Below are 144,179 nucleotides of genomic sequence, written 5' to 3' on the forward strand. Positions count from 1 at the left end.
GAGTGTGTGACTGAGTGTCCACTCAAACTGCCAGAGTTCCAATTATCTCTGGTTCAGGGATTGTTCACCTTCCTGTGGGAGTTCATTTGCCCCTCTATGCATAGGTTACTGCAGGCACTTGTAGTAGAATATGTCAGGCGATGATTTTGTTGCCAATGTCTTAAGGGATGACACTCCTTTCATTCAACCCACAAGGCTTTATGAGAGTCTGCTGCTCTGGTGGAGCTTACACTGTAATAGGAAGAGACAAAATAAACAATCATGAAGTTAGTACGGCCACTATGGAGAACAATATGGAGGTTCTCAAAAAACAGAAATAGAACTACCATATGATCTGACAATCCCACTGCTAGGTATATCCCCAAAAGAAAGAAAATCAGTATATTGAAGAGATACCTGCACTCCCATGTTTCTTGCAGCACTATTTGCAATAGTCAAGATTTAAAGTTAACCTAAGCATCCATTAATAGATGAATGAATAAAGGAAATGTGATACATATACACAATGGAGTACTATACAGCCATAAAAAAGAATGAGATCCTGTCATTTGAAACAACATGGATAGAACTGGAGGATATTATGTTAAGTGAAATATGCTAGGTACAGAAAGACAAACTTCACATGTTCTCATTCATTTGTGGGAGCTAATGGAAACAACTGAACTCATGGAAATAGTAGAGTGATGGTTATCAGAGGCTGGGAAGGGGAGTGGGAGCAAGGGGTAGGAGAATGTTAATGGGTATGAAAATGTAGTTAGATTTTTTAAAAAAGAAAATGTATTAGCATGAATAAGATCTGGTATTTAACAACACAATAGGGTGACTATACTGAACAACAATTTATTGTATATTAAAAAATAAGGAATATAACTGAAATGTTTGTAACATAAATAAATGATAGATGCTTGGGGTAATGTATACTCTATTTATCCCAATGTGACTATTAACACATTACATGCCTGTATCGAAATAACATATATACTCCGTAAATATATACACCTACTGTGTACCCACAAAAATAAAAAATTTAAAATAAAAAGAAGAAAACAGGCCAGGTGCAGTGGCTCACGCCTGTAATCCCAGCACTTTGGGAGGCCGAGGCTGGTGGATCACGAGGTCAGCAGATCGAGACCATCCTGGCTAACACGGTGAAACTCCATCTCTACTAAAAATACAAAAAAATTAGCCGGGCGTGGTGGCAGGCGCCTGTAGTCCCAGATACTTGGGACGCTGAGGCAGGAGAATGGCGTGAACCCGGGAAGCGGAGCTTGCGGTGAGCCGAGATCGCGCCACTGCACGCCAGCCTGGGCAACAGAGTGAGACTCTGTCTCAAAAAAAAAAAAAAAAAAAAGAAAAAAAGAAAACACAAAATAAACAAGTATGTAAGAAAATTAACAAGGTATTTTTGGACGTGATAAATGCTAACCAAAGGCCCATGCGCCCAGAATGCAATAACCGAGGTGGGTAGCATGGTAGGGGATGAGGCAGAGAGAGAGGCTTTGTGGCTCACAGTAAAGAACATGGGTGTTACTCCCTTTTCAGTGGTTGACTTTGGCTGGGTTCAGAAAGGGAAGGGATATGGTCTGTCTTGCTACTCACAGACCCTATTGCATACCACTCTTTCTGGTTCCTCCTCCCAAGCCACACTGGCTTTCTGACTGCTCCTGGAATATGTCAAGTTTTTTTCTGCCTTTGAGTCTTTACATTTTTTATTTCATCTGCCTGAAAAAACAATGACCACCACAAAAACCAAAACTATTCCATCACATAATGGTATAATTCTTCCTTCATATCATTCAGGTCTCTACTTAAAGCTACATCCTATCTAAAAATGCTTCACCACCATGTCTCTTCTTCAATCCCTAGGAACTCTCTATATCTCCATCTGGCTTTGTATTTCTTTCTTTTTTTTTCTTCTTGAGAGTGAGTCTCACTCTGTTGTCCAGGCTGGAGTGCAGTGGCGTGACCTTGGCTCACTGCAGCGTCCACCTCCCAGGTTCAAGTGTTTCTCCTGCCTCAGCCTCCCGAGTAGCTGGGATTATAGGTGTGCACGACCACTGCTGGCTAATTTTTGTATTTTAGTAGAGAGAGGGTTTCACCACATTGGCCAGGCTGGTGTCAACCTTCTGACCTCAAGTGATCTGCCTGTCTTGGCCTCCCAAAGCACTGGGATTGCAGGTGTGAGCCACTGTGCCTGGGCTGGCTTTGTATTTCTTAGAGTATGTATTGCTACCTCGCTTTATTTCTTCCTTTACTTGTTTATATTCTGTCATCCCTATTAGAATGTAAGTGCCACATGAGCGCATGGATTGTGTCTGTACTGTTCATCATTACATCCTCAGTGCCTGGAACATTGTCTAGTACATACAGGGTGATTTTATTAGTTATCACTTACTGTGGAACACATTACCCCCAAAACTGAGTAACTTAAAACAGCAACCATCTGTCTCATAGTTTCTGTGGATGAGGACGTCAGGAGAGGCTAAGCTGGGTTTGTGTGGCTCGGGGTCTTTAAGGAGGTTGCACTCAATGTTGGCCAGGGTTGCATTCATCTGAAGGCTTGACTGAGGCTGCAGGATCTGCTTCCAAGCTCTTTCATGTGGCTACTGACCAAAGGCTTCAGTTCCTTGCCAAATGAGTTTCTCCACAGGCTTGCAACATAGCAATTGCAGAAGTATCAAGGTGAAAGCCATAATAACTTTTTGTGACCTAGTGCCTGAAGTTGCACACCATCATTTCCATTTTATTTTGTTTGTTAAGAACAAGTAACTAAGTCCAGCCCACAAAACGAAGAAAATTAGGGTCCACTTCTTTTTTTTTTTTTTTGAGACAGAGTCTCACTCTGTCACACAGGCTGGAGTGCAGTGGCGCAATCTCGGCTCACTGTAACCTCTGCCTCCTGGGTTCAAGCGATTCTCCTGTCTCAGGCTCCCGAGTAGCTGTAAATACAGGTGTCTGCCACCATGCCCAGCTAATTTTTGTATTTTTAGTAGAGATGGGGTTCCTCCATGTGGGCCAGGCTGGCCTCAAACTCCTGACCTCCAGTGATCTACCCACCTCAGACTCCCAAAGTGCTGGGATTACAGGCATGAGCCACTGCTCCCAGCTGACCATCTCATTTAATTCTCAGCTTCATGCAAGGTAGACATAATTACATCAAATTCAAAGATGAGGAAAAAGACTTTGGAGGCTATGAAATATGCCCCAAGTTGCACAGTTAACTGAGGATTCTCCTCTTGTCAAAAGACAAGACAGGAAGACTGTATCAGCACAGCTGCTACATGAGGACAGGCATGCTTTACACTGCAGATATCACAGATGTGTGTGTTTATTATGATGTTTTTCTAACAGATGGCAACAACGTGTTGCCTTAACAAAATTGGTATATTAAAAAATTTTCTGGGTCAGGTGCAGTGGCTCATACTTATAATCCCAGTATTTTGGGAGGCAGAGGCTGGAGGATCACTTGACAACAGGAATTCAAGATCAGCCTGGGCCACATAGACAGACTCTGCCTCTACAAAAAATTAAAAAATTGGCTGGATGTGGTAGCACATGCCTACAGTCCCAGCCATTCAGGAGGCTGAGGTGGGAGAATCACTTGACCCTGGGAGTTCGAGGCTTCAGTGAGCTGTGATCACACCATTGCACTCTAGTCTCGGCCATAGGAAAAAACTGGTATATATTAAAAAAAAAAAAAAAAAAAAAGATAATTTTCTGACAGATGGAAGTAGAGTCAATGCCTTTTTCTTATTCCAACAAAGGCTTTGTTTGGGCTATGGTTTACTCTGGATATTATAAAACATAGTATGTTTTAAATAGCATACTTTTCCTGGCTGGCTGTGGTGGCTCACGCCTGTAATCTCAGCACTTTGGGAGGCTGAGGAGGGCAAATCATGATGTCAGGAGTTTGAGACCAGCCTGGACAACATGGTGAAACCCTGTGTCTACTAAAAATACAAAAAACTAGCTGTGCATAGTGGCAAGTGCCTGTAATCCCAGCTACTCGAGAGCCTGAGATGGGAGAATCACTTGATTCTGGGAGGCGGAGGTTGCAGTGAGCCGAGATAGTGTCACTGCACTCCAGCCCAGGTGTGTCTCAAAAAAAAGCATGCTTTTCCTAAGATTAAACTTGAATTTACTTGGGGAATGAGTATTTTGATCAAAGAAGGAAGTAATTTCAATGTGAAGGATCTCTGCATACGTGGTGGGAAGAGGTGTGTTCCAATGGGGTGCTTTTGATAATGAGAGCATAATCTGAAGTAGTTTGAAGAGACAGTCTTTGAACAAATAACGGAGAAAACCAAGTATGTAGACAAAATGTAATATAAGGGGTATCCTGAGGAAAAACAAGGAAGAAAGAGGGCCAGTCCAAGCCTCACAAATTTTCTTAGACCCACTTCTATTGTCTGTTATGAAAGTTTTATTTTATGTATGTATGTATTTATTTATTTTTGAAACAGAGTCTTGCTCTGTTGCCCAGGTTGGAGTGCGGTGTCCCAATCTCGGTTCATTGCAGCCTCTCCCTCCCAGGTTCAAGCGATTCTCCTGCCTCCTCCTCTTGAGTAGCTGGGATTACAGGTGCCCGCCACCACACCTGGCTGATTTTTGTATTTCTAGGAGAGACAGTGTTTCACCATGTTGGCCAGGCTGGTCTTGAACTCCTGACCTCAAGTGATTCTCCCACTCTGACCTCCCAAAGTGCTGGGATTACAGGCCTGAGCCATGGTGCCCAGCCTGTTCTGAAAGTTTTAAAGGCACAGCTATCCTCAACGTTCATCCACTCTGGCGCCCTTCTGTCCCAGTAGAAGGAACAGTTCCTTACACTGTGTCCTCTAGAAGAGCGGACTAACACATATGCAGGATAGATTATGATGTGGTATGAGAATTGAACTTCAACCCAGGAGGCGGAGGTTGCAGTGAGCTGAGATAGCGCCACAGCACTCAAATAATTTCTTTCTAAGTGCCTGACATTTCACTATCCCAGAGGAATCTGTGTTAGCAGGCAGGGTTTTTGCTGTAGTTGGTTATGGTTATGTGCATGACTGAACACACTCCACTTTTGTAAGGTCCTTGCATACTTCCTGATACATTTCACCATGGCACATGAGCTCAGAAACAAGGAATGGGTGATTTACTACCTAAAAATAGGCAATCAACATTTAATATGGAAGGACTGAAGGGAAGAAGGAATATAAAGAGAGGGAAGAAGGAATTTGGAAATAAATAAATAATAAATCAGGGAGTTCCTATTTTGGGACTATAGACAGTCATTCTCACTTATAAACGGAATGACTGAGGCAAGAGGACTGGACCTGTATGGTCTTGGGCAAGTAATGAAATCTGAGTTTTTGTTCTTACTTAACCGAACCTCTGTTCTTTCATCCGTAAAACAAGATGAAACCAGATGAGCTTGAACCACTGTTCTCCATGTACTGTTTTAGAGGATCATAAAATTCTACTTTCCTTTCATAGTTTAATATTTGTCATAGCCATGATTTGATGCTGAGACCTGTCAGGAACACAAATCTCAATTTTAAGTCCTCGCAAGAGAAATTAAAATCTCCTTTAGGATTACCTGTTTTCCAGAAACATTTTAAAGACTTCATTTAGTGGAAATCTGTATTTTGAAATAGAGGTTTAAGGCCAGACAGCTTGGGTACGAATCCAGCTCCATCATTTACTATGTAACCTTGGACAAGCTGGTTCTCCTTCTTCTTTTTTTTTTTAATTAGACAGGGTCTCTGTAATCCCTCACTGGTAAAACGAGAATAGTAATAGTTACCATTTTTTTATTTATTTGAGACAAATCCTCACTTGATCACCCAGGCTGGAGTGCAACGGTGCAAATTTGGCTCATTGCAACATCCGTCTCCTGGGCTCAAGCCGTCCTCCTGCCTCAGCCTCCCCAGTAGCTGGGACTACAGGCATGTGCCACCTTGCCCAGCTTTTTTATATATATATTTACTTACTTATTATTATTATTATTATTATTTTCCTGAGACAGGTTCTCGCTCTGTTGTCCAAACTGGAGTACAGTGGCGCGATCTCTACTTACTGCTAACTCCACCTCCCGGGTTCAAGCGATTCTCATGCCTTAGCCTCCCAAGTAGCTAGGATTACAGGTGTACCACACCACGCCCAGATAATTTTTGTATTTTTAGTAGAGTTGGAGTTTCACCATGTTGGCCAGGCTGGTTTGGAACTCCTGACCTCAAGTGATCTTCCCAGCCTCCCAAAGTGCTGGGATGACAGGCATCAGCCACCAAGCCCAGCCTAATTTTTGTATTTTTTGCATAGACTGGGTTTTGCCATGTTCCCTAGGCTGGTCAAAAACTCCTGGAATCAAGAGATCCTCCCGCCTCAGCCTCCTAAGGTGATGGAATTACAGGTGTGATCCACCATGTCCAGCCTGGAGAAGGTTCTTAAGCTCTCTGTATTAATGTTAATCTCTCTGTATCATTTATTTATTTATTTAGAGACAGAGTCTCACTCTGTCACCCAGGCTGGAGTGCAGTGGCACCAATTTAGCCCACTGCAACCTCTGCCTCCTGGGTTCAAGCGATTCTCCTGCCTCAGCCTCCCAAGTAGCTGGCATTACCACACTTGGCTAATTTTTGTATTTTTAGCAGAGACAGGGTATCGCCATGTTGGCCAGGCTGGTCTCAAACTCCTGGCCTCAAGGGATCCTCCTGTCTCAGCCTCCCAAAGTGCTGGGATTATAGGTGAGCCACAGTGGCTCAATTACTGTTGAGCCACAATAGTTATCTTTGTGTTATTTAATAAAATAATTTAGAACAGTGCCTGGTATACAGCAGGAACTAAACAATATTTGTGAGGTGAATGAATATCACTTAAGAATTGGATGTTCAGGCAGGATGTCGTGGCTCACTCCTGTAATTCCAGCACTTTGGAAGGCCGAGGTGGGTAGATCACCTGAGGTCAGGAGTTCAAGACCAGCCTGGCTAACATGGTGAAACCTCATCTCTACTAAAAAATAAAAAAATTAGTTGGGTGTGGTGGCTCGTGCCTGTAATCCCAGCTACTCGGGAGGCAGAGGCAGGAGAATCACTTGAACCCGGGAGCTGGAGGTTGCAGTGAGCAGAGATGGTACCACTGCACTCCAGCCTGGGCGACAAGAGTGATGTGCTGACACACACATACACACACACACACACACACACACACACAAAAGAATTGGATGTTCAATCAAAGCTTTTTGGAAGGGTAAACATTTAACTTTGAAGAATGGCTACCGGGCATGGAGAAATAAGGGTTAGAGTTGGGGAAAGGGAAAAGAACACTTTGGTGGGATCATATGGAGTATAGGAAAAATGGTTAAAACATTAAATTTATGGGATCCCACTGTAATATGCCTCAACAGCCAAACTAAAACACAGGGACATTTTCAGTAGGTAAAACAATAGTCCTAAGGTTTGTGAGCAGGGAAATGTTGAGATGAAAACAAGACTGAAGGCTTACTTGCTTTGTTTTGCATTACCTTAGTTTAAACATTTTTAAAAATATAAAACCAACACTAGTTCGTTATATTGCATCATAAGTGCATTTGACTTCTGAGAACTAAATGTAGCAGCTCTGGAGAGAAAGAACAGTGTAAATGGTGTGAGCACTGGCAGGACTTTCCACTCAAGTTGTTGAAGTACGTGGCCAATGATTCAATCAAACCTGAAAGGTGCATTTTGGCAAAACCTATGGAAATAATGTGCCAAGGACTTTAATGATTCCCCAATCACAGAGAGATTGTTTGGGTGTCAGATGGGGTGGCATGCTACTGTATTCATTTTCCTGGAGGAAGAAATTGAATGATTTATTGAGGGCTCTAGCAAAACTTGGACAAAGAGGGTGATTACTATACTGTATATAAAGAAGATGATCAGCCTGGGCAACATGGAGAAACCCCGTCTCTACAAAATATACAAAAATTTGTCAGGTGTGGTGGCACATGCCTGTAGTCCCAGCTGTTTGGGAGGCTGAGGCAGAAGAATCACTTGAACCTGGAAAGTCGAGGCTGCAGTGAGCTGTGATTGTGCCACTGCACTCTTGCCTGGGCGATGGAGCAAGATCCTGCCAAAAAAAAAAAAAAAAAGAAACTGAAAAAGCTAACCAGTTATTACAATCTTCATAAAATTTCTGAAGGGCTCCAAGAGATGAAAAGTGAAAATTTAATTTATGACTAACTATAAGTAACATATCATTAATATAGACATATTGTGTCCAGGTTGTATATACAAAACAACGTATATTATGCTTTATGGGTAATTTAGGTAATTTTCAAGGATGAATTTTACTATGTGAGATTTTTGCCTTGCGCTGACTGTAGTACCTAACTCTCAGAGGAAGATGAGATTGCGGAGTTCCAAAAATATGTGTTATCGTACAATTTAGTAGAAACAGTTTCTTCTTTTTTTTTTTTTTTTAAGAAGGAGAAGCAAATCTTTGGGCTGCAAAGAGTTACGTGAGTGGGCTTTTTGGTTATGCAAAGTGGTAGGAGTGGCACACTCCTGAATGGATTCTTTTTTTTTTTTTTTTTTTCCATTCCAGTTGCCCCTTCCTGAGGCTCAGGTATACAAAGCTGATCTCCGGGAAGAAGACGGATTATTTGTATAACAAAGCTAGGATAGCCGGGTGTGGTGGCTCACGCCTGTAATCCCAGCACTTTGGGAGGCTGGGGGTGGGTGGATCACCTGAGGTCAGGAGTTCCTGACCAACATGGTGAAACCTATCTCTACTAAAAATGCACAAATTAACCAGGTGCGTTAGCACACACCTGTAATCCCAGCTACTCGGGAGGCTGAGGCAGGAGAACTGCTTGAACCTGGCGGGTGGAGGTTTTGGTGAGCCAAGATTGAGCTATTGCATTCCAGCCTGAGCAACAAAAAAAAAAAAAAAAAAAAAAAAAAAAGAGAGAGAGCAGAAGAGAGAGAAAGCAAGCAAGCCAGGATCTCCTGGGAGGGAGGAGACAGAAGTCCTCTTGGTGAACATCTCCTCCTTGATACTAGTAACTAGGGGGCTCTTTTTGGTTGACAGGGTACCTCCTATTCTCCCAAGGTCTAATGGTAAGAAAGGATACCCAAGGACTGGAGAAGAAAAACAAAAACAAAACAACAACCAACTTCCCTGAGGAAGGGGAGTGTGGGTTGGCGACTCAGGCTCTGAAAAAGTTCCCAGCTTTTTCTTGAAACTGCATGGCTTTGGACAGAAGCATCGGCATCATTTGCGGAGCCTGCGGAGGGCCATTTCTTCATAGGAACACCTATATGTGGTTTAACGAGGAGCAATGGCAGTGAAGAACACAAGGTGAGTGTGAGGAGGACTGGCCTCCTTTGGGAAGACTAATTTATTTTTATTTTTAATTTTTTTTAGGCAGAGTTTCATTCTGTCACCCAGGCTGGAGTGCAGTGGTGTGATCTCAGCTCACTGCAACCTCTACCGGCCAGGTTCATGCTATTCTCATGCCTCAGCCTCCCAAGTAGCTGGGATTACAGGTGTGTGCCACCACAACCAGCTAATTTTTGTATTTTTAGTAGAGACGGGTGGGCTGGTCTCGAACTCCTGATCTCAGGTGGTCCACTCGCCTTGGCCTTCCAAAGTGCTGTGATTACAGGCATGAGCCACCACGCCTGGGCTGGGCAGAGTCATTTTTGGAGGCAGAGGTGGGAGGAATAGCTGAGGGAAAGGGCTTGGATTTCATGGCTGGGTCATCTCAAACAATTGTGACTTCTCGCAGTGTGAGTTTATGGAGGGCTTCTTACTGATTCCACAGAAAATTTATTTTTTCACTTTACAAATATTTGAGTTCCCTTTACATGCCAGGCCCTGTTCTAGGCTCTGGGGATCAAAGCATCAAGAAAACAGACAAAAATTCTTGCCCTCTGAAAGCTTACCTTGAGGGACAAGGCAACAGAAAATATATACCATAGTATCTAAGATGATGGCAAGCCCTAAGGAGAAAGATAAAGACAGGGAGTGTAAATCACTGAAGAGGAGGCTTCGCCATGAAGGCAATATTTGAGTAAGGACAGGAAAGAAAGCTGGATGGCTATACTTTAGGAATGTTTCAGGCAGAAGGTGATCCTGGCACCTATGAAGCTCTAGAGAGTGATTGGAGTAAGGAGACAAAAAGTTGATTGAGTTCCTTGTGAGCGAGTTCTGTGAAGGATTTTATTTATTTATTTATTTATTTATTTATTTATTTATAGACAGGGTCTTACTCTGTCACCCAGGCTGGAGTGCAGTGGTGTGATCACAGCTCACTGCAGCCTCAGGGCCCACCTCAGCCTCCCGAGTAGCTGAGACTATAGGCGTGCACCACCAGGCCAGGCTAGTTTTTGTATTTTTTTGGAGAGTGAGAGGATTTTTTTAAGAGGCTAGGTCTTGCTCAGTGATATAATTACAGGTGTGAGCCACCAGGCCTGGCCCTTAAGTAATTTTTTTGAATGAAAAGATTAAGGTTTTTTTTAGTATCTTCTTGTTTAGTTTTTAGAGGCAAGATCTTGCTGTCACCCAGGCTGGAGTGCGGTCGCAAAATCACAGCTCACTGCAGCCTGGAACTCCTGGGCTCAAGCGATCCCCCGACCTCAGCTTCCCAAAGTTCTGGAATTACAGGTGTGAGCTACCATGCCCTCCCCCTAGCCGGCATTTTTGAGAGATCTTAGCACTATGACAAATTTTCCCTAAAAAAACCAAAAAACAAAAAACCCTCAAACTTTATAAAATAGCTACATCAGGGGCTTTGAGAAATTATCTAGATGTTTGTATTCAGAATAGACTTGAGGGCCCGGCGCGGTGGCTCACACCTGTAATCTCAGCACTTTTGGGAGGCTGAGGTGGGCGGATCACTTGAGGCCAGGAGTTCCAGACCAGCCTGGCCAACATAATGAAACCACATCTCTACACTAAAAAAAAAAAAAAAAAATTAGCTGGTTGTGGTGGTATGTGCCTGTAGTCCCAGCTAGGTGGGATGCTGAGGTGGATGGATTCCTTGAGCCCAGGGAGTTGAAGCTGCTGTGAGTAGAGATCACACCACTGTACTCCAGCCTGGGCAACAAAGTTAGATTCTGTTGGGTCAGGAGATCGAGACCATCCTGGCTAACATGGTGAAACCCCACCTCTACCAAAAATACAAAAAAATTGGCTGGGCGTGGTGGCACAGGCTACTTGGGAGGCTGAGGCAGGAGAATCGCCTGATCCTGGGAGGCAGAGGTTGCACTGAGCTGATATCGTGCCACTGCACTCCAGCCTGGGTGACAGAGCGAGACTCTGTCTCAAAAAGAGAAAGATGTGAGGGGGAAGAAATTAGAGGTAAAGAAATTAGGTTAGGAGACAATAGGTATAAAGTGAAGAGGGGCTGGAATTAATCATTTACTTATTTTGCAACATTTACTAATGTCTTACTACAAGTCAGGCACTGTATTGGGCACTTGCGATGTAATGGTTAAAAAAAAAGATGAGACCGGGCACAGTGGCTCACGCCTGTAATCCCAGCACTTTGGGAGGCCGAGGCGGATCGATCACGAGGTCAAGGGATCGAGACCATCCTGGTCAACATGGTGAAACCCTGTCTCTGCTAAAAGTACAAAAATTAGCTGGGTGTGGTGGCATGTGCCTGCTGTCCCAGCTATTCGGGAGGCTGAGGCAGGGGAATCGCTTGAACCCAGAAAGGTTGCAGTGAGCCGAGATTGTGCCACTGCGATCCAGCCTGGCAACAGAGTGAGACTCCATCTCAAAAAAAAAAAGAGTGAATCCCCTCCTGGAATGTATAGTGTAGTGAGTAGCAACGTACAGGTGATAGAAAGGAAAATAAATCCTTGTTTCTCATTTCCACCTCTTCATAGATGTAGCAAATACAGTGAATGAAAGCCCTCCATTAGAGATGGCTTCCTTAAATGTCTGCAAAAATTCTGAAATTTGAAATTCTAGTGGAATAGTTTCCCTGTTCCTCCTGAAAGATTTATCTACTATTGTAACTTTCTCCTTTGAGTAATGATTTTTATCCTATTTGGTTCTTTTGACTATTGTTCTTAAGAAAAATAAAAAGTAACGAAATACTAAGTGAAAAGGAATGGTTCATCGGCTGCTCTCTGAAAGGCAGCCATTGTTTTGTTCTTCTATATTGGAAGACTTTTCAGCTGGTTATCCTCCGTAACTTGAAAACAACTGTCATTCAAAGTGTTATTTCCAGTGGTCTCAGGGCATACTATCCTTTCTCTTTTATTTTATTTTTTGAGACAGAGTCTCTGTCGCCCAGGTTGGAGTGCAGTGGCTCAAGCGATTCAAGGGATTCTCTTACCTCAGCCTCCCGAGTAGCTGGGATTACAGGCGCCCGCCACCAAGCCCAGCTAATTTTTGCATTTTTAGTAGAGACCAGGTTTCACTATGTTGGCCAGGCTGGTCTTGAACTCCTGACCGACCACAGGTGATCCACCCGCCTCAGCCTCCCAAAGTGCTGGGATTACAAGTGTGAGCCACCGCGCCCGGCCTCCTTTGTCTCTTAAAGGCATTCTCCAAAATACTCATCTTCCGGTTTGAAGAGCAGCAGGGATTAAATGTGTATTATTATATATGCAGCAATTTGCCACTCCCTTTGCCCTGCCCCAGTTACTGCAATAGAAAATGTCTGGGAATAAATACATCTGTGGTAAATTCAATCTTCCTAGTTAAGATTATGAAGGAAACAAAAAAAGGACACTTCCATTCCAGAGAGAAAGGTGTTTGTTTCCCAAAAGGTTAGACATTGATTCAGAACAAAGGGAACCTGAGGAAACCGGTATTAAAGAAAATCAACTCTGAATGTGAGGTATTAGAAAGCCATTTGTTTCCTGGGGGAAAGTAAGGAGGAAAGAGCGGGTGGGAGACACGGGCTTTACTGTATAACCTTGGTCATGTCACCTAAACTTCTTGGAACTCCTGAGTGTAAGAGTTGGGACCAAGGATCCCAAAGGTTCTTTCATTCCTAAAATTCTATGGTTCCACGATTATGTGAGTTGAAACAGGCCATTCTGTTGATTTCCTAATCTCCAGGAGGAAGGAAACTGATCTTTGGGGGTTAAACCGACTAATTTAATGGAGAATCACCAATGTGGAGGTGGGCGAACTTCACAATTACGGGGTTTTGGACAGTAGAGGTGCTCTTGAAAAATTTCCAAGAGAACCTTTCCCCCGTCCTTTAACCTGGCGTTACAATTCTCTTCACTCTTTGGGATAGGGGAGCGGGCAGAATCTATTTTAGATTGAGGTAGTTCATTTGACTGAGCATTTCCCCTTTCCGTATTTTTGGACCCTTAACGACCAAATGCCGAGAAACAGATCCTTAATTACGGTTCCTGGATCTCCAAAGGCCTGTAAAATCCTGCTTCCGCATCTTAATCCTTTCTTCGGGTATTGGGATCTTTTTTAAAACGTGTATTTCTGGCGGAGGGGGCATGGAGTGAGGTTCAGAATAGCAGCGCGGGACTGATGGATGCTTCTTTCGCGGGAGGCTTGGCTTGTGGGACTCCGGGTCGGGGCCGCACGGGCTGCCAGGCGGACTCCGGGAGACAAGGGCGCGGCTGCGGACTGGCGGGCGGACCCCGGGGAGGGGCTTCACGGAGGAGCAGCGGCCAGAGCGGAGCGGAGCCGCCCGGGCTGGGCGTGCAGCGCTGCCGGGCGGGCGGTGGCGCTGCGGAGGCGGTGGCCGAGGCCGGCGGGCGCGGAGGAGGGGCCCGAGGCTGGGGCGGCTGGTAGCAGCTGCCTCAGTGACGACTGCCGGCATCTCGGCGACCTGAGGAGATCAAGCCGCGGGCCCCGTCGTCGCCGCCACTCCCGCCTGTCTTCCTTCTCCGCTCCCGGCCGGGGCGTCAGGAATGGGCCCCAACCGCCGTGGGCCCCGCACCCTGCGTCGCCCGTAGGCCCCAGCAGCCGGAGGCCAACCGGCCTCCCACTACCCCTCGCCCTAGCTAAGCCGTCCCCACCCCAAATCCCCGGGAAGGAAGATGAGGGAGACAGGCCCGGCGCTTAGCAGCCAGAGCAGCAGCAGCAGTAGCAGCAGCAGCGGCAGCGGTCGCGGGAGGGTGTTTCGCCGTTTCCTCTTAGCCGCCAGGACAAGATGGCAGCGGCCGCGGAGAGGGGCTGAGCCCGGGCTGGGTGGTGCCGCCTGCTGAAGCGCCTGGCTCCCAGTCCCCGGCACGGCTCTGCGCCCCACCCCGGACATGCTCAGGGCTGCGGCCGCCCGAAGAGGAGAGAGCGCAGGCCTCTAGGAAGGTAAGGGAGTCGAGCGAGGGGCGCCGCCACCCCGGGGTATGGGGATCGGCTCCGTCCGCGGGCTCCACGGCCAGCGAACCCCAAGCCTGACCCGGGTCTGGCCCGACCCCTCCGGAGCGGCCTGCACTCGTTGCGCGTCCCGTGCCCCATCCGCATCCCCAGTGCTCTCGTGCTCCCAGTTTCCGCCCTAGCCCCCGCGGTGTGGCCTGGTATGGGCCGCTCCCTCGAAGCCGGCGCCACGCCAGGCCCTGGGCCGCCGGACGCGGGGGCCGCAGCCTCCGGGAAGCCGCGCCTGGCCGGGGCTCGGGGGCCTGGGCCTCCCCCTCCCCCTGCCAAGGTTGCGCAACGGCTCTTCCCAGCAACCGAAGTTTTGTTTAGTCCCACGGGGAGCCTCTTCCCCCTCGGCAGCCCAAGGCCGTAACGACGGAGATCTCTTTCCTTTCATTAAGGGGAACAAACGCAAACACGCGCACGCACGCAGCTTGAGCACCCCAGCCGATGGCCCTGTCCCCGGCTTTGTGGCCCCGTCCCCAGCGTCGCGGAGCGGCGGGTTTGCAGGGTGTCAACTCTGGGGACGTGCGTGCGTGTGATTGTTGGGGTGGAGAAATGTGATCCGCGGCTCCGCGTCCCCAGCGGCGGCGGGAGGAAGGCGTGGCGGCCGCGCGGCGGGGCTGTTGCCGGCTTCTCTCGTTACGGTGGCGGCCGCTCGCTTCCCTTCGCCGCACTAGGAGAACTGGCGGAAAGACTTTGGAGGAGAATGTCTGTTTCTCTGTCGGGAGGGAGACGGCTGTTGTAAAATGGTATGTGGCTCTCGGGGAATCCTGTTGTTCCCCAGTCTCATCTCTGCTTGAGGAATTGCGCTGAAGAGTGTATGCGTAAATTACCCTGGACTTGTTACAGAGTAGTCGTAACACGTTCAGGCCTTTGAACCGTGTTTTCACAATCTCTTACTGCCGTGTTAGGGAATTTGTTTTTCCACCTGTCAGTTGGCTGCTTCTAATTATAATAAGGGGCTTCTATTAGCAACAGCAAAAAATTTCAGTTTATCGTCCAGTTTAGAGGGAAAGCTCATAGTTGGTTCTATTGTCAACTTTGTTTTGATGTCTGTCTGGTACAGGGCCGGAAAAGTTAGCTGGCAAACCAGTCTGCGCGTGTGCTTTTGCGTACTTTCTAGTAGTTTGGATATCTGCTGACGCTTTTTCCCTTTTTGCTGTTTTAGGTATTTGCTTTTAGCTGTAGCTTCTGAAGTGGGAGTACTTATATTCAAACCATTTCAGTTAATTTCAAAGTTTTGGTTGCTGGGCTCTTTAAAATTTTTAAAGAGGTTTCCTTTCTGATCAGATTTTTTGATGAAAAGTCTTGAGCCGTAACGGTGGTTACTGTTTACCCAACTAAGACGTTTTAATCCTATATTCTTGTTTAATTTTTCAGAAGCTGGTGAAGTCTCACCATATGTTTGATAAGTCTAGATTCTGCTTATGTTTGCAAGTGCAGTGCTAATTTTATACAATGAGCAATGATAAGGTTTAGATAGGTCATGATTAAGCTTAGTATTTTAAGTAAACAAAATATGACTGACCTTTTTTTAAAAAAGTTTTCATAGTTTTATTGATTATCTTATGCTTTCGTGACACTTATCAGTAATTGCAATTTTACCAGCCAGATACAGTTATTTAGTTTTAAGTCAATGAAATATTTCTTGGTGTATTTATGGCTGCATTCATAAAGTGCAGAGGACTCTTATTTATGAAATATAATGCTTAACCTGTTTGAGGTTTATTTTTCTTTTTTGAAATTTACGTATTTAAAATTTGTGTTAAGGCAGAGATGTGTTGAAATATTTGTGATGTTTGGGCTTGTCGTTTTTTTGGAAAAATTTGTTCCTTAAGTCTCCCCCCCACCCAAGGGGATCTCTTTTCTAAGGAAAAAGTATTTGTGGAGAACCTTAGATTAAAACTGTTGTAAAAAAGTAAGATGAGTTTGAAATCTAGAACAGAACTGGCCATTAAATGTTTCAACTTTATATTTGGGCCTTGCTGACTACACTAGCTAAATATACATATTAGGCAAGCAGATCATGACATGGTAAGCCAGCCTTACTTAGTTTATTGTCAAAATATATTTTCCATTGAACTAGTCATTACCTTGCTTATAAACCAATGTCATTGGCTTTTGGGCATGGGGTTTTAGAGTCACATTAAAATGGATGGTTTATATGAGATACTTCTTCTTGTAAATATGCTTGAAAAGAAGCTGTAGATCATACTCTTAACTTTTTGGATACCATAAAATAGGGTGTAAATTACAGAGGTAGGTTGCTGTTGCAAGTGTGGCGTGGGCACATAGGTTTTTATGTTTAATGCAAGATATGGAGAGCCTCCCTGCACCCCCTGCAACTTAAAAAAGCAGCAGCTATCAAATTAATTTTTTGATTGAGCTTTTGTTTTTAATATTTGATGCATGAACCCGAAAGCATATGGAAAGGAGGAAAGGGAAAATGTAAATTTCAGAATGCTGCAATATTATTTTTCAGACCTGATTCACATCTATTTCATGGAATGCTTGTTTGCATGTTATTTTTTATTTGAAGGTTAGTATGACTTATCTTGGTAACTTTTGAAGTTAACTTTATTTTACCAGGTAAGAGAGTTAACTTATTAAGTGTTATTTTCGTAGCAACAGTTTACCAAGTATGATGTTGAGGTAAATTAGAATTGCACTATTGGTGGTTAATTCAAAGGCATAACAATGTAGTTCCCATTGCAACCTCACATTTAAGTTTGGAGATGAAAAGATGTCATGGTAATATTTAGATTCAAAGATATTCTATGGAAATTCTCCATATTTAAAAATGCTTCAAGAAGTTGTTACTCCTGCCTCTTAACTCTTAGAGGACACAGAATAACTTGATTTATCGCTGCCAAAATAAATATTCGTGTTGTAGCTGTCCTGGTTTTCTAATGTCCAAAGTTGAGACTTCCAATGTGGTGTGTTTAACTTGGAAGTTACTTCTGAAGACAAACTACTAAAACTTTGTTAAAATGGAGGACTCTATCAGTGTGTTTATTTTTTAAAAGGTATTCCGCCCCCACCCCCCACCCCCCGACCCCCAGCCTTTCACTGGGATGTAGTATTTCTCTTTTTTAACTTGTCGAGAGCTTTGTCATGGGGAATCTTTTGTGTATGATACCAGTGTAAGTCTAAAGGGATTTTATATATATATATACATATATATATGTTTTTTTTTTCTTTTTAAACTTTCAGGTTCAGGGGTACATGTGCAGGTTTGTTATATAGATAAACTTGTGTCATGTGTTTGATGTACAGATTATTTTGTCACTCAGGGACTAAGCCTAGTACTCAGTACTTTTTCTGCTCTTCTCCCTCCTCCCATCCTCCACCGTCTGGTAGGTCCCAGTGTCTGTTGTTCCCCTCTTTGTGTCCATGTGTTCTCATCATTTAGCTTCCACTTGTAAGTGAGAACGTCTGGTATTTGGTTTTCTGTTCCTGCATTATTTATTAAGGATAATGGCCTCCAGCCCCATCCATGTTCCTGCAAAGGACATGACATTCTTTTTTTATGGCTGCGTAGTATTCCATGGTACATATGCAGCATATTTTTAAAAAATCCAATCTTCCATTGATGAAGATTTAGGTTGATTCCATGTCTTTGCTGTTGTGAATAGTGCTACAATGAACATATGCATGCATGTGTCTCTATGATAAAACAATACATATTTCTTTGGATATATACCCAGTAATGGGATTGCTGGGTCCAGTGGTAGTTTTGTTTTTAGCTCTTTGAGGAGTCACCGCACTACTTTCCACAGTGGCTGAACTAATTTACATTCCCACCAACAGTGTATAAGCCTTCCCTTCTGCAACCTCATCAGCATCTGTTATTTTTTGACTTTTTAGTAGTAGCCATTCTGACTGGTGTGAGATGGTATCTCATGGTTTTGATTTGCATTTCTCTAATGATCAGTGATAAACTTTTTTTCATATGCTTGTTTGGCCACACATATGTCTTTTGAAGAGTGTCTGTTCGTGTTTAAAGGAATTATTTTAAATGTCCTAACTGGTTCCGGATCCAACTGCTTAAAAATATGTATCTTGCCTAATACTTAGGCAACTTATATTAAGAATATATATTTAGAGAAGTACTGAGTCAGTGGAGGCTTTTAGGATAGTCAGTACTTATGTGGCCTACTTAAGGAAGAATAGTTCACTTCTTTTGGTTGGCTTGGTATGCAGTTAAGAGTGGTTTGGAGGAAGAACAACTTAGTGTGCTGCTTCTGTAGCTTTAAGCTTTTGTTTTGAATATTAGTCACTTGTAGGACCAAGATAGAATAGATATTTGCAGGATGTATGTAACACATTTATAAGTTTGTCAAATGAAACCTTGAGCTTTTTAGCAGATCAGGCTGTTCTCCTCAGTTGATACTTGGAACATATGTTACTAAACAAAGGCAGCATATTGTCTGGATTCTGAGACACCACTGTTATACCAGGGACCTAGAGCCTCTGTTCTTACTGTGTGGAAATTAAAACAACTAGATGAGTATTGTCAATATGTATTGTATTTTTAGGACAGCATTTGTGGTTTGGAGACAGTTAAGTTATTAAGCAGATTTACTTTGTCTTTTATATTTGGCAGTTAATGCCAAGTTAGTACTTGCGAAGGCTTTTTTCAACAGAAAGTCCTTGAAAGGGAACAAACTGAGGACCATATTTTTGACTTTACATGTATTTTGTTACTTTAAACTAATTTCTTTAATTTTTATATTTAATCTTTTCTCTTTTTATATTTATTTTTTCTATTTTTGTATTTATTTTTTCTTTTACAGACAGGGTTTTGCTCCATGGCCCAGGCTGGAGTATAGTGGTATGATCGTAGCTCACTGCAGCCTCAACCTCCTGCGCTCAGGAGATCCTTCTGCCTCAGTCTCCAAATAGCTGAGACTACAGGAGGTACCGCCACCATGTGCGCTAATTTTTTCATTTCTTTTTCTTTCTTTCTAACATGGTCTTACTGACACCTGGAATTTTTCATTTTTCGTAGAGATGGGGTTATGCTTTGTTGCTCAGACTGGTCTTGAATTCCTGGGCCCAAGCGATCCTCCTGACTTGGCCTCCCAAAGTGCTGGGATCACAGACGTGAGCCACCGTGCCAGGCCCAGTTTCTCTAATTTTCTAAAATAATGAGACCTTTTCCATTCTGTAGGAGACTGAGTGGGATAGTGGGTGGTGAGGCAGGTAAGATAGGGGAGACTGGACAGTAGAAGGGGGAAGAGCTTGGTTTAATTGAATTTGGGAGACTGAAATCGGCTTTAATTAATTAATTAATTAATTTCTGAGATAGGGCCTCGCTCTGTCACCCAGGCTGGAGTGCAGTGGTAGCTCACTGCAACCTCCGCCTCCAGGTTCAAGTGATTCTCCTTTCTCAGCCTCCTGAGTAGCTGGGATTACAGGTGCCTGCCACCACACCCGGCTAATTTTTGTATTTTTAGTAGAGACGAGAATTTGCCATGTTGTCCAGGCTGGTCTCAAAGTCCTGGCCTCAAGTGATCTGCCCACCTTGGCCTCCCAAAGTGCTGGGATTACAGTAAGCCACCGAGCCTGGCTGCTATGATTTTAAATGTCCAAGTTGCTGGAGACCAGAGTTCACTTAGTGAAAAATTGTAATAGCTTGAAGGAAAGATTAAGTCAGTGACCTGCTAAGTGATCAGTCTTGTGAAATAATAGCATCTCTGTCTATCATCCTTGACCTCAGTTTTTAAAATCCCTCCCCCAACCCCTTCCTCTTTCTGCCTTGTGTTTCTTCAATCTGAGAGACTTTTCCTTAAGGTGGAGTTTGGGGAAGATAAGCTTTTTCTACAATTAAAAAAAAAAAAAAGTCTTATGTTCCAGGACTAATCTGAAGCTGCAAGTGCGAAGACTATAGAACATTGCTGTTAAAATGAGTTTGAATTATAGGATATATCCTTTTAGTTTCTGGAGATAATAAAAAAAAAAACTCAGATACATCATGTATGAATTAAAACTCAGACTTCTGATACCTATGTCTGTAACACAGTCCTTTTCACCTTTTCTCAGATAAATATCTCTTTTAAAGACCAGATTTCCAGGTACACTTTCACCTTGCGTTTTCTTTTCTGCGAATCTTGTCTTTTTTTGTTTTTAAACAAAAAGGTCACACTTAAAGAAAAGTGGCTATTTAGAGAAGCATAATAAAGGAAAATGTGGTATTTGCTCATTTGAGCTGTACTTCTTTCTTTAGCTAAAGATCTAAGTTGTGAAAGACTGATTCCTTCATATAATTCTTGATCATGATGAAAGTAAAGGATTGCCAAGGCTGGTCAGATATAATTTTTTTTTATTTTGCGTAACTGTTTATGCTGGGACACCTTTTCCCATCCAAGTACTGATGAGGTCTGACCCTGCTTAGCCTCCAAGATCAAGCACGTTCCAAGATCAGAAATTTTTCCATTTCTAATCTAGTTTGAAAAAAACAGTTTAGATTTGGTAGGCATTGAAATCAATAGAGTTTGAGGCGATCTCCCCACCCTAAAAATTTTGTAGCTTTTATAAATGATATTTGATTTAATGCAGATTACCAAGAAAATTGTTTTAAGGTTGCTAGAAAATAAAAACTTGGCTGTATTTGGCTAGACAGTTATTTTACTGTGGAAATTTTAGAAAGTATTTGATTTGCTAAAAAAAAAAAAGTTTATTTCAAATTCTTTAACTTCCCCCTACTTGGTTGTATATTATTTATAAGTATACAAAATATTTTAGAGTTTTTAAAAACAAAATAGTGAACTTGAAAACATTTGCAGGAAATAACTTTTTGCTTATTAAATATTTCCTACCCTATAAAGTGGCATATAAAGGCCTAAAAGTGCCAACTTTTAAAGTCTGTTTCAACTTTTAAAAGTATATTTCAACTATGTGTTATCTCTTTAATAATACAGAGAGTCTGGTAGGTTTGGTAAACTATACGACTTTAGATATATAATGCTACAGTTTTAAATAGTTAATAAGATAGATTAGAGTGATAACACTGACAACTGAACCTGACTTTCTAGACATTTCTTCCAACGTATGACTTAAATGAATACTTCTGAAGGCTCTATGTATGTAATTTATTACAATTTTTATTGAGTTTAAATAGGGTATAGTGACATAAAATCGCAATGAAAATTACAGGTTATGCTGTTATATGACCTATAGCTATGATGCTGTGCTATATTCTCAAAACCAAATAAGAATGTTTTGGGCCAACTTCTAATAAGACAGTTTCAGTGGAGACAGTAAAATGTCTCTGCAGTATATTGGTTGTAGTTTTGTATTTTAAAGTTAGGTAAGAATAATATTGGGTTCAAAAATAGTGGATTTGTAATCACTGTTTAGTGTGCTTTAAATATTTTTTGTAGCTGATCACAGACTGTCGCCACAAAAAAGCTAGAAATTTTATTATGACAGATAATGATAAAATATTTGTATGAAAACTATCTTATCAGCCAGGCACGGTGGCTCATGCCTGTAATCCCAGCACTTTGGGAGGCTGTGGTAGGTGGATCGCTTGAGCATAGGAGTTCAAGACCAGACTGGGTAACGTGGTGAAATCCTGTGTCTACAAAAAATAAAAAACTAGCTGGGCATGGTGGTGTGCACCTGTAGTCCCAGCTACTGGGGAGGCTGAAGTGGGAGATAACTTGAGCCCAGGAGGTTGAGGCTGCAGTGAGCTGAGATCGTACCACTGCAATTCAGCTTGAGTGATGGAGTGAGACATTCTCTCAAAAAAAAAAAAAAAAAAAAAACAATGGGCTAGGCACCGTGGCTCACACCTGTAATCCCAGCACTTTGGGAGGCTGAGGCGGGCAGATCACAAGGTCAGGAGATTGAGACCATCCTGGCTAACGTGGTGAAACCCCGTCTCTACTAAAAATACAAAAAAAATTAGCCGGGCGTGGTGGTGGGCACCTGTAGTCCCAGCTACTCAGGAGGCTGAGGCAGGAGAATGGTGTGAACCCAGGAGGCGGAGCTTGCAGTGAGCCGAGATCACGCCACTGCACTCCAGCCTGGGCGACAGAGCGAGACTCCATCTCAAAAAATAAAACATAAAAAACAAGAAAAAGAAACAAAACAAACCTATTTTATCTAGTACATATTTGAATGTCCACTAAGTGCAAAGTACTGTGCAGTGAACGAAGAGACTAACACGTGGTCCCAGCTTTGAACAGGTGTATGATAAGTGAAATTAGCTGAATACTATAAGTTTTCTTTTATATTTGTATATGTGCACCTAAGTTAGAAAAACACTGCTTAAGAAAAGTGATTTAACGATAGCACATTCAAACTTCTTAGGCTGTTTATTTTATTAAATATGAAATATTTAAATGATATTAAAATGGTAGCATTCATGTTAAAGTTGTGTGTTATTCACTGCTGCTCTTGCAGTGAGTACAACCAAAATAAGTCATTGAAAATTATGAACACTCCTGTAATCCCAGCACTCTGGGAGGCTGAAGCGGGTGGATCCCTTGAGGCTAGGAGTCTGAGACCAGCTTGTGCAACATGCAGAAACCTTTTCCTACCGAAAAACGAAGAAAGTACAAAAAGTATGCAGGCATGGTAGTGCATGCTTGTGGTCCTAGCTATTGGAGAGGCTGAGGTGGGAGGATTGCTTGAGCCCAGGGAGGTCGATGCTGCAGTAAGTAAACCACAGTTGCGCCACTGCACTCTAGCCCCTGGAGACAGAGTGAGACCTTATCTCAAAACAAACAAACAAACAAAAAAACCCCCCCAAAACCCAAATTTTTAACTTTATTCATTTTTTTTAAAACTTTGCCAAGTCCTGATTGAAAAAAAAATTACCAGTTTTATCTTGTGACAAGTGTTTTCATTAGGCTAACCAGATTTATAGTCAAAGTATCTTATAGAGATAAACTGTATGTTAATTTAAATAAAGAGAAGGTCATATTTCTCAGATGTGGCTAATAATACAGTTCTCTTGTTTTCTCATGATTTTTTCTTCTGGACCTGTACAGTTTTCACATTGCCCGAGGGAATTCTATTAGGCTTGCCTTTTCTGGCAATATTTCCTTTCTCCTAAATTTAGAATGCAGAGCCCTTTAAACCTCATTCCTATGCCAACCTGTGGAAAGTAAACAAAAGGTGAAAACATTTCAAGTTTTTTTTTTCTTTTCTTTTCTTGAGACAGAGTCTTGATCTGTCCCCAGGCTGGAGTGCAGTGGCGCAACCTCGGCTCACTGCAACCTCTGCCTCCTGGGTACAAGCGATTCTCCTGCCTCAGCCTCCTGAATAGCTAAGATGACAGGCAACTGCCAGCACGCCTGGCTAATTTTTGTATTTTTAGTAGAGACGGGGTTTCACCATGTTGGTCAGTCTGGTCTCAAACTCCTGACCTCAGGTGATCCGCCCGCCTCGGCCCACCAAAGTGCTGGGATTACAGGCATGAGCCACCGAGCCTGGCCCACATTACAAGATATTTTTAAGAATGTTGAACCTGCTAGCTGTAACTTATTTGAAACCACTACACAAAAGGAATATTATTTTTGTATTTCATTTATGTAAGTTAAAAGTGTATTTAACTTGGAGTCCTTAAAAGCAGAGTTGTGAAAATGGCAAGTATTTTATTGTTTTGCTCCTAGTATAATTGTATATAATACAGTATTCTTGGCCAAGCATGGTGGCTCACGCCTTTAATCCCCGCAGTTTGGGAGGCCGAGCCGGGCAGATCACCTGAGGTCAGGAGTTCGAGACCAGCGGGACCAACATGGTGAAACCCAATCTCTACTAAAAATACAAAAATTAGCCGAGTGTGGTGGTGGGCGCCTGTAATATCAGCTGCTCGGGAGCCTGAGGCAGGAGAATCGCTTGAACCCAGGAGGTGGAGGTTGCAGTGAGCCAAGATGGTGCCACTGCACTCCAGCTTGGGCGATGAGTGAAACTCCATCTCAAAAACAAACAAAAAACAGTATTCTTAATGAAATTTAACAATTTGGCAACATTTTGATATTTTATACACGTGTATTTAAAATCGAATTCTGGGCCGGGTGTAGTGGCGCAAGCCTGTAATCCTAGCACTTTAGGAGGCTGAAGTTGGAGGATTGCTTGAAACCAGGAGTTTAAGACCAGCCTAGGGTATATAGTGAGGCTCCATCTCTATAAAAAATGCAGTTACCTGAGTGAGGTGGTGCATACCTGTAGTCCTAGCCACTCAGGAGGCTGAGATGGAAAGATCATTTGAACCTAGGAGTTAGATGCTGCAGTGAGCTAGAATTGCACCACTGCATGACACCTTAGACAACAGAGTAAGAGTCTGTTGCCAAAAAAAAAAAAAAAAAAATTAAAAAAAGAATCTTGTATGCAAAAGTGCTTGGTATGATAACATAATTAATTGCCAATAGCCGCGAATGGAAAATTTTTAGGAGTATTTGCCTTATGAGTTGCCTTCTCTAAGCCTAGTGTGGCATTTCTTTTTTTTTTTTTTTTTTTTTGAGACAGAGTCTCGCTCTGCCGCCCAGGCTGGAGTGCAGTGGCGTGATCTTGGCTCACTGCAAGCTCCGCCTCCCGGGTTCATGCCATTCTCCTGCCTCAGCCTCCCGAGTAGCTGGGACTACAGGCGCCCGCCACCTCGCCCGGCTAGTTTTTTTGTATTTTTTAGTAGAGACGGGGTTTCACCATGTCAGCCAGGATGGTCTCGATCTCCTGACCTCGTGATCCGCCCGTCTCGGCCTCCCAAAGTGCTGGGATTACAGGCTTGAGCCACCGCGCCCGGCCTCCTAGTGTGGCATTTCTGAAACTATTTGTAGTGATCACTCTGTAATTTCTCCTTAAGTATCTCAAAATCTGAAATCTCCTTAAAGTATCTCACATCTGAAGGTCTATCTAGCTTGAAATGGTTTTGCATTAATTCTATTGCAAGGAAATGAAAAACCTCATTTCTTAACCTATTAGAAGTTAATATATAACATTTTTGGAAATGTTATACTTTCATTTAAAAATATGAAATAGTATCTGAACTGTTCCTCAAGTTTAGGGACCATGTTCTATCCGTTTTTATGTTCCCTAAAGTGTATAATAGACATTGGAAAACAAACGTTATTATTATAAAAGGAGTCAGATACAGACGTATGATACTCAACTTACATACTTTAATCAAAGTGTAGCCTCTTTATTGCGTAGCTTGGCAGGTACCTGACCAAGCAGTTGTGAATGTGTCATCGACAAACTTAGCTTCTCAAAACTCTCCTTTACTCCTGCCTCTTTTTTTACTTCTAACAGATGAGTCTCTTTCCTGTGTAAAGGTCAGTAGGTATGACCTTCTCCCAGATTTCCAACCCTTTACCTCTGGACTTAACTCCAATAGTACACACTTTGGGATTTCACTCCTCTCTCAAGGAAAGATACATCTCTTAATGCCTCCGAGATTACTCCCTATTTTCTATGTGGGGTTCATCCAGAATTGTGTTTTTCAACATCTGGAGCTTGTCCAAAAACTTAAAGTTCTCTTTTTTTCCTGCTTTTTTTTTTTGACAGGTAACATTATATATATTTATTGTGTACAACATTGGCTCTTTTTCCTTCAGCCTTTTAATATGCCCAAGTATCTGAGATCTTAAGCAGCCATCTTTTAATTGTACTTCTTCAAGTCTAGGGTCCTCTGTTTCTTTTTCTGTTTCTTCTGACCTTCTTTAATGTGTTCTCTGACGTCTACTTGGATTTCTGTTCACTTCATAGCCTTTGGCAGTATAGTTTTGTCCATGCCACTTTAATGAAATTGCTCCTACTAAGCTCCCCTGTTGTTTTCTTTTATTTATAGTTTATGTATTCCTTCAGATTGTGTTTATAGTGTCCCCTACTCAGTTCTTAGCTTTCAGCCCATATTTTGAACCTCCTTTTCATCTCCATGTTTTCCCCTACAAATACCTCAGGATTATCTTGTTTCTAAATCCTTTGCCTGGACTCCCTATCTAGCATCCTCATTTCTATTGCCTTTTGTGTGTGTGTGTGTATACATATATATGTGTGTGTATATATATATGTGTATTTTTTTTTTCTTTTGAGACGGAATTTTGCTTTTGTTGCCCAAGCTGGAGTGCAGTGCCATGATCTTGGCTCATTGTGACCTCTGCCTTTCAGGTTCAAGCGATTCATCTGCCTCAGCTTCCCGAGTAGTTGGGATTACAGGTGCGTGCCACGAGGCCTGCTAGTTTTTTGTATTTTAGTAGAAACGGGGTTTCACCATGTTAGCCAGGCTGGTCTCAAACTCCTGACCTCAGGTGATCCTCCTGCCTCATCCTCCTGAAGTGCTGGGATTACAGGCGTGAGCCACCATGCCTGGCCTGCCTTTTGTTTATGTTTAAAACATTTATTTATTTATTTATTTTTTGAGATGGAGTCTCTCTCTGTCACCCAGGCTGGAGTGCAATGGAGCGATCTCGGCTCACTGCAACCTCTGCCTCCTGGGTTCAAGCAATTCTCCTGCCTCAGCCTCCCAAGTAGCTGGGATTACAGGTGCCTGCCACCACGCCTGGCTAAGAAAATTGAGAATGTATGAAAACTTACAGTAAAAATAAGGTATTAAAAAGAAAGAATGTATAACAACTGTATGAAAATGCTAATTACAATTTTATATGAACAGTGAAAAAATTGGAAAAAAAGTGCAGCAAATTACGATATGCACATAGGATAGAACATTATGCTGCTATTTAAAATAATAATAGTTGATAAGAGTCTGGGTGTTTAGGCTCATGCCTAAAATCCCAGCACTTTAGGAGGCCGAGGTAGGTGGATCACTTGAGCGCAGGAGTGCTAGACCAGCCTGGGCAACATGGTGAAACCCTGTCTCTAATTAAAAAAAGAATACAAAATGTGATAAAAAGAATAAGAGAAAACATTGTTATATCAAGTTATCATGTATTTTAATTTTAAGCATATGATAGAACATATAAATGACTTGAAGGAATTAGGTTCTTTTCCCTGAATACTTTGTAATTTTATAGTAATGGAATAATTTCAAAATGATTGCTATGCTGAAATTTAGCCTCTTGTTAATGTGAATGATGTATCTTTTCATGATTTTATGGCAAAATACTTTAAGTTTTATATTCGTCTAGTATACCAGTTCTAGCAGTGTGATTCCAGGTAAATGATACTGCCTTAGTGGTAATTTTTACTCAATTCGCAAGGTTCTATGAGTAAATAGCATTCTAAGTGTTAATATGATAAATAATGATATAAAAGAACTGTTTTGGCATATTTCGCCATGTATAGTGAATATGCAATCATTATTTTCATATCTGAGATTCTATCTAGTTTCTTGTGCAAATGCCTAAGAATTGGTGGCTGGGTGTGGTGACTCACAACTGTAATCTCAGCACTTTGGGAGGCCAAGGTGGGCAGATTGCTTGATGCTTGAGCCCAAGAGTTTGAGACCAGCCATGGTGAGACCCCATCTCTACAAAAAAGTACAAAAAATTAACCGGGTGTGGTGGCATGTGCTTGTCATCACAGCTACCAGGGAGGTTGAAGTGAAAGGATCACTTGAGCCCTGGCGGTCTAGGATGCAGTGAGGAATGATTGTGCCACTGCATTCCAGCCTGGGCAACAGAGCAAGACCCTGTCTCACAATAAAGAAATAAATTTAAAAAAGTCAATTTTAGTTACTATTCGAGAATAGATTTCTAATCAGTAAACTGTAACTACTTTGCAGCCATTTTCAGTCTAATGAGGAAGCACATTTTTATTTATGGGATCATTGGCTACTTAATTTTAAACTTAAGGTGTGTTAGCTGTTAGTTACATATGCAACTTAAATTTGAACTTTCTTAATATCTTTCTTTTTTATACATTGATGGTGTATTTAAAAAAATCTCTTCGGCCAGATAAATATGAAGAAAAAAGCTATTTTTATCATTATAGTTCTGATATGTATGGTTTTTAGTATCATGCATTGATAGTATGACTTTTTACACTAATATAAAACAAAGAAAAATCTGTTTTTTTATGACACTTTCAGTAGAAGAAAGAAAGAAATATGTAGCCTTGCTAAGTCTATCTAAATTTGTGGTTTTAATGCACAGCTTATAAGCAACCCAACAATGTGTCACTTAAAGTTAATGATTAGATGTATTCAGGGCCAGATAGAAGCAGTTCTAATAGATTTTTAAGAATTCAATGTCGTGGTTGGGTGCAGTGACTTACGCCTGTAATCCCAGCACTTTGGGAGGCCGAGGCAGGTGGATCACTTGAGATCAGGAGTTCGACACCTGCCTGGCCAACATGGTGAAACCCCGTCTCTACTAAAAATTCAGATTAGCCAGGTGTGGTGGCAGGTGCCTGTAATCCCAGCTACTCAGGAGGCTGAGGCAGGAGAATCGCTTGAACATGGGTGGTGGAGGTTGCAATGAGCCGAGATCACACCACTACACTCTAGCCTGGGTGACAGCGAGACTCCATCTCCGAAAAAAAAGAAATTCAATGTCGTTTCTTTGTGGGTACTGTCTTGAGAAGCTGCTTGTTTTCTTTCCTTTTTAGATTTTTGTAAATTACATTGTTGTTCTTTAGTTTTTCTGGCTTTCCTAAGGAGACCTGTTGCAAATTTCTGCTGTATCCCCTTCCTCAAATTTGTCATAAGAATGAGAGAGATCTTTCTCCTTTCCTTTTTCCTTTACCTTTTCTTTTTCCTTTCCTTTCCTTTCCTTTCCCTTTTCCTTTTCCTTTTTCTTTTTTGTTTTTGATGGAGTCTCATTCTGTTGCTGAGGCTGGAGTGCAGTGGTGCGATCTTGGTCTTCCCTCCCTCCTTCCCTCCTTCCACCCACCCTTCCTCCTTCCTCCATCTCTCCCTCCCTCCCACCTTCCTTCCCTCCTTCTCTCCTTCCTTCCCTTCCTTCCCTCCCTCCTTCCCACTTTCTCTGTTTCTCCCCTCCTGTCCCCTCCTGTCCCCTGTCGAGATGAGTCTTGCTTTGTCACCCAGGCTGGAGTGCAGTGGCAGGCATTATCATAGCTCAAGCAACCTCAAACTCCTGGGCTCAAGGCATCCTCTCAAGTAGCTGGGACTATAGGTGTGTGTCACCGTGCCTGGCTAATTTTTTTTTTTTTTTTTTAATAGAGATGGGGTCTTGCCATCTTGCCCAGGATGATCTTAAACTCTTGGGTTCAAATGATCCTCCCTCCTAGGCCTCCCTATTGTTTCCGACTTGATACCAGAGAGTTTCCTGAAGCCATTGTAAAGGGCCATCCTCAGTTGACAAGATATAAGTGACAGTTAAACTTTGAAAATTAAAAAGATTATTTCTACATTAGAAAGGTTTTGGGCTGGGCGCGGTGGCTCACGCCTGTAATCTCAGCATTTTGGGAGGCCCAGGAGGGCAGATCACGGGGTTAGGAGATAGAGACCATCCTGGCTAACATGATGAAACCCTCATCTGTACTAAAATACAAAAAAAAAATTAGTCAAAGGGTGGCGGGCGCCTGTAGTCCCAGCTACTCGGGAGGCAGAGGTAGCAGAATATGAACCCTGAGAGGGCGGAGCTGGCATTGAGCCGCCATTGCACCCACTGCACTCCAGCCCATGGAAGCTGTAGGCGAGACCTCCATCTCAAAAAAAAAGAAAGGTTTTTTTTTTTTTTTTTTTTTGAGACTTGAGTCTCTGTCAGCTTCAGGCTGGAGGGTGGCCGACCGTGCCCACTGCAAGCCTACCATGGGTTTACACCATTCTCCTGCCTCAGCCTCCTAGTAGCTGGGACTACAGGCTCTCGCCACCTCACCGCTAGTTTTTGTATTTTTAGAGATGGGTTTCACCGTTAGCCAGGTTTTGTCTCGATCTCCTGGATCTGATCCTGCCTGCCTCAGCCTCCCAAAGTGCAAGGATTACAGCTTGGCTCTCACCGCTACCGCCAAAAGAAAGGTTTTGGATGATACTTCGCAAAATTTCTTAAAAAGGGCATTTATATAAAGTGGAATGTCTGGCAACTGCAGCCTGAGTAGAGAGAAAACATAATTGTAGAAATTTAAAAAATGCTTTGAATTTAGCAGTGTAAGGCATATTAGGACCCTATAGGATCTTAATAGAATTTGGAAAATAGAAACAGTTGACTTTTCTGTTCAACTTAATTTTTCCAGGCCCCACAATGCCGGCAAAGATTTTAAAACTGAGTACTAGGGCTGGCTCAAGCCTGTGGGCCCCAGCACTTGGAGGTCGGGCGGATCACGAGGTCAGAGACCTGAGACCACCCTGGCTAACATGGTGAAACCTCACCCTCTACTAAAAAATACAAAAAACTAGCCGGGCGAAGTGGCGGGCGCCTGTAGTCCCAGCTACTCGGGAGGCTGAGGCAGGAGAATGGCGTGAACCCGCGAGGCGGAGCTTGCAGTGAGCTGAGATCCGGCCACTGCACTCCAGCCTGGGTGACAGAGCGAGACTCCGTCTCAAAAAAAAAAAGCAAAAAAACAAAAAACTGAAAGTACTATACTCAAGCTTATGCAGCTGTAAATAACTGAAAGTACTATACTCAAGCTTATGCAGTTGTAAATGTTTAACTTTTCAGCTTTTACAATAGAAAAACTGTTATGTGTCTGGCAGAGGAGATGGTAGCCACTGTTCTCACTACATTGGTTTTTAGAACTTTAATTCTTGTGTGATTTACATTACTGTAGAGTGATAGTTCTCTTTCAGGTGTGAATGTAGTGATTAGAATCTTAAGGTTGTTTAAGGTAGACCATACTTTCGAAAAGTTTTATGGAACCTGACCTTTGGTTCTCTAAATGTTCATTTAGAGCTTTGAATCATTATCTCATACAAAAATCTTATTTGTTGGCAGAATTTTTTCCTTTTTATTGGTGTCAGCAGTGGGCATTCGGTCAAATTATTAATGTAGGATTCCAGTTCACCTGTTGAGTTGTTTCAAAGGTAGATGATGTCGGGTGATCTTCTTGTAGGAATCATTTGACCTTTGCCTTCTTAATCTTTAATATTTTGTATTTATCTTTGTCTGAAAGTTACATAGATTTTTATAAGAAATAAAAGTTCTGTGGTGGTTCTTTTGGGACGGATTTTCCTATAAAGTAGAAAGTAATACATTTGCTTTCCATTAAGGGAGCTGTTCATAACCCAAACTTAAAAAACTGTTTACTCTTTCTGATAGCCCATTGGTATATTGGGCATTGTAAGAAAAATTTAAGTAAAAATTTTTCTTTAGTACTTAAGTTTTATAAGCTGAATTTGAATTATTAATCTTAAGTTTACATCAAGAAAGAAGGAGCTTCAGGTAAACTTTTTATCTTTAGTCCAGCTTTCTATCAGGGTGTCCATTTCTGATTTTTTATTTTATATAGCTTGTTAAAATCTAGAGAATTACCTGCTTTAGTAAGACTAATCCTTATGTAATTTTTTTAAAATTAATTAACTCTTTTCTAGCCTTGTTAAAGATTTGTACTGGCAGGGTGATTTCTAGCAGCTTTGAAATGTCCAACAGGTCATTTTCTGTTCCAAATGTTGGAACATTTTGCTAAGTCAGATGAAGCTTGTTATTTAACATGCTGATTTGTGTTATAGTCAACACATTCTCTAGATGCTTTGTTCACAATACTGCTGGAAAATACCCAAGACTTTAGTATTTTCAAAATAAGTGTTCTGTAGGCACCTCAAACAGCAGGTTTAGTTTATTAAGTTTTACAGTGCATAGTGGTTCATTTATGTGAAAATGTTTCTTTCTTATATGAAATGGTAGACACATTTTTTTTTTTTTTTTGAGATGGAGTCTCGCTCTGTCGCCCAGGCTGGAGTGCAGTGGTATGATCTCGAGTCACTGCAGCCTCCGCCTCCTGAGCTGAAGTGAGGCGGAAGGCTGCAGGAGGCTACTCTCCTGCCTCAGCCTCCTGAGTAGCTGGGATTACAGGTGCATGCCACCATGCCCATTTTTGTATTTTTAGTGGAGACAGGGTTTCAACATATTGGTCAGGTGGGTCTTGAACTCCTGACCTCGTGATCCGCCCGCCTCAGCCTCCCAGAGTGCTGGGATTACAGGCATAAGCCACTGCGCCCAGCCAATGAAATGGTTTAGTATTATTTCCTGGATTGAATGCTGGTAAAAATAATCTGTTAAAATAATAGAGGTATTTAAAATACTGACAACTAGTTAACCAATGAAGAATTAAACTCATTTACTGTTCATACTAGCAACTTACTGTCTAGTGTTTCCTGCCTTTTTTTTTTTAAATGGCATGTTATTTTGTCTTTTATAAATATGCACTTTAAGCAAGGTAATTGAGAAATGAAATAAACTGACTAGAAACTCCTTTTTACTGGCTAAATATTGTTTGTTATATAGTTCGATTTTGTAATTTCTATTTATAGAACCTCACATAGACTGGCACTATGGTTCTGTCCTTTGAAGAATGAAAAGCCCTTTTAATTGTCAGAATTTATTGGATCACATAATGAAATTCTACTTTTAGTCTTTATTGATTGAAGAAGTTATATAATGGCCAACAACTTTAAAAACTGTTATGAATTAAGTAATACTTTTAAGTGAAGAAATTTGCCCTCACTGCTTATGATTACTTTTAAAATTAATGCCGGCAGATGATCGCAGGGACTCTTCATATGCCTGGCAATTCTAGACTTTAGGTGCTCTGGGCCACGCCTACCACATTTGGCTGTTCATCCACAAGTTAGTGACCCTTGAAGAAGAGTCTTGTTCAATAAAGACATTGTTTTATACCTGTCCCTCATTCTTGTTTTCTGTTTAACTTATCTTTTGACAAATATTCAGACCTCCAGAAAAGTTGCAAGAATAATACAAAGAATTCCTGTGTATTTTTCACCTAGATTATTCAAATGTTAACATTTTACTGCATTTGCTTTTACCTTTTTTCCTCTACATCTATGTTATGTTTTTATCTGAACTTTTGCAGGTAAGTTGCAAGCATGATGTCCCTTTACCTCTAACTAATTGCGTAAAGACTGTTCAGTTGTTGTATCTCTTTAGTTTAATCTGTGATCTGAAAACTTCCTCAGTCTTTATGTTGATTTGACACTGACATTTTGAAGAATACTGCCATTATTTTGTAGACTGTTCCTCAATTTGAATTTTTCTTATTTTTGAGATAGAGTCTATGAATAATACTTTAAATGTTAATATGGTAAATAATGTTATGAAATAACTTCTGGATATTCATTATGTATAGTTTATATACAATCAATTTCATATCTGAGATAGATTCTAGCTAGTTTCTTGGCAAATATTTTAGGCCTGTATGGACTTAACAGGTGACTGCTTCACTTTGGTGTGGTTACCAAATTGGTATGGTTACCAACTGAATGAAATAAGGTATGGCTGATTGGTTATATTAATAAAATATATCTAAAATGGTCATATTTTTGTAATTTTATTTTATTTTATTATTCTTACTTTTTTTGGAGTTAGAGTCTCACCTGTTGCCCAGGCTGGAGTGTGGTGGCGTGATCTCGGCTCACTGCATCCCCTGCCTCCCGGGTTCAAGTGATTCTCATGCCTGAGCTTCTCAAGTAGCTGAATTACAGGCGTGCACCACCACACTCAGGTAATTTTTGTATTTTTAGTAGAGGCGGGGTTTCATCATGTTGGCCAGGCCGGTCTCAAACTCCTGACCTCAAATGATTCATCCGCCTCGGTCTCCCAAAGTGCTGGGATTACAGGTGTGAATCACCGTGCCAGGGCTGTATTTTTGTAATTTAAAAATAAACAATTATTAAAATAGGTTATTCCTATTCTCTGATAGATTTTTTTACCTTTATTTAAAAATTCATGTAAACTCAGGCTATGAAAGTATAGGGAGTAATAGAATCACTTCCTATGCAGCTGTCATCCGGTGTGCAAAATAAATTTGAGGTCCCTTCCTTCTCTTTTCTTCCTTGACATGTCTGTCATTTTCATGCATGTTTTTATACCTTTACCACATATAAAACATGGTATAGTTTTGTCTTCTATTAACTTTATAATAAATGATGCATGCTCTTCTGCAACTTTTTTTGTTCTATATTGTTTTCAGATTTATGTACATTGATGTATGTAATTTCAGTTAATTCATTTTGCTGCACTTCAGTTCTAGCACATTTCCTTCCAACATTTTAACATCTTTGAAACTGGGATGCATCTTAAAATCAATGATGTCTTGCCCTAACAATTGGTATGTTTTCTTTTTTTGTGGTACATAAATATATAATAATTGTGATATGAGCCACACTTGTATTACATGCTTTGTATTTTATGACTAAGCCACAATATCCAGTCCTTTTCTGACGATTAGATTATTCTGAAATTTTGATACTACATATATGTATATGTAGTGCTGCAGTGAACACTAATTTACCGTTTCTTTATGCATATTTGTGAGAGTTTCTCTAGATGGGATATACACCTGGGAGAAGAATTGCTGGATTATAGAGTATGTCCATTTTCAGCTTTGCCCTCAAAAGTAATTGTACTTCTTACCCTAGTATATATACTCTGTTACCCTATTCTTCAACAGTGTGTGTTGTCCTACTTCTTTTTGCCAGTTTGATAGCTATAAAATGGCATCTTACTGTGGTTTTAATTTGCGTTTTCCTTCTTACTAGTGTGGTTGATAATTTTTTAAAATAAGACTTGGCTTGTATTTCTTTTATGTGAATTGTCTGTTTATATATTCTGTGTGGTTTTAATTTGCATTTTCCTTGCTAGTGAGGTTGATAAGTTTTTAAAATAAGACTTGGCGTGTATTTCCTGTCTGTGAATTGTCTGTTTATATCTTCTGTCCATTTGTCTCCTCAGTTTTACCAAACGTAATATGACTTCTTTAGATCTTTTCTCAGTTACGTGTATTGCAAATAACTTCTCTATATCAGTGGCTTATCTTTATTTCAGGTATCATTTGATGAATGAAAGTTTTAAATTTTAATAAAATCAAATTTGTCATGTTTTCCCTCTTAGAATGTGTGCTTTTTACATCTTTAAAGAAAACCTTTCTGTCAGAGGTTGGTGATTAATTTGTTAAAAATGTAACTAATTTTAAACTAAGAGAAAAAAATTATAAATCTTTATGAATACCTTTTGTGCTACGTAAGAAAAGTGTTAATTTTCAATCTATAATTTTATTAGAAAGAGGAACTAGAATTTAGCCAAAAATATTGTGAGTCTGTGGTGGGACATAATCAGGAAGAGATGATAGGTCAAAGGAAAAGAAGGACAGTATTTTGAGGACAGAATGTGAAGGACTGTATTTATAGGAGCATAAACTCATATCTCAGGGTTTGATTGAGATAAGGGAGGAAAGAGAAGACTGCGAGAGATAACTGGGTCCATGTAAAGACCAAAGTAAGAATAGGAGAGGGACTTGGTAGTTGGTCAAGAAGCACCTACTTGTGTTTCTTGGTGTTGCTGGTTTCTTTGTTTTTTAGCATGCTCCTTGTACTTAATGTCACTGAACAATACACTTAAAATGATTTAAGACAGTAAATTTTATTTATTTTTTACCACAATTTTTAAAAAGGAAAAGATTTTTAAAATGGAGATTTGAACAGATAGAAGTAGTAAATTGAGTAAGGAGAGTGCAAGGCATTATTGCCTTTTATTAAATTTATTTGTGATATCAAAGTACATTTAAAAGAAGAACCCAGTCAGGTGTGGTGGCTCATGCTTGTAATCCCAACACTTGAGAGGTTGAGGTGGTTGGATGACTTGAGGCCAGGAATTTGAGACCAACCTGGCTAACATGGTGAAACCTCATCTCTACTAAAAATACAGAAATTAGCCGGACATGGTGGTGTATGCCTGTAATCCCAGCAACTTGGGAGGCTGAGGCACGAGAATCACTTGAACCCGGGGAGGCGGAGGTTGCAGTGAGTTGTGATAACGTTACTGCCCTCCAGCACTCCAGCATAGGCGACAGAGGGAGATTCTTTGTTCAAAAAAAAAAAAGAAGAACCCTATTACATTTGGGGTGTGTATAAGTTTGGTCAAAAATAATTCAGAAATTTCATATTGGCAAATAAATTGAATATAACTTGGTAAAATATTTCTGTTTCTGTTTTCTCCCTCCCTTTTCAGAAGGGCTAATATTATGTGTAGTAAAAAAAGATGGAAACAGCCCACTATGGTTAGCAATGATCAGACTCATGACTATGGGTGTCAATATTGATTACATTGCTGGTGTGGTGAACAATTTGGATCGAGTAGTTCAGATGAGACTTAAAGTTTGTTAGAGGATTGGAAAAATAAGATCTGTATGGTAGTCCGTTTGGGCTGCAATAATAAAATCCCTAAGACTGGGTAATTTATAAAGAGCATAACCTTATTGCTCACAGCTCTGGAGTTCAAGATCAAGGTGCCAGCAGATTTGGTGTCTGGTGAGGGCTCACTTTCTCCTCCTTCAAAGATGGTGCCCTTTTGCTGTGTACTTATATGGTAGAAGGGGTGAACAAGCTGCCTTAGGCCTCTTTTATGTAAAAGAGCACTAATCCCATTCATGAGGATAGAGCCCTCATGATCTACAGTTCCCAAAGGTCCCACCTCTTAATACCATCTCTTTTGGGGGTTAAGTTTCAACATACAAATTCTGGGGGAGCTGAGGGGCAGGGGTGGGGACACAAGCATTCAGACCATAGTAGAATAAAGAACCTGAAATTATTAATTCTAAGGAATGAAAGTGTAATGGTTGCTCTAATAGGAGTCATCACTATCCTCTGAGTAATATTTTATGGGGAGCTCCAGCTCACAAAGGGGTAGTATTTCAAAACATCGTTTCTTAGTTGATAAGAACAATTGGCAAGCTCATGAATAATATAGCTGTGGAGGACAACACAGTATATATTGTAATGAAAAATAGGAAATAGTATTGTACTAAAAAATATTTTGGACTATGGGCTTCAGTAGCTCCTGGGAATGTAGTACTTTGTAAAATCCATAAACAGCAGATATAACAAGTCATGAGTCTATCTGATGGAGGGTAGGAGAAGGAAAAGAGTTAATTACCTGGATATATCAGGAAGTCACAGTGGTCAAGTTAATAAGCAATTTGTAGGTCGTATGGTCTTTTATACTTGTCTCCAGCACCACCACCTATGCCTTCTGATGAACTATAAATTGCTTGATATTTCTATCTGTGTTTCTTTTTTTTTCTTTTTTTTTTTTTTTTTGAGACAGAGTCTCGCTCTGTCGCCCAGGCTGGAGTGCAGTGGCTGGATCTCAGCTCACTGCAAGCTCCGCCTCCCGGGTTTTCGCCATTCTCCTGCCTCAGCCTCCCGATCTGTGTTTATTTTCTAAAGTCCCTTTTGAGATGGGTTCACAGAGCACAGTGGTTGAGAATTGGCTGGTGAGGGATAATGATACTTTGTCTAAGTTTCATTTAGTCCGCCCTGGTTGGAGCCTTGGGTTGATTGATTGCCTTCCAGCTTGGCATGTTGGGAAAGAAAAGCTAGGAATGGCAGGATCCAGAAATTGCAGCAGTTTTAAAAATTTCTCTGTCATTTATCAGCTGTTCCCACAATTTAACACGGCGTGAATTAGCCTAGAGTGGTGTGCATTGATCTGATTCCCTGGCACTTCATCCTGTTTTTTCAGACTTAGGGGCCCTGATTTGGTAGGACTTGAGTTTGCCTGTGGTTTTTGTATGGATGAGGTCATTGGTTCTCAGATTTTAGCGTGACTCTACATGACTCTGGGAGCTTGTACACTTTCAGATGCCTGGACCTTATCACAGACCTACTGAATCAAAATCTTTCTGATTAGAGTTTTATGTGTATATTTACTTATTTAGCCTTTTTTTTTTTTTTTTTTTTTTTAAGGCAGAGTCTTGCTCTGTTGCCCAGGCTGGAGTGCAGTGACACGATCTCGGCTCACTGTAACCTCCACCTCCTGGGTTCAAGCGATTCTCCTGCCTCAGCCTCACGAGTAGCTGGGATTACAGGTGTGTGCCACCACACCTGGCTAATTTTTGTATTTTTAGTAGAGTCAGGGTTTCACCATGTTGGTCAGGCTCGTCTTGAACTCTGACCTCAAATGATCCACCTGCCTTGGTGTCCCAAAGTGCTGGGATTATAGGTGTGAGCCACTATGCTTGGCCCTTACTTAACTTTTTATTAAGGAAAAATATAAACGTATTCAAAAGTAGACAGGATAGCATAATGAACCCCAATATACCCATCATCAAGCTTCTATAAATAACAGTTTATGACTCATTTCATTTTATCCATATCCCCGTCCACTTTTTCCTCTTCTATATTATTTCAAAGCAAATCCCAGATTATTTTATTTTTAAATATATATGTTTTAATAGGTTCCACAGATGATTAAAAAACTTTCTTTGAACAGGTGATACATGTATGTAGTAAAGGATGTACAGTGAAAAGTAATTATTTTCATTGCTCCCAGTATTGTTACTCTTCACCAAGGCAAAGAAACCCTCAGTTTCTTTATGTATCTATAGATATTCAGTGCATATGCAAATATATGCATATAATTCCTCAACACACATGGTAATATCTGTTGTAAAGTACACATTTTTTGAAATCTTGCTTTTTTTCAGGTAGCAGTATTATCTTCAGAATCAGGTCAATAATAAGGCAAATAAATTGTTTTCATTCTTTTTAAATTGGTCCATGTGTCAAGGTCTGTTTAGTACCTTTTGATGGATATGTAGGTTATTTACAGTATTAGGTTGCTTTACACAGTGCTGCAGTGAATATTCTTGTACAGTGTCTGAGTTGCCTACATTTCTAGGTCAGAGGGTATGTTCATTTGCAATTTTGTTAAATACTGCCAGATTGCCTTCCCACTATCTGTGTATGTATGGTGTACAGTGTTCTTCTATATTTTTCATGTCTCTCCTATTTATGTTCATGCTTTCCTTTAAATCCACAAGTATATAATAGCTGTTTTAAAATTTATCTGTTGGCCGAGCTCAGTGGCTTATGTCTGTAATTCCAGCACTTTGGGAGGCCAAGTCAGGAGGAGAATTGCTTGAACCCAGGAGTTCGAGACCAGCCTGGGCAATATGGCAAGACCCCATCTCTACAAAATTTAAAAATTAGTTGGGCATGGTAGCACATATTTGTGGTCTCAGCTACTTGGGTGGCTGAGGTGGGAGGCTCATTTGAGCTCAGGAGGTCGAAGCTGCAGCGAGCCATGTTTGTGCCATTGCACTTTAGTCTGGGCAACAAAGACTCCGTCTCAAAAAAAAAAAAAAAAAAAAAATTGGGCTGGGTGCAGTGGCTCATGCCTGTAATCTCAGCACTTTGGGAGGCCAAGGTGGGTGGATTACTTGAGACCAGGAGTTTGAGACCAGCCTGGCCAACATGACGAAACCCTGTCTCTACTAAAAATAGAAAAATTAGCCAGGCGTGGTGGCGGGTGCCTGTAATCCCAGCTACTCGGGAGGCTGAGGCAGGAGAATTGCTTGAACTTGGAAGGTGGAATTGCAGTGAGCCGTGATCACGCCACTGTACTCCAGCCTGGGCAACAGAGCGAGACTGTCTCAAAAAAAAAAAAAATTATCTGTGAATTTAATCATCTCTTTTTCTGAGTCTGTGGGTATGGGTTACAGAAGTGGTTTGTAAATTAGGAGAATCATGGCAATGTTAAATTGTCGAGCAGGGTGCAGTGGCTTGAACCTATAATCTATTTGAGATTACTTGGGAGGCTGAGGTATGAGGATCATTTGAGAACAGGAGTTCAAGACCAGAGTGGGCAATACAGTAAGACCTAGTCTCTTAGAAAAACTATTGCAGATAGGATTTGAAACCTCACAAAAGTGCCTTAATGGATGAGTTTGATACATTTAGCAGTTTTCAGTGTGGTTTTTCTTCATTAAAAGAACGATCAGTTGATGGAGTTTCAAGATCTCTTCTGAGTAAAGGTATGGAATAGATGTCAGTAGATGCCAATGAGATGGTTTGGAACTCCAGAATTGCTTTTTTTTTCTTTTCTTTTCTTTCTTTTTTTTTTTTTTTTGAGACAGAGTCTTGCTCTGTCGCCCAGGCTGGAGTGCAGTGGTGTGATCTCAGCTCATTGCAGCCTCTGCCTCTCGGGTTCATGCCGTTCTCCTGCCTCAGCCTCCTGAGTAGCCGGGACTACAGGTGCCTGCCACTACGCCCAGCTGATTTTTTGTTTTTTTGGTGGAGACGGGGTTTCACTGTGTTAGCTAGGATGGTCTCGATCTCCTGACCTTGTGATCCGCCCGCCTTGGACTCCCAAAGTGCTCAGATTACAGGCATGAGCCACTGCGCCTGGTGGAACTCCAGAATTTCAATTTATGATTTTCTCTTACAGAGCGAACATCAAGTCTTAATTTGTATAGTAAGGTTTTGTAGCAGATTTATTAAGGTCAAGTCAAATTAGGAATGTGGTAGATTGTGTACAAGAAAGCTGAAGGAGGTATAAATTTACACCTTTTATCTGAAAGGCCGTGCATTTACTTGTTCCCTTTACCATGCCTTAGCTATTGACTATGGGCCAGTTACCTAGTCTTCGTAAACTTCAATTTTCTTTTTTTTTTTTCTTTTTTCTTTTGGAGACAGAGCTTCGCTCTGTTGCCCAGGCTGGAGTGCAGTGGCATGATCTTGGCTCACTGCAACCTCTGCCTCCTGGGTTCAAGCGATTCTTGTGCCTCAGCCTCTCCAGTGGCTAGGATTATATGTGTGCACCACCACGCCTGGCTGATTTTTGTATTTTTAGTAGAGATGGGGTTTCACCACGTTGGCCAGGCTGGTCTCGAACTCCTGACCTCGTGATCCGCCCACCTTGGCCTCCCAAAGTGCTGGGATTACAGGCATGAGCCACTGTGCCTGGCCAACTTTAGTTTTCTTAAAAGCAAATTGGAAAGATATTGCTATGATTAGATAAAATATTGTAAATAAAGTGTTAAACCGTTGCCTAGTAAGTGCTCAGTAGGTAGTTGCTCTTATTTTTAATACAGATATTACAGATTGTGATGGTAATCTGTGGATTCTGAGTTAAAGAACTGATGTTTGTGATTTGTTACAAGAGTAGGAGACCACATAGTTAATATAATACAGATTTTTAAATTGTAGAAAATGAAGATATTTCAACCAACCAACGAACCAACATTTATTGAACACCAACTCTATATCCTTGGCACTTTGCTTTAGATCTAGTGTGAAAGACAGATATATACACTGACAATTACAATATAATGAAATGTAATCGCAAAATGAGAAGAATTTAGGAACTACTGTGAGAGCACTGATTGCTCACCCCTGCCTGGAGGGTGAGTTTATATGTTTCAGGAAAGGCTTCAGCAAGGATATATCATTTTACTTTGATTGAAATCTAAAAGAGTTTTTAAAGTGTTCAATAGTAGATGTGAATCTGGGTGCAGTGGCTCATGCCTGTAATCCCAGCATTTTGGGAGCCTGAGATGAGAGGATCACTTGAGGCCAGGAGTTGGAGGCTGCAGTGAGCTATGATTGTGCCACTGCGCTGCAGCCTAGGTGAGACCTTGTTAAAAGAAGAAAGGGGGCCGGGCGCGGTGGCTCAAGCCTGTAATCCCAGCACTTTGGGAGGCCGAGGCGGGTGGATCACGAGGTCAGGAGATCGAGACCATCCTGGCTAACATGGTGAAACCCCGTCTCTACTAAAAATACAAAAAACTAGCCGGGCGTGGTGGCGGGCGCCTGTAGTCCCAGCTACTCGGAGGCTGAGGCAGGAGAATGGCGTGAACCTGGGAGGCGGAGCTTGCAGTGAGCCGAGATCGCGCCACTGCACTCCAGCCTGGGTGACACAGCGCGAGACTCCGTCTAAAAAAAAAAAAAAAAAAAAGAAGAAAGGGTAGATGTGCAGAAAAGCACTAAGAGAACATAATGCAAAGTTCCTGTATCTGGCTTCTCAGCTTATTTTTACACTTGATCATTTGTATTAGGATTTTACCATTAGGAAAATTACCAAGGTAATTTTGTACAAGTAGAAAACATGGAGTATTACTTAAAGTGATGATTCTATCAAATGGTGGTTTTGATGTACATATTTATTATATATTGTTGTGGCAGACCAGGTAGATGGAAGGCAGATCTAACACCTGTGTAATTATCAGTTTTTCTAGCTATGATACTGAGGATTCATTCTTATGTGTATATATGTTTTGAGTTCCTATAGATAGGTCAGCAGTTGCTAGGTGGATTTCATATTTTATAAATTCTAAGTTGGTAAAATAAGGTCATAGGGGAGAACATTAAGTATGCCAGAATAAAACTGAATTCTCTTTCGTATCTATGTTATATCTGAATCAAATAATGTTTATGAAATCATTAAACACTTAATGGTTGTGTGGTAAGAATGTTGGCTATTTCACCCTCAATAAATCACATCCTTTTTGGATGCAGGCATAAAATAAATAGAATGTCATTTAGTCCTTGAGAACTTTAGAATGATTTTAAATCTGTTTTTCAAATATGATTTGAAATTTGATTTGAAAATATGCTTTGAAAATTTCAAATATTTTCCAATATTATTTGGAGGAAGTTCAAAGGAATATCCATATAATAACGTACAAATTGAGAAGAATGGGAACATGAATATAACTGGGTAGAAAGTCATTAACTTGTCTTTGTAATCTAATGCTTTTTAAGATCAAAGGATAATATATTTAGTAAATAGAATGTAGGATCAGCTATTCATGAAATGGGGCACCCTAATTTTATTTAAAATCCCTGCCATAGGCGGGGCGTGGTGGCTCACGCCTATAATTCCAGCACTTTGGGAGGCCGACGCAGGTGGGTCACCTGAGATAAGGAGTTCAAGACCAGCCTGGCCAACATGGTGAAACTCCATCTCTACTAAAAATAAAAAAATTAGGCGTAGTGGCACATGCCTATAATCACATTTACTCGGGAGGCTAAGGCAGGAGAATCGCTTGAACCAGGAGGCCAAGATTACAGTGAGCTGAGATTGTACCATTGCACTCTAGCCTGGGCGACAAGAGCGAAACTCTGTCTCAAAAAAAATGTATTTTTTGAGACATATAATATATAATATATACATATGTTATAATATATACACATACATATGCACACATTTACATATATATCATAAACATATATATTGTATATACATGTTTATACTATATGTATATATTATATATCATATATACACATACACATATATACATATGTATTATATACACACGTATATAATATATATAATATATATGTAGTTAAAGCAGACATAGATTTTTTTTTTCCTCCTGAGGCAATTCTTGGGCTTTAAGTTTAAGAAATATGGCTATAAACTATGTTTATGTAATGCATATTTTCTTTTCTTGTCATTGGTACATACATTTTAATTTGGTAATATAGTGTTTTACTTTTGTCAAATGTGTACAGTTAAAGGATCTGTACTTTTTTTTTGAGGCAGAGTTTTGCCCTGTTTCACAGGCTGAAGTGCAGTGGTGCAATCTCGGCTCACTGCAACCTCTGCCTCCCGGGTTCAAGCGATTCTCCTGCCTCAGCCTCCCAAGTAGCTGGGACCCCAGGCATGCACCACCACGCCCAGCTAATTTTTGTATTATTAGTAGAGTTGGGGTTTCTTCACTATGTTGGCCAGGCTGGTCTTGAACTCCTGACCTCAAGTGATCCAACTGCCTCAGCCTCTCAAAGTGCTGGGATTACAGGGATCTATACTTTTCTTTTGAGGGAAAATGTTGGCACCGTTTCTAGGGCATATTGGCCATTTCAGCTTCTCAGTAAATATTTAAGTAATAAAATGCACTTGATTCTTTATTCTTAGACTGTTTATGCAATACTCAGAATATCTGAAGCACCAATTAACTGAAATGGAGATATTAAAAAGACGGTTATCTTCTCCAAGGGAAAAAAACGTCTTAGTGGGAATTAATTACTGTTTTACAAATTGTGAATTTGACCCTTAAGAGTTTTCTTCCTGAGATTTAAAATTGAAAAAAAAATTGTTGACATTAATATTTCTTCTTTCCTTTTTTTTTTCTTTTCTTTTTTTTTTTTTTTTTTTTTTTTGCAGGTATGGCCTCACAAGTCTTGGTCTACCCACCATATGTTTATCAAACTCAGTCAAGTGCCTTTTGTAGTGTGAAGAAACTCAAAGTAGAGCCAAGCAGTTGTATATTCCAGGAAAGAAACTATCCACGGACCTATGTGAATGGTAGAAACTTTGGAAATTCTCATCCTCCCACTAAGGGTAGTGCTTTTCAGACAAAGATACCATTTAATAGACCTCGAGGACACAACTTTTCATTGCAGACAAGTGCTGTTGTTTTGAAAAACACTGCAGGTGCTACAAAGGTCATAGCAGCTCAGGCGCAGCAAGCTCAAGCGCAGGCACCTCAGATTGGGGCGTGGCGAAACAGATTGCATTTCCTAGAAGGCCCCCAGCGATGTGGATTGAAGCGCAAGAGTGAGGAGTTGGATAATCATAGCAGCGCAATGCAGATTGTCGATGAATTGTCCATACTTCCTGCAATGTTGCAAACCAACATGGGAAATCCAGTGACAGTTGTGACAACTACCACAGGATCAAAACAGAATTGTACCACTGGAGAAGGTGACTATCAGTTAGTGCAGCATGAAGTCTTATGCTCCATGAAAAATACTTATGAAGTCCTTGATTTTCTTGGTCGAGGCACCTTTGGCCAGGTAGTTAAATGCTGGAAAAGAGGGACAAATGAGATTGTAGCAATCAAAATTTTGAAAAATCATCCTTCTTATGCTCGTCAAGGTCAAATAGAAGTGAGCATATTAGCAAGGCTCAGTACTGAAAATGCTGATGAATATAACTTTGTACGAGCTTATGAATGCTTTCAGCACCGTAACCATACTTGTTTAGTTTTTGAGATGCTGGAACAAAACTTGTATGACTTTCTGAAACAAAATAAATTTAGTCCCCTGCCACTAAAAGTGATTCGGCCCATTCTTCAGCAAGTGACCACTGCACTGAAAAAATTGAAAAGTCTTGGTTTAATTCATGCTGATCTCAAGCCAGAGAATATTATGTTGGTGGATCCTGTTCGGCAGCCTTACAGGGTTAAAGTAATAGACTTTGGGTCGGCCAGTCATGTATCAAAGACTGTTTGTTCAACGTATCTACAGTCTCGGTACTACAGGTAGGTAACAACTCCATACTTTTTGGTTGCTTATTAATAAATGTTAAATTTCTGCCAAATGAAATAATTTTGTGTGTGTTTGTGGTAAAAGAGATTGCTTCAGTTTAAAAAGGAAATCAAGAGAAGATCAATTTAGGTTTGTTTTAAAGAGATTTAAAAAATCAAGACATAAAATCTACCCAAGCAGGATAGAAATACCACTGCAAAGTTCCATGCCAAAGACATCTGGTTATTTTTATTTTTAATGGAAGATTTGAAGGAATGATAGGTGATCAATAATGATCAAACAGAGGTCTTTAAATGTTGGAAAGTATTTACAGTAATTTTTGTGTATATCATGGGCATTTCAGTACTTGAGAGGAATAGTTTATTAAAGACATAATCGTATGTAACTGAATATTTAGAAAAATTATATACAGGTTTGAGTAGCCCTTATCTGAAACTCTTGGGGCCAGAAGTGTTTTGGATTTCAGATTTTTCTGGCTTTTGGAATATTTGCACTGTCAACTAGTTAAGCACCCGTAAATCTGAAAATTTGTTTCCTTTGAGTGTCATGTCAATGCCCAAAAAGTTTCAGATTTTTGGATTTGGGATGCTCAACCTGTGTAAGAATTCAGAAAGTTATTCTGATTAATGATTTTAAGATTCAGATATAAAGCCAGGTGCGTTGGCTCATGCCTGTAATCCCAGCACTTGGGGAGGCTGAGGCAGGTGGATCACCTGAGGTCAGGAGTTCAAGACCAGCCTGGCCAACATGGCGAAACCCCCATCTCTACTAAAAATAACACAAATTAGTTGGGCGTGGTGGCGGGCATCTGTAATCCCAGCAACTTGGGAGGCTGAGGCAGGAGAATCGTGGGAACCCAGGAGGTGGAGGTTGCAGTGAGCTGAGATTGCGCCATTGCACTCCAGCTTGGGCCACAAGAGTGAAACTCCATCTCAAAAAACAAAACAAAACACAAATATATTTCTTTTCCTTCCCGTGACTCTTTAGGTCACCTGATCATAACCAGTTTTATTATGTTCTATCCACATATATGCTATGGATAATGCTATTTTGGTCTTGGTTCTGGGGGGAAGTTAAAGAAGAAAACAATGCCCATGTAAAGTATTGATAACGTGCTACAATGTAACACTAGCCTGACGTACAGTAGATAGTATGAGGGGCTAACTAGTGATTACCAAGATTCAGAATACTGAAAACTCATTCTGGAGTGTAAAATGGCTTTGAATTCATAGTTTGATAACTTTGAGCATAAATTATTTTCATATAAGCCTGAATGAATTTGTTATTGGTATATGCTACAGCCCTATGAGCTCCAACATGATGGACCTGCCATAAAATATAGACAAATACAGTATCTGCCAGTATTGGTCATTCATGCAGTTTATTGTTAGAAATGCTTAGAACATGGGGGATATAAATTTAGACCCAACAAGGGGTATTTTCTGATACTGCATTTACCTTTGCACTGTACCTGATTACCCTTCTTGCAAGTATATGCTATAGTGCCCAGTACAAAATAAAGGAGAAATTAATTAGCTCCTACACAAATAAACTCTAAATATATGCCCTACTAGTAGGTTATCAGAAGGAATTGCCCATTTATGTCACTTAGTGTTAGTAAAGCTTATTAAAACATGTATTAGAGCTGGGTTTAGTGGCTCACACCTGTAGTCCTAGCACTTTGGGAAGTGGGAGGATCACTTTAGGTCAAGAGATGAAGATCAGCCTGGGCAACAGAGCAAAACCCTGCCTCTCCAAAAAAAGAAAAAAATAATGAGCCAGGAATGGTGGGAAATACCTGTAGTCTTAGCTATTCAAGAGGCTGACGTAGGAGGATCCCTTGAACCCAGGTGTTAGAGGCTGCAGTGAGCTATGATAATGCCACTGCACTCCAGCCTGAGTGACAGAGTGAGACCCTCTTAAAAAAAATAAAGTATGTATTAGGAATTAGAAATAATAGCCTGATATACCTTTAGTATATTCTTTTTTAAAACATTATTTTTATTTTTATGGGTCCATAGTAGATATATATATATTTATGGGGTATATGAGATATTTTGATATAGGCATGCAGTGCATAATAATCACATCAGGGTAAATGGACTATCCATTCCTTCAAGCATTTGTCATTTCTTTGTGTTACAAACATTCCAATTAGACTCCTTTACTTATTTTTAAATGTACAATAAATTATTGTTGACTGTGGTCACTCTGGTGTGCTATCAAATACTACATATTGTTCATTCTAACTATATATTTGTACCCGTTAACCATCCCTACTCCCGGCCCCCATCTACTACCCTTCCTAGACTCTGGTAACCGTCATTCTACTCTCTATCTCCATGAGTTCAATTGTTTTAATTTTTAGCTCCCACATATGAGCGAGAACATTGTCAAGTTTTGTCTTTCTGTGCCTGGCTTATTTCAGGTAACATAATGCCCTTTAGTTCCATCCAAGTTGTTGCAATTGACAGGATCTCATTCTTTCTGTCCATTGTGTATATATGTACCACATTTTCTTCATCCATTCATTTGTTGATGGACACTTAGGTTCATTCCACATCTTGCCTATTGTGAATAGTGCTGCACTAAACACTGGATTGTAGATCTCTCTTTGATAGACTTTCATTCTTTTGGCTGTATATCTTAGTATATTCTTGATTGTATGGTTTTGGTAGTAGAGTGCTAGATACCATTAAAACTTCTTAGATCATTTAAAATTTTAAATTTGCTGTAGTTGCAGGTAGTAGCTCTTGCTACATAATTAGATTTACTAGATATCTCTGCTCCCCAAAAGATTTTTTTTTCAATATACGAGATTAGCTTTCTTCTGGAAAAAAACTGTAAAATCTTATTTAACAGTATTAGAAGAATAGTAGTTTTTGTTTTTTTCTTTCCCTTGGTACTCTATGGATTCTGTCTTGAGAGCTTTTAGTAGTGAGCTAGCATATTATATAAACTCCCAGGCTTCAGCTGCTTGGGCTCTATATTTAGTTCACTTGCTAGTAAATGACTTCACTTCATTTGGGTCCTGCATTATTCTGCATATCAGAATTACCTCATTTTCTTTATTTGAAATCTTTTCCACTAGAGTAAAAAAAAGTCTTTTTTTTTTTTTTTTTTTTAAATACTTGAGAATGTCTATTGGTTTACCAAATCTTTCAAGGGAATAAAGGAAATCCCTTAAAAAGGAATCTAAAATGCTAAATATTTTATGATACTGGTTTCTAGCATTAGGCCTTTGCACAAATACTAGCCTTTGTATTAGGAATGAAGAAAATCTATGAGTAATTACTAAACAGTTTAGTAGTTTCTAATTTGTGTTTATATATAAATTTCAGGTAAATAATTTACCCGATGTTCTGAAGCTATACAGTTGCGATGCTAAATTACAGGCTCTGGGTTTAGAGTGAAAAACAAGAGGCTCTTATTTGTAAACAAAGACTAGTGCAGGCATTTTGGTTGATGTTGCCTGGATAAAAAACTAAAAATAGATTTTATGTCATTTAGATCCAAGCATTAGAAGAGTTAGTAAATATTAAGGTATATTGGTGAAAATATATTGTAGTCCTTAATGACATACTGTTTTAATATCTAGTGTAATTTTGCAAGAAAATGGCAGATACCATTACTCTCTTTAAGTATTTGTTTGTACTTTATTTGGGACCCTGACAATTCTGGCCTAGTTTATGACTAGGTTACTTATAAATCTGATTAGGCAGTAAGCTAAAGTGTCTTATACTTGATTTTTCAATTTTTGTTAAAATATTTTTTATTTCATAAATGAAAGCAGGAAGTGGAAACTAACCAAATTAAATATTTTTGAGCAAAGCACAGTAGGAATGCACATATCCTGATTTCTGAGGTAAACTATTTATATTTAAACACAGGTTTATGTGTTATTCTATTTCTTTGTACAACACAGAAGTGTAGTAGGGATATCTTAAAATAGACAGGGGACAGTGGCCAGAAATAGTTGACTACTATAGATGGTGAGGCTGTCTAACTCTTGCAGTGATACAAGCCAGAAGTACATGCTAAGGGCATTGATTTGCTTAAGGTCAGCACGTTCTAAATTCAGCTGCTTGAGTATGGTTTCTGTCAAGAACACGTAGGGCTCTTAAATGCATAAAAGGCTTTAGCCGCAGAAGGTGCTGTATTTATGAGGTGTGGTGGCAACATTCAGGTCATGAATTTGTTTTTCTTTTTTTTTTTTTAATATAGAATTTTAGCCTGTGATTCTGAGTCATTTCAGAACACAGAGACAGGAAAGTGGGCTGTAAAAATAACCTCTGTAGCAGTTATATTCTTTGCTACTCTACTGAGTAATTTACCTTTAATTGCTATTGAGTTTTAAAAAATGCTGTTTTGCATGTAATAGTTAACAAAAAGGTATGTAATGATAAACAGTTAATTTAGACATATTTATTCTTTCGTGGCATCCTTACCTCTCATGCCTTCTTAGATCCAGAAGTATCAAAGTTTCTGTAACAAAATTAAGCTACATAGGAAGACCCATAAAATAATAACTAATATTTTACATAGGGGTCTTTATAATGAAACACTGTGTATGTATAATGCATCATTTTTTCAAAGTGCCTTTCGTTATATTTTCTAGTTTGTTTCTCATTTCTCTATGAGTTAGTTACTGGGTGGCATTACTCTTTGATAAGGAGAAAACTGGGACTTACATAAGTCAGACAGGTTCAAATTCACACTGTAAGTTTAACTTTACAACTTTTGTTAGGCCTTTTTGGGTGCTGGTACTGTGCTAGGTGCTAAGAATACAAAGGTGATTTATATATGTTGATTAATTTATTTGATTAATGATTTCATCATTCAATGGAGGGGAAAAATAGTTTGCTTCAAGAAATGCCAGGGTGGAGAGATGTGTGCAGGGTGATACATGAACCCAAAGGAGCGCACTTAGCCTGATCTGAGGAGCAGGGAAGACCTCTAGGGGAGAGATGACCCCAGAATGACCCTTGAGAGCAGAGCAGAGAAGGTGCCAGGGTTGATGGTTCTTGAGCATTTTCTCTCACTAAGCCACTCTTAACCTAAAAAAAGCTCAGCATTGGGATGAAATTGTTGGTAATTTCTTTTGTATATCATAAAGTAGTTGTTTGGGAATCTTTATTAGACAAATACAAGGTTGTCAGTTGAGTTTAGTTTTAATAGAAGATTAGGAAATTCTAAAATGAAATGGTTTTCTTTTTTTCGAGACGGAGTCTCGCTCTGTTACCCAGGCTGGAGTGCAGTGGCACAATCTCGGCTCACTGCAAGCTCCGCCTCCCGGGTTCACACCATTCTCTTGCCTCAGCCTCCCGAGTAGCTGGGACTACAGGTGCCTGCCACCACGCCCAGCTAATTTTTTTGTATTTTTAGTAGAGACGGGGTTTCACCCTGTTAACCAGGATAGTCTCTATCTCCTGACCTCATGATCCATCCAGCTCGGCTTCCCAAAGTGCTGGGATTACAGGCATGAGCCACCGCGCCCAGCCAAATGAAGTGGTTTTCAATGTCATACCTGTGGCTGCAAATGTATAGTACTTTACTACGTAAAAGACTACATAGACACAGATGACTACATATATCAGGCCTACTATTAAAAATTCTAGCAGAGCTCTTAAGTTTTTTTGTTTTGTTTTTGTTTTTAAAAACAGCTTTATTGAGATATAATTTACATACATTGAAATTCATTCATTTAAAGTGTATAATTTAATGGCTTTTAGTATATTTATAGTTGTGCCATCAGCACAATTAAAATTTTAAGTTAAAAATTCTTTTGGCCAAATTATTTCTCACCTCACACAATTTTAGAATATTTACATTACCCTCAAAAAAAGCCCCTGTGCCTCTTAGCCATTGTTCCCCACTCTGCCCATCACCCCCAGCCCTAAGCAAACACTAATCTACTTGCTGCCTGTGTAGATCATCTATTCTGGACGTGTCATATACCTGTAACCATACAATAGATGGTCCTTTTTGACTGGCTTCTTTTTTTCACTTAACATAATGTTTTCAAGGTTCATCCATGTTGTAGGATGTATCAATACTTCTTTTTATTGTCAACAATAAACCATTGTATAGATATATATCACATTTTATGTATCCATTCATCAGTAGAATGTATTAAAATTGTGTCAGTGAAAAGATACGTGAATAGAAACTGTAATATGGTCCAAGGTTAAATATCAAAATATTTAGTGCCTCTAAAATGTAAAGTGTGGTGCTTGGTGCTGCTTGTACAGGAGGAGAACAAAATTGAGTCTCTGCTTTTATGGTATTTGCCATCTAATGGGTAGACAAAGAACAAAAAAAGTAGTTGGAGAGGCTGAGTGCCATGGCTCACACCTGTAATCTCAGCACTTTGGGAGGCCGAGGCGGGCGGATCACCTGAGATTGGGAGTTTGAGTCCAGTCTGGCCAGCATGGTAAAACCCCATCTCTACTAAAAATGCAAAAATTGGCCGGGCGTGGTGGTGAGGGAAGCTGAGGCAGGAGAATCGCTTGAACCTGGGAGGCGGAGGTTGCAGTGAGCCAAGATTGCACCATTGCACTCCAGCCTGGGCAACAGAGCAAGATTCCCTCTCAAAAAAAAAAAAAAAAGGTAGTTAGAGCAAGGAGAGAGGACAAGAGGAGCTTAAACTTTTTTGGTTCCTTTTTTCTTTAATTTTTATGTTGAAATTACCTACAACATACACAATAAGTAAATTTAGGCATACAAAAAAGTTGTAAAAATAGTACGAAGGATTCCTGTTATGCTTCATCCAGATTCCCCAATGTTTCAAATGTTAGTATTTGACCACCCTAGTTTTATCAATCATTCTCTCTTTACACGTAACCCACACACCCACACTCACCTACCCACCCACCTACCTTTTCCTACAGAGTTTGATATGAAGCTACTTTACCTCTAAATGCTTCAGTGTACATTTCCCAAACATAAGGACATTCTCTTGCATAACTTCAGTACAGTTATCAAAATCTCATCCGTTAACATCAGTTCAGTATTATTGATTTGATGAACTGTTTAAACTATTTTTTTTTTTTTTTTAAAGACAGGGTCTTGCTTTGTGGCCCAGGCTGGAGCGCTGTGGTGCGGTCACAGCTCACTGCAGCGTCAAACTCCTGGGCGCAAGCAATCCTTCTGCCTCATACTCCTGAGTAGCTGGGACTGCAGTCATGAGCCACTGTGCTGGGCCTATATTTAAACTATTCAATAGCAATTTGGTTTTAACGAAATTAAAAGCAATTCAATACTGTTAGGTAATTTACTGACTTTATTTAGATTTTGCCAACTGTCCCACTAATGGACCTTTTTTTCTTGCTCAGAATTCGGTCCTTCATCACATGTTACATTATTTGTCCTGTCTCATTAGTGTCCTCTAATCTGGTGATACATCATAATGATGTGATTCTGATGTCTCAAAATGGGGTCACTCATGTCAAGTAGCATTGAGCTCACAGCAAAGTCACCCCTACTCCCCCCAGCGATAAACATATATAATGGACTGCTGCGACAACACCTGCCCTGACTGAGTGGCACCTGAGACCTGACACGAACCCATAGAAAGCGAAAGGTGGCTGAGACAATGAGAATAGACCCATTTGGGAGAATGGACTGCTGCGACAACACCTGCCCTGACTGAGTGGCACCTAGAGACTCTGCACACGAGAGCCCATAGAAAGCTTTCTCCTGATTTTGGCATCTGCTGCCACCCGGAGAGAAGCAGCCGCCACCCCCACAACTCCACCCCATCCCCACCCAGGGCGTCCGAAGGACTTCAGGACTGTTCGGCTCATCTGTTTGCATGTTGGTCTCCCTAGCCAAGGGTTGTGCTTGGTTCCTCACAGCCCCCTTTTCTTCTGCCTCTGTGTTGAATATTGTTTGCATGATTGGTTGGCTGTGAAAGCCTCTCAATGAAACGTGAATTCGAGCTTATGCTGCATCGTTATGAAACCTTAGGGCATAGGCTTCTCCTTTGGTCGGAGTCAGCACACCTGTGCAGAACCTTGTTCACATAGCACTCTGCTTAAGGCCGGACAGCTGCAGCAGCTCCTTATGTCTTTCTTTGCCTTCATGCCTCTGATGCTTTTGAAGCGTACTGGCCAGTTATTTTGTAGACTGTTCCTCAGTTTGCTTATGGCTGATGTTTTCTCATGATTAGATTCAGGTTTTGCGCTTTTGGCAGGAACTTCACAGAACTGCTGTTGTGTCCACACATATTGAGAGGCGCATGATGTCAATTTGTCCCATTATTGGTAAGGCAAACTTTGATCACTTGGTTGAGGTGGTGTAACTGCCAGGTTTTTCTCACTATAAAGTTACCATTTTTTTCTTTGTAACTAACAAGTACAATATCTTGTGGAGAGATACTTTGAGACTATTCATGTATACTATTTCTCATCTTATATTCACTGACCAATTTGAGCATTCTTGATGAGTTCGGCCTTAAACAACTGAGGTTTGCCAAATGGTTTTCTAATTTTGTAGTTCCTCTATTAGGGATTCTTCCACAAGTAAGAGCTTTTTTCCCCTCCCTTCCTTTCTTTAAGTGTGGACTCATAGATTTTTGTTTAATTCAATGGGTTGTAAATATCACTCGTCATTCTTTGTTTTGTTCAGCAAATTATCTCAGATGTTTCAGAGAGAGCATCTTTCTTTAGGCTTACTCCAGTGTCCCTGTGGTATGTCCCTATCCTTCCTTCAGGGTTTACTTTCTGGCACCACAGATATTCTGACTTACCTTGTGCTTTTTCTGTCCAGCCCTTGGATTGGAGCTCTAAGGAGCGCTTGTTCCTTTTACTGGAGAATGGCTTTTGGAAAACAGGACCTGGACACAGGCCAGGTATGCTCATTGGTACTAGGATATTACTTCCTTTAGACCTTTTGAGTGGCAAAGTTAGAAAATATAGAGGCATACCTTGCTTTCGTGTTTTGCTTTATTGCATTTCACATATACATGCTTTTTACAAATTGAAGGTTTGTGGCAACCTTGTGTCAGGTCTGTTGGTGCCATTTTCTCAACAGCATGTGCTCGTTTTATATCACTTTTTGGTAATTAATGATATTTCAAACTTTATTATTGTATTTGTTACAATGATCTTTGATCAGTGGTCTTTGATGTTACTATTATAATTGTTTTGGGACACCACAAACTGCGCCCGTATGAAATGGTGAATGTAATAAATGTGTGAGCTCCGACTGCTCTAACAACCAGCTGATCCTTGGTCTCTCTTCCTCTGTCCTCCCTATTACCTGAGACACAACAATAGTGAAGTGGCCTCTCAGTGTTCGTAGAGAAAGGAAGATCTCATGTCTCTCGCTTTAAATCAAAAGCTAGAAATAATTAAGCTTAGTGAGGAAGGCATGTGGAAAGCCAAGGCAGGCTGAAAGCTAGGTCTATTGTGCCAAACAGTCAAGTGGTGAATACAAAGGAAAAGTTCCTGAAGGAAAATAAGTGTTACTCCAGTAAGTAGTAAATGGTGAAAAAGCAAAACAGTGTTATTGCTGATATGGAAGAGAATTTTTTTTTTTTTTTTTTTTTTGGGGGATGGAGTCTCTCACTCTGTTGCCCAGGCTGGAGTGCAGTGGCCCAATCTTGGCTCACTGCAACTTCCGCCTCCTGGGTTGGAGCAATTCTCCTGCCTCAGCCTCCTGAGTGTCTGGGATTACAGGTACGCACCACTACGTCTGGCTAATTTTTGTATTTTTAGTAGAGACGGGACTTCGCCATGTTGGCCAGGCTCGTCTTGAACTCCTGACCTCAGGTAATCTGCCCGCCTTGGCTTCCCAGAGTGCTGGGATTACAGATGTGAGCCACCGTGCTGGCTGGAAGAGATTTTTGTGGTCTGGATAAGTGATCAAATTAGTCACAACATTCCCTTAAGCCAAACTCTAAGCCAGAGCCATGCCCTCTCTTCAATTCTGTGGAAGTGGAGAAAGGTGAGGAAAAGATGGAAAGTAGCAGAGGTTGATTCATGAGGTTTAAGGAAAGAAGCCACTCCATAACATAGAAGTGCAAGTGCCGACGCAGAAGATGTAGCTGAGATCATTGATGAAGGTGGCTACACTACACAACAGATTTTTAAAGTGGATGAAACAGCTTTGTATTGTAAGAATATACCATCTAGGACTTTCATAGCTAGAGAGAAGTCAATGCCTGGCTTCAGAACTTCAAAGAACAGGCTACCTTTTTTTTTTTTTTTTTTTATATCTTGAGATGGAGTCTTGCTCTGTCGCCCAGGCTGGAGTGCAGTGGTGTGATCTTGGCTCATTGCAACCTCTACCTGCCAGGTTCAAGCGATTCTCCTGCCTCAGCCTCCCAAGTAGCTGGGATTACAGGGGCGCACCACCATGCCCAGCTAATTTTTATATTTTAGTAGAGACAGGGTTTCACCATGTTGGCTGGGCTGGTCTTGAACTCCTGACCTCAAGTGATCCTCCCTCCTTGGCCTCCCAAAGTGCTGGTATTACAGGTGTGAGCTACCGCACCCAGCCAGAACAGGCTAACTTTTTTGTTGGGATAATGCAGCTAGTGACTTTACGGCCAATGCTCATTTACCATTCTGAAAATCCCAGAGCCCTTTAGAATTATGCTAAATTGACTCTGCCTTCACTCTGCCTGGAGTGAAGAATTAGAAATGGAATACTAAAGCCTGGATTAGAGCATATCTGTTTACAGCACGGTTTACTGAATATTTTAAGCTTACTATTGAGACCTACTGCTCAGACAGACAGATTTCAAAATATTTATTACTGCTTATTAACAAGGCACCTGGTCACCCAAGAGCTCTGATGGAGATATATAGGGAGAATAATGTTTTCATGCTTGCTAACACAGCATCCATTCTGCAGCCCATGCATGCATCAGGGAGTCATTTTGACTTTCAAGTCTCATTCTTTAAGAAATATATTTGATAAGGCCATAGCTGCTATAGACAGTAATTCCTCCGATGCATCTGGGCAAAGTAAGTAAGTTGAAAACCTTCTGGAAAGGATTTATTATTGTAGATGCCATTAAGAGCATTCATGATTCATGGCAGCATTAACAGGAATTTGGAAGAAGTTGATTCCAACCCTCATGGATGACTTTGAGGGGTTCAAGACTTCAGTGGAGGAAGTAACTGCAGATGTGGTGGAAACAGCAAGAGAACTATTAGTAGAATTAGAAGTGGAGCCTGAAGATGGAACTCACTTGCTGCAATCTCACGATTAAACTTGAAAAATTGACGAGTTACTTCTTTTTTGTTTGTTTGTTTTGAGACGGAGGCTGTGTTGCCCAGGCTGGAGTGCAATGGTGTGATCTTGGCTCACTTCAACCTCTGCCTCCTGGGTTCAAGCAGTTCTGCTGCCTCAGTCTCCCAAGTAGCTGGAATTACAGGCACCCGCCACCATGCCTGGCTAATTTTTGTGTTTTTAGTAGAGACTGGATTTCACCATGTTGGCCAGGCTGGTCTTGAACTCCTGACCTCAAGTGATCCACCTGCCTCGGCCACCCAAAGTGCTAGGATTACAGGTGTGAGCCACTGTGCCTGGCCTAGATGAGTTGCTTCTTTTGGATGAGCAAAGAACATGGTTTCTTGAGATGGAATCTAATCCTGGTGAAGATGCTGTGAACATTATTGAAATAATAGCAAATGATTTAGACTATTATATCAACTTAGTTGATAAAGCCAGCAGCGAGGTTTGAGAGATTTGGCTCCAATTTTGCAAGAAGTTCTCTTGTGGGTAAAACATCATTAAATAGCATCGCATGCTATAGAGAAGTCTTTCGTGAAAGAGCAAATCAATGTGGCAAACTTTACCGTAGTCTTTAAGACATTGTTGGCTGGGTGCAGTGGCTCACGCCTGTAATCCTAGCACTTTGGGAGGCTGAGGCGGGAGGATCACTTGAGCCCAGAAGTTCGACACCAGCCTGGGCAACGTGTGGCGAGACCTCATCTCTACAAAAACACAAAAATTAGTTGAGCTTGGTGTGTGTCTGTAGTCCTAGCTTCTTGGAGGCTGAGGTGGGAGGATTGCTTGTGCCTGGGAGGCAGAGGTTGCAGTGAGCAGAGATTGTGCCACTGCACTCAGCCAAATCTGGGTGACAGAGTGAGACCCTGTCTCAAAAAAAAAAAAAAAAAAAAGAAAGCAAAGAGGCCAGTCGAGGCGGCTCATGCCTATAATCCCAGCACTTTGGGAGGCCGAGGTGGGCAGATCACAAGGTAAGGAGTTCAAGACCAGCCTGGCCAACGTGGCAAAACCCCATCTCTACTAAAAATACAAAAATTAGCTGGACGTGTTGGTGGGTTCCTGTAATCCCAGCTACTCGGAAGGCTGAGGCAGGAGAATCGCTTGAACCCGGGAGGCGGAGTTTGCAGTGAGCTGAGAGATCTTGCCAATGCACTCCAGCCTGGGCGACAAGAGCAAGACTCTGTCTCAAAAGAAAAGAACTTCTTGCAGCCACTTTAACCTTCAGCAGCCACCATCCTGATTAGTCAGCAGCCATCAACATGAAGATGAGACCCTCCACCAGCAAAAGCATTACAACTTGCTGAAGGCTCAGATACCTATTAGCATTTTTTAGCTATCAAGTATTTTAAAATTAAGGTCTGTACATTTTTTTAGACATAATGCTGTTGTACACTTAATAGACTACAGTATAATGTAAACATAACTTTTATATGTACTGGGAAACCAAAAAATTTGTGTGACTCACCTTATTGGGGTATTTGCTTTATTGTGGTGGTCTGGAACAAAACCTACAATATTTCTGAGGTATGCCTGTATGTTGATGTATTTGTGGGTGTGTATGTGTGTAGTATTTTTTTGTTTTGTGTTTTTGAGAGTCTCAGTCACCCAGATTGGAGTACAGTAACATGATCTTGGCTCACTGCTGCCTCCATCCCCCGGGCTTATATGATCCTCTCACCTGAAGTAGCTGGGACTTCAGGTGCGTGCTACCATGACTGTCTAATTTTTGTATTGTTTTGTAGAGACAGGGTTTTGCCATGTTGTCAAGGGTGAGCTGAAATGATCTGCCAGTGTTGGTCTCCCCAAGTGCTACAATTACCACACCTGGTTTTATGTGTATATTTCTATGTCTGTCTGTGTATTAAAATCATAAATTCATGCTGATATGTTAAATTTTGATACCTGATTGTTTGTTTGTTCTTATGTGTAATCCCTCATTTGACACCAAGAAATAGGCTCTCATTAGGCACAATATGTTACTTATTTGCTCAATTTTAGAATACATTTAAAGTAGTTTTAGAATTGTTCACCCCTGCCACTCCTAATTTAGTAACCAGAGTACAACATTTATTTGCAGCTCTTTTATTCTTTAGCCTGAGACTTGGAGTATGTAGTCAAAATACTGTGTTCCAAAGTTACCTAGGTTAGTTTCTCCCCAAACTCTTTCTCTCCCATCTTCAGTGTGATTATGTTATTATTTTTGAAATATAGTTAAGTTCATTTGTTTCTGTTTGTATTCCATTTTGGGTCTCCCATGGCCTTGTTGATTGATTGATTCCACCAAGTGCAAAATTAACATGTTTCTAAAAATCAGAACTAAGGGCGAGGTATAGTGTCTCATGCCTGTAATCTCAGCACTTTGGTAGGCCAAAGAGGGAGGATTGCCTGAGCCCAGGAGTTCAAGAGCAGCCTGTGCAACATATTGGGACCCCATCTCTATAAAAAAAAAAAAAATAAGCTGGGCATGGTGGAGCGCACCTGTAATCTCAGGTACTTGGGAGGCTGAGGTGTGAGGATCCACCTATCAGCTACCTGGTATGCTGAGGTGGGAAGATCGCTTGAGCCCAGGAAATCAAGGTTGCAGTGAATTGTGATTGTGTCACTGTACTTCAGCCTGGGCAACATAGTGAGACCCTGTCTCTCTCTCTCTCTCTCACACTCACACACACACACACACACACACACACACACAGTACAGTACAGTACAGTACCTTGCTTAGAACATTGCCCTTGGGCTCTGTGCCATGGGAATATATTTTAGATAGGTCTCTTAAGTACTTTTATATGTACTGGGAAACCAAAAATTTATGTGACTCAGGAGACCTGTACAGTACCTAAGGAATTAAACTCTTTAGAAAGAGGGAGAGGGAGAAGCAATACTACTACTTTACCATGTACTAAATTCTATTCATTTGGAAACAGCATTGTAATCAATCTAGATTTCTAAAGTGTTAGATCCTGTGAAGGTTATCTAGAATCCCTTTCAGTTCCAGAATTCCATGATTCCTGTGTGCCTGGACACTAGTACTTCTAGGTTCCTTCCTTCCCATTTTTTCCCTAACTGCCCTCCCTTCCTGAAGTGAAAAATGGTATCATGTTTCACATCTAATCATTTTCTACATTTTAATGAATCCATACTTGATTCTGTCCAGTGAACTTCTCTATGATATTTCCTTACTTTTTTTTTTTTTTTTGAGGGGGAGTCTCACTGTTTCCCAGGCTGGGGTGCAGTAGCACAATCCCTACTCACTGCAACCTTCGCCTCCCTGGTTCAAATGATTCTCCTGCCTCAGCCTCCCAAATAGCTGGGATTAGAGGCGCCTGCCATCACACCTGGCTAATTTTTGTATTTTTAGTACAGAAGAGGTTTCACCATGTGGCCAGGGTGATCTCGAACTCCTGACCTCAAGTGGTCCACCCACCTCGGCCTCCCAAGTCCTGGGATTACAGGCATGAGTCGCTGCGCCCGGCCACTTCTTTCTTTCTTTCTTTCTTTTTTTTCTTTGAGACGGAGTCTTACTCTGTCAGCCAGGCTGGAGTGCAGTGAGTGGCACGATCTTGGCTCACTGCAAGCTCCGCTTCCTGGCCACTTACTTCTTTTTATATAATGGTAAACTAGTGCATTTGATTCAGTAAGTGATTTCAGTAATATGAAGAAGATAAGAGTAATAATATAATCAAATCTGCATAGAATGAGTAGACTAGGAGGTCTGAATTTTAATCTTAATGTTATTACTGATTTTTATATGTGACTTTTGAGGAGGCTACTTAATTTTATATGTTTGTACATTAATGAGTTAAAGTATGTATTTCTATCCTCTTTCCTTATGTGTGACATTAGATTGTAAGGCAGTAATACATAGATGTTAAAGAATACTGGTCAGGCATAGGGCAAAAACATTTTTTAAGGCTTGGTCACAAAGTGAGTTTATTTAATTCTGTACACTGTAGCTGTAAAATATGTGGTAGATGTTAATACCATGCAAACCAGGCTGATCTGTCATTTTATATCAGGTTTTAATGACTATATTTAAGAATTGTTTATACATCCATTCGATGTGGTCGTCCCTTGATATCTGGGGGATTGGTTCCAGGACTCCCCAAGGATATCAAAATCCACAGACACTCAAGTCCCTTGTATAAAACGGCATAGTATTTCCACGTAAACTATGCACTGCCTCCTGTATACTTTAAATAATCTCTAGATTACTTATTATAATGCCTAGTACAGTGTAAGTGCTTTGTAAACAGTTATACTGTATTGTTTAGGGAATATTTACAAGGAAAAAAAGTCTGTATGTGTTCTGTACAGATATGATCATCCATTTTTTAATCTGTGGTTGGTTAAGACCATGAGTGTAGAACCCACAGGTACAGAAGGCTGACTGTAGTTACTCGTAGGTTAAAAGAAGACCTTAGTGGTGGTTTAAAAATTTTTGGAATAAAAGCCTTTAATGTCAAAGGTTATTAGTTTTTTCCTTGTGCTATATATGTAGCTTTGTTTTAAAGGCACATATAGCTTCATGAATGTACGATGTCAATAGAATGTAATGGTATCATGGATTAGATGTCCTTCCTGACCTCACACACTTCAAAATGTGTGTACCTATTTGTTCTGAGTCTTCAGCATTTTCCTGTGAATGGAATTCAGCACCCTGAATGTTATTAACAGCATGTGCGCTACCATGGAAGAGTGCCAGTTCAGTGGCCAGTGAATAATTTAGGCATCAGCTGGTGTGGCAAGATTGTATTACTTAGGACAGAGAATCTAATATGTGCTAAACTTTGACATTAAAAGGAACAGACATTTCTTTTGTGAGAAAACATTGCATTACAAAGAATGTTGTGTATATCTAAAAACCAGTATACTAAATTAAAAATTATTTTATATATATATATTTATGTTTTTGAGATGGAGTCTCTCTCTGTCACCAGGCTGGAGTGCAGTGGCACCATCTTGGCTCACTGCAATCTCCGCCTCCCAGGTTCAAGCGATTCCTCTGCCTCAGCCTTCCAAGTAGCTGGGACTACAGACGCGCATCACCATGTCCAGCTAATTTTTTGTATTTTAGTAGGGATGGGGTGTCACCGTGTTGGCTGGGATGGTCTTCATCTCCTGACCTCGTAATCTGCCCGCCTTGGCCTTCCAAAGTGCTGGGATTACAGGTGTGAGCCACTGCGCCTGGCCAATTAAATATTTTTTAAGTTAAAAAAGTAATGGAAGCGACGGGGCTTAGTGGCTCACGCCTGTAATCCCAGCACTTTGGGAAGCCGAGGCGGGTGGATCACTGAGGTCAGGACTTCGAGACCAGCCTGACCAACATGGAGAAACCCCGTCTCTACTAAAAATGCAAAATTAGCTGTGCTTGGTGGCGCATGCCTATAATCCCAACTACTCGGGAGGCTGAGGCAGGAGAATTGCCTAAACCCAGGAGGTGGAGGTTGCGGAGAGCCGAGATCATGCCATCACACTCCAGCCTGGGCAACAGGAGCAAAACTCCGTCTCAAAAAAAAAAAAAAAAAAAAAAGGCAATGGAAGCTCTGTCAGACAAAATTCAATAGTAGAGAAAGGATATGAAGTAGGGACAATTTCTCCTTTTATATTGTGGCTGTATTTTATAATTTGACAAAATACACATTATACTTCATTTAACCAGTCCTCAATGATGTACATTCAGTTTTTTTATTATGTCAGAGAGAACCTTTTTCTGTGTCCATGGATACTTTTAGGCACATTTTCATAACATATTTCTAGAGGGAGAATTGTTAGGTCAAAGCATATGTACCTTTTGACCTTTTGCTCATGGACACTGCCAAATTTCCTTCAGAAATAAGCTAGTCTGGTTTATCATCTCATCAGTAGTGTGAAAATGCCCTTTTCTTCACGTTCTTGTCATGACAAGGATATTTCTGGTCTTTCACATTATTGGCTTTGAATAGGCAAAAACCAAAACTTTTTATTTTTGTTTTTTGAGATGGAGTCTTGCTCTGTCGCCCAGGCTGGAGTGCAGGGGCACGATCTTGGCTCGTTGCAGCCTCTACCTCCCAAGTTCAGATGATTCTCCTGCCTCAGCCTCCCAAGTAGCTGGGATTACTGGCTCGCGCCACTATACCTGACCAACTTTTGTATTTTTTGGTAGAGGCAGGGTTTCACCACATTGGCCAGGTTGGTCTTGAACTTCTGACCTTAAGTGATCTGCCTGCCTCGGCCTCCCAAAGTTCTGGGATTACTGGCTTGAACCACCGTGCCTGGCCTATTTTTAATTTTAATTTTTCACTACTCTGTATTACCTTGAAATAAGTTTTAGGTCTGTTTTCTCTTTCTTTTTTTTTTTTTTGAGACGGAGTCTCCCTCAGTCGCCCAGGCTGGAGTGCAGTGGCGCGATCTTGGCTCACTGCAAGCTCCGCCTCCCAGGTTCACACCACTCTCCTGCCTCAGCCTCTCAAGTAGCTGGGACTACAGGCGCCCGCCACCACGCCCAGCTAATTTTTTGCATTTTTAGTGGAGATGGGTTTTCACCGTGTTAGCCAGGATGGTCTGGATTTCCTGACCTCGTGATCCACCCGCCTCACCCTCCCAAAGTGCTGGGATTACAGGCGTGAGCCACCTCGCCCGGCCTGTTTTCTCTTTCATATGTTATTAAGGTAGATACTCTTATATGAGGAATAAGAATCTAAAAGTAAACAGTTCATAAAATAATGATATTTACTGACTGCTTAGGTTCGGCCACTGTGCTAGAAACTTTACATAATTACCCTTTACTCTGACATCAACAATAATAGATGATAGTACTATCTTCATTTTACAAATAGGGACATTGAGATTCAGATATGTTAAGCAGCTTGTCCAGTGGTGTACAGCTAATAAACTGCAGAGCTATGATTTGAGTTCAGTTGTGGATCTCTATTCCCCACAATCCTTCTCCAGGGATTTTCTCTTATCTTCCTGAAAATCTCTCAAAGACACGGATGAGTTTTTTGTTAATCACCAAATCTGGTGGATTTTTTTGTTTGTTTGTTTTTTAAGTTCTCATCTGGTTGAACCTTTATCATTCAGCACAATTAGTGCTATATTTTATTGAAACTTTCTTTCCTGGCTTCCTAAACAATTTTTTGTATTTTTTTTTTTTTTGAGACAGTCTTCACTCTGTCATCCAGGCTGGAGTGTAGTGGTGTGATCGTGGCTCACTGCAGCTCTATGTCACCCAGGCTGGTCTTGGACTCCTGGGCTCAAGCGTTCCTCTTGTCTCAGCCTCCTGAGTACTTGGGACTACAGGTGGGCATGCTACTGTACCCGGCAGGAAGCACATAACTTTAAAGCTGAAGATATTTTAAAAAACGTTTACATAGACATTTTGTCTAACTTAATTTATAGAAGAGGGCAGCTGAAATCCAATATACTTAAATGAGAATTGGTATATCAACATTTATAGATAACTCTTTTACTTAATTTTTATGTGTATGTTATAGGAATGTATTTGATTTTGAGTAATAGTAAAGTGAAAATACAATTATACTTTTAAGGAAGGCATTCATTGTAAATGATTAAGTATAATTGGAGAAATTGTCAATTTATGATTGTAAAAACAGGATACCATTTTCAAACAAAATACTTAGAAAATAAATTCATTGAGGGAATTTTTGCTTGTAATATGGTTTTGAAGCTGTCTAACATGACGGAAATGTGTTTAAATTTATTAAAGAGTTTACTTGCTCTGAATTGCTTTTTTTAAAAAAAAATTTAAGTCATAAAACTATGAAACAATATACTTACGTCTGATAGCGCTAAATAATAAGTAATTATATTTCCATATTTATTCACAGGCTTATAATTTTAGTTCTGCCATTTATCGTGTCACCCTGAGCAAGTTGTTTGACCTTTCTTGACCTCAATTTAGTCATCTGTAATGTAATGATGATAGTAACTACCTCACAGGTTGTTGCGAAGGTTAAACTCCATAATGTATATAAAGTATTTAATACAGTCTTAGGACATTGTGTACATCTTATAGGTAGAAGCTATTAAAGTGGCATGGTTTAAAAGAAAATTATACAGTAGTAATGATACGATGATAGGGAGTCTCCCACAGTTGTTTCCTGGTAGCCAGCTTTTGGTATTAATGTGCTGCTGTTGCTTTTCAGAAAAGAATCTTTGAAAGCTTACAAGAAGTGGCTTTGTATGAATAATGATAGATGCATCCACTGTGTTTTTTTTTGTGATAGAATCAGTCGCCCAGGCTGGAGTCCAGTGGCGCGATCTTGGCTCACTGCAACCTCCGCCTCCCAGGTTCACGCCATTCTCCTGCCTCAGCCTCCAGAGTAGCTGAGACTACAGGCACCCGCCACCGCGCCTGGCTAATTTTTTGTATTTTTAGCAGAGATGGGGTTTCACCGTGTTAGCCAGGATGGTCTTGATCTCCTGACCTCGTGATCTGCCCACCTCGGCCTCCCAGAGTGCTAGGATTATGGGTGTGAGCCATCACGCCTGGCCAGATGCATCCATTTAAAAATAAACTATCTTATTGAATTGTAAGATAGTTTAATGTGTACAAGTAGTATGAAAACAGCATGGTAAACATTTATAGTATGAACACACTTATATAACCACTAGCCCAGGCTGGAGTGCAGTGGCACGATCTCTGCTCACTGCAAGCTCCGCCTCCTGGGTTCACGCCATTCTCCAGCCTCAGCCTCCGGAGTAGCTGGAACTACAGGCACCTGCCACCATGCCCGGCTAATTTGTTTTTTTTTTTTTTTTTTGTATTTTTAGTAGAGATGGGGTTTCACCGTGTTAGCCAGAATGGTCTCGATCTCCTGACCTCATGATCTGTCCACCTTGGCCTCCCAAAGTGCTGGGATTATAGGCGTGAGCCACCGTGCCTGGCCTGCAGTGTTTTGACTTTATATACATACTTGGTTGTTTTTTTCTTGTTGGGGTGTGTGTGTATGTGTGGGTGAGTGAGACAGTGAGTGATTTTAAAAGATACTCTCTTTATGAAACCTTTGGGAAAATGTCTTCAATTTTGTGGCTTGCTTTTGATTGCCATTTGTGTCCTATTTAAGAAGGGTTTACCTTCTCTGAAGTACTGTGATATTTTCCTGTTTCCTTTTTAAAACTTTATTCTTTCACCTTTTACATTTATATTTGCCACCCATCTGGAATTGATTTTTGTGTATGATATGAGGTAGAGATTAAGATGCGTTGTTTTTCCCATGTGGCTATCCCTAAACTGAGCATCATTTATTATTTTACTGCATAGCAGTGACAGCTGCCATATTCTTGAATCAGGTGACCTTATATGTGTGGGTCTGTTTTTGGACTCTTTATTCATCATTTTGGCTGTTCTTCTGCCTGTGTCAGTGTCATTACCATAACTGATAGTGTAAATCCTCTTGATTGTTCTTCAAGAGCCTATTTTTTTGTCCTTTGCATTTCTAGATGAATTTTATGAACTGTAAATTTCCGCAAAACTATTTTATTTTCAACGTATATTTTCTCCTAAGTATGTTTTGAGAGTTACTTTCTGTCAGCACTTTATCATTCCATTTAATTCTGCTTTCTATTATTTCTATAGAAAATTGGCTACTTTGATGGCAATATGTCCTCTTTACCCCTCTGGCTGCATTTAGGGTTTTTCTTTGTCTTTTGTTTAAGCACTTGATCTACGGGTGTGTGCCCAGGGGGGGGTGTGTGTGTGTGAGTGTGTGAGTGAGAGATTCTACTTGGGGTTTATAGAGCTTCTTGAATCTCTTAATAGCTTTCCCCAGTTTTGGAAAATTCTCAGGCAGTATCTCTACAAGTATTTCTTTTAACTTTTTTTTTGTTGTTAACATTCATTTTCTCTTTCTCCTTTGCTTCTGGCATTTTAGTTCTATATATATAAGACTTTAAAAATGATCTGTGTATTTCTGATGCTTTCCCTTCCCTCAATACTTTTTTTACATTTACTGCTTTTCTGTTTCAATCTGTGTATTTTCAGTCTGGCCTATTGTTTAAAAATTCCTCTTCTCACCAATATTTTACTGTGAAACTTTTAAAAAATAATAGTAATAATAAAATTAAAAAGATAGATTTGTGAACAAAAGTTCTCTGAAAAGGAATTTAGAGGAAAGAGGGTTTATTCAAGTGAGCAGTTTGCAAACTAGGGAAGACCTAGCCTTCTGTGTAAAATGAAGATGCTTTCCAGAGATCAAAGAAAGGGATTATCTTTATTTATTTTTTATTTATTTGCCCAGAGATCACCCTCAACCTGAGGGAGGGATTGTCTTTTATAGAGGTCCCACCCAGGTTCCCACTCAGGTCCATTTATGCAAATAGAGGATAAGAACTTGCTCCCTTTTTCCTTCCTTCCCTCCCCTTTGTTAAGAGACGGGGTCTTACCATGTTGCCCAGCCTGGCCTCCAACTTGTGGCCTCAAGTGATCCTCCCATATTGGTCTCCTAAAGTGTTGGGATTACAGGAGTGTCACCACACCCAGTCCAAACTTGCTTAGTTCTGATTGGTTGACTGGTTGGTTCAGGCAGAATATATAGGAACAGGAAGCTATGAAAGTCCCAAAGTTAAACAGACATGTAAGTTTCCCTGGAACTCATAGTAAGTGTGTGACCTCTAGTCAGCAAAAATGGCTGCTTGACTCTATTTTTAATTTAGACCCAGTTAGCCACTCAGGATCCACCTTGAAGGATTGGCTCTTTCGGGGTTCACAGATTATACATCAAACACACATACACCCATCACCTGGATTCTACAGTTAACATTTTGCAACATTTATCCCATCTTCCCCTCTATCCATTTATCAATCCATCTTTATGAGGCAATTCAGAGTAAGTTACAGATACCAGTACACTGTACTGCTAAACACTTCAGCATGTGTATCATAAAGTAAAGCTTAATTTTTGTTTATGGTTCTTTTTTTGGAGGTAAATTTTATATATGGAGAGATGTACAGGTGGTATTTATAAGTCAAGTTATGGGTAGCCATTTGTTGAATTTGTTTTTTAAAAAGTAGATTCCAACTTTCTGCTGAAGTTCTCTGCCATTCCATCCATTTTCTTGAACATTTCTATTGTTATTTTAAAGTCTCTGTTTTAAAATTTCAGTAGCTGGATAACTGTGGGGATGCTTCTACCAATATCTTTTCCCCTGTTGGTTTTTGGCATTTGATTATATTTCTTGTTAGACTGACAACTTTGTTTTTTAGCATTGGTCGTTGGGTATGAAAAATTCTTGACATATGCTGTTCAATATGGTAGCCACTAATCACTGTGGCTATCTATCTATCTGTCTGTCTGTCTGTCTGTCTGTCTGTCTATCTGTCCGTCTATTGAGAAAGAGGGTCTTGCTGTGTCACGGAGTACAGTGGTACCATCTTGGCTCACTGTTACTTGTGTGTCCCAGGTTCAAGGGATTATCCTGCCTCAGCCTCCTGAGTAGCTGGGATTACAGGTGTGCACCACCATGACCCAGCTAATTATTGTATTTTTAGTAGAGATGGGGTTTTGCTATGTTGGCCAGGCTGGTCTCAAACTCCTGGCCTCAAGTGATTTGCCCAACTTGGCCTCCCGGAGTGCTTGGATTACAGGTGCGAGCCACCGTGCCCAGCCTATTTTAAGTTTAAATTAATTAAAAGTAAATAAATTTTACAATTCAGTTCCTCAGTTACATTAGCCACATTTCAGGTGCTCAATAGCTACATGTGCAGATAGAGCTAGTACAAATAGTACAGATAAGGAACATTTCCATTCTTGCAGGAAGTTCTATAGGACAGCGGTATGCTAATGAGTCTACATGAAATCTTCCTCCAGAGAAAATGCAGTTTTATGCTGGAAGGCAGATCAAGTAGGTAGATCATGTTATTCTAAGGGAGACCGGTCTATTTCAGTTTGTCTTTGTTCTAGTAGTGCAGCCCTTTGTGGTTTTGCTTAAAAAGCCTGAGGCATCTGCCAAGGCCACGCTTCCTTGGTAAGTTCTGAATTCCAGGTTTTGTTTTGCCAGCCCAGTGGGATGGCTGCAGGCTCTTGACTGCTACTTACTGTTCAGCCTCTATGCCTTACTTTGAATTGGTGACTACCTTAAGGATATATAAGGCTCACTTTAGTTTTCTCTTTACTCTGGGATTTTATTCTCTCAGGTCCTGGCTGTGTTGTCTGTTCTCTGATGACTTTGCACATTCTTTTTAAAATTGTTTTTTGTTTTTCTGAGATGAAGTCTTGCTCTATGGCCCAGGCTAGAGTACGGTGGTAAGATCACAGCTCACCACAGCTGGTGACCCCCTGGGCTCCAGTGATCCTCCCACCTCAGCCTCCTGAGTGGCTAGGACCACAGGCATGTGCCACAACACCTGACTCATTTTTTCATTTTGTGTAGAGACGAAGTCTTGCAGCCCAGACTGGTCTCAACTGCTGGGCTCAAGTGATCCTCTAACCTTGGCCTCCCAAAGTGCCAGGATTACAGGTGTCAGTCCACCATGCCTGGCCTTTTTTCTTTGTTTGTTTTTTTAATAGACTATTTTGTCGAGTACTTTTAGGTTCTCAGAAAAATTGAGCAGAAAGTGCTGAGTTCCTGTATACCCCCTGCCTCTGTATGTACACATACAGCCTGCCACTATTGACATCCTGTACCACAGTGTACATTTGTTAGAATTGATAAACCTCCATTGATGCATTGCTATCACTCAAAGTCAGAAAACACCCTTTTTTGTTTTTGTTTTTAAAGTGCTGGAGTCTTGGCCATGTGCAGTGGCATATACCTTTAATCCCCACACTTTGGGAGGCTGAGGCAGGAAGATCGCTTGAGGCCAGGAGTTCATGACCAGCTTGGGCAGCATAGCAAGACCCTGTCTCTACACACACACACACACAATGAAAAAATACACCTTTTAATTTTTTTGTATGTGTGTGTTTTGTAGAGACAGGGTCTTGCTATGTTGCCCAGGATGGTCTTGAACTCCTGGCCTGAAGCTATCCTTTTGCCTCAGCATCTGGAGAAGCTTCAACTACAGACATGCACCACTGTCTGGCTACACATAGCTATTTTTATGTGTATATTTTTTCTAGCTTTTATAGTTGTTCAGTATCCTTCCATTTTCTTTATTAGACAGAATGTAATTCAGTATATTTGAAGGTACCTTGATGGCTCCTGGCAGTTCTCTAGACTGTTTTGGATTACTGGTTTTGATAGGAAATTATGCAGGGTGTGTTATATGGAGGAGTGTTATATTTTCACGTTCACTTTAATCCCCCTCTTCTATAAAGTTGGCTAATGTTGTTGGCTATTCCATATGATATCAAAAACCTGAGAATTTCATTTAAAATACAGATTAAAATGGAATGTATTTGGGGACAATTGTGTCTGTATATTTTGCATTCATTGACTACATCTTTAAGGAGTGATTTAAGTTTGTAAAAGACTCTGCCAGGGATTGTGTGAAATATACAAATGAGAGACAGTTTCTGATCTTTCCAGTCTTCTTAACAGAGTTGATAAGATACGTATATAAATATTATGAGGACTCTTTGTAGAGGGCACATTTTATTTCTAATATGGTTTACAATTTAAGTTTTTGTCTTGCCACTATGATTTATTGACCCTGGGGAAATCACTCAAGCACTCTTAACTTGTGATGCTTTTGGGTTTAAGGGAGATTAGTTATGTGCCAAGTGCTTTACTTGGTTTTATTGTCACAATAATCCAGAAAGGCAAGTATATCTCTCATTTACAAATGAATGAATTGAGGCTGCAGTGACGTTTACAATTCGCATAAGGCATTGAGTTTGTAAGTAATTGCCAGAGTTGGGATTTGAATTTAGTTCTCTGTAACTCCAAAGTCTGTATTTATTTGATTATCCCAGCACATAACAATTGTTCTAAGAATCATTAATAGGTGTTACTTGAAAAATTGATGGTAATAATATGTTTTCTAATAAGCGCCTTGAAAAAATCAAGTATAAGATAGCATCACTCTTGTAGTAATCCTGCTAAAAATTAACTGAATTTTCTTATAAGAAAATATTAAATAAACACCAATTGAGGGATATTATACAAAATAACTGGTATGTATTCTTAGAAAATGGCAGTGTCGTGAAAACCACAGAAATACCAGGGAGCTATTCCAGATAAGCAAAACTAAAGAAACATGAATCTGGGATTTGTTTTTTTTAAAGTATTGTTTGCTATAAAGGAAGACATTATTGGGACAGTTGGCAACATTGAATTGTAATATTGTATTAATTTCCTGATTTTGACAAATATACTGTAGCTATGCAAGAGCTTGCTTTGGGGAAGTACACACTGAATGAAGCATTTAGAAGTAAAGGGGTACAGTGTCTGCCACTTAACTCTCAAACAGTTCAGAAAAATTGTATTTGTGTGTATACATAAAAGAGAGTTAAGGCAAATGGAGTAAAGTGTTAACATTTGGGGAATCTAGTTGAGGGGTATTATCAGAATTGTGCTATTTTTTGCAACTTTTCTGTAAGTCTGAAATTATGTCAACATGATCAGTTAAAAGGAAAAAAAAAGTATAGGAAAAATACTAATTGATTTTTCTAGCTGTTAAGTGATACTTTAAGAAATGGTGTGCTCCAGAGCACCATGAGATTATGTGAGATCACCTGATGAACCAGTGTGTAATTTTCTATGTGCTCATTTATGCACAAGTACCTGGTCTTACGGTTAAATAATGCATTTATTTTATTATTTATTTATTTATTTAAAAAATTTTTTTTGAGAGGGTCCAGGCTGGAGTGCAGTGTTATAAAGACAGCTCACTGCAACCTTGACTTCCTGGGCTCATGCGATCCTCCTGCCTTGGCTTCCCAAGTAGCTGGGACTGCAGGTGTGCTTGATGATGCCTGTATAGATGGGGCCTTGCTCTGTGCCCAGGCTGGTCTCGTACTCCTGGGCTCAAGCAATCCTCCTTCCATGGACTCCCAAGATGCTGGGATTACAGGCATGAGCCACTGCACCTGGCTGAATAATGTATTTAATAGTTCATACAATAAAAATGATTTATCTACATGGTGGTGAGGAACTTGAACTGTCACTCAGACTACATAGGTTTGTATAAGCCCCACCATTCACTAACTGAGAGATCGTGAAAAGTTACTTTTGCACTTAGTTTTCTCATGTCTCAAATGGGATAATGTATCTACCTCAAAGGGTTTTGTTAGGATTAAGTGAGATGATGAATGTAAAACATTTAGCACAGAATCTTACTCTAGGCTGGGCGGGGTGGCTCATACCTGTAATTCCAGTACTTTGGGAGGCCCAGGTGGGTGGATCACTTGAGGTCAGGAGTTCAGGACCAGCCTGGCCAATGTGGTGAAAACTCGTCTCTACTAAAAATACAAAAAAATTTAGCCAGGCATGGTGGCAGGTGCCTATAATCCCAGCTACTTGGGAGGTTGAGGCAGGAGAATCACTTGAACCTGGGATGCAGAGGTTGCAGTGAGCCGAGGTGGTGCCACTGCACTCCAGCCTGGGTGACAGAGAGAGACTCCGTCTCAAAAAAAAAAAACCAAAACGAAAAAAGAATCTGACTCTAATAAGTACTCAATCAACATTTTAAATTATTGTTAATAATTATTACAAAGTTAGAAAGTTAAATCATTTATTGCAGTTAAATAATTTTTGTTGTCTGATTTAGCCTAAACTTACCTAATAGATTATGAATGAGCCTGTGTTGGTGTTTTAGTGACAATACATTATAATTTTAAATATACTTCATAGTCAGATAAATTTAAGACATAATTGGATTGTTCCATACTTACCTCCTAATCACCTGTAAAATAAGGATACTTACATTTATTTTGTTATGTCATACAATAAGATATTCGAAAAGATTGTAAAATCCAAATGCAATACAAATACGTAGTACTAATAATATAGTGCATATATATGAGCTGTGATAATCATACATTAATTTGTCGACATTAACATGTAAAGAACAGATACATGCTACCTCAGTTACTGACATGTTTTGTCTTTATTTTCCACAGATACTTTTTGTGTTACCCTACCAATCTGGTCCCTTAGTTTCTCTCTCTTGATGTATGTTAGTAATGTTCTCACAGTCTTCTCTTACATATCATGAGATTTTTGATAGAATCTTGCTCTGTTGCCCAGACTGGAGTGCAGTGGCGTGATCTCGACTCACTGCAACCTTCGCCTCCCGGGCTCAAGCAATTCTCATGCCTCAGCCTCGCGAGTAGCGGGGATTACAGGCACGCGTCACCACACCTGGCTAATTTTTGTATTTTTAGTAGAACAGGGCTTCACCATGTTGGCCAGGATGATCTCAATCCCCTGACCTCGTGATCCACCTGCCTGGGCCTCCCAAAGTGCTAGGATTATAGGCGTGAGCCACTGCCCCGGCGCTAGCTAAGTTGTTTGTTTGTAGAGACGAGGTCTCGCTGTGTTGCCCAGCCTTGTCTCAAACTTCTGGACTCAAGCTGTCTGCCTGCCTTGGCCTCCCAAAGTGATGGGATTACAGATGTGAGCCACTGTGCCTGGCCCTGACTCCTACTTTTATAAAATATTAGATATTGATCAGTCATAGAAATGCAAATTATTGCTGTGTTCATCTTTTTCGGTAGTGGGCTGTAAACTGTATTTGTGGCATATTGGTAACAAATATTAAATCTTCGCTGTCTTCTATCCTTCATTTCTTGAGTATAAAATTTAATAGGCTTTGAAAATATTTGTTATTGCTGTTATTCTTTGTACTTGGTGCTTTGATCTGGATCATTGTCCTGCATACTTAAAAGATTAAGTGGCCTTTCAATAAGGATATTTTGAATTGTGATATTTTTAGTCTGAGACACAAACTACATTTGAATGAGTATCTATTTTAAGAGCCTCTACATTTCAACATGTAATTGTAACACAGATAGTTGTGGTTATAGAGTCATAAAAACAATCTGCATAAACGTCCAATATTCTGTAGTGATGTTATTTCTTCTTATATCAAAGACATTCATAACAAAAAGTACTTGTAGAAGCAGTTGATCATCTGTTTTGAAATCTATCTACCTTTCTAAGAATGTTGAGGGTTTGTTGCTTGTTTTAAAAAAGCACCATTCTATGGGATATTGAAAAAGCTGCTTTAACCTGAAATAAACTCACTAGTAGTATTTTGACAGTCATCCTTCTGTTAAAGTTCCACTTGTGGAATTGCTGTTCTCTATTTTTATAAATTTTAGTTGCATTATGATTTGTAAGGAGTCTTGCAGGTACTGTAGTGTAAATTCCCCTGTTATGCTAAGAGTCTCCTTTATGATATCCTCTACACAGTGACAGAACCTGGAAGGGACATCTCCAATATTCCTTTCCTCCTGAGGCAACACATTCCCACTTCAAATACATGTATTAGAAAATTGTTCCTGGCTGGGCATGGTGGCTCACATCTGTGTTCCCAGAACTTTGGGAGGCTGAGGTAAGGGGATCACTTGAGGCCAGGAGTTTGAGACCAGCCTGGGCAATGTAGCAAGACCTTGTCTCTACAAAAAATAAAAAACATTTGGTGGGCATGGTGGTGCATGCCTGTAGTCCCAGCTACTTGGGATGCTGGAAGGAGAAGGATTGCCAGACCCTGGAGGTTGAGACTGCAGTAAGTTATGATTGTATCACTGCACTCCAGCCTGGGCTGTAGAGCAAGACCTAATCACAAAACAACAACAACAAAAAACCCAGAAAATTGTTCCTTATAATAAATAAAAATAGATGATTCACTTAAGATCTAATTTGATACTTATAATAAGAAAAATAGTAAATTCCTATAAAGTCTCAATGACTGACATTTTTAAACATTAATCTTTTTTTATTATATGTTTAATTAGTTAAATTTTTTTGAGACAGAGCCTTACTCTGTTGCCCAGGCTGGAGTGCAGTGGTGTCATCTTGCTTGCTGCAACCTCCGCCTCCTAGGTTCAAGGAATTCTCGTGCCTCAGACTCCCTAATAGCTGGGATTACAGTTGTATACCACCATGCCTGGCTAATTTTTGCATTTTTAGTAGAGATAGGGTTTTGCCATAGTGGCCAAGGCTGGTCTTGAACTCCTGACCTCAAGTGATCCTCCTGCCTCAGCCTCCCAAAGTGCTGGGATTACAGGTGTGAGCCACTGTGCCTGGCCCTAATTTTTTTTTTTTTTTGAGTCTCGCTCTGTTGCCCAGGCTGCAGTTCAGTGGCACAATCTAAGCTCCCTGCAGTCTCGCTCAGGCTGTCCTCCCACCTCAGCTCCCCAAGTAGCTGGGACCACAGACACATACCACCACGCTCAGCTAATATGTTTTTTTAAATTGTTTTGTAGAGACAGAGTCTCCATATGTTACCTGGGGTGGTCTTGACTCCTGGCTCAAGTGATCCCTCCCGATTGGCCTCCCGAAGTGTTGGGATTACAGACGTGAGCTACTGCACCTGGCCAATCTTATTTTATAGTATGAGTTGCTTGTTTAAGAAACAATAAAATAGTATGGAAATATATAGCATTTCCTACTCCTTGCCAGGTTGATTCCTCATTGATTATTGCTGATACAACTTAGGTGTGTATCCTTCTATTTGCTGTGCTTGTACTTGTTTATCTGTGCCTGCATTTTATAACTACTTTAGGTCTTTGCTATCTTTTGTTACAATTATAGGGCTTTAACTTGTAAGAATTTGTTGAGTGCATGATGAACTGGTATCTGTGACTAATCACACCTACTGACTAGTAGATGGTCACATCCACTGTTGAGCTCATTTCCTAACTGCCTCTGTAAAAAGATGTTACAGTCATCTTTAGGAACTCTGCATCTCCCAAAATAAGAACTTTGTTTTAACTAAGAGGTATTTAGAGGATGTCTGTGTATTTAATGTGAAAGATTTTATGGTTAAGGTGAGTAAATGCTTAAAGAACAGGAAGAGTTCAGTAAAATGTCTGCTAGAATTCTCTTAAGTTTATGTTTATATTTTACATTTCCTGATTAGTTTTAAAATCAAAGGTGATAGGTTTAAAGAGAAAGAGCGGATTATTGAGAAATACAGCAGCTGAGTGTGAGCACTTCCATTAAGATAAAAGTCCAATAGTTTTTATTTTTTTATTTTATTTTTTTAATTTTTTGTAGAGATGGGGGGGTCTCACTATGTTGCCCAGGCTGGTTTCGAACTCCTGACCTCAAGCAATCCTCTCATGTTGGCCACCCAAAATGCTGGGATTATAGGCATGAGCCACAGTGCCTGGCCCAAAAGTCCAGTAGTTTTAGGGATCATAGGAATTATTTAAGGTGTAGTGCTTAAAAGCATGGATTTTGAAGCCATAAAACCTGCATTTGAGTTCCAACTGCACCTCTCACTAGCTGTGTGACCTTAGGCAGGTTACTCACCCTTCGTCTGTTTCTTCATCTATTAAAAGGGTTTATATGAATATCAAATGGGTTAATACTTATAAAATGCTTAGAACATTGCTTGGTTCGTAGTATTATGTTGGTACTTTATTACTGTTACTGTGTAATTTAAAAAGGATTTATATAGGATGAAAAGTTTGGTTTAAAAAATGCCAGCAAAATCTGTCTCTTCCCTTTTTCTTTTGATTGTCGTAGAAATCTAAAGACCAGTTAATCATAAAAGGAACATAACAGATGTTTTCTCATATTATAGAACTATTAGAAAATATAGGCCAGAATTTTCCTGCTCTGTAGAAAATAAAATCAGAGGATATCTTTATTGAATTGCCAAAAATAACTTCTGGGCCAATTTCTAGGTTTTCTGTTCATTTGGTTTCCTGTGTTTCTTTGAATCAAAAGATTTTATGATTTAAGATGAAATGGAATAGAGAAAGAGGCTTTAGAATCAGGGGTTTACATTTAAATCCCAGTCCCACCACTTTCTGAGTAACTTTGGGCAGTGTATTTGTTATCTGTTGCTGTGTGACAAACAATTCCAAAACTTAGTTGCTTCAGAAACAATGATTTATTATTTCTCATTCTGTGGATTGGCTGTACTCAACCCAGGGGTTCTTCTGTTTCATGTAGAACATTTTGTTTACCCAAATTTTTGGTCTTGGGTAGAAAATGCAGTAACATTTTCTTTAAATGAAATAATGTTCATGCCTGTAATCCCAGCACTTTGGGAGGCCGAGGCGGGCGGATCACGAGGTCAAGAGATTGAGACCGTCCTGGCCAATATTGTGAAACCCCATCTCTACTGAAAATACAAAGAATTAGTTGGGTGTGGTGGCAGGCACCTGTAATCCCAGCTACTTGGGAGGCTGAGGCAGGAGAATTGCTTGAACCCGGGAGGCAGAGGTTGCAGTGAGCCGAGATCACGCTATTGCACTCTAGCCTGGGCAAAACGAGCAAAACTCCATCTCAAAAAAAAAAAAAAAAAAAAGTCATGATACCTGGCACAATGTTAAAGCTCAGTAAATATATATATATTTTTAATTATGTAATCATTAAACAGTTGTCCCCAGTGCAAAATGACTTTGTAAGGGTCCATTGGTTCATACCTGTTCAGCTCATATATCGGTGATGTTCAACAACATTTTCTTTGCTTTCCTGAATGAATGATGTATGCTTTTAGCTTTTGTTGGTTGATCATTACATTGAACAAATAATGAAGTGTTTTATATGTTGGGAATATAGCATTAAAAGAATTAAAGTTCTTGCCCCCATGTTATATTCTAGTGGGGGCAGAGAGGAGATAGATAATAAGCCATTGTATTTATCAGTTAATGACAAGTGCTATAGAGAACAGTCAAGCAGGATAAAGGAAGAAAGGCAAGTGCCATGTGTTAGTGAGGGCTTACTCTTCTATTTAAGGTGGTCAGGGAAGGCCTTTCTAGTAACATGACTGTTAAGCAATAATACAGAGTAAGAGGAAGAGATCAAGTCTTGCTATTCCCTCTGCCTGGAACTCTCTTCTCCCAGATATTTTTAAATGCAAAGGTCTTGAGGCAGGAACTATGGTTTGAAACAGTAAGGAGGCTAATGTGACTGGACCAGAGCAAGCAAGTGGGAGAATGGTAGGAAGTTTCAGATGTAGCTAAGGGCTGCACCTTGTAGGCCATTGTGAGGAATTGAGATAGGAAGCTCTCAGGGTTTTGAGGAGAAGAGTGACATGGTCTAATTTATGTATTAAATGGGTCACTCAAGCTGCTAGATTGAGAATAGATGGCAGAGGGTGAGGACAGAAGCAAAGAACAGGAAGCTCTTGTAATAACAGATGGAGGTGATGGGGGTTAGATTAGAGAGGTAACAGGAAAGGTGGTTACATTGTGAGAAATTTGACTTTTTCTGTGATAGGAAGCCAGTTAGGATTTTGAGGAGAGGAATGACATGGTCTGATTTGTGTACTAAATGGATCACTCAGACTGCTAGAATGAGAAGAGATGGTAGAGGATAAGGACAGAAGCAAGAACAGTTAGGAAGCTCTTGCAGTAATCCAGATGAGAGATGATGGTGGTTTAGATTAGGGTGTTAGCAGTAAAGGTAGTTACAGTCTATTAATAGATACACTGTATTTTGAAGATAGAGTCAATGGAATTTGCTGATGTGGGAAGTGAGAAAAAGAGAAGAGTTAAATCTGATTCTCACGGAGGCCTGAGAAACCGAAAGGATAGAATTATCGTTTACGGACACGGCTAAGACTGTGACAGAAGTGAGTTTGGGGGAATCAGGAGTTCTTTCTGAACACATTCAGTTTGAGATGCCTAATAAACATTCAAGAAGAAGTGCGGAGCAGACAATTGGATTGACAAGTCTGGAGTTAAAGAGAAAGGCCTGAGTTGGAGATGTACATTTGGGAGTCTTAAGAATAGTGGTGGTTATTTAGAAACATGTGACAAGATGAGATCATGTAAGGGAGGTAAATGCCCAAAGGGAGGATAGATGCCAAAAAACTGAGCCTTTAGGTACCCCAAAGTTTAAACGTTGGGAAAATGAAACGGAACTAGTGAAGCAATCTGAAAAGGGTGTGCTAGTGAGATAAGGAGGAGAACAAAGAGTTCCGGTGTCCTGGAATTCAAGTGCGGTTATATTAATAATCAGCTGTGTTGAATACTGCAAGTCAAGTAGATTGAGGACATGGCAAATGCAGTGATTTAGTGACCTTGATAAGAGCTATCTGGGTGGAACGATAGGATAATGAAAGCCTTTTCGAATAAGTTCAAGATGGTGGTACAGTTGGAGGCAGCTTGTATAAACAGTGCTTTCAAGAAGGATTGGTGTAAAATGGGAACAGAAAAAGGGGTGATGGCTGAAGGAGGATATATCATCAAGAGTTTTTTTCTTTTCCTTTATTTTTCCAAGATGGAGATCTAGAATTGTCCTATAGAGAAAGAGATATTGGTAATGAGAGTGGGAAATTGGAGTGATGTACTTCAGTAGGTGAGCATGGATGTCTTAGATAGAAGCATTACACTGACAGCTGCAAGTGATCTAGTAGATGTGGTAAGAATGTGGAAGCTGTCTTTCAGATTACATCTATTTATTTTAGTAAAGTAGAATATAAGGACAACAGTGAGGATGAGGAGGAGGTGGAGGTTTGAAAAGAGGAAATGTGAAGTAGGACAGTGAGTATGAATAGTTTACAGGAATGTATATACTGCTTTACATTCCACACACATTCTTTTACTTAGTCCTTTAGATAATCTTCTGAGTATGTAAGGTTAGTAAAACCCTGTTTTAAAAATGAAAATACTAAGGCTTAGGTAAATTACTCGCTATTAAGGGGAGAGCTGTGTATCTACTCCTGAGTGTTTGAAATCTAGCACTATTTAGGTGATTTTTATTATGTGAAATCAGTGCTTCCTTACCAGGCTCCAGTATTTGTCTTCCCAGAGTTTTTCTTCATACATTCCCAACTTTTTATTTTACTTTTATTTTTATTTTTATTATTATTTTTTTGAGACGGAGTCTTGCTGTGTCGCCCAGGCTGGAGTGCAGTGGCGCGATCTCGGCTCACTGCAACCTTCGCCTCCCAGTCTGAAGCAAATTCTCCTGCCTCAGCCTCCTGAGTAGCTGGGATTACAGATGCACACCACCACACCTGGCTGATTTTTGTATTTTAGTAGAGACAGAGTTTCACCATGTTGGCCAGTCTGGTCTTGAATTCCTGACCTCAAGTGATCCTCCCAGTTTGGCCTCCAAAAGTGCTGGGATTACAGGCGTGAGCTACCACGCCCGGCCAGATTCCATTTATATGAAATGTCCGGAATAGGCAAATCTATAGAAACAGAAAGTGGATTTGTGGTGGCCTAGGGATGGAGAGGTTCGGGGAACTGGAGGACTGACTTATAGTGGATAAAATGAAAATTGTTTTTCAACTTAACCACTTTAACATAAGTTTTATATCAGTGCTTCAAGATTTTAGAGTGAAAGGATTTGCTCTTAATATTGATAAATTCGATTAAAAGCACATGGCAAAAAATAAAAAAGGAAAAGAAATGGCATTTCAGATGTAGATTGGCTTTATCACATGCCCTAAACTGTTGTGTTTATGGTTTTCACACTTACTTTCTAACCGTGAGTTACTATTTATAGAGTGCGAGAAACAGGCTTAGTTGTATTCTCCATTTAACTGGCATGTTTAATTTGCGCCTTGACTGTTCTACAAAAGTACAAATGATGTCTCTTCTCTGCAATATGCTTAGCACTGCCACACTCAGAGGATAAGAGTTAAGGTAGATGAAAAAAGCGGAAGAGCTTTCTGTAGGAGTAGGACAGACGATTCTGTGAGTGATCCACAAGTCAGAATTCTTGCTATGGTCTTTTTCATACACAAGTACAGAAGATTCTGTGAGTGGTCCACAAGTCAGAATTCTTGCTATGGTCTTTTTCATACACAAGTATATTTAGCCCATGGGAGGAATTTTAGAGCCAATTAAGATGAAACCAGTAAACTAAGCTTTATTCACTGCTGACAGACAGATTGTATTCTTTCAATGCATGGTTTATTTTTTAAAGTGTATTGTGTTGTAAGACTGGCTGGTAGAACTGTCATGTCTCTGGCAGTTTCATCTAGATTGTAAGTGTTTTCAGGCATTGCTTCCCAGCTTTTCTCATGCTATGGTATGATATACATAGAAAATGCATGGCATGCTAGGGTTAACTGGGGAGAATTTGGTCTTGTTTGTAGGGGACTTGGTGAATAAATTTACTGCATTTTCTCTATCATAGATATGTATTGTGAAATGAAATGTAGAAACTTTTGGGAAGCTAGTTGTGGCAGCTGTGAAAGTATGCCACTCAGAATCCCCTTCAAGAGAGTCCCCTGTATGGAGCAGCTGGCTGCGAGCCTCCAGCTGCTGCACCTTCAGATGTACTGCAGTGCTCAGGCTGAGGCCATACTTCCTTTGGGCTCCTTCCCACCAATGACCAGGCAGAGCGGGGGGCACTAGAGTTGGACTATTCTTGCTTGATGGGAGGTTCCTCATACAGATAATGTTTGTTTAGGGACTTGGTATTGGCCCAACCGAGACTTTCTCGTAAGTGCACTGCTGTGAGAGGTTCTTTGTACCCAACTCCTCCTTTGCCTCTCTTCTTCCACCCTCAGACCCTGCTCAAGTTTCTCCTCACTTCCTTCTGCTTCCTCCGCCTGTATGCTGCCCAGGCATCTTCCCCAACCAATTTCTGGCATATCTAATTTGATTCTCAGAGAATCTGAACTAATGCAATAATAGATAATGAACTTGTATAAAACTCCCAGTTAAAACTCTTTTGTATTTTAAAATGGGAAACTTGAATTTGCTTCTGTGAGTGTAACTTTTGTATCTTAGATTTTATGTTTGAGTGGCTATGTGCAATTCCTGATCAAGATTTTGTAAAGATGACTCTATATTCTTGTTGTCACCATCAGTTAGAAACTTGACTTATTCATTAAATGGTAGCACATGGCAGAAGGAATTTGTTGCTCTTTGTCTGACAGAAACTCTTTTCTTACCATTAACAGAATTAAAATGGTTTCAGTCTCTTTAAATGGTATATCTTAGGTGCTGTTATTCTGTTACTTTTCTTTCATTGCCAAATGTGATACTGAAAATTTCTACACCAAAAAATTTCAAATCCTATGAAGAATTTTTCATATTAAATATTTCAAAATAATAATAAAGCTTTTATACACACAGTAATAGGCATATCATTAGTCTTACTAATTTTTGTTTCACATTCAGATTAGTATATGGTTAACATTGGTAGTGAATCTCATTTCCATGCCATACTTTCAAAACTGCATTTTTGCTTTGAATCTTTTTTAGTATAGGTTAATATATGCCCTTTATAAACTTTTGTGCCCTGTTCTCTTTCTTTCTGCCTAGACTTCTGTATTTGAAGGCCTAGTTGAAACCCAGACTGCACTCTGATACTTTTCTTTGTGTGATTCAACCTATGTTGAAATGATTTATTTGAGAAATGTTTACTGAATGCATATTCTTTACAAGGTCCTGGGCACACAAATAATGAACAAAAAAGGGATAAGGTCTCCATCTTTGATAGCTTTTTTTGGTACAATATTGTGAATATACAGGATTAATAACTTAGTACAGCTTACTTTTTTTCATCTTTCTACAACACATTTTAGCATTTGATTATACCTAAATATAATTCATGTGTATACATCTATACAGACACTTGAATATTTTGTCAAAAAAATGAAAACCTCTTATAACCATGTTTTGAAGATCTTTTATACCTCATAGAATCTCCCCATGGCTCTTAATTGTTTTCAACAAATGCCTGTGGATTGGTTAAGGTTCTACTGAATCTTAAGTATTAATTACAGCAGAGATGGGGCCAAGAGTAGAATATTTACTGGGCAGACCCCAAGTCTGTGGTAGAAGACAACTTGTTTATTATCTTCTGAATTTCCTTTGCCAGAAGAGTTGTAGGGAGGACATGGGATGGTCCTGGCATTGGTCTAACTTCTTGAGTGTAGGGCTTTGGTTCTCAACTTTGGCTATATGTTGAAGCCACTCTTGATTCCTAAGCCTAATCCCCAGGGTTTCTGATTTAATTGGTGTAGGGTGTGGCCAGGACCAAATGATTGTAATGTACAGCCAAGATTGAGAACCACTGCCTTAGGAGATGACAACCCCCAGTCTCGGTTAAGAAATTAGCAGATTTATTTTACTGAACTCTAGATAATATATGTACTGAGAAGGTCTGGGAACCATCCCAATAGTAATGAGGTTCCATAGCTCCCTGATCTTTGTTTCAAAGGTCTGTTCTACACGAAAAGATACCGGAGATCCTCAGAGAAATAGCTGTTTCTAGGACTGGAGGAGGGAAAGAACAAGATGAGCCTGGAATATCTTGCTGTGTCAGAAAGCAAAGAAATAATCTGAGAATGATGAGGACATGTCAGAAGAACATAAAAGTCTGAGGGAGTTCTGACTGGTCAAATCTGGGATTTTTTTTTTTTTTTTTTTTCCCTCTGAAACAGAGCCTGGTTCTGTTCCTCAGGCTGGAGTGCAGTGGCACGATCTCAGCTCACTGCAGCTTGGACCTCCTGGGCTCAAGCGACCCTGCCACCTCAGCCTCCCAAGTAGCTGGGACTACAGGTGTGGACCATCACCCTGGCTAATTAAAAAAAAAAAAAATTTTTTTTTTTTTTTTGGTAGAGATGAGGTCTCATTATGTTGCCCAGGCTGGTCTAGAACTCTTGAGCTCAAGCAATCCTACCATGTTGGCCTCCCAAAGTGCTGGGATTTGGTGGCTCCCAAAGTGTGAGCCACTACGCCGAATCTGGGAAAATTTGAGAATCAAAATAAGTAATTATAGTCATGGATTATAACTCATTGAATAAAGTAGGAATCCTTTCATCTGTACTCATATGGGTAAATAAATGAAAAAAATGAAAGTTTGATAAGAAATGGATTATTTATATAGTTTCAAATTGAGATCCCACAAAATACTTAATTAGAAAGAGAAAAGGAGGAACTTAGTGGTGGAGAAATATAGCAGACATCATGTGATCAAAGTAAAAATTATTAGTAATGGAACATATCAGAATTGCATGCCTAATAAGATACAATGAGAAAACATGATGACTTCTGTGATATTCCTCTGAATCTAATTATGAGGAAACATCAGACAAACCCACACTGAGGGACGTTTCTCCAAATACCTGGCATGTAATCTGTTATGCAAAGGTCTTGGAAATCTAGACAAAACTTAGGAATTATTCCATATTGAAAAAGACTGAAAGAGATAGGACAACTAAATGCAATGCATGATCCTGAGTTGGATCCTTTTGCCAAGAAGGATGGTATTAGTATAATTGGCCAAACTTAATTGGAGTCTGAAGCTTAGATGGTGGAGATATATCAGTGTTCATTTCCTGATTTTGATGACTGTGTTGTGGTTATGTAGGAGAATATTCTTGTTTGGAGGAACTATAAAGTATACAGAAATTTGGCAAGTTATTCTCAAGTGATTTAGGGAAAAAATATGTACTGTTCTTGCAACTACTCTGTAAGATTGAGATTGTTTTAAAATTATACACACATGCACACACAAATCTAGGATAACTGTGATACGTATGACTTCTTTGGAATTACACAGCTGTACATGGAGTCTGTCTTAGAACATGAATGTTCTCAAGGGAAATCCATATGAAGGTGTAACATAATTTATCTAGGAATAATATGTTTCTTGGATTACATTTCCCAAATGACCAAATCCTTTTAGGTGCTAAAATGCTTTTTAACTATTTTGTTTTATGCTATATACTTATCTGCCTTTTAAGACAGAATACACTGAATTTAGTTTAATCTCTTGGATGACTAATAGCTCCAATTAGGTAAATATTTATTACTGTATTCTGAAGTAATATCTAGGTCTAGATTCACTTTTAGCTTTTGAGGGTTTTGCTTTGTTTTGGTTTTATCTCTCAATGTCTGGTTTTCAGTTCCGCTGATGTCATAGTATGTATTTAATAGTTTGCCAGTTCTCTTCCTGTTGTGTTATTTCTGATCTGCTATAGTCTTAAAAACAAGATCTATGTTTTTCAAAAAATGTTATGTTAATAAAGCTATGAGGAAACAGGATTACGGTGGAAGAGACTTTATTATAGAAATGTTGTACTCATAGTGCCCCTTTCAGATTAATTCAGGATTATGTCTAGGTTTCAAAGAGTTTTGAAATAGTGAAGAGTTCCTATACATAGAATGTGATACCTCTGTCATTTTACTAACTTCCTAGGATGCCAGTTGAAATTAGGTAATTTTAGAGAAAAACCACCCTGATTTTTGTTTTAATTTTAAATTTCAGAGCTCCAGAGATTATATTGGGGTTGCCATTTTGTGAAGCCATAGACATGTGGTCATTGGGATGTGTGATTGCAGAATTATTCCTTGGATGGCCGCTCTACCCAGGAGCCTTGGAGTATGATCAGGTAACAAATAATGATAATCTAATAGTATTGGTAGAAAGTAAAGAATAATAACAGTCTTATAGGAATGCATGGCTGCAAGTGTACAATACACTGGAAAGTCTTTTTAACATAAAGTGGCAGAACCTGGGATCTTGTAGAATTGATTTTGAAAACTTTTATAATGCTGAAGTAAGTTTTCATAAAGTTACAGCCTACAGAGTCTCAAAACCAGTTTTGTAAAATTATTGGGAAAATTTTATACTGTAAACATATAAAAGGTTGGATTGTGTCCTTTTAATTAATTGTGCTTTGCTTGGGTGACAAACTTTGATGATGTATGAAACGTCAGCCCCTCCCAAGGCATGAAAGCTCCTAAAAGGTGTTAAAACTTTTGGTCTTAAACCAACTGCCATTATTGGTGTTTTAAATACCTCTGTCACTTGAACCCTCCTCAGTCTTTTTAGCTGTTTTGAATGGTGCTGAAATTCTCTTTTAGCACTGTTTAATGATTCTCAGTAGAATTCAGCAAATTACCTTATTAAGCACACTTTTCATGGTAGTTTTCAGGTATATTCATTAGCCTTTCTATACTATCAAGCAATGTTGTTTGCTAGTAGTCTTAATTATTAATACCAAGATTATTATTTGGAGAAACTGCCATCATATTCATTATTCTTTGAGTATCTTTGAGATAATGTACTCAAATCATTCTAATAGAAAATGCTAGTCAAAATCAACGAAGTAGTTACATTAATTTTGTCATTCTGAGTAGTATTTTTATTTAGGTGATATTTAACTTTCAAGGAAGAAAAAATAGAAAATAGAAGAATTTAAAGCACCTATTACATAATCGTGATTATAGCCTATTATCTAATCATGATTATATTAATCTAATCATGATTAGAGCTATTTTCTCTATCAAGAGGAATAAGAGAGGTAATTAATTTAGGTGACTTAAATGTTCCTGAGATGACTCTCATTTAATATTGATTATTAGATCAGATGTTATCATTTACTTTAATCTATTGTCATCATGAATCTTCCCTTTTAGGTTAGGTTTTCTATATTCTCCACCTTCCCTCCTCCACGTTCAGGATTCCACTGAGTTTCTGTAAAATTTTCCATACATTCTGTCGTCTTTCAGCTTTCTATCCAATTACTAGCTTTGATACAGGTGCAAGACTACTGTCAGTTCTAAACAAGTTAGTAATTGAATCAGAGTCCCGTAATCCTTTAGCTGTTGGAGTACTGAGGCACCAGTAAAATGCTAGAAATACAGTCTTGGCTTTGTAGATTGGTCTATGGCTTGCATAGTACCCTGGAGCAGGACACCCTCTAGTGGCAGTTTCAAGTTGATTTGTTACTATACTCGAGGACTTCACTGTTCATCTTGGACAACTGATATTAGTATTGAAAAGGACCCCAGAGATTACCCAGTGACTGCCCCCTTTTCATTTTATAAAGGAGAAAACTGAGGCCCAGAAAAATGAATTAACTTGTCAAAAGTCACAATAGTAATTTTAAAGACAAAGCTTTGACCAAAACTCAGTTTTTCTAAATTTTATAATGAATGTTTATTTTTTTAAACTAAACTTGGAACAGGTATTATCTGATCCAGATTGACAATGTTTTCAGGATGTATATTACCAAAGGGATTAAAAAAAGTCGTTGGCCATTGGCATATAGCATCAATAGTCTCACAGTGTTTTGTTTGTTTTGTTTGTTTGTTTTTCTTTTTTCTTTTGAGACGAAGTCTCACTCTGTCGCTCAGGTTGGAGTATAGTGGCGTGCTCTCAGCTCACTGCAACCTCCGCCTCCCAGGTTCAAGAGATTATTCTGCCTTAACCTCCCAAGTAGCTGGGATTGCAGGCACGCGCCACCATGCCCAGCTAATTTTTGTGTTTTTAGTAGAGATGGGGTTTCACCACGTTGGCCAGGCTGGTCTCGAACTCCTGACCTCGTGATTTGCCTGCCTCGGCCTCCCAAAGTGTTGAGATTACGGGCGTGAGCCACTGTGCCCCACCCACAGTTTAGTGTTTTAAAATATTTTACAAAATGCATGAATGCAAAGCAAATAAATTGTAGTGATTTTTGTGGGCATCTTTGTTTTGGCCCTAATCTGGGACTTTAACTCATTTTCAAGCATAGTATTTATTATATAGGCTTTGATAAATTTTGATAAATTTTTTTTTTCCTATCTTAACTTGATTTGGGACTTTCAAGTGCTTTTTTTGCACTTATTAAAATGTTCACATATGTTTTTCTTTTTTCTTTTATTTTTATTTTTTGAGACAGGGTCTCACTCTGTCACCTAGGCCGGAGTGCAGTGGTTCCATCTTGGCTCACTGCAACCTCTGTCTCATAGGTTCAAGCAATTTTTTCCACCTCAGCCTCCTTAGTAGCTGGGACTACAGGTGTGTGCCACCATGCCTGGCTAATTTTTGTGTTTTTGGTAGAGACGGGGTTTCATCATATTGACCAGGCAGGTCTTAAACTCCTGACCTCAAATGATCCACCCGCCTCAGCCTCCCAAAGTGCTGGGAATACAGGCGTGAGCCACTGCGCCTGGCCACATATGTTTCTCAAAACAACTTTAGTCTGTTTATTAATGTGTTTGATTTTCACAGATTTTCCCCATCTCCCTATATTATGATCATCTAATGTTAGGATGTGAAAGGGCCACCAGTAGGGTATGTCTCTCTCTCTTATGTGTTCCTTATTCCAGTAATCAGCTGCCTAGATATACTTGGACACCCCAATTGGGGAGTTCGTACTTTTTTTTAGACAGGGTCTCAGTCTGTCATCTAGGCTGGAATGCAGTGGCATGATCATAGCTCACTGCAGTCTTGAACTCCTGGGCTTAAGGAATCCTCCCACCTTAGGCTGTGCCCAGTAGCTGGGGATACAGGTATACACCAGCATGCCTGACTCATTTTTAATTTTTTGTAGAGATGGAGTCTCTTTCTCTGTGTTGCCCAAGCTGATCTCAAAGTCCTGGGCTTAAGTGATCCTCCTGCCTGGACGTCCCAAAGTGCTGGGATTACAGGTGCGAGCCACTGCACCTGGCCTGGCAGTTTTTTTCTAATTATTATTTTTTGCCTTACAGTGGCAGTGCAGTGGGCAATGGTATTATTAACTAATGCTTACTGAGCTCTTTTATGTACTAGGAACTGCTGTTAACACTTTATATTAACTCATTTAATGCTCGTAACAACCCTATGAAGTCCACACTACTATTGCCTCCACTTTATGGATGTAAACTAAAGAGTTCTTAACAGTAGAACTATAATTATCATATTCTTCTTTAGAAGACAGAGTCTTTCTCTGTCACCTTGGATGGAGTGCAGTGGCAGGATCATAGTTCACTATAAACTTGAACTTGTGGGCTCAAGTGGTCCTCCTGCCTAGGCCTTCCAAAGTGTTCCATGAGCCACCGCGCCTGGCCAAATTATTATATTCTTAAAAGGCAAATTTGAATCGCCAGGAAAAATATTCAAAGTATTTTAATTCTTCATTATGGGGTTTGTGTTCTAGCCCTTTAATCATATTTATCATCTCTTAAAGCCTTTCCAATGCCATTTTCTGTTTGGATTTTAAATTCTGTAAGTGGACACTGACCATGTTGAAAATTTATAATTTCATATTTTCTTGTTTGTGCATTTTATTTCTGTTTATATAGACATCTATATTTAGTGTGTGTGGTTAGGGAAGATCCTACCACCAATTGTTACAGTGTGTGAATCCCTTCCTGTCTTAATTGTAGATAAACTGTCTTATTAGTGTTCTATTTACAGGACTTATATGTACTAGGGAATTACCAAAAGTATTCTAGGGAATTAAGGACTATTTTATGGATGGATGGATGGATGGATGGATGGATGGATGGATGGATGGATGAATGGATGAATGGATGACAATAGTTGGTAAATGTTATTTCTCCCAAATGTTTGTTGGAGTTTAGATAGAATATTATCCAGAGCAACTAAGAGTCTGACTTTATATTCAAATTATATTTGGTAATTTCAAGTCTTATGTAAGAAAAATAAAGTTCACTATTTCAACTGCAGAGGAAAATAAATCTTTCAAGATTTCTATGTTTGTCAGGCTATTTAGCAAAGAGACCCACTCAAGCTGGCCCAAATAAAGGGGCATTTATTTATATGTATGGATGTATTAGGCCATTTGCATTGCTATAAAGGGATACCTGAGTAATTTATAAAGAAAAGAAATTTAATTGGCTCACAGTTCTGCAGGCTGTACAAGCATGGCTCTAGCATGTGCTTCTGGTGAGGGTCTTAGGAAGCTTACAATCATGGCAGAAGGGAAGGGGAGCAGGCGTTTCACATGGTGAGAATAGGAGCAAGAGACGGGGGAGATGGGCACCACACACTTTGAAACAACCAGATCTTGAGAGAACTCACTGTTGGGGGAACAACACCAGGCCATTCATGAGGTTTCGGCCCCCATTACCCAAACACCTCCCACCAGGCCCTACCTCCAACACTGGGGATTATATTTCAACATGAGATTTGGAGGGGACAGACATTCAAACTGTATCAGTGGACTATCACAAGGATCCAAGAATGGAACTATAATATGACTGGGATTTGTGAAGTTTGGAATTGAAGGTGCTTTTCAAAGCAAGGCGACACTGGAGGAATTAACAGGTGTTGGTAGAACGTCACTGGTACCGGACCATCAGTGTAACTTGGCTGTTCTTCAAGTACCTTTGTCTATTCTGATCTGAGTTTCTGCTCACCTTACCTTTGGTTAGGTTACATGACCATAAAACTCCAGCTCTACCTATAACCCTTTAGCTCATCCCCCAAGAGTCATTGATATTTCTTAGTTCACATTTCTGACATAGTTAATCTGATTGACTTAGTTTTTTTTGTAGTTGAGTTCATGAGGCCAGTTTAGAATTATGTGTCAGATTCCCATTCTTCATTCACTGGAGATGGAGGAAGGCAAACATATGTATATATTAGGGGTTCTAGATGGAATATTTTTCTCTTCAAATGACTGGGCGGGCATTATGACAAGTAATAAACTCAGAGTTTCACTGGCCACTTTTTTTGTTTGTTTGTTTTTGTTTTACAGAGCCATCTTAACTCCTGAGGTACATTAATTGCTCTATTCTCTTTGCTTTTTCAGCACTTTGTTTTCTTCTTCACAATGGCTTATTAGCTTAATTGCAGATTACATGCTTAAACATTTATCTGTTCTACCGAATTGTGCTTTTGAAGATTGCCACCATATTTTATTTATCTACATGTCTTTAGCATCTAGCACATAATAGATGCTCTGTTTATTGAAATTGAATTGTTGATGGCTTTTCTGTCTGATGCAGCATCTGGGCAGGAAACTCTTAGTACTTTTTCCTTCCATTTTCCTGTTTCCTTGAAATAAGGAATTTAGCTACTTAGTGGGTGGGAGGTGGGGAGAAAGAGCAGCACTTTAATGAAATGAAGCCAGTTTATAATGTGGAAGTTTTCGTTGTCATTTTTTATAAAATTGGGGATACAAATGTGAATAAAACAGACTTATTGGAAGGCATACAATCTAGTAGGGAAAACAGACATGTAAAAAATTGTAATATAGTTATAATAATTATAAATGCATGTTCTAGGTGTGATGATAGCACAGAATAGAGTAATTACCTCTGCTTGACATCATCAGTGATGGCTTTATAGAGGAGAAGTTTCTTGAGCTGAGTCTTGAAGAAGGAATAGTAAAAGTTTGTCCTGTGAATTTGGTGAAAGGGGGAATATGTATGTTGGATAAATAGGAGTTTGAGAACAATATAGGAAAGAGAAACTGGCCCATGTGGTTCGACATGGTGCCAGATGGTGCCGAAGTACCAGGAGAATATAAAAGGACAGGGAATATATATAGTTGGAGGGCTTGTTTGCTAGGGTTAGAGGTCTGGAATTGACCCTCTAGGTCAGGGGTGTCCAGCCTTTTGGCTTCCCTGGGCCACATTGGAAGAAGAAAAATTGTCTTGGACTACACATAAAATACACTAAAATTAATGATAGCTGATGAGCTTAAAAAAAAAAAAATCACAAAAAAAATCTCATAATGTTTTAAGAAAGTTTACGAATTTGTATTGGCCCTCATGCAGCCCCTGGGCCAGGGCTGCTGGTTGGACAAGCTTGCTCTAGTCAGTAAAGGGTTATTAAGTAATTTTATACAAGTGACTAACAGATGCACATTTTGCCAGGATGTCTGGCAGTAGTGTCAATAATGAATTGGGGGTGAGCGGGTAAGGACATTAGGAGAGACTGGAGGCAGGTAGAATAATCAGGAGGCTTGTGAAATTGTATAACTCAGAATTGAAGAGGATCTGAGGTAGGGATGGAGAGGAGGGGACAGTTGTGAAAAATGTTAATGAAGTAAAATTGTTAGGCTTTTGGATGTTGGGGGAGCATGATGAGGAAGAGGTATAGGGCATCAATTTCAGGTTTCTGATTTGAGTGGGTGGTGTTGCTATTAACCACAGGAGGAAAATACATAAGGATTAGCAGATCTGGGGGCAAATCAGTTTAGGATATATTCAGTTGGAGGTACTAGAGTCACCCAGGTCGCAAGTTTCAAAAAGTGGTTGGGTCTGGAGCTCCAGAGCTAGAGCCAAAGATTGAGACACAGATTTAGAGATAAAATTGTGGGCACTTATGACTTGTAGAGGGAAAAAAGACAAGACTCTGGAAAGCAGTGTCATATAAAGAACAAACAGGGGAACACAGTGAAAGACTATCAGGAAGTAGAAAGAGACCCAGAAAAGAATGGTGTCGTGGAAACTGAATGAATGGTTTTTATGTAAAATGGTAGTAGCCATTAGTATCAAAATAAGGATTTATATGTGATTATTAAACGTGTCTGTTACTAACAGGCCATTACTTATCTTAGTACCATATCATGAGGGTGATGAGAGTAAAATTCAGATTGCAGTGTTGAAGTGTGTTGAAGTGTGAATGGGAAGTGAAATAATATAGGCTACTATTTTAAGGGTGAGACGAGAGAGTTAAGTAGTTAAGGGAGGTTTACTTTTTTTTTTTTTAGGATAGAAGATATTGAACATTTTTGTATTTGGTTGGGAGAGAGCTCAGAGGGAGGAAGAAATAGAAGATGCAGAAGAGGATGGACTAATTGATGGAGCAGAGTCTTTGAGGTTTAAAAAAAAAAGTCTTTGCATTTATTCTCATACAGGTTAGGGGAGTCAAGTTTTAGTAAGAAGGAAGGATGGAAAAACAATTTTAGCCCCCAGAGATCTCTCTCTTTTCTGAGCCCCTGTTTATCCCCCATGTTTCCCACTCATTAAGTGGGGGAATCAATATTTGAGGGCCTACTGTGTACCAGGCACTTTCATGGGCTCTGGGGGTATGTAAGTAAACAGAAAAGTCCTTCTGTTCATGGAACTTAAGAGTCTCATGGAGAGGTAAGAAAATGGAAAATAAATGTATAGAATATTAGATAATGAAAAGCACAGTGGAGAAAAATATAGCCAGGAGGATGGTGGGTGAGGTACTGAGAAGGGCAGAGTTTGCTGTTATTTATTGATGGGTCATGGAAAGCCTGGTCAGTAAGGGAACATTTGAACCAAGAGCTGAAGGAAGCAAGAGAGCCATACAGATATCTGAGGAAAGAATATTTCAAACAGAAATATTAAGTTCAGAAGCCCTGAAGCTGGAGTTTTTTAGTATCACCCTTGGGAGAGCCCATCAGCTACCATGCCTCTTCCCCTAGAGACACAGCTGTGTATATATCAGTGTCTCAAAAAAGTGTTCCCTCCAAACTCCCACCATAGTAATTCACCCAGTCTTTATCAATCTAAATCTCTTTTGAATTCATTCCTTTCTCTCTATTCCCATTCAGTCTCTCAGTTCAGACCCTCTTCATCTCTTCTCTGGCCTTATCCCCTCACCCATTGTCAGACATTACTTTAAAATGTAAGCTGTCAATTTCCTGCTGAAATTTGTCCAGTGGTTTCCCATTATTACCTCCTGGCATCTAATCCAAAATTCAGCCCTTTACCTGCTAGTTCAATTTCATCTCTTAGCATTCTCTGTTAGTGACCCTCTGTACTTTCAGTGTTTGAATGTGAGGGTATTCTCTCTTGATTTTCCATATTTGCACATACTATAACCTTAGCATAGTTTTCCCCCCCACCCTTCCAGTGCAAACTCCTGTTATTTTTCTTTTAACACCAAACTTGAGGACCACCTCTTCTAGAACTATACCTGATCACAATTACTTTAGGTATGCCTTTTCTGTCTGTCAAGCATGCTTTTATTATGATACCTATAATTCTGTATTATAATTTTTTCCATATATGTTTTCCACTGGACAATGCATTTCTTGAGGGCATAGACTATGTATTTTCATACCTGACCTAACATACAGCCTGGTGTCTGACTTAATTGTTCTGTCACATGAAAGAATAAACTATTCTGTTCTGTAAATTATTTTTCAGATTCGCTACATTTCTCAGACTCAAGGTTTACCAGGAGAACAGTTGTTAAATGTGGGTACTAAATCCACAAGATTTTTTTGCAAAGAAACAGATATGTCTCATTCTGGTTGGAGATTAAAGGTAATTCATTAAAAAATAGAATATTTAGAAGACTAGTTTTCTAAGATGCCTCATATGCATGGATAATACCTTCCATATCTATTTATATTTTACTAAATTACTTCCTTCTTTTGAATTTTCATTTTTGGCCCTTCTTTATTTTATTTTTATCAATTTTTTTTTCGTTTTTATTTTTTGAGATAGAGTTTCTCTCTCTCGCCCAGGCTGGAGTGCAGTGGTGCCAACTTGGCTCACTGCAACCTCTGCCTCCTGGGTTCAAGCGATTCGCCTGCCTCAGCCTCCCAAGTAGCTGGGACTACAAACTTGCACCACACGCCCAGCTAATTTTTATATTTTTAGTAGAGACAGGGTTTCGCTGTGTTGGCCAGGCTGGTCTTGAACTCCTGACCTCAAGAGAACCGCCCGCCTCCGCCTCCCAAAGTGCTGGGATTACAGGCGTGAACCACCATGCCTGGCCCTGTCCTTCTCTCTCTCTCTCTCTTTTTTTTTTTGAGACGGAGTCTTGCTCTCTTGCCCAGGCTGGAGCGCAGTGGCGCGATCTTGGCTCACTGCAACCTCTGCCTCCCAGGTTCAAGCGATTCTCCTAACTCAGCCTCCCAAGTAGCTGGGTTTACAGGTGCCCGCCACCATGCCCGGCTAATTTTTGTATTTTTAGTAGAGACAGGGTTTCACCGTATTGGCCAGGCTGGTCTTGAACTCCTGACCTTTTGATCTGCCCGCGTTGGCCTCCCAAAGTGCTGAGATTACAGGTGTGAGCCACTGTGCCCAGCCCCCTTTATTCTTTAAGAAGAAAGTCCTCTTAGAATAACTTCACTTACTCTCTAATTCCACAACATAATTATTAATTCATCTTAAATTTTAAAAAACATTTATGTGTATAACTATATTTGTGTTGTGTGTTTATCTTCTCATTTCTACATTATTACACTTTATAGGACAGGGATTGAATCTGACCTCTTACTACATATCCCAAGTGTGCTAGGATTTTTGGGGGAATCAGTAAATCCTCAATAATTAACTTCATAAACAGTTATTTTTTTTTTGAGACAGAATCTCCCTCTGTCGCCAGGCTGGAGTGCAGTGGCGTGATCTCAGATCACTGCAACCTCCGCCTCACGGGTTCAAGTGATTCTCCTGCCTCAGCCTCCCAAGTAGCTGGGACTACAGGCATATGCCACTGCACCCGGCTAATTTTTGTATTTTTAGTAGAGATGGGGTTTCACCATGTTGACCAGGATGGTCTCGATCTCTTGACCTCGTGAACCACCCACCTCGGCCTCTCAAAGTGCTGGGATTACAGGTGTGAACCACCATGCCAGGCCTAGTTATTTTCTTTATGGGGTTTGTTACATTTGTAATTTTTTTCTTGGCCTGAACCAAGCACTTCTCATTTTTTTTGTGTATACTTTAAAAAAATACGTTTTGATAGTTTCTCTTTTGAAATTACTATTTGTCTTAGAATATTTAATATATTAGACTAAATGTGCCAGGATTAAAGAAATTTGCATATTGTGGATAATAATGTATTCTTTTTTCCCTTTGATATATGCAATAAGACATTGGAAGAGCATGAGGCAGAGACAGGAATGAAGTCTAAAGAAGCCAGAAAATACATTTTCAACAGTCTGGATGACATAGCGCATGTGAGTACCATAGCCACATTTGTTAATCTGGTATGCTTAGACGGTAGACCTGAATGCCAAGGGGCCCAAAACATGTTACTCAGTTTTTAAATGGCTACAGAGTCCATGCTGTTTTTACATTTTTCAAATGAAACTGATTCTATTTTCAACCTTTCAGGAACTAAATTGCATTTGTCATTATGAAAATTTTAATTTACCTATTCATTCTTTAGTAAAAAAATGTTTGCTTTGAAAGGAAAAATCCTAGCCAACAGATTTCTTTTCCCTATATTTCGCTAGAAACGGATATTTGTTTAATTTTTAAAATCTTCTTTTATGCTTTGAATCCTATTTGGTACCTCAACACATTTTGAGGATTTAATATTAATTGTTCTTCTTTGTTTTAAGATAATCGTAGTTCCCTCTCCTCTCCTGTGTTGTGATTTTTGTTTTCTTTTTTGACTGTGGAATTTATACTACTCTCTCTGGCTTATTTTTACTTGATGGCTTGAAATTTTGATTTCTTAGGTGAACACAGTGATGGATTTGGAAGGAAGTGATCTTTTGGCTGAGAAAGCTGATAGAAGAGAATTTGTTAGTCTGTTGAAGAAAATGTTGCTGATTGATGCAGATTTAAGAATTACTCCAGCTGAGACCCTGAACCATCCTTTTGTTAATATGAAACATCTTCTAGATTTCCCTCATAGCAACCAGTATGTTACTTTAAGATCTTTTAAAGTGTTTCTAAAAACATAATAAGTCTATAGAAAATCACTGCATCAGAGAAATTACTTTTCTTCATTAAATACAAGTAACCTGAGTAAAAAGAGGCTAAGCTAACTTGACCAAGTTCATATACACCAGTAACTGTCCGGAACTAGAACTGAAGTCTGAATTGCAGTCCAGTGTTCCTTCTCCAAAATGCGATACTAAAAATAAGACTGAGTGGTTTTGCTTTTATTATACATGACTTTCTTATCTTAATAACCAGGCATATATAAAAGGAAATGCTAACAGTTTTCTCTTTCAGGTCACATTTCAGTTTTCCCAGACCGTAGATTCTATCATATTTTGAGTCCTACAACTTCCCATTTTACTTTTTTTTCCCCACAACTTTTGCTTTCCTTTTCCTCTTTTTCTCCTGCATTGTGAAGGAAAGGAGGTTTTTCATGGGTCAGTAGATTATAGGTTGGTAGGGAAGAATATATACTAACATTCCAAAGGCCTGTAATATTACAAATTCTTTGTATTTTCTTTGTTTGTTTGTTTGTTTTGGAGACAGGGTCTTGCTCTGTCAGTTGCCTAGGCTGGAGTGCAGTGGCACAATCTTTGCTCACTACAGCCTCTGCCTCACAGGCTCAAGTGCTCCTCTCACCACCTCAGCCTCATGAGTAGCTGGGATTACAGGCATGCGCAACCGTGCCTGGCTAATTTTTTGTAGAGATAGGGTTTCACCATGTTGCCCAGGTTGGTCTTGAACTCCTGGGCTCAAGTGATCTACCCACCTTGGCCTCCCAAAGTGCTGGGACTACAGATGTGAACCACTGCACCCGGCCAAATCTTACAAATTCTTTGAGCCTCAGACATATTTTGGGAGATGAAGGGAGTAAATTTAAGTGACTTAAAACAGCTTCCTTCAGTATTTAAAAAGACAAAATGAAGAAGGCATAGGAATGAACCCAATGTTTATCATTGTAAATTGTTCTTAAAATTTACATTTTTCTACAACCCAGTTAGATTTTTCCCCTCAAACACTTAAAATGTCCTAATGTTTTTCATATACAGTCACTTTGAAAGTAACACGATAGCAACTCTTTGGTACTGTTAATTTAGTGGTGTGGAGATCTAGAAATTTAGGAAAAAATTTTTCGCGTAGGGGGTCGTAAAATTATTGCATACTAACCAAAAATGCTTACTATCGTTTTACTGTTTGAAGAAAAATACTGCAGAATGTATACTTTTACTTGCTTTGAAACTTAATCTTTTCTGGTAAGATTTCCTGTTAGAAATATTACTGGAAAGAAGCAGATTAAGTGCAAATCATAGGATTTTTTTCTTTTAGGAATCATTTGTTTTATTTTGTCAATGTACCTCAGTTTAAAACTAAGCATTTAGAATAATATTATAATACCTTCACTTTTGTTTTACAGCGTAAAGTCCTGTTTTCATATTATGGATATTTGTAAGTCCCACCTAAATTTATGTGACACAAATAATCACAACAAAACTTCACTTTTAAGACCAGTTGCTTCAAGCAGTACTGCTACACTGACTGCAAATTTTACTAAAATTGGAACATTAAGAAGTCAGGTAAGAATGTGTAGTAATTAATAACTTAGGGTCTTTTTTTAATGATTGCTTATTTTACTTTTGATATATACAGAAGTTTGGTGTCAGTTAGAATGTACAGTGCTAGTGAGGTCTTACTATATCTGTTTTACCAAATCTCTTAAAATTTCGAGGTATAACAATTGGAACATATCTACTCAAATTCATTGTTTTTCCATTCCTCTCTTCATTCTCTAAGTATCTTCCATCTGCCCTTCTATGCCATAACTCTACCAAAAGTAGAGGTCAGTAGAATCAGTTTTTAAATTTTAATTTTGGCAGCTTGTTTTTGTTCTCATTTTCTGGGTACTTTTTTTTTTTTTTTTTCCCTGAGACAGAGTCTCGCTGTGTCTCAGGCTGGAGTGCAGTGGCGCAATCCCAGCTCACTGCAAGCTCCGCCTCCTGGGGTCATGCCATTCTCCTGCCTCATCCTCCTGAGTAGCTGGGACTACAGGCACCTGCCACCGCGCCCGGCTAATTTTTTGTACTTTTAGTAGAGACGGGGTTTCACTGTGTTAGCCAGGATGGTCTCCATCTCCTGACCTCATGGTCTGCCTGCCTCAGCCTCCCAAAGTGCTGTGATTACAGGCGTGAACCACTGTGCCTGGCTCTGGGCACATTTTAATTGTAGAATTATGATCTTAAGAAATGTGTTTGAATTCTATTTATACAGCATGTGTATTTCATTTAGAAGACTGCTCTGTCTAATGTGCTCTGTATAATGTGCTGATTGTTTCAGGCATTGACCACATCCGCTCATTCAGTTGTGCACCATGGAATACCTCTGCAGGCAGGAACTGCTCAGTTTGGTTGTGGTGATGCTTTTCAGCAGACATTGATTATCTGTCCCCCAGCTATTCAAGGTATTCTTTTATTTAAATTTTGCTTTGAATCTAGGCATGCATTATTTTAAAATAAGCTTAGGAATCTATTCATTAAATATATTGTATAATTTTTGCTGCATTTAGTGCTACATTTGAATTTGATTTAACCTGTTCAGACCAAGCGCAGTGTCTCTCGCCTGTAATCCCAGCACTTTGGGAGGCTGAGGCGGGCGGATTACTTGAGGCCAGGAGTTTGAGACCAGCCTGGCCAACATGGTGAAACCCCGGCTTTCCTAAAAATACAAAAAATTAGCTGGGCAAGGTGGTGTGCGCCTGTGGTCCCAGCTACTCGGGAGGCTGAAGCTGGGAAGTGGAGGTTGAAGCTGGAAAGTGGAGGTTGCAGAGAGCCGAGATTGTGCCACTGCGCTCCAGCCTGGGTGACAGAGTGAGACTCTGTCTCAAAAAAAAAAAATATTTAAGCTGTTCAATAAGCCTTTAGACCAGTGACACTCATTTCTTGACTGGAACTCCATTACAGTCATCACTAACAAAATGGGTCATATGACAATTGTATTTCCTGTAGAGTGTAAAATGATAAAATACCTTAATAGGAATGATTGAACTTGGGAAGCTACAAGTTGGCCTATGCTGGGTATCACTGTTTTAGACATTTGTCTACCAATACCAAACATTAAAGTGACTGACAGCTCAGTTATTTAAAATTTTGGTCAAAAGAGTTTTGTCCCAAAATACTAAAGTCTTTATTGATAGCTTAGGTAATAAATAATGGATTGATTTCAATTAAATTAATGTCCCTTCATTAAATAAAAATAGCCAATTAAATCCTCAAGTGGAATGGTTGACAGAATACCTTTGAAGAGGCTATACATTCTTTTTTTTCTTTCTTTTTTTTTTTTTTTTGAGATGGAGTTTCGCTCTTGTTGCCCAGGCAGGAGTGCAATGGCGCGATCTCGGCTCACTGCAACCTGCAACCTCTGCCTCCCTGCAGCCTGCAACCTCCGTCTCCCGGGTTCAAGCAATTCTGCCTCAGCCTCCCGAGGAGCTGGAAAGCTGGGGTTACAGGCATGTGCCACCACGCCTGGCTAATTTTGTATTTTTAGTAGAGACTGGGTTTTTCCATGTTAGTCAGGCTGGTCTTGAACTCCTGACCTCAGGTGATCCACCTGCCTCAGCCTCCCACGTGTTGGGATAACAGGCGTGAGCCACCGTGCCTGACTGGCTATACATTCTTAAACTAGGAAATCTCTTAATGGTTCCTAGAGAATCATAGCATCAAACCTCACTACTGGAATAACTGGACTAAAACCCTACTTCCTAAGTCCTTTCCTGAGATTTTGTCCTTGCTAAGCTTTAACATCTAGTTAATGCAAGAGGTCAATTACAGATGGGGCCCTAAACCAACATGTCCAACTTAATGGTGATACTGTACAGAGTAAATGAGAACAGTTGGTGCTAAGTCAGGACACCAGGAATCTAATTCTGTTTCCCCTTTTTACTGTATCATTGTAGACTAGCCTGTTTATTTATTTCAGCCTTAGTAAAAGGAAATAGACTGAATAGATAATATATTGGCCATTTCCAACTCTAATATATTTTGATTCTGAAGGATTATTTGATTTTTTTTTTTTTCTTTTAAGTGTGTCTTTTTTTGAGACAGTGTCTTGCTCTGTTGCCCAAGCTGGAGTGCAGTAGCACGATATTGGCTCACTGCAACCTCTGCCTCCTGAGTTCAGATGATTCTCATGCCTCAGCCTCCTGAGTAGCTGGGATTACAGGTATGCACCACCACGCCTGGCTAATTTTTGTATTTTTAGTACGTACAGGGTTTCACCATGTTGGCCAGGTTGGTCTCGAACTCCTAACCTCAGGTGATCTGCCCACCTCAGCCTCTCATAGTGCTGGGATTACAGTCATTAGCCACTGCACCCGTCCTCTGATTTTTTAATTTTAAGCATTCAAGCAACTCTAAAACTTTTTTTTGTTTTAATATTTCCCACAGTACCAAATAAAGAACCAAGAATATGTTTGTTGACTTGATTTGCTGGTAATAAGAGATGTGAAAACAGGTCACATCTTCAGTTACTGTTGTTCTATCAGGGTAGCTTTATTTTCATTGTTGACTCTGAAGGTGAAATTGTGACCCAGTGGTCACAGTGGTGGTCTGTGAGTATCTGTAACAGTGACATTTTTATTACTTTCCAGTAATAAAAATGCCCACATCATTATAGTGTTAGCAATAATAGATGCTAACAGTGTGATGCTGTTGTGTTTTTCAGTTTTTTCCCCCAAGTGTTTATTATAAGAATTTCAAACATACAGAAAAATTGAAAGAATAATATGTTTTCTACCCTAGATTCAACAGGTATTAATATTTTACCATATTTGCATCATCAATCTACCTACCTACTTACGTAGTGCACATACATGTACTATTTGAAATTAAATGGTAGATTTTATGACACTACTTCTAAATACTTCAGCATGCAAGATTGGTGCTTTTTAAAAATATGTTTTTTAATCACTTATCACTTGCGTTACCTTGACAAATGCATTTTCACTTAAATTTATAATCTACACTAACAAATATGTTCTTTGGTTCTAGTAATCCCTCCCATGTACCAAAATCAGTTTTAGGGTCACCACTTATACTGTGGTATATTTCACGAAGATTTGGAATAGTAGGTTTTTTTTTCAGAGCCTAGCTTCTGTGGCAAAAACTTAAGAGACTTCTGAGACACGTTTCTAAACAGCATTGAGCATCATTCTTAAAACATTTGAATGAGGTTAGAAAAATCTTTCGTCTTTTTATATGGCTTATAATTGATGAAAAGTTAAAAACCTTTTTGTACATAAAGTAACAACTATATCAGTGGTTTATAATATGGGATAATTGAAAGAAAAGAATTACTATCACAGACTCATTAACCCACTAAATGTCATGAACAGCACTTTTGAATTAGAATTACTAGTGAGAAGAAGCACAATATGTTTTAGCTTATGTAACAGGTGCAGTTGCAGCAACAGGCCAGGCAGGCTCTATAAATATGTTGTTTCTCATCTTAGTAGAGTGTCTGCCTTAGAAATGAAAGCACTCCCTCTAATCAGTCTTAGTATCGGACGGGTAGATGTTATGTAGAAATTGTAATGTAGAAAATTTCAGCATTGGGCTTCTTGCCCCTCCCCGTCATTTATCTCTTCCCTTCAGAATGTGCCGTTGCATTTTCAAGAAACATTTTAAAATAATTATTGGGCAGCTATTGGGGATAGTAATTATGGTACCATTGTGGTTTATATTTTAAAATAAACTTTATCACCTTGACTTAAAAATTTTACTTTGACGCTATCATGTTTAGGTAATGCATTTAATATATTTTAGATATTATAATATGTAAGTATAGGCATATAAATACTATATCCATAAGACTGTGCTTATTTTAAAAAGTAAGCTTATTTTTAAAAATCAGCTAAGCTTTTATTTGACATATCTGAATGTTTTATTTATTAAACAAGCTTTTAAAATTATTTAGTGACCTGAAAAGTTAGGTATTCATCCCCTCTAGATGACAATATTAGAGTAAAATATATTCCAGCAAAATTCTTTCCTGTTATACTAAAATAATATTCATAAGCTTTTAATGCCTTGTTCTCCAAGTATTAAAGCAAATATAATCAAAGATAAAGTTTCAGCTAACCTAAACTATACAAAAATTGAGATCTTATCCCACTATTGAATTTGATCAAAAATTAGATCTCCTGTGGAGAGAGTATATAGGAGAATTCTTCTCATCTTAAGGCATTGCTTGTGGAGAGAATTTACAGGAAATGAGATTTTTGTTGAGATTTGGAAATTTGCTCTGTCTGTTCATCCTTGTCAAAGTGAAGAGATTTTTTTTTTTTTCTTGAAGAGATTGTCTATATATTGCAATATATCTACACTGCCTGAGTGTGCTGATATTCCATGTCTTGGAGAATTGGATGATCAAGACAGGCTTTTTAGCAGAAGTAAGAAGATTTTTATTAAACTTGACTCATACCTGGCTCTTTAGGTGGAGCACAGAGAGTAGAATAACCTGGTAGTAAGATAATAGTCTCAGTGAAGAAAATAAACAGGCTAAAATGGACATTCTCTTTAGGATTAACACTTACATCTGTGAAATAGAAAATGTGAGGTTGTTTTACAATAGAGAAAGAAAACAATTGTAGTATTTTTCTCTTATGCCTGAAGAGAAAGATTCAACATCACATTTATCCCCAAATTGATTACATTATATTTAAATAATCTGCAAGCCCATGTTGAAAGTAACTGCTACAATAAAGTGGAATTATGAAGTGGTCAAATTATTTTCATTAATGTAATTTCTGATCTTCGGGGATGCCCCTGAAATCTTGTCAAAACTTTAAGTTGGAATGTGATACTACTTTGCTGTCTCAGAGTTCAGTATTATAAGACTTAATATTTGCAAGGTGCTTTGCAGTGAATCAAACAGCTATATTAACATTATAGTAACATTAACAGGATTAACATGTCTGGTAATCCTGCTTTCTAATTTTCCTAGTGGGCAAGCAAAATGGTAGCATGTTTGTTCTGGAGTTCCAGCAGCTCTCTGCTAAGAATACTAGTCAATTAAGCCACATTGGGGAAACCTTAGTTTTAATTATCAAATTAGGTAAATAGGTTAGTTTTGCCTTTCCTTTGGAGGCTGAAATGAGTGTGCCATCCCTGAATTTTCATCCATTATGTGAACCATTATGTCCATTAAATTATGAAGTTGTGATGTATTTCTGTTTTGGTGACAAGAGCATAAGATTCTATCACAGTTTTAAAGAAGAAGATACTAAGCATAGCTAAAAGTTTGTATCAAAAGAAGAACCTTTACCTGCTAGGTTGTCAGCATACTAAACCAGATTCTTCTTTCCATGTTCTTTATCATGGTGACTGAACTATTTAAAAAGGAAAATAAAGCTTCAATAGCAAACTTTGGAAAGAAGTTTCAAGAAAATTAAATGGTTCAACTTTGTAGTATGCATTTTGAAACAGAAAGGGGAGCTTTATAATAATTTTTGGAATGATGTATATCACAAGATAGACAAGGAGTACATCATTTTCCTAATGGATTGCTCAGTTAGTGTTATGAAAATTTTATGCAGAGAATGGCATTATAACCCCACAATCAAGGCTGGGTGTGGCGGCTTATGCATGTGATACCAGAAATTTGAGAGGCCGAGGTAGGAGGATCTCTTGAGCCCGGAAGTGCAAGACCAGCCTGGGCAACATAGACCCTGTCTCTACCAGAAGTTAAACAGATGAACTGGGCATGGTGGTATACGCCTGTGGTCCCAGCTACTCAGGTTGAGGTGGGAGGATCCACAAGTCCACGAGATTGAGGCCACAGTATGGATCATGCCACTGTGCTCCAGTCTGGGCAACAGAGCAAGGCCCTGTCTCAAAAAAAAAAAAACTGTCAGAATTTAAGCAGTTCTTGACATTTAAAATAATTGTATAAGTTAAATAAGAGGAAGATTTTTTTCTTTTATTTGATAACTATTCTGTTTCACAGGTATTCCTGCAACACATGGTAAACCTACTAGTTATTCAATAAGGGTAGATAATACAGTTCCACTTGTAACTCAGGCCCCAGCTGTGCAGCCACTACAGATCCGACCAGGAGTTCTTTCTCAGGTTGGTAATAATTCATTCCTTGCCATATATCAGCTTGTGCTGTTGGGAAATAATGAAAATGACCTGGATAGGGATTTAATCCATTTTGTAGGTTATGGACTTTAATGTTTATAATTGTTAGCTGTTACTTTAGATAGTTTTGAGTTTAGGATATGGTAAAGTTACTTATAACTTGTTATTTTCTATTGTTTTCCTTTGCTGCAAGCAGACGTGGTCTGGTAGAACACAGCAGATGCTGGTGCCTGCCTGGCAACAGGTGACACCCCTGGCTCCTGCTACTACTACACTAACTTCTGAGAGTGTGGCTGGTTCACACAGGCTTGGAGACTGGGGGTAAGCTGAAAACAAAAGTACTTTATGAATAGTTTGCAGACTAGATCTTGATTAAAGAAAGGTCTTGATTAAAAACATTGTTCTGAACTTCTCCCTAGGAAGATGATTTCATGCAGCAATCATTATAACTCAGTGATGCCGCAGCCTCTTCTGACCAATCAGATAACTTTATCTGCCCCTCAGCCAGTTAGTGTGGGGATTGCACATGTTGTCTGGCCTCAACCTACCACTACCAAGAAAAATAAACCGTGCCAGAACAGGTTGGTATTGGTGCTTTAACTTTCCTCTGCATTTTGAGAATCTTTAAAATGAATTTTGCATGTACACTAAAGGGTCACTCTGTTGTATTCAAAATGACCTCTTTTATACCTTTATTACAAACACTAAGCCAGCTCCCTTCTCGATTTCTCAGAGGTATTTTGGTAAAACTAATGGAATGGGAGCCAGGAAGAGAGGAAATAAATGCTTTCAGTTGGTAAGATTGTCTTTATTGCCCTTTTGATTTATTATCTACCTGTAATGTAGCAATTGTGGACATTCAGATAGCACATTTACCAAAAAGTGACTATTTAAAAGTATGTAAATGCAATCTACATGGATATTTCTAGAGCTATTTTATATTTCACAAGAACTCAAGATCTGTTGGTGTGTTATATTCATGAACTCGAACAAGTGAAGGTTCGCATTTTTTGGTTTAACAAGATACCTTAGACAACTGATTATACATATTTTGATTATAGAAATTATAAATTATTCCTTTGGTTGCAGGAGTAATTCATTACAGAATACCAATATCCCACATTCAGCATTTATTTCTCCAAAGATAATTAATGGGAAAGATGTCGAGGAAGTAAGTTGTATAGAAACACAGGACAATCAGAACTCAGAAGGAGAGGCAAGAAATTGCTGTGAAACATCTGTCAGACAGGACTCTGATTCATCAGTTTCAGACAAACAGCGACAAACCATCATTATTGCTGACTCCCCGAGTCCTGCAGTGAGTGTCATCACTATTAGCAGTGACACTGATGAGGAAGAGACTTCGCAGAGACATTCACTCAGAGAGTAAGTGCCAAATGCTGCATCCTCAAAGGATATAGGTGGCATCCTTTGGTGTGTCGAAAAACAACTTTCTGTGACTTATTCCTTGTTTGTCAATGTCCTTTGGAGTAAAACCTTTAAATTAGATAACCCAGTTCTAGACAGGGAACTTTCTAAATAGTATTTCGCACCATTATTATAGCATTTTCCCTGTATTTGTAAGCTTTACTTTTTGTCCATGTAGGTCATTCTTAACAGTTTCATATCCTTAATTAAAGAATACAAATTTTGACTATTTGGAGAGTATCTTCTCATATTTGACTCATGTTTTCCCCTTTTCTCTTCCACTAGATGTAAAGGTAGTCTAGATTGTGAAGCTTGCCAGAGCACTTTGAATATTGATCGGATGTGTTCATTAAGTAGTCCTGATAGTACTCTGAGTACCAGCTCCTCAGGGCAGTCCAGCCCATCCCCCTGCAAGAGACCGAATAGGTAAAATAATCTCAATAGTAGTGTATAATAAATAGTAAGTCTACTAAAAAGCCTACGATTTCTTTCTGTTAAATTAATAAGTACCTGCCGATTTACCACAGTGACTTCTATCTTGAACACAATTTTTGAACTAGATCAGTTTTTCTAAACACAGATTTGTCTGTTTGTTTGTTTTTAAGACAGGGTCTTGCTCTGTTGCCCAGGCTGGAGTGCAGTAGCATGATCTCGGCTCACAGCAACCTCTGCCTCCCAGGCTCAAGGAATCCTCTAGCCTTAGCCTGTTGAGTAGCTGGGACCACAGGTGCGCACAGCGATGCCCAGCTAATCTTTAAGTTTTTTTTGTAGAGATGGGATCTTGCCCTGTTGCCCAGGCTGGTCTTGAACTCCTGGGCTCAACCAGTGCTCCCACCTTGGCCTCCCAAAGTGCTGGGATTACAGGCGTGAGCCACCATACCCAACTAAATAATCTTTTTTTGCCGGGGGCTGGGTGGGAGGAGATGAAGTGTGGCTCTGTCACCCAGGCTGGAATGCAATGGCATGATCTTGGCTCACTGCAGCCTCCACCTCCCCAGGTTCAAGTGATTCTCCTGCCTCAGCCTCCCATGTAGCTGGGATTACAAGCACCCGCCACCACACCCGGCTAATTTTTTGTATTTTTAGTAGAGATGGGGTTTCACCAGGCCAGGCTGGTCTTGAACTCCTTACCTCAGGTCATCTGCCTGCCTCAGCCTCCCAAAGTGCTAGGATTACAGGCGTGAGCCACCACATCTGGCCAAATCTATTTTTGAAAGGGTAAAAAAGCTACATTCTTAATTTCAGCCCCACATACTACTATTGTAATTTAAATTTGGAAGAAAAACATATACTTTAGCAAAATTAAAAAGGAATGTTTTGCATAATGAAGTACTTACTGGCCCACTGTCTACAGAACATCCACTGTGATTTTTTTCTCCCATTGGTGATGGATTTGCATGGTTTTATCCATATTAACCTGGCTTACCTGTCCTTTGGCCGGCTAAAATTAGTAAGGTTGTCCTAAGCAGAATGATTTACTAACATATTAAGAGATAAGCCACAGTCTAGAAGGCACAGTGGCCAACACTTGTAATCCTAGCACTTTGGGAGGCCAAGGCAGGAGGATCACTTGAGGCCAAGAGTTCGAGACCAGCCTGGACAACATAGTGAGACCCCACCTTTACCAAAAATAAAAAAAAAATAATAGCTGGATGTGGTGGCACTTGCCTGTAGTGCTAGCTACTCAGGAGGCTGAGGTGGGAGGATTATTTGAGCCCTGTAATTTGAGGCTGCAGTGAGCTATGATCACACTACTACACTATAGCCTGGGCAACACAGTGAGACCCTGTCTCTTAGGAAGGAAGGATGAGAAGGAAAGAAAGAAATAAAATCTTATTTTAGTGGCAGCAAACATTTGGAAAATTTTAAGTTTTAATTTTACATGTCTTCTTCTTTTCCTTAGTCAGGAAATATGATATTGCATACTTATAGCCAAAGCTTTATGGAAAATATAAAGAAATTTTAATATGTCTTCTTAAAAGTTGCTTATAACATGGTTTGAAAATTGATAATGTACATAACTATACATACACATGTAAAGTATGTATAAACAAATATACATATATATAAATAAAAATATGTATAAAAAGAGATACTTCAAATTCGTAACTAAGTATGGAATGGGTGGTTGAAACAGACAATAAATACTGTAGAAATCCCAAGGAGAGAGAGATTGTCAGGGCCCAAGAGTGTCAGGAAGAGATGAGAAATATGGGGCTCTGTCTAGGCCTTCAGAGGTGTGGGGATACCTTTCAGATAACTGGTTAGGTACAAGGACCTAAATTACCAGAAGAGGCACATATCCTGATGTTAGAATTTAATTTGAAATATCCAAGTCACATGCATGTATGCTTGTACATTTCATTTAAATTATTCAGAACAGTGCCTCTTTTGTCATGTCTTGATGAAGTTATCTGGAATTCATAAAGAGGAATTTTATGAGCTGATACTAAGGATCAAATGGGAAGGGAAAGAAGAAAAAAAAAAAGCCAAAATGATGTTCCTGAAATGGAACAGAATTAGGTTTAGCAGTTGGAACAGATAATTAATTTAAGGGTCTAGAAATTTTTTGAAAAAGTGCTATTGGACAATGAAAAAGCTGTAATTATATATAAAATAACTGAATAACATTCTCGTCAGTTCACTGGAGCCTGAATATTACTTAACATTAGATTTAATGTTGGAAAAAAATATCACTCATAAAAATGCTTTCTTTTTGTAGTATGTCAGATGAAGAGCAAGAAAGTGGTTGTGATACGGTGGATGGCTCTCCGACATCCGACTCTTCTGGGCATGATAGTCCATTTGCAGAGAGCACTTTTGTGGAGGACACTCGTGAAAACACAGAACTGTTATCCTCTGCCGACACAGAAACCAAGCCAGCTGTCTGTTCTGTTGTGGTGCCACCAGTGGCACTAGAAAATGGCTTAAATGCCGATGAGCATATGGCAAACACAGGTAAGTTGAGTCCTCCCATTTCTCCGGTTGTCCTTTAAATACAGTCTTAATTTAGGAACATCTGAGAATGGAGTTGCCAAAAGTCATCTCGAATTTTGACTTGATCCTGCCTTATATATTATACAGAGGACATCTTCTAATATTATCCAGTGCTTGGAAACCATGACCTCTCCTTTCATTTTGTTTAATTTTAAGGCTCTCAAATCACTATTATATGAAATATCTAAAGATTTTGCTAATTTTTTATTTGAAAAGGAAAAAGCATAAACTCTTCAATATTTTATTCGTCGCCAGATTCTATATGCCAGCCATTAATAAAAGGACGATCTGCCCCTGGAAGATTAAACCAGCCTTCCGCAGTGGGTACTCGTCAGCAAAAATTGACATCAGCATTCCAGCAGCAGCATTTGAACTTTAGTCAGGTATGTTCATTTGTGGATTTGTAGGAGTCTTTGGGATTCAAATTTAGCAGTTGTTTTTCACATGGAGGAGAAAGCTTCTGAAACTGTATGTAGTCTTAATGAATTTTTCCCTTCTCGTTATCCCAAGGGGCTAAAGAGTAACTGGCTTAATAATAGGATAATTAAGCAAATTATCCATAGAACTTGTAGCCTTCTTCAGAAAGATTAAGTCCTTAGGTTCTCTTAGGTAATATTAACAGAGTGTGTCTGTTATCTCAGAACATCATTAACCTTCCTGAATACTTTCCATCTTATTCAATGCTATATTTGGCAGTTGTGTTTCAGTTGGGAAAAGAAAAGATCACAGATACTGGAGTTGGACGGGGATTCAAATCTTGGTTTTGCCGTGTACTGTATATTTATTACCTTGGCCAGGTCTCTTCAACAAATTTGATTTGGAGCACAGTTAATGGGAATAGTAATTATATCATGGGTTGTTTCAGAAGTAAATAATATTGTGTGTGTAAATGTTAGCTTTACATATAATAAGTGCTCCACAAATGGTAGCTGTTAGTAGTGATGGGGGTAGTAAAAGGTAGTACAGGCAGCACTAATAGTGGTGTTTATATTATAATATGTAGTAATAAATACTAAAATGTTAATACTAATATATATGGAATTGGTATTTTTCTCTCCTCTAATTATTCTTAGTATAAGTTAGTTCTGAGAGATCCACTATGAGTTATCAATCACAAAGGGTATATTGTAATTTCCATTTCTTTCCTTTTATCTTTAAAAATATGTTTTTTTTTTCTTTATGGATAGGTTCAGCACTTTGGATCTGGGCATCAAGAGTGGAATGGAAACTTTGGGCATCGAAGACAGCAAGCTTATATCCCTACTAGTGTTACCAGTAATCCATTCACTCTTTCTCATGGAAGTCCCAATCACACAGCAGTGCATGCCCACCTGGCTGGAAATACACACCTCGGAGGACAGCCTACTCTACTTCCATACCCATCATCAGCCACCCTCAGTAGTGCTGCACCAGTGGCCCACCTCTTAGCCTCTCCATGTACCTCAAGACCTATGTTACAGCATCCAACTTATAATATCTCCCATCCCAGTGGCATAGTTCACCAAGTCCCAGTGGGCTTAAATCCCCGTCTGTTACCATCCCCAACCATTCATCAGACTCAGTACAAACCAATCTTCCCACCACATTCTTACATTGCAGCATCACCTGCATATACTGGATTTCCACTGAGTCCAACAAAACTCAGCCAGTATCCATATATGTGAAAAACAGTATATTGGGGAAGCTCAATGATACAAACATTTGATTAAAAATAAAAACATGGTATTTAATAAATATTAGCCATGGCACAAGAAAATTATTTTTGAATCATGTAGACTTGGGTGCAATTTAAACAACTTTGAGCTTTAAAAACTCACTTTTGATGTGTTTTGCACATTTGGTATAACTTGTCTTTGGTCATGTTATCTTCTTATGTAGTAACTCTAGACAGGTGACTTATGGGAGCAGAAGTCCAGTTTTGCTCCTGCTATTTTTTATAAATTGCCTTCTAACTAGTGCAAGACACGTCCACATTTGGGAAGCCATTCTGTGTACAGACTTAGAGCAACAGATGCACATATGTCAGAATTACAGCATACAAGTGAATTGTATTATCCGTGTCTTAGTGTATAAATGTTGGGTCACTTACCTAAGAAATTGAGCTATTGTTCTTTACATTTGCATGTGTCTTTTGCATGGGCAAAATGTTGCCTAGACTTTGCTCTTAAATGTTGTTCTAATAATCTCAGCTGCATTGTAAACCGTTCCCACACATAGTGCCTTAAATATTTGAGGTTGTTAATGTTATTACCTATATATAAATGTTGAGGACTGCAGCACTTAAAATTCAGACCTACTCTTTAGTTTCCTTTTGATAGCGTAATGTTCATTTTTGGTTTTGTGTGGTATGATTTCAGGTAGTAGCTGTTTTTTTCCTTATTAAGAGGGCAGCATGTTTGCTGTAGCTGAATTCTGCTGTCTGATTTTTGAGAATGATCTAGCTTCAAGAAAAGCAAGCAGTTAGTAGTGCTTAAGAAAAATTGATTCAGTATCTAATGGATATTTGATAACTGTCACAGCACAGCATTTTATATACTATTAAGTGAAACTGCAATACAATCTAAGTTTATTTTGAGAGTGTTTGCTGTATAATTGGACTTAATAAAATGTTTAGAGGTACAGTAGGCATGACTTTGGGTAGATAATAAAATGCAAAATGCTCATTGATTCATGATGTGGTTTTATCTTAGCTTGGGCAAACCATGCAGTATTTAATAAATAGTAGCAGAACTTTTACTATTGAAGCTTGAAAAGATGTGAGTTCTTTGTGTGCAATTTTTGATTTATGCATGTGAGAGGGTTTTTTTTTTTAAAGTATTTTTACATTGCAGTACTTGTTTTGCTTGTTGGTGATGTTTGCTTATTTAATACATTCCGTCAGGGACAGAAATTACATGCTTTTTTTCTTCCTAGGAAGTGTGTTGAGTTCCCCCCGCCCCACTTTTTTCTTTTTTGGGTGGTGGTGATGGTAGTGGTTATGTCTGTTTAAATGAAGTTGCTTTTACAGCACCAAAGACTTAATCATCCATTTCCTATATAAAGGTAGCTACTTTTTGCATAGACCTCAAGTATATTGTAGTGTAGAGGTGGAATTTAAGGAAAGGTATTAAATTGAGGCTGTGTTTTAGCTTACAGGCAAGTAATAAATTGTATCATTTATCTTGAATGTATCATAGATAAGCTGCTATATAACGATTGCCACTTCAGATAGCTGTGAAATTAGGTGATTAACTAGTTGTTATTTAGCCTTCTAATTTCTGTATAAGTCTAATTACATGAATAGAAATTGGGGTTTTGATTTTTTACTTTGCTTTTCTGTTTGGAGTGTCATTGTAACTACTGTATTGTAAATGGTGGAAAATAATTGCATTTGTTATTTTGGGGTGTGTTATTTGCATCAGTATTTTATCTCTATTAATGTTTGTGCTCATCACTGCATATTAAAAAAACTTGGATGTATCAATGTAACTTAATTTTTTATTTTCATACTGGCATTGTAGACACTTGAGAAAGCTGTATCTTGCAGGCTTGACTTAACTTTTTTTCCTTAAAAATCTGGAATATAATCTTACAGCATTTACTGGAATAAACAGTACAAAGCATTTGAGTGTAAAACTCTAGATGTTTTGGATTTACAGCGTTTCTTTGATAAATGAATTGTATACCACTAGTACAGCTCTAGTACAGCATTCACAATAAGCTAATAATGGATAAGTTTTCTTTACTCCATTGACACAAGCAGTGTTTTATTTAATAATCATCAATGAAATAAATGTGCCTGAAATTGATTTTAAAAATTACAGTATTAGATCATAAAGTAAAAACCAGCAGTACATTTTTAGTCACACTGAAAATGAAGGACTTAATTTTCCCCACAAGTTTCAGTGTTTTTAGTAATTAATTCTATGCATTTTATACAAATAGAAATATATATATATATAAAAATACATGTTTAAAAAGAAGTAGCCTAAGATTAATTTAAAAGATTATTTACAGATGACACATTTATGGAGTCACTATTTAAGTAAATTTGCTGCCCTCCACAGCCTTCTGATTTTATTTATATGTTCCAGCAGATGATTAGGATCTGCTCACTTCTTAGGAAAGAATCAATGCCGGCAACACATTGTTTCAGAAACACCAAGTGCAAAGGATTGATTGTTTCACAACAGGTACAAAACCGAGAGTTTTCTTTTTGTTTAGGGCCATGTTTACTACCCTGAAATGTTGTATTCTTTGTCTTTAATTTCCAAGACTTAAAGCAGTCTTGTTAAATTGACATAAATGGTAAACTTCAACATTGTCATAATACAGTATTAAAGTTTGATAAAGGTATATCCCAGTTAACTACACTGCTCTTTAAATTGCAATCATGGGCATTTTAATGTATTTTAAAATAAGTTTCAAAATTCTGCTAAATTCTTAATTTAGCATATTGACAAAGTAGTCTGGATTTATACCTTTTAAAAACCATTTTGACCAGTTTTCTTTGGTTTTAATGCTTTCTTAAATAAAACACTGCATGATTTCCAAGTTGCATATTTGCATACTATTTTAATTTGCAAAGCGTTTTTTTAATCAAATATCCTGATATTTAGTTGTTTTTTTTTTCCTCCAGGGTGTTTAATTAAATATGTTACTGTATTAGCAAAACATTTTTGTTTTAAAAATCTGCTAATTTTAAACTTGGACTGTGTTAAGTAAAAGTTAAATCATACACTGCAAGGTGTAGGAAGATTTGTTTTAATGAATCCAATGATACAGATTTGATTACTAAGTTTGAACTGTTAATTGTTTAACAATTTTAGACTTGTGGCTTTCTTTCTTTGGTTTATTTGTTTTTGCTTTTACTCCTATGCTACACTAGTTTGCCATGTAGCAATTGCACTGTGCAATATTACAATAAGGACTGGGAAAATTTTATGGATGTAATGTCTATTACGGTTTGCGATAGTATTTCTCTCTAGTTCTCAGTGATTTAAATGTGACCAAGCCTTCTGTACTTTGTCACAAAAAGCGGGTTTTCCAGGTGACTATTTTGGTGAGTGTCAAAATAAGAATTTATGGTGTATTACTGTCGATTCACTTTGAATTAAAATATATATATTGCAGCAAACAGCTTGTTGACTTTTTTTCCACCCCAATACTCCTTACAGGGTAGGGAAGGGAGACGTTAACAATATTGAGTATCTATTAATAACTGACATCATCTTATTTAACTCTCAAAGCCACCTGGTGAGATAGGTATTATTATCTTTGTCATACAAATGAGGGCATAACTGCAGAATGTTTAGGGAACTTGCACAAAGTCACATTGCCCATGAGTTGGAATCTGAGATACACACCAGGATATCTAACCATAACTAATCTACTTTATATCAGTTCTTTTAAAACCGAAGTCTGAGGCAATGTGCCCAGAGTACCTGCAACCATAGGATGACCCTGACCCATTTTCCTTCAATATTAAGTTTCCGCAAATATTTTTTGAGAGAAGTAATTTCTGCCCAATATGCGTGGATGAAGAGTAGGGAATTCACATGAATTTTTAATATTTAAAACGTGACTTCAAAAGAATGTGATTGTAATAGGCCAACTTATGTCCTCAAATACCAACACCTCATAATTCAAGGATCTAACTTTCAAGGAACCTCAGTTGGAAAGTTTCTAGAGGAGCACTCCCCCAGAACACACTAGTGAGAATACATATTTTCAATTTCTGCCTTCCCCTATCAATGTGTAATTGAAGTACAGCATAAATGCATTCTTTGGCATCTGGCTATTTTTTGTTAAACATTTAATTTATAAGATACATCCACGTTGTGTGTAGTTCATTTATACCCATTGCTGTATAGTATTCCTTTGTGTGTATACAGAACTATTTTGTTGATGGACATTTGACACCTGAATAGTGTCTACTTCCTGGCTATTGTGAATAGAGCTGCCATGAATGTTTTGTCCATATTTTTTGGTGAACATACGCATGCATTTCCTTTGGGTATATATGTAGGCATGCATTACTAGGACATATGGTGTATATAGATACTGCCAAACATTATTCCAAAGTAGTTAATTTACACCTATTAGCAGTGTATGAGAGTTCTAGTTGCCTTATGTCCTCACTAACACATATTTTTTTGTTTCTTTTGTTTTAGCCATTCTTTTGAGGGTGAGTTGTTCAAAACAATATGAACGTTTTCATGTAGGCCAAAGCACTGATCCTACATAAAGATGAAATTCAGAATTTGCAATTTACTTGAAAGTAAATTAGCCTCTTGAAAAAATACGAAGAAGCATTCAGCTATTTAAATAGATCTAGGAATATAACATTTTTTTCTCTAAAACAGGGTAATAGGACGAAAAAAGAGCTTTGAGCAACACATTTAAACCATTGAGCCAGTAACTACCAAGCACAGTGCCTCGCATATAGTGGGTATGTCATGAGTCATTTAAAAAAATCTTTTGAAGCATCTACTATGTTCCAAGCATCATACGCGGTGCATGTACCAATGGACAAAACAGAGGTCCTTTTCGCTCTTAGGGATCCAACCTTTTCCCAGGGGAGAAGACTAAAGTAAGGTTCAGGTAGGGTAAGTAAAGAAGACGGTATGGGGATAGAGTGACTGGAAGGGTCATGTCAGGGAATGCCTCAGTGAGGTGACACTTGAACTGTGACAAGGACAATGCTGATCAGGCATGCAAAGAAAGAATATCTGACAGAGGGAGCAGCAAGTTAAGCTTTTAATATGAGCAAAATAGGAAGTGGCCATTATGGCCAGAGCATAGTGTGTGAGTGGGTGGCAAGAGATAGAAAATGCTACTATAAGGGTGGGCATGCAGGCTTTTTCCCAAAGATTGGAGTGTAGATTTAATTCCATATATTGTAGGAGGCCATGGGATGATTTTAAGCAGGCAAACAATATGACCTAATTTAAAGATCAGTCTGGCTGTTGAATGAAGAATAGATTGCAGGGCCAGGGTGGGAGTTGGAAGACCAGGTAGGAGGTTACTGAAGTAGTCTAGGTTAGAGGGATGAATACCAATAGTTTGTTAAGAGGTTTGTATTGCCAATATAGTCTCCCAGTCTGTGACTTACCCTTTTAGTTTCTTTTTTCTTTTTTTTTTTTTTGAGACAGAGTCTCGCTCTGTCACCCAGGCTGGAGTACAGTGGCATGATCTCAGCTCACTGCAACCTCCGTCTCCCAGGTTCAAGTGATTCTCCTGCCTCAGCCTCCTGAGTAGCTGGGATTACAGGCACGTGCCACCACGTCCAGCTAATTTGTGTATTTTTTTTAGTAAAGATAGGGTTTCACCATGTTGGCCAGGGTGGTCTCGTTCCCTTGACCTCGTGATCCGCCTGCCTAGGCCTCCCAAAGTGCTGAGATTACAGGCGTGAGCCATTGCGCCCGGCCAATGACTTACCTTTTAGTTTCTTAACAGGGTGTTAGGAAGAGCAAAAGTTTTGGATTTTGTTGAAGTCCATCTTATCAATGTTTTCTTTCATGGTTTGTGCTTTTTGTGTCCTAAGACATTTTTGCCTATCACTAAGTTTCAAAGACTTTCTCCTTTGTTTTCTTCTAGGAGTTTTATAGTTTTAGCTTTTATTAAGTCAATGGTTCATTTCATGTTAATTTTTGTGTGAACTTTTTATTTAATGGTAATTGAGAAACTACACTGACACCTAATTAGAAGTGTGGTTATTTGAAGTAGAAAAATCAGATGTTAATGTTTCATATTATCCCATTGTAAATATAATACATGGTTACAGTATGCTTGGGTAATTCAGAAAAATAGAGTTTTTAAACATAAAAATGTATGTTTTCAGATAGTTAATGTGCATATAAGCAACTTCAGATACAGATATTTGCTACGTCAATTTATAGCATTGAATTTATAGGCATTTTACATGTTTTAGAAACTGCACAAACATTTGAATGCCAAAATGCAAAATTTTAAAGTGATCAGATTTATTCTAGTAATTGCTTGTTTCTTCAGCGACTCTAGAGAATCCAAAGAACTCAACTTTTTTTCTCATGTAGAATTTCTATGCTTCTTTTTTTATTAAAAAATACGAACAAGAAAAAAAGAGTAGTACAGTGAATACACATATAACCTTCACCTAGATTCACTAGCTGACATTGGCCTTATTAGCTTTGTATGTTTATGTGTAGTTTTTAAATTGAGCCATTTGTGGTTAATCATACTTGGCCCCAAAATACTTAAGCATGCATCTGTAAGAATAATGACATTTTCAACAAACCATGAGACCTTATAACATCTAGCAAAGTTAACAATTCTGTAACATTTATCTAGTTTTCAGTCGGTAGTCAAATTTTCCCAATTGTTTCAAAAATGTCTTGAAACAAGTAGCGATTTTCCCCCTACTCCACCAACCAATTAAGATTTACCTACTGCGTTTGGCTATGGCATGTCTCTGACTACTTTTAATTCAGAACAGAACAGTCACTCATCCATCCACCATCCTTTTTTTTTTTTTTTTTTTGAGATGGAGTCTCACTCTGACACCCAGACTGGAGTGCAGTGGTGTGATCTTGGCTCAATACAACCTCCGCCTTCTGGGTTCAAGCGATTCTCCTGCCTCAGCCGCCAGAGTTGCTTGGATTACAGGCACCCATCACCATGCCCAACTAATTTTTGTATTTTTGGCAGAGATAGGGTTTCACCATGTTGGCCAGGCTGGTCTTGAACTCCTGACCTCAAATGATCCACCCACCCCGGCTTCCCAAAGTGTTGGGATTACAGGCATAAGCCACAAGTTCAGGCTAGAATATTGTACATTCTGGATTTGTCTGATTGTTCATTTGTCCTAATTGACTGATTTTTATTTTCTGCAAAGTAGAAGGTGGTTCTAGTGCCTTGATTCGGTGTTCATGAGCAAAGCAGTTGTGTCATTGTGTCATGTCAGGTTGTCCACTATCAGGGATGACACTTAGTTATAACTAAGAGTGATGACTGTCCACTGTCATCGGTGGGGTGATATTTTGAAAGTATCAATAACATTGTACTCGGTGTTTTTAGCATGCATTAATGATTGCTGTCTGAATCCATTACACTGGGGATTGCAAAAATGGTGATTTTCAACTCTATCATTCCTTCTCTTAAATACATTCATGACCCGGCATCTTTCTGTAAAAACAGGCTTCCTCCCTGTACACATGCTCTCTCACTCTCTGTTTTTCTGTCATCACTATGGGTTCATGGATTTTGCTTTAATTCAGTAGCTTAAAGTGACCAGTTATCTTCAAGACTCCTGAATCTTTTTGACATCACCACATTTGTCTGAATATTCCCTTGCTCTCTGGTCCAAAAGAATGTCTTTGGCTCACCTTGTACCTTTTCTGCCTCAGATCTGTATTCAGCTATTTCACTAAATAACCCAAGTTTCAAAGGACTCAGAGTAATTTTTACAAATCAGACACAAAACTAATCGCTTTGTCTTGTACTGCTTCCCAATCATGGTTGTCATGGGTGTTTAATCGTGGTGTCATGATTAATTTCTGCTCTTCTCTTAGTTTAGCTTTAATCCGATATCTCCATTACTTAAGGGTATGTCTGATTCCTATTTCTGCAGAGATGTGACTTGCCCAGCAACTACTGCACACTGCTGTGAATCTTACTGATCTAGGCTCCTTCTTAGCCTAGCACGTTGATTGCAGATGGTAATTCCGAAGGCAGGATGAACAGGGAGATGAATGAGTGACTATTTTAGAGGGCATGCTTGGAAGAAGTAATGTAGTAAATGCAGCATTTACTACTTTTTCTCTAATATTTAGCACTTGTGCCCAGTAAATGTTGAATCAATGTGGGCCCTAGGGTTTGAGGACATTATTTAGCAAATCTTAGTAATATTTGTATTCTCAGTGATGATGATGAACTTGAAACAGGTGCTGAGGTAAGAACAGGAACTATGCTGCAGCATTGCCACAGTTCCCTTATCCCTTCTTTCATCACTTTCATCATGTTTCTTGTATTGCCTACCTGCTCTTTGCACTAACTGTAAGCTCTGAAGACAAAGGTAATCCTGCAGACTCTGTTTCTTCGACATTTGCTATATGCCTGGCCACAGTCAGCACTAAAACATTTGTTAAATAGATGAGTGAAATCAATAAGCATCTGTCGAATGGAATTTAGGAGGCCGAAATTTCATTATCTGCTTTGCTACTACTACTATAGGTAGTATGATTTTGAGCAAGTTTGGGCTTCAGTTTACTCATTGGCAAATTGAGAGCCTGGGGTTGCAAACTTAAAAGCAGCAAGGGCTGGGTAGATGCCATAAGTAGATGAAGGAGACTGAGTGGGGACTGGTTGAGTGGAGAGTCAAAGCCCCACCCAAAGGAATCAGGAAACACAAGTAGGATGGCAGACCAAATGTGCACCAATGTCTACTTTTTTGAGAAAACGCAGAAATATGCACGTCAAATGTTGGCAACTAATTCATAAGTTTTTTAAAAAAATATTTTAGATATGATGTATATGAAACACAAGTTGTCTTCAGGCCTGAGCTGGTCTGTGGGTAGGCAGTTTGCAAGATTAGTTATTCCGAGTTTATTTTCAGTTTGACGTTTAGTAATGCCGTTCAATATAGTATTGCTATGTTGTATTATGGCCAGCAGGGGGGGGAAGTTCCCTAACAAATTTTTTTTTTTAACTGGTCTCGTAATAACTTTAAAGAAAATAACAAAGCAGAAATATGAGCAGTGTAGGCTATGTCGGAGCATCTAATTTTTAAATTTTTATTGTTAGAGACGAGGTTTCTGTCTCTCTGTCACTTAGGTTGGAGGCCAGTGGCATGATCATAGCTCACTGTAGCCTCAAACTCATGGGCTCAAGTGATCCTCCCACTTCGGCCTCCCAAGTTGCTGGGATTACAGGCATAAGCAACCACACTTGGCTCAGTTTCTTTTTCTTTCTTTCTTTCTTTTTTTTTTTTTTTTTTAGATGGAATCTCGCTCTGTCGCCCAGGCTGGAAGGCAGTGGCATGATCTCTGCTCACTGCAAGCTCCATCTCCTGGGTTCACACCATTCTGTTGCCTCAGCCTCCCAAGTAGCTGGGACTACAGGTGCCCACCACCACACCCGACTATTTTTTTTGTATTTTTAGTAGAGACGAGGTTTCACCGTGTTAGCCAAGATGGTCTCGATCTCCTGACCTCGTGATCTGCCCTCCTCCGCCTCCCGAAGTGCTGGGATTACAGGCATGAGCCACCACACTTGGCCGGCTCAGTTTCTAATTTTTATAGATTTTGAAAAAGCGAGAAAGGATTTCAGTCCTCCATGAATTCTTAAATTACTACTTAGACGGACCGGTTTATCATGGAATCAAAGGACGACATCCATTCATCCATCCATTTCTCTGCTGTCAGGTAGACCTGCCATGTAGTACGAAAATGTGTAGATCATTTTGTCTCTAGCAAAGGAAATAAAACTTAGAGGATTTGGCAACTGGAAGTGGAGGGAAAAGATAAGAGGAAAAGAGTAATAGTCATTCAACCATTGTACCACAGCCTTTTATGTGGCTTATTCTCACAACAACCCCTTCTTGTGACAAATCATTTTTTTTTATTTTGCAGAAGAAGAAAAGGCTTAGAGAGGCTCAGTAGTTTACTTAAGATAACACAGAAAGAGGCCAGGCGATGTGGCTCATGCCCGTAATCCTAGCACTGCACTTTGGGAAGCCGAGGTGGGTGGATCACCTGAGGTCAGAAGTTCGAGACCAGCCTGACCAACATGGCGAAACTCCGTCTCTACTGAAAAATACAAAAAATCAGCTGGACATAGTGGCACGTGCCTGTAATCCCAGCTACTTGGGAGGCTGAGGCAGGAGAATCGCTTGAACCTGGGAGGTGGAGGTTGCAGTGAGCCAAGATCGTGCCACTGAACTCTAGCCTGAGCGACAGAGCGAGACTCCAAACAAAACAAAACAAAACAAAACAAACAAAACAAAACAAAGATAACACAGAAAGAAGCAATGCTGAAATTCAAGTCCCTGTTTGACTCTAAAGCTGTGAATGTCCTACCTAATTACATTCTCTAAAATGCAGTGCTGGCAAATGTTCATCAACTAGCTGGGTGGGTGAGGGGGTATTCATATGTATTTATATAAACTTGTTATAAATTACATGAATGGTAGAACATAATTTATAAATGATAATACAACAATCTTTATTATAAATTCCATATGGCCAATTGTTTCTCACAAAATGCTTTTGTTGAGTTTTCCAGACATATAAGTATGCTTATAAGTATAGACTTAAGTAAAACCTTAAGTTGGCTATAGATATACTAAAAGTATATAGATAGATGTATAGTATAGTATAGTATAGTATAGTATAGTATAGTATAGTATAATCTATTTGTATACTTACAGCCAGCCTAAGGTTATAATTCTTCCAACTTAACGTTATAATTCTACCATGATTTGACAAAATCAGGCTATGAATAAATGCTTGATTACTACCTGATTTAGCCAAGAAGTTGCTCATGGTATCGATCGACAAGTATACTTTTGATGTCAGTGTTTATTATTTTCTTTTACATTGAAGACCAAAAGGAAACAGCAAAGACGTATGTTAGAACTTCACTTGTTCAACAATGACATGAGTGAATTCTTTGCTCTATCTGACAATAATTTTCAAATACTGGAAGAATACGCTTTCCCTTTTTCCCCCATATTTTGTTTGCTATTAGCAATGTACAACCATAGGTATGATAAACATTTAAATTTAGTCCGCATTAACATTTTCTCCATCACTTTCTTAAGTCTAGATGATCAACAAAACAATAAGTCAAGCCCTGATTTCTAGTGTTTGCCAATTTGCATGGTGTAAATGCTCCCACCAAGAACAATTTCAAACTATCTGCACAACGTCGCTGAACACAGAGCTGGAAAGAGATTTGCACCATATAACATAGATACGATAGACATAAATAACTTCAAGAGCACAGATAATAGTGAAATTATTTGAAAGTGATATGTTTTGAGTATAACTCATCCTTACTTTGAACAGTAGTGTGGGACCATAAAAATGACTATACAAGCTGAGACTATGTGATCTTTATCAATGGGAAAAATTACAATTGTTCCATGACCCTTAACATTATTTTTTTGTTAAAGCATTGCTAAGTCTCTTACTGTTGGTTGTAAATGTATAGGGAAATGAAAAAATAGTAAAGCTGATATTTATATAGTATACCAATTAGAAACATGAGAAGCATTGAGAGTTAAGCATTTTATTTCTTTGCAAAAAAATGTATCAGTAGTTTAAATGGTGTTTGCATTCTTCTTATCATATAACTTAGGATTCACTTTTTTTATACCTTGGCAAATTGTCATACTCCTTTGCAAGTTTGGATCAACTTCCAGCATTTTATCCTCTGTGCTCTGAATGTTGTGAAATATGTCTGAGAATTTCTCTAACGTGAATCTTTTTCAGCATCACTTCCTCTCGGGCTATCTTCATTCTTTTTGTCAGAACCACTTTGCTCATTTATGTTGATAAATTTGCTTTCCCTGAGTTCCTCTGGCTGCATCTGTACAGACTCTAGAACAGCAGCGTGTCAACATTCCTACAATGCACTATTTCCTCTACAATTCCACTTACATTTATGTCAAATTTTACTTCCAGCATTGTCACTTTTTATTTCTTTGCTCACCCTCATCTTTGTTGGTCAATTCCCTCTTTTGATTCTATCCACTTTTGTCAAATGTCATGTGAGTTTGTCACTGGAGGACAAGAAGGTAAAGCAACCACACAATTTGCTGTCTGTATGAACTGAATGACAGACGAGCAGTGCTCCGTCACTGACAGTCTTTGAAAGAAGAGATGCGATTGGTCACTGATCATGAAGTACATCTATTACCTACAAAGTGATTTGTGGACCAAAGAGCTAGCGATGAATTTGTACTTTATGCAATCACTCACCGCTAATATACTGTGGTGACTAAAATCTGAACTGCGTTGTTGGCAGACTGGTATTATTTAACTAAACAGCGATAATTGAAATTCGTGTATCCTGGATCCGTGTAAAGCGAGGATTGCCCTGTATTTACCTTTGCTTTTAATATAATTTAATTGTAACTTCATGTAATTGAATTTGTAATGATGACTGTGTTTAACAACTGCTTCATAAAATTCCTGTAAATTTAACAATTGGCTCTCACAGCGGGTACAAGCGAGATTTAGCACACCACTGCAAAACCTCATGAAGTATCTAGTACTTCTCATTTATGTTAAGCAAGGCAGCTGCGGCTTGTTTAACTTCCCAGGAAGAATAGCATAGCCAGACCTATCATTTCAAGGCTCATATTCTTTAAACTCCCCTGATAACTGCATTCAAATAATCTAAAGAGTTACAACAAGCCTATAACCTTATTCTATATCTTCTTGGTATCCATCAAGAGGATATATTTGAAAACTTAACAACTTTTAAAAAGTGAAACATTTGTTTGAGCTCTTGTTTTTTCTTCCCAGCCTTATTTCTTTCATTAATAGCTGAGAGAATCTGTTGGTCAGCTTTTGATAGGTTGTGCTGCAGTAATAAATGAGCCCCTAAATCTCAGTACCCCAAACCAGCACGGGCTTATCTTTTTCCCTTGTTTTATGTTGCTCCCAGATTGGTGGCCGCTCTGCTCCTGTCTGCAGGTCACGTATGCTCCATGGGCCTTCTTTATTTTAGGATTCTGACTGAAAGAGTAAAAAATATTGGACATGCTTTCTTATTGGAAGAGGGAAAAGATGCAGAGCTGGACCTTGAAATGGTTCTTAAAGCTTATGAATGAAACTGGCACATTGCCATCTCTGTCGCATGCCATTAGTCAAAAGAATTCACATGCCCTAGTCTAATATCAATGGGGAGGAAAGAATCATCAGGGCAGAAGGGCACTGCAAATCCCCCATGGTAACTGGTGAGAAAGTATAGCCATCCCTCGGGTGTGTGGGGGATTGGTTGTAGGACTTCTCTTGTACACCAAAATCCACAGATGCTCAAGTCTGTGATAAAAAATGGCAAGTATTTGCATATAACTACACATTTACATCCTCTTGTATACTTTGGACCTGGCACAGTGACTTATGCCTGTAACCCCGGTACTTTGGGAAGCCAAGGCCAGAGGATTGCTTGATGCTAGGAGTTTGAGACCAGGCTGGGCAACATAGCGAGACCCCTGTCTCTACCAAAACAAACAAAAACAAACAAACAAACAAAAAAAAATAATAATGAAAACTAGCTGGTGTGGGGGCGCATGCCTGTAGTCCTGGCTTCTCTGGAGGCTGAGGCAGGAGGATGACTTGAGTCAAGGAGTTCAAGGCTGCAGTGAGCTATGGTTGTGCCACTGCACTCCGGCCTGGGTGACAGAGCCAGACTTTGTCTGTAATAAATACATACATACACACATGCATACATATATACATTACATTCATCCATTCATCCATCCACTTTCCCATATACTTACATACTTTTTTTTTGAGACAGGGTCTTGCTCTGTTGCCCAGGCTAGAGTGCAGTGGTTTGGTCATGGCTCACTGCAGGCACAACCTCCCAGGCTCAAGTGATCCACTCACCTCAGCCTCCCAAGTAGCTGGGAATACAGGTATGTACCACCATGCCCAGCTAATTTAAAATATGTGTTTTTTTGTTATGTTATTATTATTATTATTATTATTATTGCAGAAATGAGGTCTAACTGTTGCCTAAGCTGATCTGGAACTCCTGGTCTCAAGCGATCCTTCTGCTTTGGCCTCCCAAAATGCTGGGATTACAGGCATGAGTCACTGTGCCTGACCACATATACTTTAAATAACCTCTAGATTACTTATAATACTAATACAATGTAAGCACTATACAACAAGTTGTTATAGCATATTGTTTTTTATTTCTATGTTTTTATTGCTATATTGTTATTTTTTATAGTTTTTCTCTGAGTATTTTCCACTGAGGTTGGTTGAATCTGTGGATGCAGAACGACGGATACAGAGGCCGTGCATAGTCATCTCCCTTCCCTTCTCCCTTCCCTTCCCTTCCCTCCCCTCCCCTCCCCTCCCCTCCCCTCCCCTCCCCTCCCCTCCCCTTCCCTTCCCTTCCTTTCCTTTCCCTCTTCCTCTTCCTTTTTCTCTTGGTATCATTAGTTACTCCCTGTCAAATCCTTCAACACTGTTCCTGTCTCCTCCTGTCTTCTTACCATCCTTATTGTGCTGTCTCGGTTCAGACCTGGAACTTATCCAAACTAATACTTTTATCTGACTTCCTGGCTTTGAGCCTCACTCCCCCGCCCCCACCTCCAACCTTCCCATTACTTTCCAGGTGGTCTTTTTAAAATTCAGTTTTGATCAAGATGGTAGCAGTGGAGGTGCCAAGGAGATGCTTGGAGCAATAGAAGGGGCAGGTAAACATAACCTAAGTGAAAGCAGAGCTCTGCTTATCAAATTCAGCTTTAAGACAAGCCCTTGACCAGTTTCCTCAAAGATTCTCATGAAAATTCTGAAGTTGCCATTGGATGCCAGCCTGCTTTCAAATTTCCACTGTCACTGTCAAGATGATGTCCAACCTCTTGGAGGACTTTTCGGAGGACTTTTCTTTACGTTTTTAGAGACAGGGTCTTGCTGTATTGCCCAGGCTGGACTTGAACTCCTGGCTTCAAGTAATCCCACCTTGGCCTCCCAGTGCTGGAATTCCAGGCTCGAGCCACTGTGCTTGGCCTTCAGAGGACATTAACTTCTCCATGAATACAATCTAATTTTAAGACATTTCTCTTACCCTAAAAAGAAACTTTGTGCCCATTACAGTCACTGTTGGTTTTTACTCCCCAGCCCCAGGTAATCACTAATCGACTTTCTCTTTGGTTTGCCTTTTCTGGACACTTCATACAAGTGGAGTCATAGAATATTGTGACCTTTTGTGACTGGCTTCTTTGGTTTAGCATAGTATTTTCAATTCATCAGTGTTGTAGCACGTATCAGTACTTTCTTCCTTTTTATTGATGAACAGTATTTGGTTGTCCCACATTTTATTTATCTTTTCACCAGTTCATGAGTTCTTCCCACTTTTTGGCTATTGTGAGTAATGCTGCTCCATATATTCATGTAAAAGCATTTGTGTGGACTTACGCTTTTATTTGTTTTGAGTAGATACATGCATCTTGGTATCTTGGGTAGATACGTCTAGTTTCTGAAAGGGATAGTGTGGTAGCATTTTAAAGTTTTCTGAAGGTTACCAGTTATTAGGTGATGGAGTTAGGACTTCAACTCAGGTTGTAAATCACTGAGATTTTCAATGACCAATCCTGGTTTCCACCCCACAGAGCCCGAGAAATAGTCTCAACACAGTCAAGCAAGAAATTGAGGGCAAAGAGAGATAGTAAAAGTGAGCTACCCCCGTAGTGTCAAACGCTAGACCAGATCTCTGCTCTGCTGTTGGATGAACCCCAAAAGCAACAGAAGTATTAGTGGGAGACAAATTGGCCTTTGACAGTTAAAAACAAACAAAAGACTCTGCCTCCTCCCACTGGAGGATTTATTTATTTACTTATTTACTTGAGACAGAGTCTCACTCTGCTGCCCAGGCTGGAGTGCAGTGGGACAATCTCAGCTCACTGCAACCTCTGCCTCCTGGGTTCAAGCGATTCTCCTGCCTCAGCCTCCTGAGTAGCTAGGATTGCAGGTGCACACCAACATGCCTGGCTAATTTTTCTAGTTTTACTAGAGACGGGGTTTCACCATGTTGGCCAGGGTGGTCTCAAACTCCTGGCCTCAAATGATCCACCTGCCTAGGTCTCCTGAAGTGCTGGGATTACAGGCGTGAGCCACCGAGCCTGGCCCCCCTGGAGGATTTAGAGGATAATTAGCCAGAACCTGGAGGAGTTGAAATGTCATCAATGGAAGTCAAGTTTAAGTCAACAAACACTGAGCAGCTAAGCTGCTATGGAGGACGCGCTGAGGACTGAGATCAGCCTCACTCACCCCGGGTCTAGGGGCTGGTCTTAGTGGGTGCTGTTACCGTCTTGCTGGCCCTGATGTCCTGGGTCTTGGGGTGGGCCTGGGAAACTGTTTTTAGAAAAATAGGTTGAAATATAAGTGGAAGGGGAAAGCAAGTTGACCTGTGTTTCTGCAACAGCCTTCTTACAGTCGGCCTCCTCTTTTATCTCACCCCTTTTGTACCCATTCTATAAGGTGGCCAGAGTGATTTTCCTGCAACACACATTCACCACTCCTCTGCTTTAAAACTCATCCCTAAGCTCCCTACTGCCCTCTGTCATTGTTAATTCAGCTGCATCTCTTTGCCCTCGGGGGCAGTTACAGTCTACAGGGAACCCATATGATAAGCACTTTTCTCAGGGCCAGGACAGTGCCGGGCAGGAAGGGCCCAGTAAGCGACCCATCTCGGTTATATCCAGTGTTTTCTCAAGGGCACGGAAGCAAAGAAAACCATATTTAAAATTTCATTTTGAATTTCTTCTATCTCAATGTCTGCAATATATACACCATGGCACTTTAGGCCACCATGGCACCAGTCCCTTGCTTGCCTCCCTAACCTCCTCTCTCAGCAGTTTCCTCTGCAGAAGCCCACAGCCTCCTTTCCTGCTCCCCAACAGCATATACGGAACTGTGGCATCATTGAGTGTTTACTTGTCGCCCTCACTGACTCTTTTTTTGAGATGGTGTCTCTCTCTGTTGCCCAAGTTAGAGTACAGAGGCCGTATCTTGGCTGACTGCAACCTCTGCCTCCTGGGTTCAAGCGATTCTCCTGCCTTAGCCTCCTGAGTTGCTGGGATTACAGGCGCCCACCATCATGCCTGGCGAATTTTTGTATTTTTAGTAGAGATAGGGTTCCACCATGTTGGCCAAGCTGGTCTTGAACTCCTGATCTCAAGTTATCCACCCGACTTAGCCTCCTAAAGTGCTGGGATTACAGGCATGAGCCACCATGCTCAGCCTCCCCCACTTCCTCCTAAGCACGCAGTTCAGTGAGGGTGGGGACAAGGCCTTGCTTGCTGTAGGAATCCTAGAGTCTAGGACAGTCCTGGGTGCACAAAAGGAGTTCAGTGTAGACTTGGGCTTTGCTCCAGCAAGGAGTGTCAGCAACAGAGTTCTGGACTGGAGGAGAAATAGCTGCTTATTTTAAAAAGAATGAAAGCAGAGGCCCAGAGATTTCCCCTCTATGAATGGCAGAAATTTATATCGTGGGCCTGAAACAATTGCCCAAAGATTGTTCTATTTTCCCAGCCTACCAAAATGCTTTGCATAAAACACTCTGACTTTTGAAAGCTATGTAGCAATAAATTTACACACCGAGAAAGCCCCAAAGCCCTAGAAATAGACTAAAATTAATGAAAGAGTTTATGGTTTAAGAGGGTTGCAATTGTCACATAATAAGATTGGCTGAGTGTTTACTGTGTGTCAAGTATACTTCTAAATGCTTGACACGTATCAATTCAATCCTCAAGACAAGGAGGGAGTCACTTTATCATTTCCAGTTTTATAGGTGAGAGATATAGAAATTATGTGATGTGCCAAAAGTTAAACAGCTAGTAAATGGTAAGGCCTGAATTTAAATCTAAGTCAAGTTTCAGAGTCTGTACAGTCACCCATCAATCAAGGAGTCATCAGTCAAAGATCTCATCAAGCATCCTTCTCCAGCAGAGAACCCTTCCGGAGTGGTTCCTCCTGGATGAGAATAAGGTACAAACTCCATACCATGGCATCGCAGGCTCTCAACGTCTTGCCCCTAACTTGGCTCCCCAGCCTGGAGGCTGAATCTCCCTAAGTTCTCTCTGTGCTTCTCTCACCAGATAACTTATCCTTCCCTGCAAAGTGCTACAGACTTTCATGCCTTTCTATCATGCCATTGGCTGTGCCTGGTAAACTCCGACTTTAAATGTGTCCTTCTTTTGACTCTTCTCCAGGCAGAAACAGTCACCTCTTGCTCACATTCCCATGGCAATGAGTGATCTGCACGTACCTCTATCGCATCCTCAGCACATTGCTCTGAAGTTACTGCCGCATGTGTCTGTCCCCCTCATTAGACTGTAGGCTGTTGCGTCTTCTTTTTTTTTTTTTTTTTTTTTTTGAGACGGAGTCTTGCTCTGTAGCCCAGGCTGGAGTGCAGTGGTGTGAGCTCGGCTCACTGCAACCTCTGCCTTCTAGGTCCCGGTTCAAGCAATTCTCCTACCTTGGCCTCCTGAGTAGCCTAGGATTACAGGCACGCGCCACCATGCCCAGCTAATTTTTGTATTTTCAGTAGAGATGGGGTTTCACCATGTTGGTCAGCCTGGTCTTGAACTCCTGACTTCATGATCCACCCACCTCAGCCTCCCAAAGTGTTGGGATTACAGGCGTGAGCCACTGTGCCTGGCTGACTGTAGGCTTCTTGAGGAAAGGGATGGTGTCTGGTCTTGAGGCCAGCCTCATCAGGGAGATGAATCCACTGAAACACCAGTCCAATAACCAAAACGTGACGGTAATTTATAATTTGTATAAGTCTGGCAAGTAATGGAGAAGGGAAAATCCCATTTACAATACAGTGAACTTTCTCGAGATATGCGTTTGCTATCTCCCAACCCCATGGCAGTTGCCCCTAAATCAATCTCTCTCAGCTCGCATGCAGAAGCCAGCTGTGTTGAGGTCTTGCCTTTCTTGCTTTGCACACAGTCTCTCCTGCCGGATCTTTTATATGTTTTTAGGCCAGCATCATTCAGTCGCTTCCCGTGTGAACGCAGCCAGCCTGTCCAGTTTCCTCAGTTCCTGGCTAACCATCAACACCACAATCATCCAGGTGCAGAAAACGGGTGGGCGGAGGAAGCTGTGGCTACTAAAGTGTTCATGTTTTCCCCCATCACACCCATCTTTATGTTCTCGGGAGCTCTTAACTCAGAGCCTGGTATAGGATTGGTGCTCCTGAGAGTGACTTATCTTCCCCTCTCCCTCTTCTTCCTTTTGGGGAAAAGCTCAGATGTGTCCAAGACCTTTCACAACTTGGCCTCAGCATAAGAGTTCTGGGTTTCGAACAGGCAGCCCCACTGCTCCAAGACCAATCTTCCTGCCTCCTTCCCTGCCTCTGCTCTGCCCACTTCTCTCTCCAGGGACTTCCTTGTCCGCAACACCTAAGCGAGTCCAAACGCTGCCCTTGTTTCAGTTCTTTGCCTGACATCCTCATTCCCCATCACCTTGTCCGTGAGATCCCCACTGGCTGCAGGGCCATTCATCTTGTGATGCTGCCTGAACCATGACCACGGGCTGGCTTGCTCACAACGTCTCCAACTGATTTAGTGAATTGCTTTATCTCTTCAACTAGACTGCAAGTTTCTTTCTTGCTTTCTTTACCTTTTTTGTGAGATGGAGTCTCACTCTGTTGCCCAGGCTGGAGTGCAGTGTTGCCATCTCGGCTCACTGCAACCTCCGCCTCCCGGGTTTAAGCAATTCTCCTGCCTCAGGTTCCCGAGTAGCTGGGATTACAGGCGTGCACCACCACACCTGGCTATTTTTTTGTATTTTTAGTAGAGCGGGGTTTCACCGTGTTGGCCAGGCTGGTCTCAAACTCCTGACCTCAGGTGATTCGCCCACCTCGGCCTCACAAAGTGTTGGGATTACAGGCGTGACCCACTGCGCCAGGCCAGACTGCAAGTTTCTTAACACAAACCAAAACAACCCAACTAAAGAACAAAATTAAATCATACCCCCCAACAAGGCATTACTATATTTCAACAAATCTTGGACACATTATAAGAACACATCTGACTTCTGAAAAGTTAACATGTGAAAAGAATGCATCTTAGATGAAATATGGTGTTATTTCTATCCTGCAGATGCTCAATAACTAGAACCCTAACACTTTTCCAGAACCCCTGGCTAAGCTGCTGTGCCCTAACGCACCAGGCACACTCTGCCCCGGGATGTTAGCCTTTTTGGTTCCCTGTATCTGGAATGCTCTTCGCGCGTGGCTTGTTCTCACCTCCTTCAGATCTTGGCTCAGACGTCATCTTCTCAGCGAGGCCTTTCTTCACAATGTTTAACGTTGCAACACCCCTCCCCACGTTTCATTCTTTTACACTGATTTTTCTTCACGGCATTTACCTGTCTAATATTCTATTACTTATCTGTTTATTGCAGGTGAACCCCCACTAGAATGTCAGCTCCAGGAGGGCAGGGATTTTGTTTATGGCTGTTGTCCCTGGCACATCGCAGGCAGTCAATAAGTATTGTTGAGTGAACAGCGTCTGAGCTTTACTGGGTCAAGGATGTGTGTGTTTCCTGGCTGCGTGTATCCCCAGTGCCTAACACAGATGCTGGCAAGCATACTTAGTGACTGGGGATAGATGAGGCGCCTATGAGCCAGGTCACTTGCTAAGGCCATCAAAGCTAGCAAGGGCAAAGAGCAGGGGACCAACTCAGGTGATGCCTGGGCCTTTTGTCCCTCTGGGCAAGGGCTACCTGACTCTCCTGTTTGGGGGAAGAAACTTTGGAAAAAATTTCCCCCGGTCTTCCCAGTGCGCAGTGTAATGCTTTGCACGTAGTGTGGCAGCAACAAATATTTATAATGTGTTTTAACCCAGCAGGTTATTGCAACTAGGCCACAGCCGCTTGAGCTCCTCAGGGGTAAACTGGCATGAAGGTGTCCCCCGGCCCCTCAGAGAAGTAGTGAACAAACAGCACAAAGCGCGCCCGCCCTTCTACAAAGAGCATTTCCAAAATCCAGGCGGAAGAGCTTTCCTGCAGCTTGGGCACGTTGACCATGACCCCCTCCCGGGCCAGACGACCTCTCCCGCCAACCTTCCCTCCTCTAGATGGGGGACAGGAGGGGAGGGAAGCCCTCCCCTTGAGGACCTCCGCTGCGCGGGAGCCGCCGGGAGGGGTCCCCTCCTGGGTCCCGAGCCCGGCCGGGCGCGCGGGAGCGGGGAGCGCGCGGTGGCTTCGCGCGGGGCTGCGCGCGCGCGCCGGCCTCGCCTCCTCGCCTTCTCGCCCGATCCGGAGGCTACGTGCTTTCTTTGTCAATGAGGCGCCGCTCGGAGCTGCCGTAGCACTCGCGGCCCGGGAGCCTCAGCCGGAGCCGGGGCTGGAACCCGAAGCCCAACGAGGCACGAGGAGCGAGGAGCTAGGAGAGCGGGGCGCCGAGGCTGCAGCGGCGGCGGGAGGGAGGGACCCGAGCGCGCCCCGCGGCCGCCACCCCCGTTCCCGGCAGCCTCGCCCCCTCGTTCTGCAGGAGCCGGCCCGGGGGAGGGGTCCCCGGGCGGCGCCTGTCCCACCCTCGCCGCCCCAATCGCGCCGGCGCGCGGCGACAGGCACCGTGGGAACCCTGGCCCGTGCCCGCCGCGGTTCCATGCGGGCCCGGCCCCTGCGCGGGTGAAGCCGCGGCTCCCCGGAGCCCGCCCCGGGCGCGGCAGGACGAGCGAGCCAGTCGCGCCGCTCGGCGCCCCCTCCCTCCGGCGCCCGGGCCGTGGCCGGCGATGCCCGGTGAGGACCGGGGCGCGGAGGGCTGGGCTTCCCGGCGCGGTGCAGAGCGAGGCAGCGGCCTGGATGTGTGAAGCGTCCCCATGGCTCCGCAGGAGGCCAAGCCTCAGGGCTCAAGGGAAGCCGGGCCCGCGACGCGGGGGCGCGGGGGCCGGCCCGTGGCGCGTGGGCTTGGTCGGGCAGGCTGGGGAGCCGCGCGCTGCACGGGCGTGAGGGGCCCCGGGGCCGGCGCGTCCCACGATGCGCCCACGCGGCCACCGACGCTGCTGCTGGGACTCCTGCTGCTGGCGGCCCTCCTGGAGCACTGCCAGGCCGACCCGGGTAAGCGCTCGGCGGCGGGGCGTCCGCCGAGGTTTCTGGAAGAGCTGGGCGGCGGGTCGGGACCCACACCTGCCCGGGTGGCGGTGGAGAGGTATTGGCAGCACTGGCTCTGGGATTCTCTCTGCCCTTTGCTGCTGCAACTGCAGGCGAACTGTCAGAAATCCGTCTTTCTGGAAGGCACTTTGGGCGGGGAAGAAGGGCAATCGCATCTTTTTTTTGGACAAGTTGTAGAACCTTCCTAGTGGTCCGGCAGGCACGCTTTATTTAGAGAAAGATGTGTGTTTAGGACGCCTTAAACGGGAAATGTATCATTAGAACACGTATTAGGGTGGCGAAGCCCCTGGTATTTTGGGCTGTTGAGTGTCCACTTTGTCTTAACTGCATGAAATGGCTAGAGAGTTTTAGGCAATCCGCGTGTCGGCTTCCCAAATATCAACACAGTTCCTCCTGTGTTGATAGCGGAACGTTTTTCTTTTGGGAAGGAGGTCTCTCCAATAATTGCTTGCACCTTGCAAAGGGATGCAGGCGCTCGTTAAGTATATAATCCACTGTTTGCAGGTTAGTTAAAAATAGTCATGCTTGGCTTTTAGACTTCAGCAATCCCCAGGAAATAGATTTCTGTAATTCTTTGGACGATTTTGAGAAATCTATTGTAACTATTCTAGGTGAGGGTGGATTATTCTGCTAAGTGTGCTTCAAAACTTAGAGCAGTAAGCAATTGTCTTGGAAGTAAGAATGATTACTGCCTGCACTTGGAAAGGGCAGGCTTTTGTGTTTGTGATGAAATTCTGAGCTCTTGATACACTGCCTTATCAAGGAATATAGTTCTCACTTCAGATAATGTGTTCCTGTAGTTTTGCATTTTTTAGCAAGGACTAATGACCTCTTCTTTTTCAGAGTGCCCCCTTCCCCCAATTAGATTAAAATTCCTAATTGTAAGGGCCTGACATTGTTTTAGATAAGAGAGTTTTAGGTTAAAAATATTTCTTGTCTTCAGCAGCTTAATTCAGAGCCCATTTTCCTTTGATTGACTCACTTAAAGGGTCACTGACAGGTGGTGCTTGTGCTTGCAAGTTACTGTCAAAGAATTTTCTATTGTGATTATAGTGGTTACAAAGTTCAGGAATCTTTGGATGTGTGCCTCAGACTTGAGAAGAACCTCTGACGAATTTTAGCCCCCAATTTTTATGCCTGTAGCAGTTTTTAGTGATGTGTATTTGGCATAATTGTTAAAAGATAAGACCTGAGAAAGACCCACGTAAATACCTTGGTATTCATTGGCTCAGAAACATACATCCACGTAAATACCTTGGTATTCATTGGCTCAGAAACATACATCCTGTTTTTGATTAAAGGATATCAAGTCCTTGGTCGTTTTTGTGAACTGCTTATGAGATATTTACTTTGGGATGATGTTCATTTGTTCAGCCATCTGTAATATGTGAAACTGGCTTTCATGTGTTGTTCCTGTTCAGCCTGATGTTGAGTGATTTCCTTGGATCAGTTTTGAATTTCTGATCTCCCTTCTGACCTTTGTACCTTGAGCCTTCTGAACCTCCCTGACTTTCCTTGGCTCCTCTTTCAGACCACCAGAGCCTGACTTAGGGGACTTCTGATCCACATTGTTTGGGTTTAGCCCTGGTGTCCTCTTTCTTTTTCCTTTCAGTGTAGTGGTCATGGGGATACAGGGCTGGGAAAGATGCTTTGATTACAATGATGGTAAAAATCATTAAAGTTGATGTTCCTCCCCAAAGTCCTCTCCGTTTTACTCCATCTCATCGGAGTGACTCGTTGCTTCCTCTGTGCTTTTTGGATGCCCTTTCTGCTGTCCACCTTTATGACCAGCTTCCCGTGGTCCAGCCCACCTGTGGATCCACAGTCCACCTCTGGGCTCCACGGTTTTCTGTGGGTTTGCCACTGATTCAATTCCATGACTCAATGGAAGGGTTAAACACTGGGTTCCCTGTGTGTAACGCTTACCTCTTAACCTCCCACCTGCTCTCATTTGTTCTCTGATTTCCACGTGAGGCAGTTTCACACCAGGGTAGGTGAGTCCTGGGCCTAATGCAGGGCATCCTAAGGGGTTTGTGGGAAGAAGCAGTGTCAGGAGGGAGGCGGGAGAATGAATGACAATTTCTGGGGACCTTTGACTTTCTGCAAACAGCCTAATTTGGAACTTATTCTGAGGAATCGCTGCGCTTGGGTGCTGCCACTCACTGCAGAATGCGTCCTGCCCTGAGCTGAGATCTTACTCAAAGTGCTGGCTTGCTACAGTCCCGTCATTTACATGGCTGCTCTCCCTTGTTGTTTAAGGAAGGCTAAGCCAGACATTTGCCTTGGTTGAAAAATGGGCAAACATAGATTTGTTTCTGGAAAATTCTGTGGCAAATGTTTAGCACCTTCCCGTCCTGGAGACTCTGCAATGTGTTCCCAGTCTACTTCCATCCACCCCACCCCAACCTCTTTTGCTTGAATATTCTAGAGGAATTAGAGTTCCTTCTCTTTTTCACATAAAGAAAAGGCTGTTGTCATCTTCTTTGCCCTCCCTCAGACTCCTAACTTCCATCTCCGTCTTTCATCTTGCTCTCAGTCAGTAAGTTCTGTTTTGGATGCGGGAGGTTGGTGTGGGAAATAAGTTTCTTTGTAGCAGTGAGTACTGACACCCTCTATTCTCCTTGGCCATCCAGGCTCCAGGCAAAATGGTAGCGCTCAAATTTGACTTCACTCTCTTTTTAACTACTGAGCTTCCCTTCAGTTCATGTCAGTAAACATTTACTGTGTGCCTGTTAGGTACAGGGATAGTGCTCATCCGTTCATGGGCAGCTACTCAGTGTGACTGTCTGGGTCTCAGTTCTCTCATCTGGAAAATGGCGACAATAATAGTTCCAATCTCACTGGGTTCTTGTGAGGATTACATGAGTTAATGCATCTAAAGCATTTAAAATGCTTGGTATTTTAAATACCAAGTGCTTGGTATACAGTAAGCGCTCAATGAATGCTACCTGCTCTTTTAAAATGGCAGAAATAGATGGAACGTTTACCCTGTCTGGGCGCTGTGCAGGGACAGGGGATACAGAAGTGAATAAGGACGAGGCAGTTTGTAGAAGCCCCTCAAGAGGAGGGCGATCAAGGCCCTTGCACTCTGTACCGTGTGATCAGAGCTAATGAGGGAATAGTTAATTCTGGGGGCGGGGGGGCCTTGAAGGATGAGTTGGGGGTGGCAGTGTTGATGGTGGCATTTCTGGCAGAAGAAAAGTGAAGGGTTCTTTGTGGTCAGAGCACAGGGCACTGTAGGGAGGAGTCCTCAGCACCCTCTCCGCATGCTGGAGCTTCCCTAGGCCCTCCTTTGCCGGCTGAAGGGCTCTGAGGGACTGTGTGCTTCTCCCTCCGACTTGTTAGTTCCTGATTTACCTTCATTTGCTTATTGCCTGTTCCAATACCCAGCACAGAATAGGAATTTATTAAATTTTCAGCCTCTACACTCCTGTTCCCCCTGTTTCTGTTAGATGTTAGAATAAGATCTCATTTAAATAATTCACAGTAAGTTGTGAAAGACTGCTTTATTACGGGAATATATTTGCATGTTGATAGATGGTTTTGTTGATACCAAAGATTTTCTTCTGGTTACATGGTCAATTTTAGCGTCAGTGCCATATGGTGATGAGAAGAATGTATATTCTGTTGTTTTGGGGTGGAGAGTTCTGTGGGTATCTATCAGGTCCTCTTGATCCAGAGCTGCGTTCAGGTCCTGAATACTTCTGCTAATTTTCTGTCTTGACGATCTGTCTAATATTGTCAGTGGGTGTTAAAGTCCCCCACTATTATTGTGTGTGAGTTTAAGTCTCTTTGCAGGTCTCAAAGAACTTTGTAGATCTCTAAGAGTTTTATGAATATGGGTACCCCTGCATTGGGCACATACGTGTTTAGAATACTTAGCTCTTCTTGTTGAATTGATACCAAAGAATTTCTAATGTAGAACACAGTGTGGGGGGAGATAATTTTGACCTAGAATGTCCTCCTTGCCCCTCCCCAACCTTCCTGTACACATCATCAACTTGCAGTCGAGTCTAGAACAGATTCAAGTTCATTTGTTCATTCATTCATTCCTGTATTCAATTTGTTTTGAATGCCTCAATATCCCGAGGTAACAGTAATGAACAAAAACAAGGCCTGTTCTCACCAGGATTAGAGAGAATGGGACCTGGTTTTGTTCATTACTGTTACCTCAGAATATTGAGCCCAGTGCCATCCATATTTGACAGTGCTTACCAGTCATTTGAAGATCTTGTTGAAATGTGGATTCTGATTCAGTAGGTCTGAAATAAGGCCTGAGAGTCTGCATTGTTAACAAGCACTTGAGTAATGCTGACGATGCAGGTTTGTGGACCCCACTTTGAGAAAGAAGTGGCAATAAGCAAATACCTGTAGGTCGGGTGGTGGTCAGTTATATGGAGCAAAATAAATCAGGGTAGGGGATAGTGCCTTCACACATGGACTTGTCTAGATGGAGTGGTGAGAGGAGGCCTCTCTGAGGAGATGGCATTGAGTAGACCCAACAGTGGAAATCTGGGGGAAGAATATTCCAGGCTGTGGGAAAGGCAAGTGCAAAGGCCTTGAGCAGAGACTGTGCTTGGGTTGTTTGAGGAACAGCAGGAATGCCAGTGTAGAATTGAATGAGCAAAGGGAGAGTAGTGAGAAATGATGCTGAAGAGAGAGATGGGGCTGAATCCTATAGGACTTACTGGCCATGGTGTTGGCTTGGTACTTTAGTTGGAATGAGATGGTCCGCCACTGGAGCATCCAAACAGGAGGTGATATAATCTTACTTCGGTTTTAAAGGAATCACCCTGGCTGTTGTGGGGAAAAAAGTCTGTAAGGTCAAGTATGGAAGCCAGGAGATCAGGAAGGAAGCTGTTGTTGAAATCAATCTGCAGATGAAGATGGCTTAGAGAGGGTGGTAGCAGGAGAAGTGGTGAGAAGTGGTTAGATTTTGGACATCTGTTGAATACAGAGTTACTAGAATTATCTGGTGGATTAAATGGGTAGGAGAGAAAGAGAGGAATTGATATGGCTCCAAGGTCTTTGGCTCAAGCAACGGGGAAGATGAAGTTGCCATTAATTGAGACTGCAGTTCAGGTTTGGGGTAAGAAATAAAGAGTTCATTTGGGGGTATGTAAAGCTTGAAATGTTTATTCAAGTGGACATGTCAGGTTGCTAATTGAATAAAGTAGTCTGGAATTCTAGGGCTATAACAGGTCCTAAGGTATAATTTGGGAGCCATCATGATGGAAGTGAATAAGAAACCTAGAAAGTGAGTATGGAGAAGAGAGAGGGAGATATGAGCAATGAACCTGGGATTACTGCAACATTCAGGGGTTCAGGAAGAAGGGGACCAGCAAGAGATAGAGAAAAAAACAATAAGGCAGTAGGAAGAGAAGAAAGTATATATGGTGTCCTGGGCGCTAAGAGAAGAAAGTGATCAAGGAGGAGGGTGTGATCGACTTGGACATATGCTGCTGAGAGTGGAGTTAGATGGGCACTAGCAATGCATGTTGAGTTTGGAGGTGAGAAGGTGGTTAGTGGCTCTGAGAGTGATGGGGATAAAAGTCTAACTGCAGATGGTTCAAGAGAGAAAGGAAAAAGAGGCATTGGAGGCAACACATAAGACAATTCTTCTGAAGTCTTTTCTCTAGAGAAAAGCAGAGTCAGGGGAGATGGGCCAAGGGAGGGTTAAGATGAAGTCTAAGTATATATGTTCACACTTCCTCATTTTTAAACATGAAAGACATATGACCAGAGTGGTTGATTTGGTGTTTTCCCCCAAATGTAGATGGCCCAATATATTTTGACTTTTTACTCTCAATATGATTAGTCCTTCAAAGATTCTTACAAGATGTCCCAGATCTTGCCTCCCATCTCATCCTTCCCATCCCCACAAAGTAAAGAAAATGTTCCTGAGGCCAGAGCACATGGCGCTGTAGGGAGGAGTCCCTGGCACCCTCTCCCTGCCCTGGGGCTTCCCCTGGCCCTCCTCGTGGGCCTGAAGGGCTCTGAGGGGCTGGGGTACTGTAGCATTTGGGGGTTCAGGGAGAAGAGGGACAAGCAAGAGACAGAGAAAATAACAAGGAGGTAGGAAAAGAAGAAAGTGTACTAAATGTTAAAAGTACAGTGTTACTTGTACTTGGAAAAGTACAGTGTTACTGTACTTTTAGTACTAGCCTAAAACAGAAGTTAGATATCTCCTTGCTGCCCCACGTCCTTCCCTCAAACTGACTACCACCATGGAAGTTTCAGGTTCCTGAAATTCTGATGACTACCAGAGAATCTCTCAGAAGCTTACTTAGCTCAAGTCTCAAATTACTGGAATATGATCTGAGAATATTCAAAATGAATGTGCACACTTCCCTTTTCATTTTCATTAACCTTCAAGCCCATATTGTGGTTTTCTTTCTTTCTTTTTTTTTTTTTTTTAGACAAACAAAAACTCCACTCTTCTCCAGACAAAAATGAATAGTTGGAATGACCTTAAAACATTTTCGTTGCTTGACAACATATTAGAGGGGATTTCTAAACACACAGAGGGACACATTATTCTGGGTCATGGGATGGCTGCCATGGATGGTGACTCTCTTTGGGGACTTCAGGACCAAAGGAGCAGTTGGCAATCTGGGTGTTGTAAATGTCAGTTTTAGGAGCTGGTGGGAAGGTGGCAACTGAGTCATATTAATTCAGCAGTGTTTATCAAGCACCCAGCATGTGCTAGGCCCTTCACTAGATGCTGGGGGTGTAGTGAGAACAGGCCAGGCCTGGACCCTGCCTTCAGGCAGCCCGTAGTCCAGGACAAGAAACTCTCACTCAGGCAGGTGCAGTGGCAGGTGAGTAAAGTACTTCTGTGAATTGGGTCAGGTTGGGGGATGTGGCAGGACAGCAAGTGCCTGTGTTGCTCCAAGAGGCGGCCGCTGCTTAGGGGCAACCTGCATGGGACCGAGGCTCAGGGTGCCATAGTTCTGACTTCTCAACAAAAGGCAGATCTTTATTTAGAATCTTTTTGTTTTCAAATATCACCAATTAGTTCAGATTTCTAAAATGTCATGCAGTACAAAGAGAACACACTCATCAGCCACCAGCTTTTTCTTCTTTTTTTAAAGTCAAGTTTATTAAGGTGTAATTTACATGCAGTGAAATTCATTCTTTGTAGGTGTATTGCATGGTGAGTTTTGACAAAAGTGTACAATCATGCGTCCACCACCACAATCCAGATATAGAACATTTCTGTCACCCCAAAAAGTTTCCTCTTGCCCCTTGCAGTTAATCCACTCCCCCCAACACACCCAGTGCCTGGAAACCACTAATGTATTTTCCATCCCTGTAGTTTTGCCTTTCCCAGAAGGTCATAGAAATGGAATTGTACCATATGTAACATTTTGCATCTGGCTTCTTTCACTTAGCATAATGTTCATGAAAATCATCCATGTCATTGCATCGATCACTAATTCCGTTCTTTTTATTGCAGAATAGTATTCCTTTGCACCACAGTTTGCTTATTCATTCAGCAGTTGATGGACATTTGGGTTGTTTCCAGTTTATGACACGAAAGTCTTTCTGTGGGCAGTTTTCATTCGTTTTGGGTAAATGCCTAGGGGTAGGATTGCTCGGTCATGTGTTAGGGACGTGTTTCGCCTTAAACTGCCAAACTCTTTTTCAAAGTAGCTGTACAGTTTTGCATTCTCATTAGCAATGTATGAGAGTTCTGGCTGTTCCTCTGTATCCTCACTGGCACTTGGTATTGTCAGCTTTTTTTTCCCTTTTAATTTAGATTTCAGCCATTCTAATAGTTGTTCAATGGTATCTCATTCCGGTTTCAGTTTACGTTTCCCTGATTACTAATAATTTTATTGTTGCATATCTTTTCATGTTCTTACTTGCCATCTATATGTCTACTTTCAAGTGTCTGTTAATGTATTTTTCCCATTTAAAAAATTGGATTGTTTTCTTTTTACTGAGCTTTGAGCTTTCTTTATATAGTCTGGATACAAGTCGTTTATCAGATAGGTGTCTTGCAAATATGTGGCTTGTCTTTTCATTTTATTAACAGTGTTGTTTTTTGTTTTTTTAAAAAGGAGAGAAGTTTTAAATTTAGATTAACTATCAACTTTTCAATTTAAGATTTGTGGTTTTTGTATCCTAGCATAGAAATTGCCTACTGTGTGCCAAGGTCACAAATATCTGTGATTTCTTCTAGAAGTTTTGTATTTTTATTTTTACTTTTAGGTCTGTGATCCATCTTATGTTAATATTTGTGTATGGTGCAAAGTAAGAGTCAAGGTTAATTTTTTATATGGATATTTAATTGTTCTAGCTCCACTTATTGAAAAGACTATCCTTGGTCCGTTGACTTACCTTGGCACCATATATGTCTAGGTTTATTTCTGGATTCTAGTATGTTCTGTTGATCTGTACTTCTCTCTATATGCCGGTATAACACTGTCTTGATTTCTCTAGCTCAGGGTTTCGTAGCGTCAGCGCTATTAACATTTTGGGTTCAACGGTTCTTTGTTGTGGACCCCTGTCCTGTGCATTAGAAATTTAGCAATATTTCTGACTGCCTGGTAGATGTCAATAATTCCCCTCATTCTTAGTTGTGACAACCAAAAATATTTCCAGACGTTGCTAAATGTCCCCCTGGGGAGTAAAATTGGCCTCAATTGAGTTCCACTGCTTTAGTTCTGTAGTAAGTCTTGAAATCAGATAGTGTGAGTATTCTTTATTCTTTTAAAAAATCTTTTTGGCTATTCTAGGTCTTATGCTTTCTATACAGATTTTAGTATCTTCTTGTCAATTTGTATTTAAAAAGCCTGCTGGATTTTTGATTGGAATTTCTTTGAATCTAGACCAATTAGAGATTGCTATCTTAATGGTATTTTAAAGTTTTAATCCATGAACATATCTCTCTTCATTTACTTAGGTATTCTTTCTTTTCTCTCATCAATGTTTTATAGTTTTCAATATACAAATTTGTACATACATTTTTCATGTTTTTCAGTCCTTTGGCAAACAGTAATATAAAAATTTCTTTGTTAGTATATAGAAATACGATTTTAAAAACCTTATATCATGTGACCCTCCTAAACTCATTTTAGTTCTAGTAGTTTTTTATAGAATCTTCGGGATTTTTCTAAATAGAAAATCATGTTAATCTGTGAATAAAGACGCTTCTCGTTCTTTCAAATCTGTAAGGCTTTTATTTATTTTTCTTGCCTTATTGCACTGGCTAGAACTTCTGGTACTTTGCTGAATAGAAATAGGGAGAGTGGACATCCTTGCCTTGATCCTGGCATTGGAGGAAAATATCAGTCTTTCTCTAAAGTATGATGTCGGCTATAGTTTTGATTTTGTTTCACAGAGGCCCTTTATTAGGGTGAGGAAATTCCCTCCTCTAGCAAATTTGCTGTGAATTTTTATCATGACTGGTTATCAGATTTTGGCAAATGCTTTCTCTTTGTCTGTTGAGATGATCACAGGGTTTATCTTTAGTTTGTAAAAGGACAACTTTTTACAAACTAAAGAAATTCCTGGCCAGGTGCGGTGGCTCATGCCTGTAATCCCAGCACTTTGGGAGACCAAGGTGGGAGGATCACTTAATGTTAGAAGTTTGAGACCAGCCTGGCCGACATGGTGAAACCCTGTCTCTACTAAAAATACAAAAAATTAGCTGGGCGTGGTGGTGGGTGCCCGTAATCTCAGCTCCTCAGGAGGCTGAGGCAGGAGAATCACTTGAACCCAGGAGGCAGAGGTTGCAGTGAGCTGAGATCACACCACTGCACCAGCCTGGGTGACAAGAGCGAGACTCTATCTCAAAAAAAGAAAAGAAATTCCTAACAATGGCCAGGCCATGGTTTCATGTTCATGAGGGGTATTGGTCTGTAGTTTTGTTTTGCTAAAAGGTATTGTCTGGTTTTGTTATAAGAGTAATGCTGGTCTATAAAATAATAGGGGCCAGATGCAGTGGCTCATGCCTGTAATCCCAACACTTTGGGAGCCCAAGGAGGGTGGATCACTTGAGGTCATGAATTCGAGACAGGCTGTTCAACATGATGAAACCTCGTCTCTACTAAAAATAGAAAAATGAACCAGGTGTGGTGGCACACACCTATAGTCCCAGCTACTTGGGAGGCCGAAGCATGAGAAAACCCAGGAGGCAGAGGTTGCAGTGAGTCGGGATTGTGCCACTGCACTCCAGCCTGGGTGACAAAGCAAGACTCTGTCTCAAAAATAAAAGATAAATAAAATAAAATAATAGGGAAGTATTCCCACTTCTGCTTTATGGACATGTTTGTGCGTAACGATTTTTCCTTTAAGGCCCGTGGGCTTACAGATGAGATTGAAGATCCCTCAAGGATTTATTTAGTAAAATAAAAAGTATCAGGTACCTCTAGTTCATTTTCTCATTCTCTCTCTCTTTATTTTATTTTATTTTTTTTGAGATGGAGTCTCACTCTGTTGTCCAGGTTGGAGTGCAGTGGCACAATCTTGGCTCACTGCAGTCTTCACCTGCAAGGTTCAAGCGATTCTTCTGCCTCAGCCTCCCAAGTAGCTGGGACTACAGGCATGTGCCACTGCACCCAGCTAATTTTTGTATTTTTAGTAGAGACAGGGTTTCACCATGTTGGTCAGGCTGGTCTCGAACTCGTGACCTCAAGTAATCTGCCAGCCTCAGCCTCCCAAAGTGCTGGGATTACAGGCATGAACTACCGTTCCTGGCCCATTTTCTCCTTCTCAGAGCTACCAGCAGATACTACTTTGGTTTAAGGTCTAGGAAAAACAGCCTGGGTGAGGGAAAATCGCATTGGATGCATTCAGGAGACTGAGGTCACCCCTGGCTGTTACTTACCAAATCATTTCACTTTTCAGGGCTTTCATTTTCTCATCTATGGATAAGAGCCTCAAGATCTTCCCTTCTCCCCGCATCCCCTGGCGGTGTCTTTACAAGCCATAAGCAGATGTTTTGGTGGAGTTCCACCATCTGCATTTCCTGCTTCTTCCTACATTAGCAGCCAAGCCCAGCTAAGGATTTTCATTCTGAAAAGGGAAGAGTTTTCCCACAGTTTGCTGTCATAGTTCCAATGTGAGGCCCAGATAAATATAGGCCTATCTTCAATCTTCATTCGATTTTTAAAAATTATGAAAGTAATATATACTTTATTAAATTCAAACAGTACTCAGGTAGATGCAGTAAAATGCAAAAGGCCCTGTTGGCCCTGTGTATTAGTCCACTCTCATGCTACTATAAAGAACTGCCCGAGACTGAGTAATTTATAAAGGAAAGAAGTTTAATTGACCCACAGTTCCGCATGGCTGGGGAGGCCTCGGGAAAGTTACAGTCATGGCAGAAGTGAAAGCAAACACATCCTTCTTCATATGATGGCAGGAAAGAGAAGTGCCAAATGAAGTGGGGAGATCCCTTATAAAACCATCAGATCTTGTAAGAACTCACTATCACAAGAATAGCATGGGGGTAACTGCCCCCATGATTCAGTTACCTCCCATTGAGTCCCTTCCACAACATGTGGGGATTATGGGAAATACAATTCAAGGTGTGATTTGGGTGGAGACACAGCCAAACCTTATCGCCTTGCTATTCCCTAGAGTCGTGCTGTCAAGCAAGTGTGATGGATCCTTCCAGACCTCTTCATACAAATATTTATATCCATAGATGTAGCCTCACTTAATTTTTTTTTAAGACATAAAGGGTATAATATTTAGCAACTTACTTTTTCCCGTTAACACTGTATCATGACCCTCTTTCCATGCTAACTAAATTGTGTCCTGAGAGAACTTGAACTTCTGTTAGAAACAGGGAAAGACCTTTTATCATAAAAGAGAATAGCTTTAACAACACAGGTCAGA

At 40.3% G+C, this 144,179-nt stretch overlaps 2 protein-coding genes across 11 annotated transcripts in view; both read left to right on the forward strand.

Annotated features, from left to right (window-relative positions):
• Positions 1 to 12,720: 12,720 nt before the first annotated feature.
• Positions 12,721 to 113,611, forward strand: HIPK3 (homeodomain interacting protein kinase 3). Of its 7 annotated transcripts, XM_009186341.2 has the most exons (18): positions 38,789 to 38,802; positions 40,197 to 40,199; positions 44,298 to 45,396; positions 84,888 to 85,011; positions 93,464 to 93,583; positions 95,140 to 95,226; positions 95,734 to 95,918; positions 97,356 to 97,515; positions 98,273 to 98,396; positions 103,937 to 104,058; positions 104,267 to 104,391; positions 104,490 to 104,651; positions 104,804 to 104,866; positions 105,160 to 105,456; positions 105,784 to 105,924; positions 108,221 to 108,456; positions 108,751 to 108,878; positions 109,683 to 113,611. In XM_009186341.2, exons 3-18 carry the CDS (start codon positions 44,300 to 44,302, stop codon positions 110,157 to 110,159), a joined length of 3,648 nt encoding a protein of 1,215 aa, XP_009184605.1. In that variant the 5' UTR covers positions 38,789 to 38,802; positions 40,197 to 40,199; positions 44,298 to 44,299; the 3' UTR covers positions 110,160 to 113,611. The 7 variants fall into 7 exon arrangements, with proteins under 7 accessions (XP_009184603.1, XP_009184606.1, XP_009184604.1 ...); XM_009186339.4 differs by lacking the exons at positions 38,789 to 38,802; positions 40,197 to 40,199 and adding an exon at positions 12,721 to 13,105; XM_009186340.3 differs by lacking the exons at positions 38,789 to 38,802; positions 40,197 to 40,199 and adding an exon at positions 13,607 to 14,259.
• A 17,776-nt stretch (positions 113,612 to 131,387) lies between these two features.
• KIAA1549L (KIAA1549 like) overlaps positions 131,388 to 144,179 on the forward strand; it is a 297,801-nt gene continuing 285,009 nt past the window's right edge. For all 4 annotated transcript variants that reach the window (XM_021925928.2, XM_009186337.3, XM_003910061.5 and 1 more), the window contains exon 1: positions 131,388 to 132,272. In XM_021925928.2, the coding sequence (XP_021781620.2) occupies positions 132,035 to 132,272 (238 nt within the window). In that variant the 5' untranslated portion in view covers positions 131,388 to 132,034. The remainder of the gene's footprint in view (positions 132,273 to 144,179) is intronic.

Source organism: Papio anubis, chromosome 12 (genome assembly GCF_008728515.1).
Source record: "Papio anubis isolate 15944 chromosome 12, Panubis1.0, whole genome shotgun sequence".
NCBI classification, from domain to species: Eukaryota; Metazoa; Chordata; class Mammalia; order Primates; family Cercopithecidae; genus Papio; species Papio anubis.

What these genes read in the sequence shown, in the direction of transcription:
- HIPK3 (XM_009186339.4), top strand. Translation starts at nt 13,084, where the DNA reads ATGGAGAATCACCAATGTGGAG. An exon ending in CACAGGCTTGGAGACTGGGG is followed by an intron (nt 104,392 to 104,489) that starts GTAAGCTGAAAA and finishes ACTTCTCCCTAG; the next exon opens with GAAGATGATTTCATGCAGCA. An exon ending in GAAATAAATGCTTTCAGTTG is followed by an intron (nt 104,867 to 105,159) that starts GTAAGATTGTCT and finishes CTTTGGTTGCAG; the next exon opens with GAGTAATTCATTACAGAATA.